Source organism: Elephas maximus, chromosome 4 (assembly GCF_024166365.1).
Source record: "Elephas maximus indicus isolate mEleMax1 chromosome 4, mEleMax1 primary haplotype, whole genome shotgun sequence".
NCBI classification, from domain to species: Eukaryota; Metazoa; Chordata; class Mammalia; order Proboscidea; family Elephantidae; genus Elephas; species Elephas maximus.
Window position 1 is genome coordinate 186770446 of NC_064822.1, and position 121896 is coordinate 186892341.

The window sequence follows — 121896 nt, forward strand, 5'->3', positions numbered from 1 at the left end:
CCTATTCAATCTGTATGCTGAGCAAATAATCGAAGAAACTGGACTATATGAAGAACAGGGCATCAGGATTGGAGGAAGACTCATTAACAACCTGCCTCATGCAGACGACACAACATTGCTTGCTGAAAGTGAAGAGGACTTGAAGCACTTACTCATGAAGATCAAAGACTACAGCCTTTGGGATGGATTACACCTCAACATAAAGAAAACAAAAATCCTCACAAATGGAGCAATAAGCAGTATCATGATAAACGGAGACAATACTGAAGCTGTCAAGGATTTCATTTTACTTGGATTCACAATCAATGCCCAAACAACGTATCACATTGGGCAAATCGGCTGCAAAAAGGCCTCTTTAAAGTGTTAAAAAGCAAAGATGTCATTTTGAGGACTAAGGTGTGCCTGACCCAAGCCATGATATTTTCAATCACGTCGTATGCATGAGAAAGCTGGACAACGAATAAAGAAGACTGAAGAATTGATGCCTTTGAATTTTGGTGTTGGTGACGCATATTGAATATACTATGAACTGCCAGAAGAATGAAAAAATCTGTCTTGGAAGATATACAGCCAGAATGCTCCTTAGAAGCAAGGATGGCAAGGCTGCACCTCACATACTTTGGACATGTTATCAGGAGGGACCAGCCCCTGAAGAAGGACATCTTGCTTGGCAAAGTAGAGGGTCAGCAAAAAAGAGGAAGACCCTCAGTGAAATGGGTTGACACAGTGGCTGCAACAACGGGGTCAAACAGCAATGATTGTGAGGACGGTGCAGGAACGGGGAGTGTTAAATTCTGCCGTACATAGGGTCGCTATGAGTTAGAACTGACGCAAAATCACCTAAAAACACGCTCTTTATGGAAGCAGACTGCCACATCTTTCTCCCACAGATCAGCTGGCATGTTCAAACCTCTGGCCTTTTGGTTAGCAGCCAAGCACTTAACCACTTAGCCGCCAGGGCTCCTTTCAGTATGTATAAATAAAGCTTTATTGGAACACAGCTGCGCTCACGCCTATGGCTGCTTTTCATGCTACAGAGTTGGATAGTTGCAACAGAGACAGTACGACTGAAAAACCTAACATACTTTCCATCTGGCTTTTTACAGAAAACGTTTTCTGACTCCTGGCCTTTTGTAATTATGTATTTATATATCAGTTTTTCAACTAGACAGTAAACCCTCAAAAACAAGAATGTATTGTATTTCCTTTTATCTGTTACCCTTAATATTTTATCTAGCACGTACACCTTATCCTCACTTGACTATCTCGTTATCTGACATTTCACATTTACGACAATAGTAAAACATCTACTATCAGACTATTTTGCACATTAATGATGTACATCTGGCAGTAATGAATGCCGAGGTATGAGGTGAGAGTAACGCTGGTTTTGATGGTTAAGGTCATGTGTGAACTTGGCTGGGCCATGATTCTCAGTGGTTTGGCAGTTGTGTAATGATGTAATTTGTCAGGTATGTAATGATATAATTTGGAAGTTATGTAATGATTCAATTTGGCAGTTATATAATGATGTAGTCATCCTCCATTTTGTGATCTGATGTGATCATCCTCCACTTTCCATTACACTGATTTCGCATAGCAGCCTGGTCTTTGGAGCCTAACCAAGTTGATAAGTGAAGAGAAGGTGTAGTAATGTTTCAATAGTTATTGAGCAAATGCCTATCTGTTCAGTAAAAGTAATGTGTTCTTGAAAGGAAGAACGAGCTAGTTTCTGATTCATGGAGGAAATGCTGCCATGAAGGAAAAGCCAATGTCAGACAACACTGGGGTCAGGAAGGTTATCTTTTATTTACGAAGTGGAGAGAGAAAAAACATATCTCAGTCTCAATTCCACTACCTATTTTTGTTGGTAAGGACAAAAATTGAGATATAAATAAACATTTAAAAGGAAAGTTTCTTCTCATGAAAACTTCCTAGGCTCACAGTTCCACTAATCTTATCCTAAAGTAGGCTTTTCTGGTGGTTGTTGTTAGTTGCTGTTAAGACTATTCTGACTCATGGTGACTCCACATGTGTTAGAGCTGTGCTCCACAGAGTTTTCAAGGCTGTGACCCTTCGGAAACAGATGGCCAGGTCTGTCTTCCAAAACACCTCTGGGTGTGTTCAAACTGCCAACCTTTCTGCTAGTAGTGGGGTGCTTAACCATTCGCGCCACCCAGGTACTCCAGCTCTTGTGATAGGGCTTTAATTATCTATGACTTTGCTTAAGATACACAGTCGCTCTCTATTTCCTCTCTTGTCATAAGTTTTTTAGTTTCCAAAGTAATTTTAGTGTCCAAACTGAAATCCAAAATTGTAAATGTAAAATTAAAGTGTAATTTTAGTTCCCAAAGTCCTCCATAATTGGGTACCACCCTATCCATCCAACCCTAAAATAGATTCTCTTTACACGGGTACAGTTCACCCTCCACCAGACACACAATTCTCAAGCACCTATGAAAGTCACCTATCAAATCCTAAGCATCCTTGAAGACCTACCTCAAACCCACTCCTCCTTCCCTAAAGATACCAACTTCTTCTCTACATTTCCAGAACATGTATTACCTGTGCTATACCTTTTGGCATATGACAGAGCCACAATGGGGCTGCACACTCCTTGGGAAAGGAATCTTCACCTTATTCCACACAGGCCCAGACCTTCAACAAATGCTTAAAGGTTTATTGAGGTGGCGAGTCAAAAAGATGAGTAGCAAAAATTAGACAAAAACCCAAACCAAAACCTATTGCCATTGAGTAGATTCCAACTAATAGCAACCCTAAAGGACAGAGTAGAACTGCCCCATAGGGTTTCCAAGGCTGTCAATCTTTATGGAAGCAGACTGCCACATATTTTTACCGCAGAGCGGCTAGTGGGTTTGAACCACTGACGTCTCAGTGAGCAGCCAAGTGCTTAACCATTGCACCACCACGGCTCCCTAAAAATTAGACAAGAACCTCAAAAGTGTTATACATGGAGAACTAAGTAAATTCAATAATGAAAAATATACCTAGATTGCTAATGAAAAGCATAGCAAGACAGGGGGATCCAGCAAGTAATTTAAGAAATAGGTACATTTGAAATGATCATGGAATGTTGGAGAAGCTTCCAAGATAGGGAAATAGGAGGAATGGGGAGATATTCTAGACTGAAGGTACAAAAACACAATACAGCAACCCTTGATCTCATCCAGCACTCCTAAAGGCCTGGGTGTGAGAGGTAGGAGTTTGATTAAACTGGTTATTATGGATTGAATTGTATCCCCAAAAAGTATGTGTTAACTTGGCTAGGCCACGATTCCCAGTGTTGTGTGGTTGTCCACCATTTTGTGATCCGATGTGATTATTCTATGTGTTGTAAATCCCATCTCTATGATGTTAATAGGGCAGAATTAGAGGCAGTTATGTTAACGAGGCAGGACTCAATCTACAGGATTAGGTTGTATCATGAGTCAATCTCTTTTGAGATATAAAAGAGGATAGGGACCTCATGCCACCAAGAAAGAATTGCTGGGAGTGGAGTGCATCCTTTGAATGCACTCTGAAGCTCTAAGAAACTCCTGGACCAGAGGAAGATTGATGACAAGGACCCTCCCCCTCTAGAACCAACAAAGACAGAAAGTATTCCCTGGGAGCTGGCAGTCTGAATTTGGACTTCTAGCCTCCTAGACTGTGAGAAAATAAACGTCTCTTTGTTAAAGCCATCTACTCGAGGTATTTCTGTTATAGCAGCATTAGATAACTAAGACACTGGTTAACAATTTTTAAGGGCTTTACATGGATTAATCAACTTAATTTTCACAAGAACCCCAAGAGGTAATTATCCGATTTTACAGATGAGGCCATTGAGGCGCAGAGAGGGTAAGAGTAACTTGTCACAGCCACACAGGTTGTCACCATCAGAGCCAGGATTTAAACCCAAGCAGCAGGGCTCAGCACCTGAGGAAAAACCAGCTCACCAGACAGGTTTCTGTGTGGCGAGACCCTAGGAGAGGGAGACTAGTTGAGGAGTTTTGAAAAAACCCAACCGAGATTGAGGATTCTACCATTCCTTACAGGCTGCAGGGTCCCTGGGTGGTGTAAACGGCTAGTGCTCGGCAGCTAACGGAGAGGTTGGTGGTTTACGTCCACCCAGAGATGCCTCGGAAGAAAGGCCTGGTGGTCGACTTCTGGAAAATCAGCCACTGAGAACCCCACGGAGCACAGCTCTACTCTGATGCAACACGGGGTCACCGTGAGTCAAAATCAACTTGACAGCAACTCGCTTTCTTGTTTGGCTACATGATGCATTTGTCATTTTTGTGTTCCCATTAATATTTGTTTTGCTGTTAAAAATAACTTGAACTTACAAAACCCTCACTGCACTGCTCCCAAATGTCCATCAGTAGGGACCATCAGCCGTTAAAAGGAACCAGGCAGCTCCATTTTGTCGCTATGGAATGATCGCCAAGATGCATTGCCGAGTAACAATGCAAGATGGAGAACTGGTGGTGGGGGGCAGCCTGGGAGAGACCGCTCTTCATCAGGTGCTTTTTCGTGCTTGTCAGCGGTATGTCGTAAATAATTCCTTTTTAGGAAAGAAAGAAAAATGTGCCAAGCCATGCTTTTCAAATTCAAGACACAAATACTATCATAATCTTAGGTAACATTTATTGAACACTTAAAAGTATGCCAGGCATGATTCTAACTGCTTTACCCAGATCAATTCATTTCATCCCCACAGCTCTACGGAGTGTTACTTCTACTGTCTCATTTTACAGATGAACACTGTGGCACAGGGTAGCCTGCTCAAGATCACAGAGCGAGTGAGTGGCCAAGGCAGGTCAGAACCCCACACTGTCTCAGGCACAAGTCTGTTCATAAAGACATAGAACAGCACCTACAATCACTTGGGAACAAATTGGTTTATGTTTTTAAAAATAAAGCACTGCACTCAGAATGACGTCGTTTTAAACCAAATATAAAACTTTCATCATTTGCGTAAGTTTTTGTAGACATATTTCTAAGTCAAAGAAAATGGGGCACGGCCGGCTCGCGGGGGGGGCCCCCTGATGCTCGCGAGGCACCTCCGGGCCCCCACGTCACCGGGAAGGGCCGCAGGTGGGGACTGGGGTGAGGGTGAGGGTTCGGGGCACCGCAGGCGGAGCCAGTCCTGCCCGTGAGGCCCCAGGTCCTCCCGGGGGCGTCCCGGTGCCGAGGTCCCGCCGCCCGCGGTTCCCAGGGGGGCTGTCCTCGCATCCGGGCCCCGCCGCCGCCGCCGCCAGAGCCGCTTAGCTCTATGATCAAAGAAAACCAACCCCCCGCCGCCGACTCGTAGCGACCCTACAGGGCAGCGCAGAGCTGCCCCACAGAGTTTCCCAGGAGCGCCTGGCGGATGCCAACTACCAAGCTCCAGGTTAGGAAGAGTAGCGCTTAACCGCCACGCCTGCAGGGCTTCCGGAGCACTATGACTCCAGCTCAGTTGTTAGAACCGGAACAGCAGGTCTCTGATTATTCCACAGCTTCGTCTAGAGCTCGGGGGCTGCAGGACGTCCCCCTGACTGCTCCCTTGTAAGGACAGAGCCTCTGACAGACTCCGGCCAGGCCTGTCCAAAGAGCGTCGCAGGACCCGCCGCGGCCAAGACGGCGTACCCCAAGGGGCCCCAGGCCGGTCAAGACTCTGGGAGGAGAAGGAGGGACCCGGGCGGGCCTCCCTTCGCCCCCCGCACCGCCCGCCCACGCCCCCCGGGCGCGTGTCCGCCCTCGCGCTCCCAGCAGGCCCCCGGGCGCGTGTCCGCCCTCGCGCTCCCAGCAGCCCCCCGGGCGCGTGTCCGCCCTCGCGCTCCCAGCAGCCCCACCCCCCGGGCGCGTGTCTGCCCCTGCGCTCCCGGCAGCCCCCGGGCGCGTGTCCGCCCTCGCGCTCCCGGCAGCCCCCCGGGCGCGTGTCCGCCCCTGCGCTCCCGGCAGCCCCCCGGGCGCGTGTACAACCTCGCGCTCCCAGCAGCCCCCTGGGTACGTGTCCGCCCCTGCGCTCCCAGCAGCCCCCGGGCGCATGTCCGCTCTCGCGCTTCCGGCAGCCCCCCGGGCGCGTGTTCACCCGCGCGCTCCTGTCCTCGCCCTTCCCACCCTCAGCTCCACACCTCGTGCGCGCAAGCAAATCGCTGCGAAGCCAAAAAGGCCGGAGAGGCCTGACGGATGCGAGGGAATCGAAGGGAATCTCGGGCCCTGGGAAGCGTTTCACCCCCGCCCGGTGAGGTGGTTCCTAAAGCGCCCTCCTGCCCTGACCACAGAAGCAGGCTGTATCCGGCCTTCAGATCGAAACTGAGTCTGTCCCATCACTTCCCTACTGTTTACACTGTCTTAACGTCAGGGTAACTCCGCAGCTGAAAGTCATAAACAAGGTCCAAGAACAACTAGCACCAGACCCCCAGACATGCGCAGCTAAATCAGAAACCATGTCAAGGAACCAGCAGACTCGCGCCCCGGAAGGAAAAACCCCTGGACGTACGTCATCTGCAAGAGGCTAAGGGTCCGACGGTCGCTTCAGTGCCAGTTCCCAGCCCTGCCCCACAATGAAAAATCAGCAAAAGTCATGAGTTATGTACAGGTTCTTGGTCCTGCTTCCTATGATGCCCTCATAAAAGCTGGCCTCCTCGCGGGGAGTTTCGGGGAGTCGCCTTGGCGCCTGGAGTCCCGGCACGCTCCTTTACTTGGCCAGCAAAATAAACGCTTTCATTTTGGTTTAACAGCCGTGTCCCGCTTCTGCTCGGACAGTCTGGCCGAGCGGGGACCTGGACCTGGCCTGGTCCTAGTCCGGTTTGGGTGGCTACGCGGGATTGTTGAAAATACTCACCTCTATTTCCCGAATTACAACACGAGGGGTTTGGATGAAACTGTTCTCCGGAGCCCATCAGAGGGCCTTTGAGCGTCCACGCAGCCTTCAGCCTGCGGGCTTTTCTAGACTGAAAATGGACACTGCGCTGGGTCTCACCGGAAACCAAGGATCGAGACCCCAGTAGAAAGACCACCAGCAGTGGTTACAATGCGGCTGGAATTAGTGACAGCAGGGGGCGGCGAGGGGTGGGGGGCGCCTGACCAGGAGAGTTGCGAGGGTAAGATAGGTGAGGAGAGAACTGAGCCCAGCAACTACTAGTGGGTGCTCAAAACTTGTTGGGGAATGAAGCCAAGCTGGGTGGGCACCTCACAACTCAGTTCCAGGGCAGTGCAGCATCTGATGGGCTGTGTGAGGGGCATTAAGAAAATTAAGACAGGTGCCAACGCAAATTTCACCTTCTTCTGGAAGGTCCCGGGACCTGCCTTGGTATGCCTGAGGCAGAAATGATAATCAGCCTGACCGCCAAAAACCGAAACCAAACCGGTTGCCATCTAATTGATTCTGATTCATAGCAACCCTATAGGACAGAGTAGAACCACCAAGGAGCACCTGGTGGATTCCAACTGCTGACCTTTTGATTAGCAGCTGTAGCTCTTAACCACTACACTTCCACCTGACCGCAGGTCAACCACCTTTCATTGAGTAAACATTCATTTAATGAGGCCCAGGACTAGGGTCAGGAGGAATGAGAGATGGGCCCTGGGAATGATGACTGGCATTGTCTTCGCCAACACCAATCCTTATGCCACCTCTGAACTGTCAGCCTCTGTCCCAGGTTGGGCTCCCTGGGAAACAGAATTGGAGTTTCAGAGACGTACGTGCAGGTAGAAAGGTCACTGGGAGCTGTCCAGGACCCACGGCCACGGGGGACAGAGGGAAGCTGGACTGCACAGAAGGAAAAGTTGAGCTTCAGTGCAGTTAGGAGCCGTAGTCAATTCCATCGGGAGCTCAGGAGCTGGCCTGGCCTTTCAGAGTGTTCATGAATCAAAGCCAGGGGCCAGCCCTCAACACCCCTGCATCGCCTGGTCACTAACCCTCCAGGGGAGGGCAACCTTGGGCAAAGTAGCTCCCTTCAGTCAAGGGCAGGTCCCACTGAAGGGCAGGTCCCCGGGAAGAGCTCGGCTGTGTTTTCTTCCCTGTTGCACCTCCAGCCTGAAATAGCAGGTGCTCAGTAAATAATTGTTGAGTGAATACATGTATGAATTCTCTGAACACGCCCTACTCTTTCACGTATGCTATTGCCTCTGTCTGCAAACTCCTGCTCATTGCAGTAGTTATCTTTGGAGGTGTGGGCCTTGCTCACAATAATTTCCCTTTTGGGGAATCTGTCCCTTCTCCCATCCACGTAGTCACAACACTGGGGCCTGGACAGCCATACTTGTATTTTGTGATTCTGCCCCAAGGCCATAACCAGTTACGGGGGTGGGTGATCTGACTCAAGTTGAGCTAAAGTCTCTGCTTCAGGAATTTGAAATTGGGTTCGGTATTCCAATCTTAGTCTGGGCTTATCTTTAGAATGGATTTTTTTTTTTTTTTTTAATTTAGGAGCAATATGACCATCACCCACCCCTGGAGCCTAAGTAGCAGAAAAAAAAAATCAGGTGTGCAGAGAGGAGAATGAAGCAGACAGCCCTCCAGGTGTGTAGTGGGGTGCTTCCTCCTAGGGCCAGGGCGCTCACTTCCCCGGCTTTTCTATATCATGTTCTACTTCAGTAGAAAATTAATTAAAATATAACTTTGCTCATAGAAATGAACAGACACTTCACCAAAGAAGACATTCAAGCACCTAACATGAGGAAATGCTCACCATCACTAGCCATTAGAGAAATGCAAATTAAAACCACAATGACATACCATCTCACCCTGACATTACTGGCACACACACACACAAAAAAAAAAAAACAGAAAATAACAAATGTTGGAGAGGTTGTGGGGAGATTGGAACTCTTACGCACTGCTAATGGGAATGCAAAATGGTACGACCATTTTAGAAAATGATATGGCACTTCCTTAGAAAGCTAGAAATAGAAATACCATGTGATCCAGCAATCCCAGTCCTAGGAATATATCCTAGAGAAATAAGAGCCATCACACGAACAGACATATGCACACCCAAGTTCACTGCAGCATTATTCACAAGAGCAAAAAGATGGAAACAACCTAGGTGCCCATCAACAGATGAACGGATAAACGAACTGTGGTACATACACACAATGGAGTACTATGCAACAATAAAGAACAATGAAGAATCTGTGAAGCATCTCACGACACGGATGAATCTGGAGGGCATTGAGTGAAATAAGTCAATCACGGAAGGACAAATATTGTATGAGACCACTACTATAAAAACTCATGAAAGATTTACACACAAAAACAATCTCTGATAGTTATGTGGGAGGCAAGAGATGGGGAGGTAAAAACACTAGACAATAGATAAACGGTAACTTTGGTGAAGGGTAAGACAGTACACAATACTGGGGAAGCCAGCACAACGTGACGAAGGTAAGGTCATAGAAGCTCCATAGACACATCCAAACTCCCTGAGGGACCAAATTGCTGGGCTGAGGGCTATGGGAACCATGGTCTTCGGGAACATCTAGCTCAATTGGCATAACATAGTTTATAAGGAAAGTGTTCTTCATTCTAGTTTGGTGAGTAGCATCTAGGGTCTTTAAAGCTCGTGAAGAGCCATCTAAGATCCTCCACTGGTCTCACCCCGTCTGGAGCAAGGGAGAATGAAGAAAACCAAGGACACAAGGGAAAGAGTAGTCCAAAGGACTAATGAACCACAACTACCACGGCCTCGACCAGAGTGAGTCCAGCACAACTGGATGGTACCTGGCTACTGAATACTCTGGCAGGGATCACGATAGAGGGTCCTCGACAGAGCTGGAGAACAATGTAGAAGAAAATTCTAACTCAAAAAAAAAAAAAAGACCTGACTTACTGGTCTGACAGAGACTGGAGAAACCCCCGAGAGTATGGCCCCCGGACACCCTTTTAACTCAGTAATGAAGTCACTCCTGAGATTCACCCTTCAGCCAAAGATTAGAAAAAAAATAAAACAAAAGAAGACTAAGTGGGCACACCAGCCCAAGGGCGGGGACAAGAAAGCTGTTAATGGGGGACCTAAGGTCGAGAAGGGGAGAGTGTTGACATGTCGTGGAGTTGGCAACCAATGTCAGAAAACAATATGTGTATCAATTATTTAATGAGAAGCTAGTCTGCTCTGAAAACCTTCATCTAAAGTACAATAAAATATATGTTTATAGCAAATAATAATAATAAAATATACCTTTGCTCACAGAGCTGTCCTTAGCTGCTGTATGAGTCAGCCCCGCCCCCGTGCACTTGAGGTGCGTTGGTCGGGAGGAGACCCAGGCCTCCCTCAAGAAGTCGAGGATTTTACTGCCAGCGCCCCCTTGCTCTTAGAGATAGTATTGTCAGTTTGTTAGTTTGCTGAGGGGGGGTATTTCAACACCAGTAGAGAGTACTCAAACTTAGAATAAACAGCCTTTCTTTAAATGTAATAAATTTAATCTTCTGAAAATCATCCCGCCGCCGCCTCCTCCTTCTCCTAGATGACCTCACTGTCATTATCACATTTAACACAATTAACATTAATTCCCTAACATTAGCTAACCATAGTTCATATTCAAATTTCCCCTATTTTCTACAACACCTGTTGTATAGCTGTTTTCTTGGACCATGATCAAAGATCATGTGTTACACCCGGTGATGTCTCTTAACTCTCTTTTTATCTGGAACACCTGACCTCATTTTTTCCCATGACATTAACTTTACAAAGAGACCAAACCATTTGTCTTGTGGACGCCAATGTTCCACTGTATTACTTATCTATTGACACACAGCAGATTATGCAAAACTAGTGGCTTAGAACCCCACACATGTGTCAGTTTGTCACGCTGTGGTGGCTTGTGTGTTGCTCTGATGCTGGAAGCTATGCTACCAGTATTTCAAATATCAGCAGGATCACCCATGGTGGACAGGTTTCAGTGGTGCTGCCACACTAAGAGACAGACTAGGAAGAAGGACCTAGCAGTCTAATTCTGAAAAAAATTGGCCAGTGAAAACCTTATGAGTAGCAGCGGAACACTGTCCGGCACAGCGCTGGAAGATGAGCCCCTCAGGTTGGAAGGCACTCAACCCAACTGCGGAAGAGCTGCCTCTTCTAAGTAGGGTCAACCTTAAAGACATAGATGGAGTCAAGCTTTCGGAAACCTCATTTGCTTATGTGGCACGAATCGAAATGAGACGAAATGGCCGCAAATACCCATTAATAATCAGAAGTGAAATGTATGAAATAGGAGTCTAGCAAAGTTGGAAGCCGTCAAAAAGGAAACAGAACACATAAACACCCAGACCCTAGGCATTAGGGAGCTGAAGGGGACTCGCGTTGGCCATTTTGAATTGGACAATCATACGCTCTACTACTTGGAAACCTTGGTGGCGTAATGGTTAAGCGCTACGGCTGTTAACCAAGAGGTCGGAAGTTCAAATCTGCCAGGTGCTCCCTGGAAACTCTACGGGGCAGTTCTACTCTGTCCTATAGGGTCGCTATGAGTCGGAATCGACTCGACGGCAGTGGGTTTTTTTGTTTTTATTTATGGTCTACTATGCTGGGAATGACAAATTGAAGAGGATTGGTGTGGCATTCATTGTCAAAAAGAACATTTCAAGATCTACCCTGAAGTACAACACTGTCGGTGATAGGATAATATCTATATGCCTACAAGGAAGACCAGTTAATACGATTGTTACTCAAATTTAAGCACCAACCACTAATGCCAAAGATGAGGAAATTGAAGACTTTTACCAACTTCTGCAGGATGAAATTGATCAAATACGCAGTCAAGATGCACTGATAATTACTGGTGATTGGAATGCAAAAGTTGGACACAAAAAAGAAGGATCAGTAGTTGGAAAATATGACCTTGGTGATAGAAATCATGCCAGAGATTGCATAATAGAATTTTGCAAGACTAACGACTTCTTCATTGCAAATACATTTTTCCAACAATATAAACAGTGACTATACTTGTGGACCTCACCAGGTGGAATATGCAGAAATCAGATTGCCTACCTCTGTGGAAAGAGACCACGGAGAAGCTCAATATTATCAGTTAAAACAAAGCCAGGGGCTGGCTGTGGAACAGACCATCAATTGCTCATATGCAAGTTCAAGTTGAAGCTGAATAAAATTAGTGCACGTCCACGAGCACCAAGATACAACCTTGAGTATATCCCATCTGAATTTAGAGACCATCTCAAGAATAGATTTGACTCATTGAACACTAATGCCTGAAGACCAGATGAGTTGTGGGATGACATCAAGGACATCATACATGAAGAAAGTAAAAAGTCATAAAAAAAAAAAAAAAGGCTGGAAAGAAATAAAAGTCCAAAATGGATATCAGAAGAAACTCTGAGACTTGCTCTTAAACTTAGAGTAGCTAAAGTGAAGGGAAGAAATGATCAAGTAAAAAATGAACAAGAGATTTCAAAGGGTAGCTAGAGAAGACAAAGTATTGGAACGAAATGTGCAAAGACCTGGAGTTAGAAAACCAAAAGAGAAGAACATGCTCAGCATTTCTCAAACTGAAAGACCTGAAGAAAAAATTCAAGCCTCGAGTTGCGATATTGAAGGATTCTATCAGGAAAATACTGAATGACTCAGGAAGCATCAAAAGAAAATGGAAGGAATACACAGGCTCATTGTACCAAAAAGAATTGGTTGACGTTCAACCATTTCAGGAGGTAGCATATGATTAAGAAATGATATACTGAAGAAATAAGTTCAAGCTACACTGAAGACATTGATGAAAAACAAGTCTCCAGGAACTGATGGAATACCAATTGAGATGTTTCAACAAACGGCTGCAGCGCTGGAGGTGCTCACTTGTCTACATCAAAAAATTTGGAAGACGGCTACTTGGCCAACCGGCTGGAAGAGATCCATATTTGTACATTCCAAAGAAAGGTGATCCAACAGAATGCAGAAATTATCGAACAATATCATTAATATCACACATGTAAAATTTTGCCAAAGATCATTCAAAAGAGGTTGGAGCAGTAGTATATTGACAGGGAACTGCCAGAAGTTCAAGCTGTATTCAGATGAGGACATGGAACAAGGGCTATCATTGCTGATGTCATACAGATCCTGGCTGAAAGCAGAGAATGCCAGAAAGATGTTTACCTGTGTTTTATTGACTATGCAAAGGCATTTGACTGTGTGGATCATAACGAATTATGGATAACACTGGAAAGAATGGGAATTCCAGAATACTTAATTGTGCTTATGAAGAACCTGTACATAGACCAAGAGTCAGTAGTTCAAATAGAACAAGGGCATACTGCGTGGTTTAAAATCAGGAAAGGTCTGTGTCGGAGGTGTATCCTTTCAATATATATGCAACCTGAACAAATAATCCGAGAAGCTGGACTATATGAAGAAGAATGCAGTATTAGGATTGGAGGAAGATTCATTGACAACCTTCGATATGCAGATGACACGACTTGCTTGCTGAAAGTGCGGAGAATTTTACTGATGAAGATCAAGAAGACAAAAATCCTCACAACTGGACCAATAAGCAACATCATGATAAAAAGAGGAAAGATTGAAATTGTCAAGGATTTCATTTTACTTGGATTCACAATCCATGCCCATGGAAGCAGCAGTCAAGAAATCAAATGTAAGGGACTACAACTACCATAACCTCCACCAGGCTGAGCCCAGTACAATTAGATGATACCTGGCTACCACCACCAACTGCTCTGACAAGGATCACAACAGAGGGTCCCAGACAGAGCTGGAGAAAAATGTAGAACAAAATTCAAACTCACCAAAAAAAAAAAAAAAGACCAGACTTATTGGTCTGACAGAGACCGAAGAAACCCTGAGAGTGTGGGCCACAGACGCCCTTTTAACTCAGTACTGAAGTCATTCCTGAGGTTCACCCCTCAGCCAAAGATTAGACAGGTCTATAAAACAAATAACACAGGTAGTTCAATCATGTATATGAGACTAAATGGGCGCACCAGCCCACAGGTAAGGACAAAAGGCAAGAAGGGACAGGAAAGCTGAACGAATGGAAATGGGGAAGCCAAAGTCAAGAAGGGGTGAGTGTTGACACATCGTGGGGTTGGCAACCAATGTCACAAAACAATATGTGTATTAATTATTTAATAAGAAACTAATTTCTTCTGTAACTTTCACCTAAAGCACAATTTAAAAAGAAAGGGAAGAAATCTAAACGATGTACTGCATTGAGGAAATTTGCTGCAAAAGACCTCTTCAAACTGTTAAAAAGCAAAAACGTCACTTTGGGGACTAAGGTACGCCTGACCCGACCCATGGTTTTTTCAATCACCTCATAGGCATTAGTCCAGTTAATACAACTATTATTCACATTTATGCAACAATCACTAATGCCAAAGGTGAAGAAATTGAAGATTTTTACCAATTTCTGCAGTCTGAAATTGACTGAACATGCAATCAGGATGCACTGATAATTACTGGTGACTGGAATGTGAAAGTTGGAAACAAAGAAGGATTGGTAGTTGGAAAATATGGCCTTGGTGATAGAAATGATGCCAGAGTTCGCAGGATTGAATTTTGCAAGACCAACAACTTTTTCGTTGCAAATACCTTTTTTCACCAACATAAATGGTGACCACACACATGGACCTTGCCACATGGAATACACAGGAATCAAATCGACTATGTCTGTGGAAAGAGACGATGGAAAAACTCAATATCATCAGCCAGGACAAAGTCAGGGGCAGACTGCAAATCAGACCATCAATTACTCATATTCAAGTTCAAGCTGAAACTGAAGAAAATAAAACAAGTTGATGAGAGCCAAAGTATGACCTTGAGTATATCCCACCCAAATTTAGAGACCATCTCAAGAATAGATTTGATGCTTTTCACACTAATGACCAAAGGCCAGACGAGTTGTGGAATGACATCAAGGATATCATATATGAAGAAAGCAAGAGGTCATTAAAAAGATGGGAGAGAAAGAAAAGACCTAAATGGATGTCAGAAAAGGCTCTGAAACTTGCTCTTGAACGTCGAGTAGCTAAAGAAAAAGGAAGAAATGATGAAGTAAAAGAGCTAAACAGAAGATTTCAAAGGGTGGCTCACGAAGACGAAGTTAAGTATTATGATGACATGTGCAAAGATCTGGAAATAGAAAACCAAAGGGGAAGAACATGCTCAGCATTTCTCAAGCTGAACACTAAAGAAAAAATTAATTTAAACATTGAGTTGCAGTACTGAAGGATTCTAAAGGGAAAATATTAAACGACACAGGAAGCATCAAAAGAAGATGGAAGGAATACAGAGTCATTATACCAAAAAGAATTGGTCGACCTTCAACCATTTCAAGAGGTAACATATGATTGGGAACTGAAGTTACTGAAGGAAAAAGTCCAAGCTGCACTGAAGGCATTAGTGAAAAACAAGGCTCTGGGAACTGATGGACTACCAATTGAGATGTTTCAACAAACGGATGCAGCGCTGCAAGTGCTCACTCGTCTATGCCAAGAAATTTGGAAGACAGCTACCTGGCCAACCGAGTGGAAGAGATCCATATTTATGCCTATTCCCAAGACAGGTGATCCAACCGAATGCGGAAATTATTGAACAATATCGTTAATATCATACGCAAGCAAAATTTTGCCAAAGATCATTCAAAAGTGGCTGCAGCAATATATCCACAGGGAACTGCCAGAAATTCAAGCCAGATTTAGAAGAGGACTTGGAACCAGGGATGTCATCATTGATGTCAGATGGATCCTGGCAGAAAACAGAGAATACCAGAAAGATGTTTATCTGTGTTTCATTGCTTATGCTAAGACATTCGACTGTGTGGATCATAACAAATTATGGATAACATTGCAAAGAATGTTCTGGAATTCTAGGAATTCCAGAACACTTAATTGTGCCCATGAGGACCCTGTAGGTAGATCAAGAGGCAGTTATTCAGACAGAACAAGGGGTTGCTGAGTGGTTTAAAGTCAGGAAAGGTGTGTGTCAGGGTTGTATCCTTTCACCATACCTATTCAATCCGTATGCTGAGCAAGAAACCTGCGAAGCTGGACTATATGAAGAGAACGGGGCATCAAGATTGGAGGAAAACTCATTAACGACCTGTGTTATACAGATGACACAGCCTTGCTTGTTGAAAGTGAAGAGAACTTGAAGCACTTACTGATGAAGATCAAAGACCACAGCCTTCATTATGGATTACTCCTCAACATAAACAAAAATCCTCACACCTGGACAAATAAGCAACATCATGATAAACGGAGAAAAGATTGAGGTTGTCAAGGATTTCATTTTACTTGGATCCACAATCAACAGTCATGGAAGCAGCAGTCAAGAAATCAAAAGATGCATTACATTGGGCAAATTTGTTGCAAAAGACCTCTTTAAGGTGTTGAAAAGCAAAGATGTCGCCAAGGCATGGTGTTTTCAATCGCATCAAATGCATGTGAAAGCTGGACAATGAATAAGGAAGACTGAAGAAGAACTGATGCCTTTGAATTGTGGTGTTGGTGAAGAATATTGAATATACCATGGATGGACTGCCAAAAGAACAAGCAAATCTGTCTTGGAAGAAGTACAACCAGAATGCTCCTTAGATGCAAGGATGGTGAGATTACATCTCACATACTTTGCACATGTTGTCAGGAGGGATCAGTCCCTAGTGAAGGACATCATCCTTGGTAAAATAGAGGGTCAGCGAAAAATAGAAAGATCCTCAACCGAGATGTACTGACACAGTGGCGGCAACAATGGTCTCAAGGATAGCAACAATTGCGAGAGTGGTGCAGGACTGGGCAGAGTTTCATTCTGTTGTGCGCAGGGTCACTATGAATCGGAACTCACTAGATGGCACCTAACAACAACAACAACATATGCATTCAAAAGAAAGCTGGACAATAAGAAAGACCAAAGAAGAATTGATACCTTTGAACCATGGTGATGGCGAAGAATATTTAATACTCTATGTACTGCCGGAGGAACAAACACATCTGACTTAGAAGAAGTACAGCCAGAATGCTCCTTAGAAGCAAGGATGGTGAGACTTCATCTCATGTACTTTGGACATGTTGTCAGGAGGGATCAGTCCCTGGAGAAAGACATCATGTTTAGTGTTTTGTTCTGTTGTGCGTAGGGTCACTATAAGCCGGCACCAAACAACAGCGACAACGCTGGCCTAAAACAAGACCAGCCACTGTCCCGTTGACTCCGACCCGTGGCAACCCCATGTGCCGGAACAGAACTGTGTTCCACAGGGTTTTTAACGGCTCATTTTTCAGAAGTAGATCACCAGCTCTTTCTTCGGACGTGCCTCTGCATGGACTAGAACCTCCAACCTTTTGGTTATCAGTCAATCGCATTAATTTTTTGTACCACCCAGGGACTCCAAGGGGATATTAAAGTATTTTGATTCCTTTCTGGAATAATCTTTTTTCTTGTTGTTATTGGAGAATAACATCCATATACAAAAGTACATAAATCACATATGCGCAGCTTGATGAATTATCTCAGAATGATCCCATTTGTGTCACTATCATCTAGATCATAAACTAGATCTTTATCAGCAACCCAGATGCTCCATTCATGCCCTCCCTCAGTTACTCCTTCCTTTCTCCCTAGAAGTAACCATTGTCTTGATTTCTAACACTGTAGGTTAGTACTGCCTAATAACGAACTTCGTATAAATAGAATCATGCGCTATGTATTCTTCTGTGTAGCTTCTTTCATTCGCCATCGTGTTTGTGTGCAGCAGTGGTTTGTACATGTTTATTGCTGTGCAGTATTGCACTGACTGGATGGAAGGAGAAAGGATTTACAGGTGTAGGTTCAATGAGGTTAAATAAAATCCCCATAGCCCTGAATTTGAATTGAAAGCATTACTGTGAAGTCATGATGTATTTCGTCTTTAAAAGATATGTATTTACTAGCTCTGGCTGCTCAAAAGGCATAGCAACAATGGCCAACCCAGTGACAGTGAAGAGCCCTAGTGCCCAGGTTGTCCTCTCTTAATACCATTTTCCGCTAAAAGGAACTAAGGTCCCATGGAGAAGTGGCTAATTCAAAGTCTGTGACAAGACATCCTGTCACTAGAAAGCAAGGAAACTATCAAAATCTACCAGGACCACATCAAAAGGACTCAGGAGTCACTCACCTCAAACAGGATCTCACTGGCCAAAGAATAACCTGAGCATCAAGAGGAATAACTATAAAACATTGAAACACATCACATGTGTTTATCTCTGTGTGTTCATAATGATACTTTAAAAAAAAATCATTGGTTACCTTTAGAGACTCTAGGGACCCTACTCATTATTTTGAAAATGAATAAAGGGTAAAACTCAAGCCTTTGTCCTGATTTTCCTGTACAGACTGTTCCTCCAGGCAACCAGACAGTTAATGAGGGGAAGTTTTTCTTTTAGAATGATTCCAGTTAATGAATACGAAGGAGACCTGGTGACACAGTAGTTAAGAGCTCGGCTGCTAACTGAAAGGTCGGTGGTTCAAACCCACCAGCCCCCTCCACAGGAGAAAGATGTGGCAGTCTGCTTCCGTAAAGATTACAGCCTTGGAAACCCTGTGGAGCAGTTCTACTCTGTCCTGTAGGGTCACTATGAGTTGGAATCGCCTTGATGGCAATGGTTATGGGATGGGTAGTGTCTTAGGCTGGGTTCTCTGGAGAAGCAAAATCAGTAAATCATATAAATATATATAAAAATAGAGAGAGATTTATATCAAGGAAACAACTCACATGATTGTAGAGGCTGGAAAGTCCCAAGTCTGTGAATCAGGATAGAGGCTTCTCCTGATTCACGTAGCTGTAGGGGCTGGTGAACCCAAGATTGGCAGGTCAGAAAGCAGGTGTAATGGATTGAACTGTGTCCCCCAAAAATATGTGTCAGCTCTGTTAGGCCATGTGTAGTTGTCCTCCATTTTGTGATTTTCCTCTATGTTATAAATCATTATCTTCACCTGTGGTTAAAAGGATTAGGGTGGGGTTGTAAAAGTACCGTTACCCAGGTCACCTCCCTGATCCACGGTAAAAGGAGTTTCCCTGGGGTGTGGCCTGCACCACCTTTTATCTCTCAAGAGATAAAAAGAAAGGGAAGCAAGCAGAGAGTTGGGGACCTCATACCACCAAGAAAGTAGCTCCAGGAGCAGAGCGTGTCCTTTGGTCTCAGGGTCCCAGTGCCTGAGAAGCTCTTCAACCATGGGAAGATTGAGAACAAGGACCTTCTTCCAGAGCCAACAGAGAGAAAAAGCCTTCCCCTGGAGCCAACACCCTGAATTTAGACTTGTAACCTGCTAGACTGTGAGAAAATAAATTTCTCTTTGTTAAAGCCGTCCACTTGTGGTATTTTCTATATGGCAACACTAGATGACTAAGACAGCAGGGATCTTGCTCACAGGCTGTAAAGACTGACAAATCTCAAGATTGGCAGGTAAGCCACTAGCTCAAGTCCCAAGAACCAGAGGTCAGACGCACAGGAGGCAGCTGCAGAATCCAGAGCAGGCAAAAGCCAGAAGTCCACTTATATTTTGATGCAGGCTACACCCCCAAGGAAATCCGCATTCAACTGATTAGCTACTCATAGCAGATCCCATCATGGGGGTGATTACATATAAACACGGAGATTCATGGCCCAGCCAAGCTGACATACAATCCCAACCATCACAGTCTACCCCTTGTCAATTTGGCCCCTGTACACATCTTCCCAAACCATACATAATTTCTGAATAAAGACAATTACGAAGTCATACTTGTGCCCAACATGATACAACTAGACAAATGTACAACAGAAAATGCACTAGTCCCGTTTACATCTTATATTTTATAAGTGAAGAAAACAAAAATATTTGATGCACACATACAAAGCAGAAATACTCATAAGAATTACAGTCCTCGTTTCTGCAGCTGGTCATGTGGACATAACTGGTATTTAGAACTACCTTCTTCCACCACCCATTCTGTATTCCCTTTGCCCTAGGCAAACACCTCAGCTAGTCGTGGTTCCTTACCTGACGGAGTGATGCAAACCTTCATTCCTGAAGGATCTGGGCTATTAGTAGTCACGTTAGAATTGGGTTGCTATAGTTTTCCATTGACTTTAATCACAGGGCATGGTAGTCCTAAGAGAGGCCCTAAGGGATCTCCTGCATTCCAGACATGCTCTTTACCTCCATTATGTAATATCAATCTGAATTCCTCTTGTTAATCAGGATCAATCACAGCAGCCAGTATGGTAACCCCCTTCTTTGCCTGTTGTTCCAAAGGCATAAGGAGCCCAAAGCGGCCAGGTGGCATTCTTAGCTTCCAGTTCAATGGAAGCAGTGATGTGTCTCCAGGTGGGAGCATTTCTTCCTTTGGAACTAAGACTTCTAGATCTGCAGAGCATAAGGTCATGGGGACAGGAAGCAAAATCTTGCAAGTGGGTCACTAGGGGTAATAGTGAGTGGTGCCACTCCCATGTCTACCCCTTGATTCCTGGACCCATGAGAAAGAGCACCATATAGTGGATGCTGGCTTAGAGCATGTACAATCTCCTGGAGAACGTTGCCCCAAGCCTGCAATGTCTTGCCACCTAGCAGGTGCCATAATTGTGTCTTTAGGAGACCATTCCATCGTTCTATCAAGTCAGCTGCTTCAGGATGATGGGAAACATGGTAAGACCAGTGAATTCCATGAGCATGGGCCCACTGCCACACACTTCATTTGCTGTGAAGTGAGTTCCTTGATCCTAGACAATGCTGTGTGGGATACCATGACGGTGGATAGGGCATTCTCTAAGTCCATGGATAATAGTTTTGACAGAAGCATTGTGTGCAGAGCAGGCAAATCCATATCCAGAGTAAGTGTCCAACCCAGTAAGGACAAAATGCTACCCTTTCCATGATGGAAGTGGACCAATGTAATCAACGTGCCACCAGGTTGCTGGCTGATCACCTCTAGGGATGGTGCCATATCAGGGACCCAGTGTTGGTCTCTGCTGCTGGCAGATTGGGCACTCAGCAGTGGGTGTAGCCAAGTCAGCCTTGGTGAGTGGAAGTCCATGTTGCTGGTCCCATGCATAACCTCCATCCCTGCCACCATGGCCACTTTGTTCATGAGCCCATTAAGCAGTGATGGGAGTAGCTGGGGAAAGATGACTGATTTCCACAGAACCCATCATCCTATTGACTTGATTGGTAAAATTCTACTCTGCTGAGGTCACCCTTTGGTGTGCATTCCCATACAAATATCTTCACTTCTTTGGCCCATTCAGAGAGGTCTACCCACAAACTTCTTCCCCATAAATCCTTGTCTCCAATTTTCCAATCATGTTCCTTCCAAGTTCCTGACCATCCAGCCAAACCATTGGCCACAGTCCGTGATTCAGTATACAATCACACATCTGGCCATTTCTTCTTCCAAGCAAAACGAACAACCAGGTGCACTGCTCAAAGCTCTGCCCATTAAGAGGATTTCCCTTCACTGCTGTCCTTCAGGGAGGTCCCAGAAAGGGGCTGTAGTGCTGCCACTCTCCACTTTTGAGTGGTGCCTGCATATTTTGCAGAATTATCCATAAACCAAGCTTGAGTTTTCTCTTCTTTAGTCAACTGATCCTAAGGAACTCCCCATGAAGCCATGGGTGCAGACTGGGAGATGGAAGGTAATGTGACAGGAGGGGAGGCCATGGGCATTTAGGCCACTTGGTCATGCAACTTACTTGTGCCTTCCGGTTCTGCTCAGGCCCGGTCTTGTAAATACAACTTCCATTTAATGATGGAGTGCTGCTGTGCACATGTGACTTTATGACTCTGTGGGTCAGATAACACCTAGTTCATGATGGGTAGCTTGGCCACATGGTGACTTGGCATCCCATGGTTAAGTGTTCAGTCTCTACTAAGGTCCAGTAACAAGCCAAAAGCTGTTTCTCAAAAGGAAGAGTAGTTATTTGCAGGATGGCAGGGCTTTGCTCCAAAATCTTAAGGGTCTGGGCTGTGATTCACCAATAGGGGCCTGCCAAAGACTCCAAACAACATCCCTATCCTCACTGACACTTCAGACACCATGGGACCAGCTGGATCATATGGTCCAAGTGACAGAGCAGCTTGCACAGCAGCCTGAACCTATTGCAGAGCCTTCTCTTGTTCTGGGCCCCATTCAAAACTAGCAGCTTTTCGAGTCACTTGATGAATAAGCTGAAGTTGTTGTTGTTGTTAGGTGCTGTCAAGTCGGTTTCAACTCATAGAGACCATATATACAACAGAACGAAACACTGCCCAGTCCTGTGCCATGGTCACAATCGTTGTTATACTTGAGCCCATTGTTGCAGCCACTGTGCCAAGCCATCCCTTTGAGGGTCTTCCTCTTTTTCACTGACCCTCTACTTTTCTAAGCATGATGCCCTTCTCCAGGGACTCATCCCTCCTGATAACATGTCCAAAGTATGTAAGATGTAGTCTCGCCATCCTTGCCTCTAAGGAGCATTCTTGTTGCACTTCTTCTGAGACAGGTTTGTTGGTTCTTTTGGCAGTCCATGGTATAGTCAACATCCTTCACCAACACCGCAATACAAAGGTGTCAGTTCTTCTTCAGTCTTCCTTATTCATTGTCCAGCTTTCCCACGCATGTGACCCAATTGCAAACACCATTTAGAGGCGGGAAAACCAAGTCTTGCCCAAGGTCATACAGCTAGTGTGTGTCCCAGAAAGCCATGGTCCCTTTGGGAACCTTGTCAAGTGTCTTGGGACTAAACGTTTGTGATTGTCACAGCCGTGCTTTGCGGGACCTGTCAGGTGGGAGCCAGGTACCAGAAGGAGACCTCAAGGACACCCAAGGGTGGCCTATGACTTTACAGAGGTTTTTCAAAACTGGGATGTGACCCTGGTAGAAACCCTGGTAGCGTAGTAGTTAAGAGCTTCGGCTGCTAACCAAAAGGTCAGAAAGTTCGAATCCACCAGATGCTTCTTGGAAATTCTATGGGGTGGTTCTACTCTTTCCTATAGGGTCTCCATGAGTCAGAATTGACTTGAGAGCGACAGGTTTGTTGGGGGGCGGGATGTGACCTTGATGGTATGTTGGCTTCGGGGCAGCCTCAGGCAAGATTTATTTTCCAGTATACGCATTCAGTGAACCTTCCTGGGGTAGGGGCCTGTTATGTGCCTGGCCACGAGCAGGCTGAGGTGAATGACAGCCAGCAGGGTGCTGCTCCTACAGAGGGTGCTGTTCACAAAAGCCGCCATGGGAATGGCTCCCCCTCAACTGGAGGTGAGCAAGTAGAGGCCGAGCCCAAGCGGGGAACACGCATTCCAGAAGGAGAGACTGCCAATAGACAGGTAAACAGACAAGCCACTCTTTAGACATTCTAGAAATGGAATAAAAATAAGCATACAGGCTGCTCTGAGACAGGCTCACACACGGTACCTGCTCCAGAGACAGCGGTTGGGAAGCGGCTCTCAGAAGGTGATGAGGGGCACGCTGTGGTAAAATGGAAACTGCACTCAATTGGGCATGAACACCTGGGTTCAATTCCTGACCCTGCTGGCTGAGTGGTCTTGGACAAGTCCCTCCCTGTTAGACTCCCCTAGCAGACAAGGCCTTAGATCTCTGCCCTGTTCACCCTGTAGGCTGGTAGGAGCAAGATGGGGAATGTGACTTCAGCTTACAAAGTATCAAACGAGGTGACCTGTAAAAGCTGGAGTGACCTGTAAAAGCTGGAGTGACCGTGGGGCTGGGCAAGCTGTGGAGTTAATTAACCCTTCTGGCTGGGAGGGGGGCAGTAGGGAGTGGTGGGGGGTGCGTGCATTCCATTCTGGAGGGAGAGTGAGGCCAGGGACAGCCTTCCTCCCCCTCCCTTCCTTCCTTCCATCATTCATTCATTCGCTAGTTCATTCAATGTAACAAACCTTTCCTGAGGCCCTGCCATGTTCCAGGCCTAGGTGCTTGGGTTGGACAGTGAACAAGACAGACACGTTCTTATCCCTGGTGTGGGCTGACATCGTAGAGGGGCACTGGTCGGTGACAGTCCACAGGTGAGAGCACTGTGGAAGAACAGAGAGGGGTAAGGGGGTCTGGTGTGGGGCAGGCCGCAGACCACCTCATGGAGAAGGTGACGAGGTGACTTTTGGGCACAGGGCAGGAGGTGAGGAGCTGGTCATGGGGACCTAGGAGGAAGGCGACCCTGCAGAGGGGCTGCCAGGGATACCCTGGGGCACGAGTTTGCTTTGGCACCTAGGGGAAACGGCAGGGAAGCAGAGGCGCAGGGGCTCAGAGAGCCGGGGTAGGGAGGGATAGCCTGGGAGCTTTGGTCAGTTGCCTAAGGACAGCGGGCTAGTGCTGGGTGTCTGTCTGGCCACTGAAACCTGCTGGCTGGGAGGAACTGAAGCTCAGGCCCCGGCACAAGCGGCGCTGATTTTGGGATAGGATGTTCAGCCGCTTTGCTTTTAAAAAAGAAAATGGGCAAGAGAAGGCTTTCGAGTAGGTTGCCCGCATTGAAAGTAGAAAGATTTTATGGGGAAAGGGGAAGTCTGCCTTCCCCACAGGCACCAACCGGCCTGAGTGGACCTGCTCCGCTGCCCTGTGAGTGGGCGCTGTGCCCATCTGTGGCCAAGGGGATAATGCCACACTGGCCTGTAACCTTGGACACCAGCAGGGGAGGGAGGGAGCAGGCTGAAGAGGTTTCTGAGCTGACCCTTCTTCGATTTGAACCTCCACCTCCCTGGTGGCCACTAGAAAGCCCATGTGCACATTTCCGGCTCAAGCTGGAGTGAATAGTGGGCACACCAGCCGTGACCTTGCACTCCCAAGTACAGAGCCAGCAAGGACCTGGGGAGGGTTGGTAATCAAATCACCACATAGGTGGTTTCCCACCTGGGGAGAGGGTGCCCCGTCGATCTGTGGGAGCCCTGCCCAAGAGCCCTGTAAGTCACCCCCAGAGGAGAGGAGGGGAGGAGCTAATAGGTGGGGAGCACCCTGGACCTCGGGAACAACTTGTTTTGTGCAGGGCCCCTGCCCATGGTGGTTACTTCCGGTACCTGGAAGGCTGGGAGCCAGGAGCACTGGGGAGAAGGGAGTCGGCTGCTGTGAAGGGTCGGGGGTTGGAGGCTGGACCCGGCAGGCCCAGTGAGCTACACAGAGGCTCTGTTTATTCCAAAAGAAAAGGGAAGCTCTTGGAGGGTTTTAACTGGAAGGCTGCCCTCTGATTAGGTTTTCTTTTCCAAACTGGCATCTGAGCCCAGCTCAGGCTATACCTAGTCCAGGGGGCAGAGGGTAGGGGGTGAGGGTCGGGATGCCATGGACCTGGGTGCCGTCTAGGCAGCCCCTGCTTCTGTGTTGCTGTTGGTAGGAGGTTTTTTAAGGGGTCAAGGCATCACTAGGACGTGGTAGAACAGAGGTTCTCCTGCTGGGGGCCTGGAAATCATGCGTTTCTCAGGAGGACTCCCAGAGTGCTCTGAGGGTGTAGCGAGGGGACCATTTGTTATCCCTAAGACTGAGAGCCTTCTTCATCCTATTCCCTGGGGTCCTCAGCCTAAGGGGCAAGTACCCCAACCTTGTAACAGGAGAGAGGCCCAGTTTCTAGAAAACAGACCAGATAGAAGAGAAATGTCTACTTGGCCCTCATTTTCTTTTGTGTGCCCACTCTGGGGAGCCCAGGAGGCAGGGGTGGCTCCCCAGGGTGCTGAGGAGTCTCCAGACAGCAGTGCAGGGTAACGGGGGCAGACAGACAGCAGTGCAGGGTCACGGGGGTAGACAGGCAGCAGTGCAGGGTCACGGGGGCAGACAGGCAGCAGTACGGGGTCAGGGGAGCAGACAGACAGCAGTGCGGGGTCAGGGGGGCAGACAGACAGCAGTGCGGGGTCACGGGGGCAGACAGGCAGCAGTGCAGGGTCACGGGGGCAGACAGGCAGCAGTGCAGGGTCACGGGGGCAGACAGACAGGCGGGGCAGGAGGGACTGCCTGACCTGGGGCTCTGAAGGAGATGGAAGGAGGACCGCAAGGGCCACACTGAGATACTGGGGCGCTATCCCGAGGTTGGGGGTGGACATAGGAGTGACGCATGGCAGGGGTGGGTTCTGGAATGTTCCTCAGGTAGCTGTGAGAAGGGGGGTGGCAGGCCAGGTGGGGCTAGAGTCAGGAGTCGGGCTAGGAGGTGAGAGGGGACCAGGCCTGGGCCAAAGCAGAGCCTGTGGGGGTGGGGGGTGGACAAAGACCATTATTATTGGCTATGGCAGAGGAGGAAAGAGGGGAGAGCGCTGAGAACACATCCAGCACTCAAAACCATTTTCTTTATATAAAATGGTTTTATATAAAGAGTTTGGAACCCTTGAGGGTTGCAGCTGGGGAAGGGGAGTCTCTCAGGTCAGGGGCTCGGCTACATGGGCAGTCAAATCCATACCTCCCACTGAGACCGCCTGGTGGGGCTGACATCTGTTTCCTGTGAGTGTTGAGAGACATAAGTTCTCGAAAATCCCCCACTGCACGGCTGGTGGCATTGGCGTTCCTGGAATCTGGATCTAACTGAGAAAGGAACTGTGAGCCCGTCTCTCTCACTTCCAAACTTCCGGTGCCTCTTGCTCTTGGGTCCGATGGTGCACTCCTGTTGTGTGCCGGGTCAGGACCGGATCCCATGGAAGTCTTGGGAGAACAGGAGGACTTGGCCAAAGGGAGAAAGAGCAAAGGCCTCAGGACAGAGAAACCAGCAATGGGCCTGTCCAGCAGCTGGAGCCCAGGCCCTGAGGGGGAGGAAGAGGAGGGCAGTAAGCCCCAGTGAGCCGTCATCTGTGACCTTGGTCACCTGTGCACAGGTGGCCGGGGCAGCGCTGAGGCCAACCGATGCCTCTGCCTTGCTTTCCTTTGGCTGAATGGCTTAAAACTGCAGTGACCAAAACTGCCAGTTATGTGGTCCTTGTAAATATTTCAAGTCATGAAATCGTGAAAAAGAGCCTTTATTAACAATTAGACATATTTATCAATTTATCATCTAAAACTTTCACAATCTCTAATTAAAGGGAAAACCCTAGTAATTACAGAAGGAGCTTTCCCTAATGTTTCTGTAGATTTTTGCCTTTGAGTCAATACCAACTCATAGCGACCCTAGAGGACAGAGTGTAACTGGCCCCGCAGAGTTTCTGAGGAGCACCTGGTCAGCACCCATTCCTTCGAAGCCCCACCCGCCCCCACCCCCGCGTGCCCCTTCTGGACCATGCCCCACCCACCCCAAGGTAAGCGTCTGTTTATCCACTCAACAAGTACCAGTTGAGCACTTACTGTGTGGCCGGGGCTGCTCTAGCTCCTACACCAGGGAGACCAAACACGGAAGCTATGTTGTAGGGAGGCGCAAAGAAGAAAAAAATGGCCACTGAGTGGATTCTGACTCATTATGACCCCAGGTGATTCGGAGTAGAACTGCACTCTGTAGGGTTTTCAATGGCTGCGAGCTTTTAGGAGATTGCCAGGCCTTTCTTCTGAGGCACCTGTGGGTAGATTTGGGTGGTTAGTAGCCGGCACTCAACCATCTGCGCCACCCAGGGTCTCTGTAGGGAGGACAACAGGCCTCTGCATGAAAGTGGTGTTTGAACACAGGCTTGTAGGAAAGGTGGAAGTGGCCTTACTTCTCAGCTTTGTCACACTGGTGCCCCCTGAACTGTAGGTTGTTTCGTGTGGTTAGTTTACGCACCTTGTGTAACTGGAGTCATCTTGTACGTATTTTCCATGCCCTTCTTGTGACGCAGCATCATGTTTGGGGCATCACGTGGGCCCCTGAGCTCTGCTTCCGTCTCCCTGCTGGATGTTCTCCTGCAGCCACACTGTGGTCTGCTTGCCCAGGCTCTGGCTGACAGCGGGGGCTCCCAGGATTTTGCAATCACCTGCATCCTGCAGGAAGTGTTGTTTACACATCTCCTGACACCCCCAAGCAGGCACAGCTGCTGCTGGAGGGGATACTGCCCAGCAGTGGAACCACTAGGTCCCCTCTTGCTCAGGGGAGGCTGAGCTGTTGTCACCTATCAGGCTGGCTGGCAGAGAGCCGAGTAACTGCCTGAAGCCAGTGGCCACGCAGGCCTTTCAAATTCTCCAAGGTTCCGTTTCTCCCTCAGTGTCTCTTTGACAAATGGAGACACGATTCTTGGTTACTGAAGGATCTGCGTGAACATCGTAAGGTTCTCGGAGGTGGGGTGGCTGGGGTGCAGCGCTGTACCCGTGATCAAGGCTGTGCTCCAGCTCTGCTCCAGCTGAATCCCAGGAGTCGGATCCAGCTGAGCAAATCAGGGCAGAAGTCCAGGCAGAAGAAATGGGTACATATATATCTGTAGGCATATGTACATACAGGTATGTGCATGCATGCATGTATGGCCGTATACATAATAAACTACACGGGACAAAGTTACACAGACATAATCAAACACCTTGTGAGATTGGTTTCCTGGGTGCAAAGGCTTAGGACCATAGTCCGTGGGACAGCTCAGTTAATTGGCATACTATAGTTCATAAAGTGTATGTTCTACATCCCAACGTGGTGAATACTGTCTGGGGTCCTAAAAGCTTTTGAGTGGCCATCTAAGGTGCAACTACTGGTCTCTACTTATCCAGAACAAAAGAGAAATAGGAAACCAAAGACTCAGAGAAGAAAGTAGTCTTCAGGACTACTACATGAACCACGGCCTCATCTACCCTGAGACCAGAAGAACTAGATGGTGCCCGGCTACCACTACTGACCACTGCCAACCATTCTGATCAGGGCCACGCTAGATGGATCCTGAGGGAACAGGAGAAAAATGTGAAGCAGAATTCAAATTCTTAAAAAGTCCAGACTTACTGGACCCATTGAGACTAGAGGACTCCCCAAGACTATCACCCTCAGATACTCTTTAAACCTTAAACTGGAATTACCCCTCGAGGTCACCTTTTAGCTGAATAACAGATAAACTCATAAAATAAAGAATATCACCTGAGAGTAATGAGTTCCTTGAAAAAATCATCTTTATGAGACCAAATGGTCAAAAATTACTCTAAAGCAAAGACTAGAAGGAAAGGGGACAAGGAAACTAGAGTATTGGAAATGGTACAGGCAGAATGGAATGAATGAGAATGAGGACACATTGTGGAGAATGTAACCCATATCACTGAATAATTTGTGTAGAAATTGTTCAATGGAAACCTAATTTCTGCATAAACTTTCACCTTAAACACAATAAAATATTATTTAAAAAAAAAAGAAGAAGGAATGAGCTCTGGCTGGCAGGGCCTGGGGTCCAGGGAAGCCGAGTCCACCCGACCCTGATAGACGGTGCTCAGCGTGAGGCCACGTCTTTGTGCTTCTGTCTCCAGACCTGGTGCTGAACAGACCAGAGGGTCGCTGGAATGAGTGCTGCTGTCTTCTGGGGGTCCCTTCGTACTTTGCCCTCTTGAACCATCAGTCTCCCTGTGGTGAGGGCTGGGGGTAAGCAAGTCCTGACAGTCAAGATGTGGCCCAAACTGAGCTGGACAGGGGCGGCATACATCAGGGCTCGCTTTCTACCAGAGAGAAATGTACCAACACCAACACTTCCCACGGACATGAACACCGACACCACCGCCAATACAGCACCAGCACCGAACGCCAACGCCAAGGCTAACCTCACTGGCCACACAGACTGCGCTTTACACGCATTTGCTCATTTCATCCTCACAACCCCAAGGCAGGTGCTGCTGTTATCCACAGTGTACGGATGAGGAGGCTGAGCCACGCTGTGTGATTTCACTTCTGTGAGGTTCAAACAGAGGCAAAACTAATCCATGGGGAGAAAGGACAGAATAATGGGTCTCCTTGGAGGGTATGACAAGAGGGCGTGCGAAGGGTCCTGCTGGGTGCTGGTTGTGTTCTGTGTCTTGATCCGAGTAAGAGACTAAAACCTGCGAGAGCTGGAACTGGTATAAGGCGTAAACCTGTCAGAGAAGAACGCAAGTATTTTCCACCAAAATGAGCGACAGAGAAGTGCTGAGGCTGCACCCTGTCAAAGGCAGAAAACTTGCGAGACCCGGTAAAACAAGGTGGTCTAGTCGAGTTCCAGCTCTCACAGGTTTCACTGTAGTTACATGGCTGTATCCATGTGCATGGAGCCCTGGTAGCACAGCGGTTAAGAGCTCAGCAGGGGGAATTCACTAGTCGCCCCTTGGAAACTCTATGGGGCAGTTCTACTCTGTCCTCTAGGGTTGCTGAGAGTCAGAATCGACTCGATGACAATGGGCTTTTATCCATGTGTAAAAGTCCATCAGAACCAGCACTTAGATTGTGGAATTTCTATAAGTCACACCTTAATTACAAAAACAAAACAAAGTATGGATCAAAGAGTGAAGGTGAAGTAGGAAAAGAAGCTAAAAAGAAATTTGTAGAAGAGAGGAAAAGAAGATAAACAAAAAATGTACACACTCAGTGGCCGTCACTCATAAAGGCTTCCTTGGAGAAATACCCTCCGATTGTCGCCTTTTAGGAAACTGCTGCAAAAACTCAGACTCAGGTTGTATTTTCATGTTTGCAGACATGAGTGGAAAATGGCCTCCTCTAATCCTAGCCTTGGGGACCAAGATTTAATTAAGTTGAGGGCCTGACTGAGGCCCCAAGCCAGAGTCCCCAGTCCTGGCCAAAAAAAGATGATTGAAAGCAAGTGTAAGAGGCTCTGTTGGTGCGGGGGTTAAGCACTTGGCTGCTAACCGAAAGGTCGGTGGTTCGAACCCACCAGCCGCTCCACAGGAGGAAGCTGTGGCAGTCTACTTCTGTAAAGATTACAGCCTTGGAAACCTTATGGGGCAGCTCTATGAGTCGGCATCAACTCGATGGCAGTGGTTTGATTTTTTTTGGAAGAGGCTGCATAGGGAGTGGAAGTCCAGGCCTGGGTTTGAGTCCTGGCGCTGTCTCCTATTAGCTGTTGACTGTGACACCATTACTCAGCCTTTGGGAGCCTCTATCCCCTCCTCTGTAAAGCACTGTGTTGTAGTGTGTGCATTAGTACTGGTGCCCACCAGGAGCTACAGACGTTGTGCTGCAGAAGAGCAAGTCTGTGGCCTCGATAAATCTTGTTCTCTTTCCTGTGTTCATCTGGTATTGCGCATGACATGGGAAACCGTTTCTGGAAAGGCACTGAAGGTCACTTTATCCTGAAGGGCAGGAAGTGGTTGGTTGAGGTTCAGGGCAGCACAATGGCACCATGTTTTCATGATGGTGTGAGCAGACCCGTGTGTGTGTGTGTGTGTTCATAGGAATTTCATGTTCATCACAACAGTGTACGAGTATTGGGATGACCTAATGAATCCGTCCTAATGGGAGCTTTCTTGACTTAATCCACTTGGCACACATTTCTTGAGCTCCTTCTTTGCTGCAACGCACAGATTCAGAGAACATTCTGCCAGCTTCTGCCCTCAGAGAGTTAGCTGTCTACAGCAGCACTGGCCAATGAAGTAACTACATTTTACATTTGCTGGTAGTCATGTTCCATCACCCATCTGTCAGTGTGTTGTACTGCAGCGGAAACCCTGGTGGCGTAGTGGTTAAGCGCTATGGCTGCTAACCAAAGGACTGGCAATTCAAATCTGAGAGGCACTCCTTGGAAACTCTACGGGGCAGTTCTACTCTGTCCTATAGGGTCGCTATGAGTTGGAATCAACTCGACGGCACTGGGTCTGGTTTGGTTGGTTTTATGATGCTGGAAGCTATGCCACTGGTATTTCAAATACCAGCAGGGTCACCCACAGTGGACAGGTTTCAATAGGGCTTCCAGACTAACACTAGAAAGAAGGGCCTGGTGATCTACTTCCAAAAATTAGCCAGTGAAAACCTTATGGATCACAATGGCACATTGTCCAATATAGTGCTGGAAAGTGGGCCCCGTGTTTGGAAGGCGCTCTGGTAAAAAAAAAAAAAAAGCCGCAAACAATGGTCTCAAACATGCCAATGATCGTGAGGATGGAGCAGGACTGCATAGCAATTAGTTTTGTTAGACGTGAGGTCGCGATGAGTGGGCACCAACTTGACGGCAACTAACAATGAAGTCGTTGTATTAAAAGAGTAAAAAGAAATTGGTGAAATTAATTTTAATAATATATTTTATTTAATTCAGTATACCCAAAATGTTATCATTTAACACGTAACCAATATAAAAAATGATTGAGTTATTTTACATTTTTTCAGACTGCTTTCAAAATCCAATGCCCACTTACACCGAGGTACACCTCAGTTTGAACGAGCTACATTTCAGGTGCTCGACAGCCACACGCGGCTGCTGTTCAAGCGTCGGACAGCGCCCCAAACCAATCCCAGCTGTCGTGTTGATTCTGACTCATAGCGACCCTGTAGGATAGGGCTGAACTGCTCCTAGGGTTTCCAAGGCTGTAATCTTTACAGAGCAGACTGCCACCTCTTTCTCCCACAGAGCAGCCGGTGGATTAGAACTCCCCACCTTTCGGTTAGGAGTCGAGTGCCTAACTGTCTGTACCACCAGTGCTCCTTTTGGACAGCACAGACCTGGAAATATTCAGCCATCATGAGGTGGGGTGGTAAGGGCTGTGAGCCTGTGACGGAGGGCAACGAGACTGTGGGAACATCAAGGTGTCGCTCTCTGCACCCCAGGCAGCTGGCGGCTCTGCTTGGCAGTCCTGGGCTCAGGCTGGGGGCAGGGCAGCAGGCAGTCTGTGGATGGGGAAACAGGCTGTGGAAGGGCCACGCCTCAGCCCTAAAACCCAGGGCTGGGTCACTTCTCTGCATTTAGCCACACTACCACACCTGGCCTCAAGGGAGTCTGGGAAATGTAGTTGCGTTCTGGTACAAGGGGTAAGGAGAGTCTCCTGCCCACAGGAATTAAAGAAGCCTTCGCCAAGGGGGTGATGAGATCGGATACTGCGCTGGGTCCAGCGAGGAGATGGTGGCGGTGACCCTCTAGGACCCAGCTGCCCCGACAGAGACAGGGCTCTGGCCGACAAGAGCGCCTGGTACTGTCCGGTTGGAACTCACTGTGATTTTGTCTGCAGCCAGAGCACTGCGTTGACTTCACCAGCAGGGACCTGTTCACGCACTACATCTGGAAGCTGCAGGCCCACGTCCTACCTGTCAAGTGAGTCTGGGCAGCCAGCCCTTCAGTGCCCAGGGGGATGGTGGCGAGGGGTCTCCAGTTCTCCCAGTAGTGAGACCTCACCACTGCCCTGTGTGACCTTCCCCAGAAAGCCCCCCTAGCTCCCAGCAGCAGGTCTGGGCAAGAGGGGCAGTGAAGCAATGGGAGGGCTCAGACAGCAGGGACAGGCAAGGACACCACAACTTTCTTTCAGCTGGTATTTGTGGGAGAGACGCCGGGCGAGGCTCTAACGGGAACATGGAAGGCAGACACTGGCAGCCATTACAGTATAGCCTTGCCCTAGGGAGCCCCCAGCAGCCCGGGGACCGCCTCCACCACTGCCAGGCGGGGCTGTGCAGCTGCTATCACCAACCCCCCGGCCCCCCATCACCCCTCGGAATCCTCTACTGCGGCTTAGCCCCCACGCCCCTGCCTACAACTGCCCTGGACTTGGTGCTTACGAGGCAGGACCTGTGGCTTTCCGGGGCACCTGTGTCTCGTACATGGAACAGGGTTGGCATGTTTACAGCAAACGGGGTTAAAACGTGTGGACCTGAGCGCTGCTCAGATCCCGGCTCTGCCACTCAGTGGCTGTGGTCATGGGCCAGTCATGGAGCCCCACCTGGCCTGTGCCAGGTGCCATGACTGTCGGCCAGCACTGAAAGGGACCTGGCTGTGCCCAGGCCTGTTCTCTCCTCGGGAGCCTGGGAGCCCGGGGAGGGATGGCTCCTCAGATGAACCCTGACCTCTCGTTCTCAGCACTCCAGGGGTTACCAGTGTGAGGAGGGGACACCGACATGGAGCCCACACTTCTCATAATTAGCATGCCCCAGTCAGTCCTGCACCAGGTGAGCCACTGACCCCCGGCTGCCCGTCCCGCCCCACCCCTTCCTGCACTGGGACCCCACTGGGCTCCGGTCTAACCCGGGCCTGGCACAGGACCTCATGACCCCCAGGAGCATTCAGGCCTCACCTCCTGTGCACTTCAAGTCCCCGGAGGGCTGGGTCACTTTGGGTCAGAGCACAGGACGTGGAGACAACACCAACACAATCTCCCAGCTTTATTGTTCTCTTACATCTCCCTGGACAAAGCCCAACTCAGCCAGAGACAGCTTCACAGTCTTAGAAGGCCCCCAACACATCAAGTCACTACATACCTCGTCCTGCTAACGTCACATCAGCAGCTGCCTTGGCTGCAGGTGGCTGTGGGTTTCAAAGTTGGAGGCTTGTGCTGACATTGACTCTTGCCTGGGTCCCTGGAACACCTGGCAGAGCGGAGCTGCAAAGGGCACAGCCTTCCTGTCTCCAAGGCAGGGTGGGAGTGAAAATGGGCTCATCCTCAAGAACTCCCACCTGGGTGGTCCCTGAATCAGATCTCAGCGTTACACTTGTGGGCCCTCCCCTGACAGGGCCAGGCTGGCTCCATCTTCTCCAGCCCCCACCCCACCAAGCTACCCAGCTTCACAGCCAGAGTGGCCAAAACCCATGCTGTGGTGTTCCATTTGGACACTTTACTCCCCATCAGGCCTTCCTCACTGGCTCAGGCCAGGGTTGAGTGGCCCAGCGCGGGCCGTGAACCTCCACGCAGGGAGCAGTGCTCACCTCAAGGACACTTCTAAACTGCTGGGGTACGGGGGGGGATAGGCAAAGGAGGCCCCCAGCACACACCCAGGAGGTATGAGATGTAACCCAAGTTTACAAGCCCTCCTGGGGCCCAGCTCACCTCGCTCCTGCCTCCCTTCTCCAGCAGTGCCAGGATGTGGGAGTCCCTGGCAACCACTAAGTCCACATGAACAAACCTCGCAAGTGGCAAGGATCATCAGCACCTTTCTACAGAGCGAGCAGGGGGCCATGCCGGCTGTAGCCCTGGGCCGAGGGCTGCAGAAACCTTGTGCTGGCCAGACTCGTCTCCCCCCCCCCCCCCCCCCAGCCCTCAGCTGAGCCGGTGCAGAGCCAGGCCTCACCGGTTTCAAAAGTACAGGCTGCGCTGTGGAGAATCCCAGGGTGGGCCAGGGGGCTCTGAGAGTCTGGCTTTAATATCTGTGAATTCAGCAGGGGAGATGGTGTCCACATTTGGGGGTTCTGCCTTGTGGTTAATAATCCGAAGTGACCTGGCACAGGCTGGAGGATGAAGGGGCTGAGACAGGCCCCCGTGGCTCTTGCCGCCTGTCCCTGCTGCCTGACGGATGAGGAATAACTGACCTCGTGTCCACACTGCTCCTGCAGCTGTCTCACCACCAGGAGGGCTTCCCTGTCAGGGGTGGAGGGTGGCGTGTGGATGACGCTTCCTGGGAGGCAGGTCCTGAGAGCCAAATCCTCACACTGGCCAGGCCTAGTCACATCAGGACCAAGGCCGATGCTGTCCTTCCCTCCTGCCTGTGTGAACTCAGAAGGGCTTCAGAGATGCCACTCGTCAGGGTAGCCCCTCCTGATGGAGACGTGTCCTTCAGGCCTGGCCCCTTTTCCCCGCTGGCCCTGTGCCTCAGTCACTGTGCTCTGCCACAGGGGCCCTGAGGCCCGGCCGGCTCAGTAGGGTCGGAATTTGCGTTGCGCCCGCATCAGTTCGATCCTCTGCTTGTCCTCCTCAAACTTCCTACGCAGCTGTGCCAGGTCTGGGGGCAAGGAGAAAGAGGCCAAGTCAGACAGAGCGGCCCCGGCTGGGGTTCGCTCTACTGCTCCCACCAGGGGGGCTCCAGCATGGGGGGCCTCCCCCAGCCCCACTGGGGAGTATTCCCCCCACTGATCTGCTTTCCAGAAGTGGTCTGGGTACTGCAAGGAAACCAGCCTGTGGGTGGAATCACATGAACACTTCACCAGTAACAGAGAAAGCAAAAAGGGCCTCTCCCAAGGCCAGGCCAGGGCCAGGATCCTCCCCCTGGGCACAGATGAAGGGACAAGCCAGGACCAGCCGGCTGGGGCAGTGACCTCAGCACCATCACCACCAAGAGTGGCGCCACGGTGCTCGGTGCTCACCCACGGGAACGTGATCTATGCAGCCGCTCCACCACTCAGGCCTGCCGTGCCATACGCACATACTCCCTCACACGTGCACCAACACACACACGCAGGCCACCCCACCACACATACCTGCGTCATCACCCACCCACACACAGTCAGGCAGCGGCCCTCTCTGCACCCACTGCAGGCAGCTGAGCTCCGCCCTCTGCAGTCCAGCTTTAGCTGGAGGTGCGGGTTCCAGCACGACCTTCTCAGGGGCCTGGAGTGGCCTCTGCAGCAGAGTGCCCCCAGGCCGGGCCTGCACGCTGAGGGCAGTGGGACATGAGGGCAGGGCTCTGGGTGGTCCTTACGCTCCATCTTGCTCTCGCGGTGCTGCCAGGCATAGAAGTTGAGCAGCTCCTTGCGGGCACGCTTCCGCTTCTCCCTCTCCAGCACACGCAGGCTGGCAGCCTCCGTCCGGGGCAGCACGGATCGCCGGCCACGGCGGGTCACCTTCACCCAGCCTTCCTCGTCAGGGACTCCCTCCTCCTCCTTGGCCTTAGCTTCCTCCTGCAAGGCACGGGAGCCCTGTTGGCAGGCAGGCCTGGGGAGCGAGTGCCTGGGTCACCCCATCCTGCTGAGAAGGCTGCCTGCCATCAGGGCTCACGAGCCCTGCACTGAGACCCCACCACGGGCAGTGTGGCGCCCACTGCCCTCTCCTGTGTTGCTAAGTACTGGCGGGTGGAGGGGGGCCAAAGAGTCAGCGGGAGAGTGGGAGGTAGGGAGGAAGGGAAGAAGAGAGGGAAGACTGGAGGCAGCACAGACCCGCCAACACTGCCTCCACGGTTGTCCCCTAGCAGTGACTCAGAGAACAGACATCACCCAGCCAGGTGACTCCATGGGGAAGAGAGCCGGGGTTCTAAGAGTGACCAAGAACAGGCTGCCGTCCCCTCCCTTGAGATCCACACCTCAACCCCTGGTGGCACCACCCCCTACTGCCGCACAGGCGGCTGCCCCCACTCTCAAGGCCCACGCCTCAACTCCCTGTGGCACCATCCCCCACTGCCACACGGCTGGCCACCTCCACCCTCAAGGGCCACATCTCAACCCCCCGTGGCACCATCCCCCATTGCCACACAGGCGGCTGCCTCCACCCTCAAGGGCCACATCTCAACCCCCAGTGGCACCATCCCCCACTGCCACACAGGCGGCTGCCCCGACCTCAGCTATCTTCTTGTCATACGCCTCCATAAATGTGTCCACTTCCACCCTCAGGGCCTCGGGGTCCAGCACTGAGTCTGCGTACTCGCTGATCCACTCTGAGGGAAAGGGGAGATGGGCTTCCTCAGGCCCAGGCTCAGGGCCCTCCTCACACTGCGGAGGTGGCCCTCTCCCCTCCCACTGGGGAGGTGCCCTGCCAGGGAGTTGGGATCTCCCTACACGGGGCTGCAGGGATCAAGCTGGGGTTTAGGTGGAAAGGAAGAGTCTAGTGTTGGGAAGCTGGGCGTCACCCCTGTCCACCCCCAATGTCTGATACACTTGGGCCAGCGGCTCAGGGTAACGTCTCTCCAACATGTCTCAGACACACCCGGCAGGCCTCCCACCTGCTGCTTTCCAGAGAGTAGACGTGGGTCATGGCATTCTCAGAGGCTACCTCCCATTAGCGACACCCTACCAACCCAGGCCTGGGAAGGAGGCGCTAGCCCGCCAGCCATACTGACTCTGAACACCAGTTTTCACAGGGTGACTCTCTGTCGAGACCAGCAGAGGGCCCCTCAGGGCCAAGGCAGCCGACACTGCACCTGGCTTCCGGAACACCACGTGGGCGACCTGGAACCCCTGTGGGGAGAGAACCATGGGCAGTGTAGGGAGCCTCCTGTTCCTCACCAGCCTTCCCGCTGGCACAGGCCCCACAGCTGCCCTCACCCTAAGCTGTGCTGGAGCAGGGGGTGGCACCGGACTGTTGCTGAACAGGGAAAATAATGAGAAGGGACAGCCCCGCTCCTAGTCGCTCTACCTCTGTGAGACATGACGCCTGTTCCCACCTCCTTCCCAGTGAGCAGGTGAGACACATTGGGGTCTTTCTCTGAGTTGCAGGAGGGACTCAATGAAAAGGGGCCCCCGCTGGGCCAGGCAAGAAGACTAGGCTTCATGGAGCCAGAGGCCCAGAATAGATAAATGGGGTGCATGTTAGTTCAGATGCCAGGAGGTGAGCTCAAGGGACTGGGGGAACCACGGAAAGGACGAGGCTCCTGGAGACTAAGCCACTGGACCCAAGGAAGAATCTACTTCGGGTGGAGGAGGAGGGGAGCTTGAGGAGCCCTTCAGGGTGACAAGCAGAGACAGCCTCTGAGCTTTCACACAGAACAACGGAGAAAGCCAGACAGGAAGTTAAAGAATGTGGCAAATCGAGGAGAGAAGTGGAGGCTGTTTAACCTGACAGCCCTCCTAGCCCACACGTCACAAGGGGACCTAAGATGCAGAGATGCTCCGAAAACCCCACAGTCCCCAACAAGGCCCTCCCCTCCCACTGGGTAGGTCCCCCTTCCTCACACTGGGGAGACGGCCCTCTTCCCTCACACTGGGGAGGCGGCCCTCTCCCGACTCATACCCCATTCAAGCAGAACTCAGGCACCTAGAGGCTTACCGGAACAGGCTTGGGGTGAAAAAACTTCGACGTTGGTTCCTTTGGGCTCTCAGCAAGGTCCGGCTTCTCCTGTAACTCCACCGACTGGATGGAGCCGCAGGGAGAGAGGAGGCGGGACAGGCACTCCTGCCCCCATAGAAGAGGTGTGAGCATCTGCAGAGTGCCCTCTCGGGACCCCTTGTCTGCCCAGACAACTCAGAGCCCACAGCTGCCAACCAGGGGCATGCTGGGAGAGCCACTCCTTCCTCTCACCTGTTCCCTAATGGACAACAAGGAGGCCAAAATTTCCACGCTCCCGAGACAAAAATATTGTGAATGATCATGTCAAAAAACTGGGTAAAAGGCTACACTTCCCATGGCCAGGTGACTCAGGAAGGAGGAGAAGATGGCGTGTGGGTCTGAATCAGGTAGATGAACCTCTCTGGCATTAAGACAGGACTCTGCTCGGATCAGGTGGCCATCATGTGTTTGGCTGGTTCCAGAAAGGGATTTCTCATTTTAAAAGACCATTTTGCTGAAAGATTACAGTCTTTATCAATTTCTCTGGGAGAATGACCCCTCAAATAGGATTTGATTTGAAATGTTTAAAAAAAAAAACTATTACAAAACTAGGTGGAGATATTTTTGGTGTTAACTGAGTATTATTATTTTATGAGACAACCAACTGGGCTTTCCCTGACTCAGCCACTTAAAAATGAGTTAAACTGCTTTCGTTACTGAACACTTTGATCAAAGATTCTATAGAAGAACCCTGATCAAAAGGGGGAAACTGCAGAACAGGATTTCAAATTCTCATGGAAGTGAGACTTTCTGGAGCCACGGAGGCTGGATGAACCCCCGAAACTACTGCCCTGAGATAATGTTTCCACTGTAAACCAAAAATATCCCCTGAAGTCTTCTAAAAACCAAACAGTAGTCTAGCTTAACTAGTAAAGAACATGTGCCTTGAGCATTGTGCTCTCTTAAAATCTACCTACATGGGATCAAATTGACAACAGCAACTCGAAAGATTAGATAGGAGATTTAGAAGGCAGTGAGTTTATACTTATGGGAGAGGAACAACTTGGAAAAGGAGGTTAAGAATTTTTGCACAGCTTGAAGTCATACAGGAAGGAATCACTTAACTGGTACAACTGCTATGCATATTCTCAATGACAACAACAAAAATAAGTTATTTTAAAAAAAAGAGTTAAATCAATGCTGTTAGCATCAGGAGGTTGTCAACCTTGGTGGAGGAGGGGTACGAGGGATTTCTGGGGTGCAAGTGATGTTCGGAGTGCTGATGGCATGGGTCTGGTCAGTGTGTGAGAGATAGCAAGCTGTATCCCATGACCGCGCACTTCTCCTCACGGGCGCTACCTGCCAATAAAGGTGAACAACGACATCCCTGCTCTTAGTGCATCTCTCGCTAACTTGAGGAATCTTTTAGAAATTAATATTTCTTTTGGGAAAAAAAAAATCCAGTAATTCCCTTAGTTTCTTCTTTCTTCTGCAAACTTATTAACCTGAATTTAATAGTTTTGTGGAAAAAAATTAATAGACATATTTGAATAGTAGAATTAGAGGTAACTGTCATTCTCTTCTGCTACTATTTTTTTTTAACTATGGACAAGTATCACTTTTATAATCGGAGGAGAAAAAACCATGTAATTCAACCATGTTTTTTCTTTCCCCCCAAAATTCTGAGTAACACATAAAAAGGTCCGGCTCCTTAGAATTTTATTTTTGAAAATTTAGCTTCTTTTTAAAACACATCTTTAAAATGCCAATTTTCTGTCTCAACAAACAGAGGCAACCCTCAGGATACCCTCCCCTGGGGGTCCTATTAGTGCTCAGCTCTGCCTGGAGCTCCCGAGCCCACAGGCCCCATCCCAGATGCCAGCTCACCTCCGTGCAGTATGGGGGCACGTTGAGGACAAAAAGGGTCCGCTGCTGAGGCCAGGCAGACTTGGTGCCTTCTCGAACTCTGTGCTCTCTCACATAGAGGTAATGAGAAGCCTGCTGCTTTTCAGAGAACTTGATTGGAATGGCTGGAAGGGAAATGGGGCCAGGACGGACGGTGTGAGTCAGGTTCAGGCTACATCATGGTCCACAAGGCACTCTAAGCTGAGGTCACCTGGGCAGTAACACAATTTCCCTTCTCCATGTCCATACATCCATTCTTCACTGAGCCCTCCCCCTTGGCTGTGTAGGGTGCTGAGGCGATGAGAGCGAGTAGAGTAAGAACATATAAACAGGCAATCATTACAGATGGGGAGCCCTACGCGAGACGGAAGCTCAGCCCTTCCCTCCAGTGGCTCCCTGCTGCTCTTGGGACAAACATCAAAATCCTTACAGTGGCTGGACGCCCAGCATGACTCAGCCCTGCCCACCCCCGTGCCTCTCCTAGCACCATCCTCCCCTCACATTCCACACTCTGACCTTCTTTCTGCTCCTCCGATAAGTCAGTGCCTCACACATGCTGTTCCCTCTACCTGGAACACCAATCCTCTTCGCTGCACCCATCCTTCAAGTTTTAGCTCAAAGGTCACTTCCTCTGGAAGGCCTTACCTGTCACCCCCCTGCCAGGTGCTCTGTACCTTCATAGCTTCCCTCATGGTCTATAAGTCTGTGTTTGTGTGATTATTTGGCTAATTGTTGGCATTCCCACAAAACTTGAATCCTCATCAAGTTAGGAGCTGTTTTCTTCACCACCGTCTTTGCAGCACAGTGGGGATACAGCTGCAGCCCCTGACCTCAGGAAGCTTACAGTGGACAAGTAAGCATATAACGATAGTGCGTAAGTTATGAACGAAACATACAGGGTGAGGTAGTCCGGGGCGATGGGGCGGCAGAAGCCTTCTTTAACTAGGACACCAGGTGGGCCTCTTTGAAAAAATGACACAAAAGCTGAGACCAGAAGACACGAAGGGATAAAGCTGTCTGAGGAAGAAGGCAATGCACAGGCAAGAACACCGAGGCTAGAAACATGGTGGTCAGAGGAACAGAAAGGAGGCCAGTGAGGCTGCAGCTTTCTAAGGACAAGAGGAGTAATGGACGATGAGGTCGAAAACCTGAGATCTGCGGGGCCATGTACCTCAATGGTAAGAAGTCTGGATTTTATTTTAGGTGCTAATTGGTGCCACGGGAGGAGATGTGTGCGTGTGGGGGTTATGGGTGGGCATGTGAGCCACGTTCTAACTCTGACCTTAGAACATGCTGGTATCTAGAGAACAGAGGCAGGGCCAAGAACAGAAGCACGGAAACCATTTCAGAGGGCGCATAACAGCCCAGGGGAGAGCTGATGGCGGCTGGACTAGGAGCTCCCAGCGTAAGGAGAAGTGCAGGTGCTGAGGGGAACGCAGGTGCCTGGACAGAGATGGGCTCACCCCGGAAGAACGTGAAGGAGTCGTGCTCGCCCCGCGGGGAAGGTGGGTGGGCAGAGGTGGGCTCACCCAGGGAAGCGTGCACAAGACGGGCACGCCCAGGGCGAGTGTCAGAAACAGGCTGGCCCCGGGGGAAGTGCAGACAGGCGACAGAAGGGAGCCGCCGGGGCCTGGGCACCCCGGGCCGCACGGCCTGCGGGGACCGGGGCCGCCGAGCTCCCGCCGAGCTCCCGCCGAGCTCCCGCCCAGCCGCGCGGCCGCCCCTGGAGACTCCGGCTTCCCCCGCCCGCCGACCGCCGCGCCACGTCCCGGCGAAGCCGCCGGCCCCGCCCCGCCTCCCGGGCCCCTACCCGAGTAGCCCGGAGGGCTCGGGAGACTCTCTCCAGCTTCCCGCGCCGCACGCTTCCTCTTGCGCGCCACCATCTTGCCGACCGGAAGCCGCGGAGGCCGCTGGGAGCTGTAGTTGAGCGCGGGGCGGGGAAGCGTTTCCTTGACGACGGCGGCGCGTGGGGGCCCCGCCCTGTCGGTTCCGGGCACCTCTCTGGGGCTTCTGCTACCTCAGAGCCACATCCTTCCTTTGCTCAAAATAAAGTCGGCGAAGGAAAGTCGGAGTGAATGTCGGCGCTGGCGGGGTCGTTCACCGGTTCAACTCAGGTTTTCATCCAATCACCCATTCATTCATCATTCATTCATTCCTCAAAAAGATCAGTGAGTGCTCCAGGCACTAAGCTCTAGGGACACAGTGATGAAACAAAATTCAGCCTCCCCGGAGTTTATATTCTAAAGAGGAGAGAGAGGGAGAATAAACACATAAAGAAGTAAAATATAAAGCATGTGCGTTAGTGCTAAGTGTTAAAGGAAAAAGGAAAGGGGATGGGAGCGTGGGGGAGAGGTGACACAATTTTAAATAGAGTGAAGTTTTCACTGAGGTGACATTTGAACAAATCCTTGAAGGAGGAGAGGGAGCAAGGCATTCAGGTGTCAGTGAGAAGTGTCCTAGGGAGGTGGGGGGACCTTGGCAGAACCCGTAAGATCTGGTAGACCACGGGAGAGACCTCAGCTGTTAGTGAATGTGATGGGGGCCACTGTGGGATTTCCAGCAGAGGAGTGATGTGTAAACAGGGTTACTTTGGCTGCTGTGTTGTGATTAGACAGTGGGAGGGCAAGTGCAACACCACGGAAAGATGACGTCTCCAGGGAAGTGGTTGTGGTGTGGTGAGAGGTCGGATTCTGGGTATGTTTGAAAATCCCAACAGGATTTGATTGGATATGTGGTGAGAGAAATCCAGGACTACTGCTCGGCTTTTGGTGTGAGCAACTAGGACAGGGTTGCTGTTTACTGAGAATACTGTAAGTGGGAAGGGCCTTTGGGGCAGGGAAAGGCAGGCTCAGTGTGAGCCATGTTGAGATGCCCATTAGACATCCAAAGGGTGACGTTGGGTGGGCAGATAAAGTCTGAACTTTAGAAGACACATCTGGCCTGGGGAAATACATCTGGGAGCTGGCAGTGTATAGATGGAGGACCAAGGACTCCACTTATCTGGCCTCCAAAGGGCCACAGGGGCTATGATGGCATTTTAGGTTTGCAAGTTTATCAGAGTCAGCTCAGACCCTGTATACAAGAGCCCTAGAAATAGTTATCTTTAGGGGAAAGTTTGGGGGAATTACTATGTAAATATTTGCTATGGCATTACACGGTTCTTCTCAAGTTCACTGATGCTTTCCTTTCTCTTCCATTCTGTTCTTTACTTTGGTTATGGTATTTTTTTTCTTTTAATTTTTATTCTCCTTTAAGTGAAACTTTACAAATCAAGTCAGTGTCTCATACAAAAATTTATATACACCTTGCTATATACTCCTAATTGCTCTCCCCCTAATGAGACAGCGCACTCCTCCCCTCCACTCTTTCTTTTCAGGTCCATCCCGCCAGCTTTTGACCCCCTCTGCCCTCTCATCTTCCCTCCAGATAGTAGATGCCAACATAGTCTCATATGTCTACTTGATCCAAGAAGTTCATTCTTTATCAGTTATCAATTCTATCCCCTTGTCCAGTCCAGTCCCTGTCTGAAGAGTTTGCTTTGTGAATGGTTCCTGTCTTGGGCTAACAGAAGGTCTGGGGACCATGATCTCTGCAGTCCTTCTAGTCTCACTCAGACTGGTCTTTTTACGAGAATTTGGGGTCTGCATTTATTTTTTTTTTTTTTATGCCACTGCTCTCCGGCTCCCTTGGGTTCTCTGTTGTGTTCCCTATCAGGGGAGTCATCAGTTATAGCTGGCACCATCTAGTTCTTCTGGTCTCAGACTGATGTAGTCTGTGGTTTATGTGGCCCTTTCTGTCTCTTGGGCTCATAATCACCTTCAGTCTTTGGTGTTCTTCATTCTCCTTTGCTCCAGGTGGGTTGAAACCAATTGACGGATCTTAGATGGCTGCTTGCTAGCGTTTAAGACCCCAGACACCACTCTCCAAAGTGGGATTTTATTATGCCAATTGAATTAGATGTCCCCTGAAACCATGGTCCCCAAACCCCTGCCCTGCTACACTGGCCTTTGAAGTATTCGATTTAGGAAACTTCTTTGCTTTTAGTTTAGTCCAGTTGTGCTGACCTCTCCTGTATTGTGTGTTGTCTTTCCCTTCACCTAAAATAGTTCTTATCTACTATCTAATTAGTGAATACCCCCTCCCTCCCCCTGCCCCCCGCAACCATCAAAGAATATTTTCTTCTCTGTTTAAACTATTTCTCGAGTTCATATTGTAGTGGGCTTATACAATATTTGTCCTTTTGCAACTGACTAATTTCACTCAGCATAATGCCTTCCAGATTCCTCCATGTTATGAAATGTTTCACAGATTCATCACTGTTCTTTATCAAGCATAGTGTTCCATTGTGTGAATATATCATAATTTATTTATCCATTCATCCATTGATGGGCACCTTGGTTGCTTCCATCTTTTTGCTACTATAAACAGTGCTACAATGAACATGGGTGTGCATATATCTGTTTGTGTAAAGGCTCTTATTTCTCTAGGATATATTCCAAGGAATGGGATTGCTGGATCATACAGTAGTTCTATTTCTAGCTTTTTAAGGAAGCACAAGATCGATTTCCAAAGTGGTTGTACCATTTTACATTCCAACTAGCAGTGTGTAAGTGTTCCAACCTCTCCAACATTTCTTATTTTGTGTTTTTTGGATTAATGCCAGCCTTGTTGGAGTGAGATGGAATCTCAGTGTAGTTTTGATTTGAATTTCCCTAAAGGCTAATGATTGTGAGCATTTCCTCATGTATCTGTTAGCTACCTGAATGTCTTCTTTAGTGAAGTGCCTGTTCATATCTTTTGCCCATTTTTAATTGGGTTGTTTGTCTTTTTGTAGTTGAGTTTTTGTAGTATCATGTAGATTTTAGAGATCAGACGCTGAGCAGAAATTTCATAGCTAAAAACTTTTTCCCAGTCTGTAGGTAATCTTTTTACTCTTTTGGTGAGGTCTTTGGATAGCATCGGTGTTTGATTTCTAGGAGCTCCCAGTTATCTAGTTTCTCTTCTGCATTGTTAGTAATGGTTTTATACTGTTTATGCCATGTATTAGGGCTCCTAGCATTGTCCCTATTTTTTCTTCCATAATTTTTATCATTTTAGATTTATATTTAGGTCTTTGATCCATTTTGAGTTCGTTTTTGTGCATGGTGTGAGGTATGGGGTCTTGTTTCATTTTTTTCCGGTTATGCCAGCGCCATTTGTTACAAAGACTGTCTTTTCCCCATTTAATTGACTTTGGCCCTTTGTTAAATATCAACTGCTCATATGTGGATGGATTTATGTCTGGATTCTCGATTCTGTTCCATCTTGGTCTACGTTATCTGTTGTACCAGTATCAGGCTGTATTGACTACTGTGGCGGTATAATAGGTTCTAAAATCAGGTAGAGCGAGGCCTCCCACTTTGTTCTTTTTCAGTAACACTACTTATCTGGGGCCTCTTTCCCTTCCATATGAAGTTGGTGATTTGCTTCTCCATCTCATTAAAAAATGCCATTGGAATTTGGATCAGAATTGCATTAAATCTATAGATCGCTTTTGGTAGAACAGATATTTTTACAATGTTAAGTCTTCCTATCCATGAGCAATGTATGTTTTTTTCACTCACGTAGGTCTCTTTTGGTTTCTTGCAGTAGTGTTTTGTAGTTTTCTTTCTATAAGTCTTTTACATCTCTGTTAAGATTTATTCCTAAGTATTTTATATCTTGGGGGCTACTGTAAATGGTATTGACTTGATTTCCTCTTCGATGTTCTTTTTGTTGGTGTAGAGGAATCCAACTTTTTTTTTATGTTTATCTTACATCCTGATACTCTGCTGAACTCTTCGATTAGTTTCAGTAGTTTTCTTGAGGATTCCTTAGGGTTTTCTGTGTATAATAAGATCATGTCATCTGCAAAATAGAGAAACTTTTACTTCTTCCTTGCCAATCTGGATGCCCTTTATTTATCTAGCCTAATTGCTCTGGTTAGGACCTCCAGCACAATGTCAAATGGGAGTGGTGATAAAGGGCATCCTTGTCTGGTTCCCGATCTCAAGGGGAATGCTTTCAGGCTCTCTCCATTTAGGATGATGTTAGCTGTTGGCTTTGTATAAATGCCCCTTATTATGCTGAGGAATTTTCCTTCTATTCCTATTTTGCTGAGAGTTTTTTTTTAATCAAGAATGGGTGTTGAACTTTGTCAAATGCTTTTTCTGCATCAATTGATAAAATCATGTGATTCTTGTCTTTTGATTTATTTATGTGGTGGATTACATTAATTGCTTTTCTAATGTTGAACCATCCCTGCATACCTCATATGAATCCCATTTGGCCATGGTGAATTATTTTTTTGATATGTTGTTGAATTCTCTTGGCTAGAATTTGTTGAGGATTTTTGCATTTAAGTTCATGAGGGCTATAGGTCTCTAATTTTCTTTTTTTTTTTGCGGTGTCTTTTTTTACCTGCTTTTGATATCAGGGATATGCTATGCTGGCTTCATAGAATGAGTTTGGGAGTATTCCATCCTATTCTGTGCTCTGATATACCTTTAGTAGTAGTGGTGTTAACTCTTCTCTGAAAGTTTGGTAGAACTCTGCAGTGAAGCTGTCTGGGCCAGGGCTCCTATATAATTTTTATCGTGCTTTAAGTGAAAGTTTACAAATCAAGTCAGTCTGTCACATATAAGCTTATATGCACCTTACTACATACTCCCATTTACTCTCCCCCTAATGTTGGGAGTTTTTTTTTATTACCTTTTCAATCTCTTCTTTAGTTATGGATCTATTTAGTTGTTCTGCCTCTGTTTGTGTTAGTTTAGGTAGGTAGTGTGTTTCTAGGAAATCATACATTTCTTCTAGGTTTTCAAATTTGTTAGAGTATAATTTTTCATAGTAATCTGATATGATTCTTTTAATTTCAGTTGGGTCTGTTGTAATATCGCCCATCTCATTTCTTATTCAGGTTATTTGCTTCCTGTCCTGTTTTTCTTTTGCCCATTTGGCCAATGGTTTATCAATTTGGTTAATTTTTTCAAAGAACCAGCTTTTGGTCTTGTTGATTCTTTCAATTGTTTTTCTGTTTTCTATTTCATTTAATTCTGCTCTAATTTTTTATTATTTGCTTTCTTCTGGTGCCTGAGGGTTTCTTTTGTTGCTCTCTATTTGCTTAAGTTGTAGGGATAATTCTTTGATTTTGGCCTTTTCTTCTTTTTGTATTTGTGCATTTATTGATATAAATTAGCCTCTGAGCACTGCTTTTGCTGTGTCCCAAAGGTTCTGATAGGAAGTGTTTTCATTCTGACTGGATTCTGTGAATTTCTTTATTCCCTCCTTAATGTCTTCTAGAACCCAGTCTTTTTTGAGCAGGGTATTGTTCAGTTTGCAAGTGTTTGATTTCTTTTTCCTGCTTTTTCTGTTATTGATTTCTACTTTTATGGCCTTATGGTCAGAGAAGATGCTTTGTAATATTTCAATGTTTTGGATTTTGCTAAGGCTTGGTTTAGGACCTAATATGTGGTCTATTCTAGAGAATGTTCCATGTGCACTAAAAAAGGAAGTATACTTGGCTGCTGTTGGGTAGAGTGTTCTGTATATGTCTATGAGGTCAGATTGGTTATTGTGGCATTTAGATCTTCCATGTCTTCATTGAGCTTCTTTCTGGATGTCCTGTCCTTCACCGAAAGTGGTGTGTTGAAGTCTCCTATTATAATTGTGGAGCTGTCTATCTCACTTTTTAATGCTGTTAGAATTTGTTTTATGTATCTGGCAGCCCTGTCATTGGGTGCGTAAATATTTAATATAGTTATATCCTCCTGGTATATGGTCCCTTTAATCATTACATAGTGTCCTTCCTTATCCTTTGTGTTGGATTTAACTTTAAAGTCTATTTTGTCAGAAATTAATATTGCCACTTCCGCTTTTTTGTTTGTTTGCCTGATATATTTTTTTCCATCCTTTGAGTTTCAGTTTGTCTCTAAGCTGTGTCTTTTGTAGGCAGCGTATAGACAGATCGTGTTTTTTAATCCATTCTGCCACTCTCTGTCTCTTTATTGATGCATTTAGTCCATTTACATTCAGCGTAATTATGGATAGGTATGTATTTAGTGCTGTCATTTGAATGTCTTTTTGTGTGTGTTGTTGACAGCTTCTTTTTCCCACTTAATTTTTTGCGTTGAGTAATTTATATTTTTTCTTTTCCTCATATTCATTGTTGTCGATTTTGTTTCTGCTGAGTCTCTATTTTTTCTTGTATTTCATTTGGATGTGTAGGATAGTTAGTCTCCTTTGTGGTTACCTTAATATTTACCCCTATTTTTCTAAATTTAAATCTAACTTCTATTTCCTTGTATCGCCTTGTCTTCCTCTCTGTATGAAAGATCTATGACTACATTTCTTAGTACCTCTTTGTTGTTTTAATGTTGTCTTCTTTTACATAATAACATTGCTGTTTCCCTGTTTTATTTATCTTGATTTATTTTGGATTTCCCTGTCTTGGTTGTCATCTGCTTACTCTGTCCAGTGTTCTAGTCTTGGGTTGATACCTGATATTGATTTTCTAACCAGACAACTCCCTTTAGTATTTCTTGTAGTTTTGGTTTGGTTTTTACAAATTCCCTAAACTTCTGTTTATCTGAAAATGTCCTAATTTCACCTTCATATTTCAGAGACAATTTTGCTGGATATATGATTCTTGGGTGGCAATTTTTTTCCTTCAATACTTTATATAAGTCATCCCATTGCCTTCTTGCTTGCATGGTTTCTGCTGAGTAGTACGAGCTTATTCTTATTGACTCTCCTTTGTAGGTGACTTTTCATTTATCCCTCGCTGCTCTTAAAATTCCCTCTTTATCTTTGGTTTTGGAAAGTTTGATTATGTCTTGGTGATTTTCTTTTAGATCTACCTTATGGGGAGTTCGATGAGCATCTTGGATAGATATCTTCTCATCTTTCACAATGTCAGGGAAGTTTTCTGCCAACAAATCTTCAACAAATCTTCAATCTCTGTATTTTCTGTTGTCCCTCCCTGTTCTGGTACTCCAATCACTCATAGGTTATTTCTCTTGATAGAGTCCCACGTGATTCTTAAGGTTTCTTCATTTTTTAAAGTTCTTTTGTCTGATTTTTTCTTCAAATATATTGGTGCCAAGTACTTCATCTTCATGTTCACCAGTTCTGCCTTCCAGTTGCTCAATTCTACTCCTCTTTCTATTGAGTTGCCTAGTTCTGTAATTTTGTTGTTAATCTTCTGAATTTCTGATTGCTGCCTCTGTATGGATTCTTGCAGCTTATTAAATTTTTCATTATGTTGTTGAATAACCTTTTTAATTTCTTCAACTACTTTATGTGTTCCTTGGCTTGTTCCACGTATTGTGTGATCTCTTTCCTAATTTCGTTCCTGATGTCTCCAAGAGTTCTGTATAATAATCTGTTGAATTCTGCATCCGGTAATTCCAGGAAGGCACCTTCATCCAGAAGATTCATTGATTGTTTTGAGAGCTTGTTGAGGCGATCATGGTCTGTCTCTTTATGTGACTTGATATTGACTATTGTCTCGGAGCCATCTATAAGTTATTGTATTAGTTTATTTTATGTTTGCTTACTGTATCCTAGCTTCTTTGTTTTGTTTTGATATGCCCAAATGGGTTGCTTGAGTGAACTGCCTTGATTATTTTCACCTTTGGTGCTCTGATGCCCTGTCACCAGATGGCTAGAGCTGTTATCAAGTTTAGCAGTCTAGGAGTCCAATCACTTTTCTTGTATGAATTCAGCTCAGATGTCCAGGTAGCTGATCATCAAGTGTGTGGTACAGACTCTGTCCTACAGTCTTAGAGGGGCAGGGATGATTGGTGTAGGTACCAGTATGTGGTTGCAGCAGGGGGTCATGCTCTGAACAAGGCAGGGGGCTGAGAATTGTCCCCCAAGTGTCTCTGAGGAAAGCACGTCCCTCTTCCCTAAAGCATACAGGTGGGTGGGTTCTGCAAATAGACCATGGGCACCCAATGTTTTTAGTTGTAAGGACTGGGAGGTACCAGTTATCCTTGGACCCCTGTCCTGGTGGCTCAGTGACCTGAGTGGAGCCAGCAGTCCTTAGGCCCCTGATGTGGGCAGGTGAGGACCCTGTTTAATAGGCAAAGTGGCAGACATCAAACCCCCACCTCTCAACCACTCAGCTGAAACAGTTGTAGTCTGTCAACAAGGCCTATTCTCCTGAAATAGGCCCACACAGGTCCATGAAGCGGGGGAAGCTATTCAAAGTCCATGGCCCACTTATACCTGGACAGGAGCTGCTTCTGTCTTGAGCTTCCCAGGTTAGTGGAGCTGGCAAATTATCTTTTCCCCCAATTGTGAATTTATTCCTTCTCCAAGGCCGGGAAGATGGCTCCAGAAGCTCAACAGGGCCTATCTCAGGCCCAAGGAAATCAATAGCCACTGAAGCCAGCTTGGGGGAGCGGGGCACGGTAAAATATACTCAAGTACCTAGCTTTTGCCAAGAGTGCTGTTCGTCTCTGGTTCCAGAGGTGTGAGTAGGCTGTGCGGCTGGCTGCTTCTCTCTGAGGAAACTGTGCCCGAATGCTAGTACCAGCCTGCCGCAGCCGCTCCCAGGAATGGTACCTGAGGGATCCCGGTGATTCAGGTCTGGCAAGTCATCTCTGCTTCTGAACCGCCTCTCTCTCCCCCTGCCACTCAGTCCATTTTCTAACTTTGCCTTTGATGTTCAGGGCTCCTAGGTTGTCATAATCATTTCACTGTTTTTTTCAGGTCTTTGCTCTAAGAGGGAATCACAGGAAGCATCTGGGTATTCCACCATCTTGGCCCTGCCTGGTTATTGTATTTTTAAATTCTAAAATTTGTTTTATTCTTCTTTGTATCATCTAGTTCTTTGCTAAACTTTTTTTTTTCATTTGTTTCAAGTATGTTTATACCTGCTTGTTACAAACATTTTATAATGTCTGCTTTAAAACCCTGATCACATAATCCAAATAACAATTTTTAGTTTTCGTATCTGTTGATTGCCTTTCATAATTCAAGATTTCCTGCTTCTTGGTACGAGTGGCTTTTGATTGAAACCTGGACACTTTGGGTATTATGGGATTCTAGATCTTGGGGATGGAGAGGTACCACTTTGTACTTCCAGGTGGTAGTCCAAGTTCCCCACTGGACCTCTAGTGGCACTCAGGGTGTGAGGGGCTTCTCATGAATGCCAGGTGGGAGTAGTTGTCTTTCCACTATACCTCTGCTGCTGCTAACACCCTGGCTTTGACAGGCTGGAGTGCATTTCTTCTCCCCATGTGGTCTCCACTGACACCAGCTGGAAGTTCCAGCTTCCTGCTTGGCCTTCTGTGACACTACCCTCTTGAGGGCTTTGGGGCACCCCAATACACCCTGATGTGTGGAAGTCTAGGCTTCTGACTCTGCCTTTGCTGGAGAGGGTGGGGTCACTTCTTGTTTTCCTGTGGAGCTTGACTGGAGTTTATCTTAATGGCTGCCTCTTTCCTGGTCCCTTGCCTGGAAAGAGCAGGTTTTTCTTGGGCTTTGTCTGTGCCCACTGGCATTTCTGGGTTGCCTACTCCTACAGCACCAGTTGGGTTATAAGCCAAAAAGAAAACCCAGAGAAGTCAGTGACACTCATTTCTTGGATTCTGAGGTCCCTTGCTAGTCTCCCTTCTAATTTTTCCACCTCTCAGTCTTATGTGTTTTATGTAAAAAACCGATTGCTGACGATTCTCTCAGCAACCCTGTAAGACAGTATAACTGCTCCTTAGGGTTTCCAAAGAGCAGCTGGTGGATTCTATCTGCCGACTTTTTGGTTAGCATCTGAGCTCTTAATCACTGCACCACCAGGGTTCCAGGTTTTATGTAAGTCCAGGGTTCTCAGCTGTACTTAGTGGGAAGAATAGGGATAAGTACTTCTATGCCATCTTTCTGGAAGTATTCATTGTTGGTATCAAAACAAAACTGACCATAAAGAACTAATTTCTCCTCCTAACGCACAACAAAAAAGAGGAAGACCCTCAATTAGATGGATTGACGCGGTGGCTGCAACAATGGTTGCAAGGGTAACGATTTTAAGGATGGCACAGGACCAGGCAGTGTTTCAATCTGTTGTACACAGGGTTGCTTTGCGACAGAATTGACTTGACAGCACCTCACAACAGCAGAGTATAGTTGATCTGAGATAAATTTCACCCGTGAGTGTAACTTCTTCAAACCGAGGCAAAAGGCCATGAGGCAGCCTCTCTTGTTTCTATGAACAGGCTTCACTGTGTTGGAGCTGACCACATTTAACACCCATGAGGGACTTCAGGCCCAAAAGTTGCTGTGCCAGGTGCTTCCACAGACATTAATGTTCACATTCTCTCAGGTGCAGAGACTGTTTCAGCAAGCCTGGTGAGTAACTGGCCCAAGGTCACAGCTGGTGAGTAGTCAAGCAAAGAGGCAAATTCCCGTCTTGTGGTGCCAAGTCCCACTAGGCCACTTAGAATTTTTTAAGAAATGACAGCTCAAAGGTAGGAATAACAAACGTTTATTCAGAAATGGTTAAGTAATACAGTCTTCTCCGTTACTTGATGCCTCTTCCTCTCCTTTTGAACAAAAACAGAGATGGGTAATATAATAGGAGTGGGAGGTGGAGAGGGAGACAAGGATAGATCCCACCACCTTCCCTTCCCTTTTCCCAAAATGACATCCTGTAGAGCAGGGGAAGCAAACAGTTGCCACTCCCCAACCTCCCATATGGCTGTGCAGAGCATGGGGTCCAGATGGCCAGGATGCTGTAGCTGGGCTCAGTGGAGCTTCGGTAAACAAAGCACATCTGGCATGGGAACAGGAGGGGAAGGTAGAGCCATGCAGGCAGTGTGTTCACCATCCCTACTCTAGGCAGAGTCCGAACCAAGATCAGTTTCTAGCACCTGAGAAACCAAATCCTACTGCCTCCTGGGTGCTCTCTTGGTACAGTGTGGGAGGAATGTCTTCCAGATGCTGAAGAGAACTAAGTTGGTACCCAAAGTGGAAAAAAGAAAGAAAAGCAGAAGCCTTGAAAGAGCCTGCAAGTGGGCACCTTCCCTGGATATCCTAGGCCTAGCCAGCCTCAGAGTTGGAGGCCTGAAGGTGTGTTCAAACCCTGAGTTCCTCCTGCTTGACAGATTCAGCTGTGTAACAAGAATTTCTAGGTGTTTTTCACCGGGCTATCCCCCTGCAGGTGCTGAGAGGCTCTCAGTGTTCTAGGTCCTGGAGCTCTAGCCCTATCTCATATCACTTGCTACTGCTTTTGGAGAGCTCCCAGGAGCCTGCTCCCCAGCTCACTCTGGCTGACAGCCTGGGCTTGCTTCAGTCCCAACAAATCAACAGGAGACTGGTATTCAGGGGAGCCCCAGCTGCTGGGGACCATGATGGAAAACTACCCACTGGCTTGCCTGGAACAGCTGCTCTGCTCCCTTAATCACCAGAGGAAAATATCCCTGTGGTCACTGATGGATGGGCCACTCACAGCGTTCGGGACAGTATCCCTTGGTGGCGGCTGGATATGTCCCTCTCAGCATTCCTAGTGTCCTAAAGCCATCTGAAGCCAGAAAGCAAGAGACAGAGTCAAGCTGCTCCCAACATTTCCCATTCAAATAATCCCGCAGACCCACAATGCCATAGAACGGGAAGCATTTGAAAAGTCCAACAAGTGGGGAGTTGACCCAGATGGCATTTGAACCAAACCCAGGGTATGATGAATGCCATGGCAAACTGGGACAGCCAACACAAGCCCCATCCCCCCAGCAGTGACACCCAGCCTAAGAGAGCCAGGGCAGGGCATTCGGTAAAACTCAAGGAAAAAGGGAAACGTGAACTTTGAAAATTTACTTTGGGTTGTCAGAAATAGCAACAGTCCTCCAAGCCAAGAGCTGGGGTGCACCTTCGTAGCAGAGCAGCAACCTACCTGCCCTTGCCACATGGCCCTCTCCAGGACACCAACTAAGTCTAGAGCCAATTGCAGTGAGAGCACTGGGGCCTGTGACCCCATCCCCACCCAGGCTCACTTTCAAGATGATCTGGCTCCCATTAAGATAGCAGGGGTTGGCACCCCCCTCACCTCCTGGAAAAAGCAGTCTCCTTCAAACAGCCCCAGCCCTGCATCCCATAGGGCCACAAGAGGATAACGCAGAGAATTGAGTGCTACATTTCCCAATAAGAATTCCGTCTGGGGCTGAGATTAGGGGGAGGAAGGACACTCTGAGAAACACAAGCCTATCTTGATGATGAGGTGGAGAGTAAAAAAAACACACTACAGGAAATGTTAACAAACAGAAGAGCACAGGGTAGAACACAACACAGAAAGATGGGTCCCGTCCAGTGAGGAAGATCTCTACCCCGGCGACCCTTCCCACTCTCGGGGCCTCCAGTCCGATGGCCCATTGGTCACAAGCTTGGCTTTGGGAAACAGAGCCACCCTCCTCTGTCCCCAGAAGGCTCTGGCTGCCTTGCTTCCCCACTCAAAGTTTAATTTTGAATTCTGTGGGCTGTGTGGTCACAGAGGCCCCTGAGGACTTGAAGAGTGCCTTCAGGATGGTGTCGGGGTCCACTTCAGCAGGAGGGTTGGATGAGGAGATGGAATTCACCCTGCGAGGCAGCTCGCTCTCCTTTTTCACTGAGGGGCTGTCACTCAGCCGCCTGTGGAAAGCAGAGAAGAATCAAAATCCTTGACAGTTTTCCCTAAGATGTGGACGGGACCCATCATTTACTGAGCATCTGTCCTGATCTCGGCACTGGGCGTTATGCTTTCCACGCCCCTTCATCTCATTTCATCCTGTAGCAAATCCATCATTTTTCTTATTTACTGATGAGAAAGCTGAGATGCTGCCCTGCTTGTTCTGGGTGCCAAGTTTAGGAAAAGCTGCGAGTCCCTCTCCTCCAGGTAGTACTATAATACATTACCATACAGCACAGTCTGAGATGGCCTGAAGGAAAGAAAGTGATTTAACTCTTTTGTGCCCACTGTTTGCCAAACTTATTAGGTCATAAAACCATTCTTCAGAATACAACTTATTCCTGGAACAAAGCTTGAGAAACTTGTCCAAATCACACAGTTTATTTCTCGGGTTTCAATTCTTGGTCTTTCTAAATTTCAAAGCCTATTTCAGGCCTGCTCTGTAGCCCCCCACCCCCCACCCCCGCCCATGCCCTCCCTCAGTTAAAGTAGCTAATCCCCTTTACTCTCCAGCATGGCTGCCTGTTAATTTCTTTCTAGGCTCATCACAATCTGTAGCCATACACACTAGCTGACCAGTGTCAGGACTCAGTAAGGGCAGGGGCCGTGTTTTGCTCCCCTGATACACCCCACACCTAACGTGTGGCTGAGCACAAGTGGCTCACAATGAACATTAGTGAACAAACGCATGTAATCCCAAAGATTGCCTTTGTATTTTAAGAAACGATTTCTATTTGTGTTCAAGGCACTACTAACTTCCAGTGGTAAACTCAACCATTTAAAACTTAATAAGTTTAATACTCTTTCTGAGAACGCGTTTCAATTTCCCAATAAATAAGATGTGCTGCCAACAACTCCCCATAACCTCAAAGCCAGGGTCATGAAGGAGAAGGCACACCGACTGGGAGTCAGGACACCAGGTGACGCTCCAGGTTCTGCCAGGCACTGGCCAAGTGACCGTGGCAGATCCAGTGTCCTCCCTGGGCCTCTGTCTCCTCATCTATAAAACGACGTCCTGCCATTTATGCATTGTGTCCTGCCACGAACAGTTTATGCATCTTGGGCTCCAAAGACGTCCTCAGTCCCAGGCGAGGCACATATGCCCAGGTGTGTGTAACAAAATGAGGGGCAGTACCTGGCACTCGTCCCCATCCAATCAGTCATAACAACAAGTGGAGGTTTCTGCTCACTTGGTCGATGCCTCCAATTGTGTAAAAGAGGACAGGACCAGCCTGCACTCCACTTTCCTCTCAGGTGTTTCTAAACTTATATATAAGGTAGAGAACAAGGTCTTAATGACAGGCCCTGTGGGAACAATCCCTTAGGCAACGACAAGACAAACCACTTTATTTAAATATGAGCCCCATGAAGGACCATTTGCCATCAGAGCAGAGGAGGTGGAATGGAGGATGGTGGGCAGGGGCGCTGTGACGAAGAATAAAAAGAGATGATCACGCCAAGTAAGTCAGCAGAGAAGCTCCGCCCCATCCCCAGCCCCCTGCCTTTGGAACTTACAGCAGGATGGGCTGGTCTGAGGTGATGACATTCCCATTCATGTGAAGGTTGCACTTCATCGGTTGCCCTGAAAAACCAGAAAGAGAAGGCTCTGCTGTGAGTCCTCAGCTCCTCACACAGAAGAACAGGAGCTGGTAGCTCCACCATTAAGGGCTGGAACACCCACCACTGGCAATTCTGGCTCCACAGCCAGGGAGGAGGCTGCTTTCAGCCAAGTCCAGAGACTGAGAAAACCCCAGGGTATGAGATCTGGGAAACCTCGGGGTGATAGCACCAAGAAGCAAAGGAGCAACACACCTTGCTTCATATGGGAGGAGCGATGAGAAGGGGGGAGGGGAAATGGTGCTCAGTGTAGAGCCATTCAAAGCTGTAAAGCTATTAGGGAGGGAGACGCTGATGCTGGGACAGTGAGAAGAGGATTCAAACGCCTGTGCACAGACTTCCACTTCACCCCTGAAGGCTTAACTGCCACAAGGACCGCACTCCTACTATAAACAACTAGAACACCAAAGTAAGTAATATGGCTTTCAGATACCAGACAACAGGCAGTTCAGGACTGCAATCTCTGGGAGAAGGAAATCGTGAGAGGAGCCCTACTACTGGCCCAGCTTACCACCTGAGGCAGTTCCAGGCCACAGCACAGCAGGGGAACCCAGACAGAGGCTAGTGGCCTTGATGAAGAGAAGAGAGGAGGACTGGATTCAGGGAAGCCAAGGCAGCTAGAGTTTGTGGGGCCAGGTTCTAAAGAGGAAAGAATTCCGCAATCTGCATAGAGGTCCCCTTGGAGCAGTGGCTAAATATTAATCTACTCATGCACAGGGTCAAACCTCCTGAGGCTGGGAAAGTAGAACTTCCCAACAAAGAGTACCTACTGGGCAACTATAGGAAGAATGCACATAAGGCACACAGGGCCAGCAACTGTTCAAGTTCTCTATAGCCAGACTGGAGAGAGCTCGGTGAACACACAAGGCAATCAGACAGACCAGCAGGATCATGCTTTAGAAGTGCAGCTAAATTAGCTTACGATTAAAGGCTACTCCGGACCCATCCTGAGGGCTTTCCAAGCCTCAGAAAGATCATGCTAACCTGCAAATAACTACCTGCAAGAAATACACACTTTAAAGGGATACAACAAAAATACAGCACTCAACAACTTAAAAATCAATGCCCATATCCAGTCAATAATTACTAGACATATAAAGGAGGAGGAAAAGGTGCTCCATAACCAGAAGGAAAATCATTTAAAAAAAAGTCAGATCTAGAAATGATAGATATGATGGAATTAGCAGACAATGACATTAAAACAGCTATTATACCATTAACCAAACCAACCCACTGCAGTCGAGTTGATTCTGACTCATAGCAACCCTACAGACAGAGCAGAGCTGCCCTATAGGGTTTCTAAAGCTACAAATCTTTATGGAAGCAGACTGCTACATCTTGCCTCCTGTGGAGCAGCTGGTGACTTTCAGTTAGCAGCCATGCACTTAACCACTGCACCACCAGGGCTCCTTATTTTACCGTTAAAAACCCCCAATGCCATCGAGTCGATTCCGACTCATACCGACCCTATAGGACAGAGGAGAACTGCCCCATAGAGTTTCCAAGGAGCACCTGGCGGATTCAAACTGCGAACCCTTTGGTTAGCAGCCATAGCATTTAACCACTACACCACCAGGGTTCCCTATTTTACCATTAGGGAGATGCAAATCAAAACTACAGTGAGACATCATCATTTCACTCCTATTAGGGTAGCTTAAAAAAAGGGAAAATAACAAGGGTTGGTGAGGATGCAGAGAAATCAGAGCCCTCATCCATTGCTGGAGGGAACACAAAATGATACAGCTGCTGTCGAAAACAGTTCGGCAATTCCTCAAAAAGTTAAAAACAGAGCCACCATGTGACCCAGCAATCCCACTCTCAGGCATATACCCATGAGATTTGAATGCAGTGACACAGACAGACACATGTACACCAACGTTCACTGTAGCACTATTCACAGCAGGCGAAAGGTGGAAACAGCTCAAATGTGGTTCAAACACGCATACACACATGATGGAGTGCTGCTCAGCCACGGAGGGAGATTAAGTTGTGATGTGTGCAGCGACACAGGTGAACCCTGAACACATCATGCTGAGTGAAACAAATCATTCTCAAAAGGACAAATATTGTATGATTTCACTAATATGAAACACTTAAAATAGGCAAATGTATAGAGATCAGAGTTTAACGATGGTTACCAAGGGTAGGAGGGACGGGGAAAGAGGAAAACTTTTACCTAGCTAGCACTGAGTTGTTTCTGGGATTGGAAAATATGGCAATGGGTACTGGTGACAGTTGCACAACATGACTGATATAACTGGTTTCACTGAATTGTACAAACGACAAATGCTGAATTGGCAAATATGTGATCCATACATATTTTTACAATAACCAAAAAACACCTATTACAAATACACAGGATGTACTTAAGAAGGTAAAGGAAAGCATGAACATAATGAGGAAAGAAATGGAAAATCCAAATTGAATTTCTAAAGATGAAAAATACAGTTTTTAAAATGAAAAACTCATTGAATAAAATTAATAGAAGATTAGACAATGCAGAAGAAAACAATCAGTGAACATGAAGACACACAGTAGGAACTATGTAAAATGAAACAAAGTACAGACATTAATCTATGGGATAAAATTAAGTGGTCTAAAATACATGTTATCGGAGTTTAATAAAGAAAAAAGCGAGAAATACTTGAAGAAATAATGGCTTAAATTTTTCTAAATTTGCTGAAAACTATAAACCCATAGATCCAAGAAGCTCAATGAAACCCAAGCAGAATAATCTTAAATAAAACCACACTGAAGCACATCATAATCACATTGCTAAAAACCAAGAATACAGAGAAAAAACTTTAAAGCAGCCAGACAAAAAAGACATTATCTACAGAGAAACAAGATGAAAATATCAACATAGAAACTATACAGCCAGAAGGCAATGAAACATTTCAAGTGCTTAAAGAAAAAAACTGCCAACTCAGTGAAATAAAGTGAAACTCAAAAGTGAAATAAAGGCTTTCTTCAAATAAACCTGAAAGAATTCATTTCAGCAACAGAGGAAGGAGGACAGTCAGGAATAGGAGGAGGAAATGGAATGTGTGGCTAATTGCCTCCATGAACTTCTGCCTCCTTTGCCATGAACTGGATGGTACCCAGCTACCATTACTGAACATTTTGATCAAAGATCCCACAGGTGAGTCCTGATCAAAAAGGGGAAAACGCAAAACAGAATTTCAAATTCTCATAGACTCCAGGCTTTCTGGTTGTCATGAGAGCTGGATGAACCGCTGAAACCACAGCCCTGAGATAATCTTTAAAACTTGAACCAAAAATATCCCCTAAAATCTTCTTAAAACCAAACATCAGCTTAACTAAACTAGTAAAAAATATTTGCCTCGAGCATTGTGCTCTTTTAACATCTGTATGGGGTCAAAGCGACAACAGCAACTCGAAAGATTAGGTAGGAAACTCAGGGGGCAGTGAGTTTATGTTGACAGGGGAGGAACAACTCAGAAAAGGAGGGTGAGAATGGTGGCCCAACTTGAAGAATGTGATCAACGTCACTGAATTGTACATGTAGAAACTGCTGAATTGGTGCACGCTTTGCTGTGTATATTCTTGACAACAACAACAAATTAAAAAAAAAAAAGGTATATAAAAACGATTTCCAGAATGGCAGACTGAGGGATTCCACACTCTCTCTAGTGAAACAACCATCTGTGTTGAAAATTACTTTAAAAGAATTAAAGTCTCTGGAAATTGTCCTAAGGGCATACAGCAAACGAAGAAACACTGGTTCAAGAAAACCTACTACATCCCAGTAAGAACAGCAAGCTGTGGCATTTGAGCCATGAACTGCTCTTCCCTGCCCTCCCGGCGAGTGTGATGACATTCTACCCTGGCCAGGTGAACCAAAACCACAGGGCTTCCTCTCCATCTAGCTCCCAACCTAGGGCTATGGTATCTCCCCAACAGGGACAGGCAGCCAGCACTTCTCACCCGTCGTGGCTCTGTATTGCCAAAGCTCTACTCTAGGCATGGAGGCTGAGAGCTCTAGCGCTCCCTTCCTACATCCAGCTCTGACGCATTAGGGTGAAAACTTTACCACAGAGTGGCAAACCAAGAATACTAGGGCTCCAACTGCCATCACCCCAGCTTGCTCTTCTGGTTGAGGGTCTTCCTCTCTTTCACTGATCCTCTACTTTACCAAGCATGATGTCCTTCTCTAGAGACCGATCCCTCCTGATAACATGTCCAGAGTACATAAGACGCAGTCTCACCATCCTTGCTTCTAAGGAGCATTCTGGCAGTACTTCTTCCAAGACAGATTAGTTCATTCTTCTGGTAGTTCACGGTATATTCGATATTCTTCGCCAACACCACAATTCAAAGGCATCAATTCTTCTTTGGTCTTCCTTATTCATTGTCCAGGTTTTGTACGTATATGAGGTGACTGAAAAGACCATGGCTTGGGTTAGGTGTACCCTAGTCCTCAAAGTGACATCTTTGCTTTAAAAAGCGAACATTTTCTAAACACTTTAAAGAGGTCTTTTGCAGAAAACTTGCCCAATACATCGTTTGATTTCTTGACTGTTGCTTCCACAGGTGTTAACTGTGGATCCAATTAAAATGAAATCCTTGACCACTTCAATATTTTCTTTGCTTATCATGATGTTGCTTATTGGTCCAGTTGTGAGAATTTTTATTTTATGTTGAGGTGTAATCCATACTGCAGGCTGTAGTCTTTGATCTTCATCACTAAGTGCTTCAAGTCTTCTTCACTTTCAGCAAGCAAAGGTTAGAGCCTGGGAAACCCCATGGGGCAGTTCTACTCTGTCATAACTACACCTACATGTGACATCAATATGGTTTAACAGCTTAACAGAAAGAAAAGGGAAAAGAGACAAAGCGAGCCCTGTTAAAGCCACTGTCATCCCAGGATGACTATGCACACGTCCAAAGTCGAATCTTCTGAAGAAGGATATCAGAGGCTGCAAGCTGTGAGGGAAACATTTCACTGAAATAGTCCAGCCATGTCACTGACAAATAAAAACAACACACAGTCCCAGGAAGCGTTTGGGAGTTAGCATCCAGAGTTGCTATAATATAGCATGTAAAACATCCAGTTTCCGACAAAAAAAATTACAAAACATGCAAAGAAACCGAAAACTGAGCCATACAGTGGAAAAAGAGCAGCAACAGAACTGCCTGTGGGAGGGCCCAGATGTAGGAATTAACAAAGACTTCAAAGCAGCCATTAAATATATGCTCAAAGAACTCTAAAGATATGAATAAGAAAGAACCACATGTAAACCCTAGAGTTGAAAATTACAGTAACTAAAACGAAAAATTCACTAGAGGGGCTCAACAGTAGCTCTGAACCGTTAAAAATAACAAGTAACTTGGAGACAAATTGATAGAGATTATCCAGTCCAAAGAACAAAGAGAAAAAGAATGAAGAAAATGAATAGAGCCTCAGAGAAATGGGATACCATTAAGCACACCAACATATGCATACTTGGAATAAAAGCGGGAGAGGAGGGAGAAAGGAACATAAAAAAATTGGAAGAAATAATGGGTAAAAACTTACCAAACGTGATGAAAAATTACACATCTAAGGAGCTCAATGAATTTCAAGTACGATAAACATCAGGAGAATCACACACAGGCACAACATAGTAAAAACGGTGAAAGGCAAAGAAAAAATCTTGAAAGTAGCAAGAGAAAAATGATTTAAGGCACTGGTATGACATATTCAAAGCTCTGGGAGAAACAAACCATCAACAAAGAATTTTATATACAACAAAACAATCTTTCAAAAAGGAAAGCGAAATAAACATTCCCAGATAACAAAAGCCAAGAGAATGTATAGCTAGCAGACCTGCCTTACAAAAAATACCAGAGAAAGTTCTTCAGGCTGTAAGCCAGTGACTCGGACAATAATCAGAGCACAAATGAAGGTAACCACGCATTTGTAAAAGACATTATAAAGGCGTATTTCTTCTGTTTCCTTCTCTTGGATTTAAAAAACCAATTCTATAAAACAACACACATATAATAGTATTGTTGGGCCATAACATACAGAAATGTAACATTTTTGACAATAACAGCACAAAGAAGGTGGGTGGGAGCAAAGCTGCACTGGAGTAAGGAAATGACACCAGATAGTAACCTGAATCCACAGAAACAACAAACTGCAAATCAGACGCTTAATATAAAAAACTCTGCAGATACATATTTGCTCCCCTTTATTCTCTCAGCTTCTTTAAAGGACTTACGATCAGATAAAGTATTAAAAGAAAAAAGAGATTAGAACCGAGCTCTATATAGAGGTCATGTTTCTATGTATCACTGAAAATAAACTGCTGTAAATCTGAAGTAGATCCTGATAAACTAAGACGTACGCTGTTTAAACCCTTAAGCAATTGCTTAAAAGAAAAGACTCAACAGATACAGTGAAAAAAAAAACCAAACGAACGTGCAGTGTGATGGGTCCACTCTTGTATGGCCTTTCCCACCATGGCCTTGTAACTCCGGTGACTGGGTGGAACTATGCCAGGGAGGCATATGGAACCCTGATGAAGAGACTGGTCGCTTCTGCTGTGGCACTAGGATTAAAACGAGCCATCCCAGAGACAACAGGAGAGGCCTCACTGCCACCAAGAAGAGCCAGGACCAGAGCTGGTCCTTTGGACTTGGGATCCCTTTGCTGAGAAGCTCCTGGAACCAGGAGGCTGAGAGAGAGAGCTGGAACACTGAAAAAACCAAGAAGTGGTGGGGGAGAAACGGCACCAGCGGAGGCGGGAGATCGGTAGGAGCTGAGCACCTTCGGGCAGGAGGCTTGCTGGTGGAGCAGGGCGCCTCCAGGCACTTGGTGGAGCTAAGTTTAACGGAGCCAGAGGTAAGCACCTCCAGGCTGAGCCTACTGGTGGAGAGGGGTGCCTTGGCATCTATGAGCAGAGCTAGAAGAGCTTTGGAACACTTGCCGGGGCAGGGCAGAGGCTGATGGGCCAGAGAGAGGCATGCCTGCGGGCATGGCTGAGAAAGGGCTATCCCGATGGAACAACTGTATCCTGAGTGTTCCTGAACCTGAACTGTGACCGGTTACTTCCCCAATAAATCCCAGAATCATGAGTATTGTCTGTGAGTTCTGTGTGGCCACTGCAATGAACTGTTGCACTCAGTAGAGAAGTAAAGAATGCCATAGGAGGGACAGCTGGTGTCAGAATTGGTAAAGATGGTGGAGAGAGGAGGTATGTCTGACCTCCACCTCACAGGAATCAGCCTTGGGCTGTTGATTTTGAGCCTCCTTCCTCCTTGTGAAGTTAGAGGAGGCCAGACACTGCTGCCACACCATTTTACAGAATCAAAATGTTATACCAGAAAATATTCACATAATGCAAAAGAAAGCCATAAAAGAGAAATAGAGGAATAAAGAGACACCAAGACATAGAAAACAAAAATTGGCAGACATAAATTCAACTATTATCAATAATTAAAAAAGCATGACAACAATTGTAAAGACGGTGTAGGACCAGGCAGTGTTACGTCCTGTTGTACACAGAGTCACTATAAGGTTGCTATGAGTTGGACCTGACTCGATGGCAATGGGTTGGGTTTTTTGGTGGTTAAGAGTCAGAGCTGACTCGACAGCACCTAACGACAACGACAGTATCGACAATAACATCAAATGTGAATGAATTAAATAAACCTATTAAAAGACTGGAAACCCTGGTGGCACAGTGGTTAAGTGCTACAGCTGTTAACCAAGAGGTTGGTAGTTCAAATCCTCCAGGCGCCCCCTGGAAACTCTATGGGGCAGTTCTACTCTGTCCTATAGGGTCGCTATGAGTCGGAATCGACTCGACAGCAGTGGGGTTTTTATTAAAAGATTGTCAGAATGGATTTAAAAAAGAACAGATCCAACTACATGCTGTCTATAGATGATATACTTTAGATTCAAAGATACAAGAAGGCTGAAAGTAAAAAGAACAGAAAAAGATACATCACAAAGCTACCAACATTTAGATCAAGCCCTTGGCCTCTGAGGAACCTGTAATTTGGCAGTAAGTAGACCAACATCTGGAAGGGGAAGGCTGTGGCTCCTACGCTTCCCAGACAAGACCCTTTAAGAGAGCCATTCATGGAAAAACGGCGTTTTCCTTCTAGCTGGAGCTGGGTGAAAATTAAAAGCCCTGTGGAACTTACAGTTCAGCACTACCCAGAGACTGAGCAAACCTGCCTGCTCTTGGTGCAATGGGAACTCCCACCCATCTCAGAGGAGAGCTTGCTCCTGAAGGCCTGCTGCTTGCCAGTGGGCAGAGTGAGAAGGATGAGGTGGCTGCCTTTTCCCAGACTTACCATCCAGACACCGGTTGTTGTACTTCTTATATGCAGTGATGGCATCATCTTTCTTCACAAAGACCACCTCTGCTACCCCAGGATGGACCAGCCGAGCCCGCTTGAGCGCTCCACACACACAGAAAAGCTCCTGCAAAGAACAAGAGGTGTTGGGTTGGAGAGAATTTCAGGCAGCTGTCCTGATAGCCTGCCATCCACATACTCCGGGGGCTCTGGGTTGGCTGGTGAGTGCACCCCAGTTGAATGTGCCCAGCACCAATGATTTTGAGCAGGTTCCATTTTAAGTAGTATTCTTGGGACACTCACAGGCCGCAGCACAGGATCAGATAAGGGAATAAGCTGCGCTGGCAGTGAAAAATATGCCTGGGCTTATAAGCCTTGGAGTACCTGTGACTTTCAGCAAGTCACCACCAAAATCCTCCTGCCTCAGTGCCCACTCCCTCAATAAGGATAATTGTTACGGAGTTTTTCTCAGAGCGCTCTACCGTAAGAACAAAAATGTAGGCTCATCAAAGAAAGACAGTGACTAATACATCACATGGGAATTTATTAGAAATACAAATTCTGGAGCTCTACCCAGGGTGACCAATTATCCTAGTTTGCACGAATTGAGGGGTTTCCCAGGACATGGGGCTTTCAGTGCTAAAACCGGGACAGTCCCTGGCAAACCAGAATAGCTGATTACCCAAGTCAGAAAGACCTGGGTTTAATCCCTGGGACTCTGCCTCCTATCAGCTGTGTGACCTCCAGAAACCTAAGTTCTCTGAACCAAGTTTTTTTTTTTTTTTTTTTTGTGCTTTAAGTGAAAGTTTACAAATGAAGTCAGTCTCTCATACAAAAACTTATAGTCACCTTGCTATATACTCCTAGTCGCTCTCCCTCTAATGAGACAGCACACGCCTCCCCCCTCCCCCGTGCCATGTTCATGTCCATTTGGCCAGCTTCTGACCCCCTCTGCCCTCTCATCTCCTCTCCAGACAAGAGCTACCCACATAGTCTCATGTGTCTGCTTGACCCAAGAAGCCCACTCTTCACCATATCATTTTCTATCCCACAGTCCAGTCCAATCCCCGTCTGAAGGGTTGGCTTTGGGAATGGTTCCTCTGTCTTGGACCAACAGAAGGTCTGGGAACCCTGACCTCCAGGGTCCCTCCAGTCTCAGTCACACCATTAAGTCTGGTCTTTTTAATAAGAATTTGGGGTCCTCATCCCACTGCTCTCCTGCTCCCTCAGGGGTTCTCTGTTGTGTTCCCTGTCAGGGGAGTCATCGGTTGTAGCCAGGTACCATCTAGCTCTTCTGGTCTCAGGCTGATGTAGCCTCTGGTTTATGTGGCCCTTTCTGTCTCTTGGGCTCGTAATTACCTTGTGTCTTTGGTGTTCTTCATTCTCCTTTGCTCCAGGTGGGTTGAGACCAACTGATGCATCTTAGATGGCCACTTGCTAGTGTTTAAGACCCCAGACACCTCTCTCTGAAGTGGGATGCAGAATGTTTTCTGAGCCATTTTGTCTTGTGAAAACAGGAAGAAAAGGGCTGACCTAGGCTACCTCCCAGAGTTCTTAAAAAGCTCAACTGAGATGATTTATAAGGCAGTGCTTTGTACACAGGTGTCATCATCTTATCATTTACTCCAATCCCCTCCTCATTTTACACACACAGAGACTGAAGCCAGAGAGGGAACACAGTCTGGTCAGGACAGAGGCTGACTAGCACCCAAGAATTTCTTCTTCTGCATTTTACCCATAACGAGGTTGTGGTGAGGTCCAAAGGGAAGGCTCGTGAAAAGGCCTTTGAAAGGATTTGCTTTTAATGATAAAAGGGGAAAATGTTAAAACATCCAAACCAAGATATGGAACTGAATACTAGGTGAGATCCTGATTGTATTACTGTTGTTTAAATATTATATATCTGTATAGTAAAGAAGCCAGACTGATTATCACTGGCATTTTCTGAGTGGTGATCATTACAGATTAGTTTTCACTATATTTTTAACAAGTCTACATACAAAGTACCTAGCACATAGTACATGCTCAATGAGTGGTAGCTATTATTACTTCTACGACCAGGGAAAATTTTAGTTCTTTACAAGTTGTCCAGTATTACACAAAGTAGGCTACAATTTCCATTCTCACGTGCACTGTTCAATGGCACACCTGCTAAGAAAGAACAGACCTGCTGCTGAGCCTGCTTAGTTCAGAGCAGCTTTGAGTTTCACAATTAAAACCTTCAACAAACATGGTGACCAGTGGGCTCTTATAAAACCTGGGACTTGGCTGAGGGAGAGGAGTCTCCAGTTGCATTTGTTTTGTGATCTGATGGTTCAGAGTTAAAATGTTGCCTGGATTTCTAAACTCACGGCTTTTTAGTGGCTGAGTGAAAATGAGGTTGAAAAGGAAGTCTTGGCTGCTTCTGGCCCCTTCAACAGGCACCTGAATTAGCTTTCACCCGTAAGTGGCATGGGTGAGACAGGACAGACTAGGAGGGCGGTCCAGTCAACCACCAGATAACACCAGTTGATCTTCTTCCTTTTACTTTGGCATCATCATGTAAACCTCCAAAGGAGGCTGCAAATTCTGAAGTCTCACAGGAAAATCTCAGCCACTGGGTGCTGCACAATGAGAATAAAGGATCCCATTTTGGACTCACCTGAGCACAGACATGCCCTGATCCTGAGATTCAAGTCAGGTTAAGCCTGGCACTGGTTAAGAAACTATGTAGCGAAGTGCTGACACAGCAGGCTTGACTGCTATCCTTTGAAAAGCCTGCTTATAAGGTTGGCCCTTGGCTGGAATCTGGGAACTTAGGTTTCAGGAAGGTTCGCACCATTCGCAGACTTTGTAAAAGTGGCTCACTGTGCTTAAGCTGTTTGTGCAAACAACGTGGTTTACGCTAACACCCACTTCCCTTATGGGAGTCTGGAATTTTGTAAGCGCTAGGTGGAGGGTGCCTACATAACTAGCCCTCAAAAAAAAACCCTGGGCACTGAGTCTTCCATAAGCTTCCCTGATAGACAATATCTCACATGTGTTGCTAGGGGTTCACAACTCACTGCTAAGGGAATTAAGTGTGCCTCCACTGAGGGAAAGGAATCAGAAGCTTGCGTCTAGCTTCCCCTGGACTTTGCCCATGTGCCTTTTTCCTCTCCTGATTTTGTTTTGTTTCCTATTGCTGTAATAAACCTTAGCCATGAGTACAACTATACGTCGAGTCCTGTGAGTCCCCCAGCAGATCATCGAACCTGGAGGCAGTGCTGGAAACCCGACAGAGAAGCAGTTTGAGATTTAAAACTCTGGCATGCCACAGTACTCACAACGATGTCCTCTTCAGTGACTCGAGGGTGCAGATTATTCACAGTCATCTTGGTGCCTTCCAGGGGGCTGAGGACAGGCTGTCACATAAACAAGAGTGTTACCAGGGGTCAGAGAACAGGTGTGTGCTCATACAAACAAAACTCATTCCTAGTAAGTGACCACAGAGGACCAGGGGAAAGAATCATGGAGGGTCCACCACAACCAGGCCCTTCTGACCTCAATTACACCACACCTCCACAATCCTACACTGAGACAATGAACTCCTCATTTCTCAAATATTCTGGGTCCTTTCAGGCCTCTGAGCTTCTGCGTGGAATGCTACTCATGTTTCAGGACCCACCCAGCTCAAAAGGCACTCTCTCCTTGAAGCCTCCCCATTTCCCTAGTAGAATTAGATGCTCTTTCCTCAGTGCTCCCGGGAGCTCTCTTCTGGGGAGACCTCTGTTCTATCACTAGATACAGTGATCCATCTGCACCTCTGTCTTCCCCACTAGCCTACAAGCTCTTTGAGGGCAGGCGTCTTTAAGGCCAGGCCTTGGCTTACTCACTGTAAAAAGAAGGTGGCAACATCTACCTAACAGAAGCACTGGGAGGACCAAATGGGGTATACACTTAGGGCCCAGCACACTGCCCACCCAGCACAGGTTGACTCTCATCTAGTGTGGTCACTTCCTCTCCCTCGCTTTTAACTCACCTCGGCAGGTGGCAGCTCTTTGGGAGATTCCTCCTTGTTCACCAGTGTCCGGGACATGTTGGTCAAGGCTTTTGTTCGAATGGAGGAGGGGAGAGCAGGAGCTGTGTAGGCATCATTCTGAACCACTTTGGTGAGGGGGAGGGCCTTGGACATGGACAGCTTGGAACTGCTCAGCCCAGCCTACACAAAGAGGCACAAAGGAATCTGAGAAGCCAGAGACTTGGAGTCTTCCGAAGAAGCCCTGAGGGGCTGACAACCAGCTGAGTGCATGGCTGACGACCCACCTTCAATACCTCAATTACAGCAGAGGCCCAGAGACAAAAAGCCTGCCGGTTGCCAGTGACATCCCGTGAGGATGAGAAGGGGGGTGAGGGGAAGAAAACAGAGCCTGCACACATGCTCATGGAAGCAGCTTTCCACAGTGTTTAATGCTCTTGGCAAGAAGTTTCCATGAAGCCCTGACCTAGAAACTCACCTGTACCATTTAGACTTTACGAAAACCCTACAATTTAGGGCTCGTCAGAAGGCCAAAGGCTTGGAGTCAAGTTTATTCCCAGATAAGCTTCTTTCCACAATGGGTGGACCACCAACTCCAGGCTGGCTGGGCATAGGAACCCACTCTTGAGAGGGCCCAGGACGCCCAGACAAACGGAGGCATCATTCATAGGCCTGCCCGGGTGCATGGTTTAGAGATTGCCTGCCTCATTAGCTCCCAGACTGCTGGAGATGTGCCAGCACAGCCAGCACTTGTAGACCATCAGAAATAGTCCCCTTCCCAACTTGGGATGAGGTCCCTTGGGGAGATCAACCAGTAAACGCCTTTGCATTAGTGTCTGTGGAAAAAGATGAATGAAGCAGAAGTGGCAGCTGGTCGTGCCAGTTTAGGGCAGTGTTTACCAAGTGATGACCCAGGAAGGAATACAGCAGCCAGAGCGACAGAGTGGAGTATGGGGCAGGGTCCATCTGTCAGGCTTCTCCAAGTCTGGATGAAACAGCCTCCCTATGCTGGATTCACCATTCCCAGGCCTCTGAGTTTTGGAAGCCAGTATGGTGTAGTGCTTAAACACGTGGGCCCAGGGGCCAGATAGCTTAGGTTCAGATCCTGGATCCATGACTTACAATCTAGGTGACAGGGGCAGGATTATTTAACCTCTTTGTGCCTGACCCCTTATCTGTAAAATGGGAATAATAATAGTACCCATCTCACAGAGTGGCGGAGTGAGGGGGATGTCTTATATGAATTAATATAAATAAAGTGTTTAGAACTTTAAATTCTCAATTAGCATTAGCCACCAACTGAGCCAGGCTGATGGACCTCTCGGCAGCCAACCTGAGCAGTCTAATGAGCAGAAAGGCCTGGTCTTTTGTAAAGAAACAACTGGCACCATCCAGCTTCACACATGACTTTAAGAGCTTTATTAGTAACTGGAAGATTGGTCCACACACTCAGAACAACGACCAGAATGAAGTCTTTGGGCCTCTGAAGGCAAAATCTGGCAGCCCCCATCTCTAGCTGGCAACATCCACTGAGCAGCCCTCCCAGATGCTCCCAGGGGTAGATTTCTTTCCACTATGTCGGACTAGCACCCTGGCCCGACAAGCTTTCCCCACACAGGCTATGCCTGGAAGAGGCCACAGGGAGGTGTGGTCTATTTATGCTAACCCAACAACCAATGGGATCCGGGATCAAAGAATCGGGCGCAGCTGCTGACCATGAGGACGGGGAGCATGCAGTCTCTCCGGCCACAAAGGAAGGGAAGCAGGATTCTCTCGTGTGGGAGTACTTGTATTTTCCCTAAAGTGTCTCACAAACAGCAGCTAGGAGCTACAGCTCTGTACTTTACTAGCTGTGGTGCCCTGAGCAACTCACCGGACACCCCAATCTCAGCATTTACAAAACCAAGGGCTGGGACCAGTTCCAGTTCTGAAAATGTAATGACCCAGATGAAGAAACATTTCTGAATTGAAAGCCCTATGCCCCAGAGCCTCTCCCATCTACCTGATCACACACACTGAGTGTAGAAAAACCTAAAATGCTGGCTGAAATGGCAAGTGTTTTGTCATGTATATTTTATCACAATAAAAATTATAAAAGAAATAATTGAAAACGCCATACCACATGGTGGAGAAAGCTGCCCGAGGTGGTGAATTTCATCTGTTTGCTAGGGATGGGAGTTATGACGTCATCGTCTTCATCCAGGTCGTATAAATTCTGAGAATAAAAAAAAAGAAGAAGCTAACGTGGCATCTTCGTCCAAAAGAGCTCAGAACACTCAATGCAACCTGTGCTCGGGCAGGACCTCGCAGCCATCAGGAACAAGTACAGCAGGGAGATGACCGCAGTTGTGGCGAAGAATCAAGGGAGAAGTGGGGGCGGGGGAGGGTAAATCCTGCCGGCTGGCTCCCTGCTGCAAGGACCCCGTGAAAGTACTCCAACTTCCAACTGTATCAGAAGTACCTTTTTACAAGCAGGCAGTATCTATCACAAGGCCCCAAAATACTTGCTTATATCCTTTGGCTTGAGAAGTCCACCCCAAAAAATCTAGCCTACTGAAGTAAATCCAAAATCTAGAAAGAGACTTACTGACAAACACATTCACAGCAGGATTTCTAATAGTGAAAATAACAGGAAAACTGTTTAAATAAACTATAAAACATCAACTCAATGGATTACGCAGTTGTTAAAAATGTTTACAGCAAATGTGAAACATTACCAAAAAATGCTTGAGTCAGAAAGTGAAAAAAGATACAAAATTGGGTAAGAATACAATCACCACTACACATTAAATTAATAATGACACTCAAAAAAACATGAAGGAAATATGGCAAAACTTCAACAGTGGTTGGTCTTGGAGAATAAGAGCACAAGGGACTTTTTCTTTTAATCTCTTTTCCAAATTTTCTGTATTAAACACATACTATTTTTATAATAAAAAAATTAATAGGCTCTCAATGTGCCTTTCTGCCCCTTATGCCCTTCCCTCATCCACAAAGAGGCTCCTCCTTAAACACATCAATTGCAAACAGTCCAATGCAACTCCTCCTCTAATGCTTCTGTGGGAACTTTGGGCCAGGCCTCAAGTGATCTAGTACACCTCACCTGTGCACATGCATGTGTGCGTACGTACACACTCATACATACACATGCACACACACCACCTACCTGCTTGGCCTGGTGGTTATTGACAACGTTGATCCTCATTCCAGCAGGATGGGCATGAAGGGGTACTGCCGCCTTCGGCTGTGGAACCTAGAAACACCCAGTGGTCATGATTCATCCCACAGGGTCCACATGCGTTCTCTGTGAGCAGAACGCTGAAGTTGACATATGGCGGGCACCTGGTTTTGGTCTTTGGTAAGAGGCATTACAAAGTGTCTCACCCCTCAAAGCAAGAAAGGGAGGGAATATCGTCAGCTCAGAGTCTGCAATAATGCATGTGGAGGACGCAATGAGCCCACTGCTGTACCAAGGTTGCTGTGAGTATGAAATGATTCTGTTTGCTTTCCCTGCAGGGCAGCGGCTGTGGTAGGGTAGTCAAGGCACTGGACTAGGAACCAGAAGATCTGACTGAGTTCCCACCCTGTCTTCTTCCACTGACGGCTGTGCAACTTTGGGCATGATATTTAACATCTCTGAAACTCAGAGGAGTCCCTGGGTGGCACAAACGGCTAGGTGCTCAACTACTAGCTGAAAAGTTGGTGGTTTGAACCTGGCCACAGGCACCTCAGAAACAGACCTGGTGATCTGCTTCCAAAAGGTCACAGCTTTGAAAGCCCTATCGCACACAGTTCTACTCTGAACACATGGGGTCACCATAAGTCAGAATCGACTCAATGGCAGCTAATAACAACAGCGACTGAGACTCAGATTCTTCTTTTATAAAACAGGTAATGATCCTACGGTTGCAACGAAGAATAAACAATCTATGTCAAGTGCCTGCCACACATCACATGCTCAATGAACGTTCCACCCTTTCCCCTTTCTTCCTTCCACCACTATCTCACTTGGGAAAGGCACTTAATTTCTTCTAGACCTCCTTTTTCTTTTACACAAAACTGACATAATACCTTGCCCTCTTCATATGGGTGCTTGGCTATAACATACATAAAAGGCCTTTGTAGGCAGCAAAGTGCTATACTAACAATTGAGGGAATTGTTGTTTTGGCCCAAACACTCCTGACTCCTGCTCCCTACTAAATCTATGCTTGTCACTGGCCATCTGGGAATCTGACAAAAGCCATAACCTACCTGGATGGTTTTGGTGAGCTTCAGAGCAGGAGTCACTGTCCCGACGGGGGGGCTCATGAAGGCGGCAGGGGAATTCCGCTTCAAGCTGATCTTCTCCCGGGCATCAGCTACCTGGCGTGGCTTCTGGGGCACCACACTTTGCTGCTTGCGGGAGTTTAACATCTCTCGGGCATCCTGCACTTTCCCTTTGATCCGAAACCGGGCATCTTTCTGCAAAAGCTTCTCCCGGGCATCCTTGACTCCCAGCTTGAGTCTGGCATCTGAGAGGCCGATCTTTTGACGGGCATCAAACCTCTGCTGGAAGGTGGCTGTGCGCACTGGCTGGCTGAGAAGGTTCTGCTGGATCCCAACACGAGACCGGATATCTCCAGTCCCTGGTCTGACATTGAGCCTGCAGACAAAAACTGGAATATTAAATGGGTCTGGATATCCACAGCAACTCATGCAAGTAGAGCCGTGGTAACACTGGGAAAGAAAAGGTCCTGGGAGAAACCACAAAGCTGCTTCCTGCCTGAGAAGCAAGTAAGTCTACATAAGGTAAACTCATCTTCCCTAGTTTTATGGCTTTTAACTTTGCAGTGTAAGTGAAATTAGGAACAAGGGGCTGGAGATTTCTATCACTATTTGAAAGACTTTTTGCTCCCCAGAGCGAGTGTCTTCAAACACTACCGTGGACAATAACCTCAAACAATGCTGTTGTTGTCGTTGTTAGGTGCCACTGAGTCAGTTTCAACTCATAATGTCCCTTTGTACAACCGAACGAAACACTGCCCAGTCCTGTGCCATCCTCACAATTGTTGATATGCTTGAGTCCACTGCTGCAGCCACTGAGTCAATCCATCTCATTGAGGGGCTTCCTGTTTTTCGCTGACCTTCTACTTCACCAAGTATGATGTCCTTCTCCAAGGACTGATCCCTCCTGATAACATGTCCAAAGTACATGAGATCAAGTCTCGCCCTCCTCACTTCTAAGGAACATTCTGCTTGTACTTCTTCCATGACAGATTTGTTCATTCTTCTGGCAGTCCATGGTATATTCTATATTCTTTGTCAACACCATAATTCAAAGGCATCAATTCTTCTTTAGTCTTCCTTATTCACTGCCCAGCTTTCGTATGCGTATGAGGCAAATGAAAATACTATGGCTTGGGTCAGATGCACCTTAGTCCTTAAGGTGACATCTTTGCTTTTTAACACTTTAAAGAGGTCTTTTGTAGCAGATTTGCCCAATGCAGCAGCCTTGCCCAATGCAATGTATCATTTGATTTCTTGACTGCTGCTTTCATAGGCTTTGATTGTGGGCTAAGTAAAATCAAATTCTTGACAACTTCAGTATTTTCTGTTGATCAAGATGTTGCTTATCGGTCCAGTGGTGAGAGTTTTTATTTTCTTTGTGTTGAGGTGTAATCCACACTGATCATCATCAATAAGTGCTTCAAGTCCTCTTCGCTTTCTAAAAGCAAAGTTGTGTCATCTGTATATTGCATACTGTTAATGAGTCTTCCCCCAATCCTGATGTCCTGTTCTTTTGCATACAACCGAGCTTCTCAGATTATCAGCTTAGACTACAGATTGAATAGGTATGGTGAAAGGATACAACCCTGATGCACACCTTTATTTATTTTAAACCATGCAGTATCCCCTTATTCTATTGGAATGGCTGCCTTTTAATCTATGTATAGGTTCTACATGAGTACAATTAAGTATTCTGGAATTTCTATTCTTTACAATGTTATCTATAATTTGTTATAATCCACACAGTTGAATGTCTTTGCATAGTCAATAAAACAGAGATAAACATCTTTCTAGTATTCTCTGCTTTCAGCCGAGATCCATCTAACATCAGCAATGGTATCTTTCATTTCATGTCCTCTTCTGAATCCAGCTCGAATTTCTGGCAGTTCCCTGTTGATGTACCGCAGCAACTGCTTGTCAATGATCTTCAGCAAAAATTTACGTGTGTGGTATTAACGATATTGTTTGCTAATTTCTGCATTCTGTTGGATCACCTTTCTTTGGAATGAGCACAAATATGGATCTCTTCCAGTCGGTTGGCCAGGTAGCTGTCTTCCAAATTTCTTGGCATAGACGAGTGAGAGAGAGCCTCCAATCCTACAGCCATTTGTTGAAACATCTCAACTGGTATTCTGTCAACTCCTGGAGCCTTGTTTTTTGCCAATGCCTTCAGCTCAGCTTGGACTTCTTCCTTCAGTGCCATTGGTTCTTCATCATATGCTACCTCCTGAAATGGCTGAATGTGGACAAATTCTTTTTGGTATAGTGACCCAGTGACCACCTTCTTTTGATGCTTCCTGTGTCATTCAGTATTTTGCCCATAGGACCCTTCAATATTGCAACTCGAGGCTTGAATTTTTTCTTCAGTCCTTTCCGCTTGAGAAATGCCAAAAGTGTTCTTCCCTTTTGGTTTTCTAACTCCAGGTCTTGGCACATGTCACCATTTTACTTTTTCTTCTCAAGCTACCCTTTGAAATCTTCTTTTCAGCTCTTTTACTTCATTTCTTCCACTCTATTTAGCTGCTCTACATTCAAGAGCAAGTTTCAGAGTCTCTTCTGACAGCCATTTTGGTCTTGTCTTTCCTCCTGTCTTTTTGATGACCTTTTGCTTTCTTCACGTATAACGTCCTTGATGTTATCCCACAACTCAACTTTGGTCATTAATGTTCAATGCATCAAACCTATTCTTGATATGGTCTCTAACTCAGGTGAGATGCACTCAAGGTCATATTTTGGCTTTCGTAGACTTGTTTTAATTTTCTTCAGCTTCAACTTCAACTTGCATAAGAGCAACCAGTCTGTTCTGTATTTGGCCCCTGGTCCTGCTCTGATATTGAGCTTCAATATCATCAGATATTGAACTTCTCCACAGTCTCTTTCCAGAGATGTAGTCAATTTGATTCCCGTGTATTCCATCCAGTGAGGTCCATGTGTATAGCCGCCGTTTACGTTGCTGAAAAAGGTACTTGCAATGAATAAGCCTTCGGTCTTACAAAATTTTATCATGCGATCTCCTGCGTCATTTCTATCACCAAGGCTATTTTTTCCAAATACTGATCATTCTTGTTTCCAACTTTCACATTCCAATCAGTAGTAACGCTAGTCAGATAATATAATCCAATCACCAGTGATGCCAGTCAAATAAAATAAATATGTCCCCAAAATATAATCCCATACATCTGAAGAGCAATTTTACAGTTTCTAAAGCTCTTCCATATACATTCCCTCAACCAGGCCTCTCAGCATCCTGTGAGGTGGACATTGTTACGCCCACTTTATAGTGGGAGAAACAAGTGTAGAGAGGTTAAGTGATTATTAACAAACAGTGCCCAGCTAGCCTCGGCTAGCCTCTTGGGTCTAATGCTTGCAATGCCTTCAACTCGGTTGAGAAGAATAAAGTCACCATGTGGGTCTGGCTTAGAGTTGAAGGACCAACAGATGGATGATGTAAAAACTTGGCAGAAAAGAAAAATAAAGTCACTCTACAATCTACAAAAATGTCAAGTCCAAAAACTGTTGAAATTTGAAATTAATTAAATCAAACTCCATTAACAGGCCCCACTCTCTCTTTCCCAGTTTCCTGTTGATCCTTCAGTGGTTTGAGACCAGAGATTTCTAAATACAATCCCAGAGACCCTCCCTAGGGTCTCCTGGCTTCTCCTGCCTCAACCCCACCCATGCCATCCACTACCATAAACCTCCAGCAACCACTCCTGGGGCAAGCACCATGCCTGGGGTACCCCATTCCTCTTTGGAAAGCCCTCCCTGATTCTTCCAGGACAACTCTCCTTTGTGCCTATTATTATACCTGATTGTTTTCTCTCCCCGGCCTGGGCCGGGGATGGGAGGGCAAAACGCAGCTCATTCCATTTTCAGGGTCCAGTGATGTATTTGTTGAGCATCAAAAACTCCTGTGGACCTTTATAAGAAATATAGCCTTCCAGGTCCCATTCCAGATCTGCTAAATCCAAACTATGGGGGAGGAAAGACCCAGGAATCTGCATTTTTAATTTCACAGGTGATTCTGGAGAACCAGCAGCACTGAGAATTTCTGACCTGGTGTTAGAAGGTGAAACTCTTCTGCTGAATAAACACGTTCCTATACCTTTTCCCACATCACTGCCCAGGCCTGCGAGGAGGCATCCCTCACACTGCACAAGTCACTGGGATCCTCCTACTGCCTCATTTTTACAACAACAGGCTGGAGTGACAGGTATGCACCCAAAGGTAACACCGCCTGGTACCAATAAATGAACATCTGGACCTCCATGTTGTTATCCTTCAACTAATAGAAGAAACAGAGCAGACCCAAGGCACTGAGGCAGGGTACCAGGTTTCTCTTTGAAAAACAGCAAATTTCTTTAGGATTTAAATACTTTCCAGTGGGTTCAATACAAGGGTTCAGTACAAGGACTGGGTGGAAGAGTGGGTGGAATGGGTCATTTATGAAATAATCAGATTAGGTTTGATGTGGGTGTGTGGGGGTGTGTGTGTGTGGGTGCACAGGGCCTGCTTGTTCATCCCTGCTCTATTTTCTCATTTAAACGCACTCTGGGAAACGGAGATGCTAGGGGAAGCAGGGCCAACAGGAATGAGGTGTTTAGGGAGGACAGTGAGCACAATTAAGAGAAGGAAGTAGCTATGTATGGCAGACAGCATCTCCACCTCCCCTGGACTGGGCTAACCTAGGCTTCTTGGCCCATGGTCCTCACTCATCCAACTGCCTCTTTCCACCTGCAAAGTCAAGGGCAAAAGTGGGTCTATGCTTTGTGGTGACCCCAGGAACCTGTAGCTACACTGAGGAGCCCTGGTACTCAATGGAGGAAACAACACAGACTCAATAAAAAAGCTCTACCCCCAAGAACAATAGGCAGGTGGTGGTGCCCCTCTGGCTTTTTTTCTTATGCTTTAAACTCCCTCACATCTGCTGATGATGCCATCAAAGAAAAGCAACAGGCTATCAGTTCAGATCAGGGCTTTGAACCAGTTCCTTAGAGTTGGAACCCCTGCTGAGAATCTGCACTTCTAACCAGTTCCCAGGCGATGCTAATGCTGCTGGTTAGGGACCAATTCTGAGACCCACTGGTAAAGCAATGGTTCTCAAAATTTACTATACATAAGAATCACCTGGGGAGCTTGTTAAATGTAGATTCTGATTCAGAATACCTGGGGTGGAAATACAAATTCTCGGGGGGAGGGGGTTCAAACTGGTTAAAAGCCCTGGTTCAGACCAGAGCTGCCACTCAAGGATACTCATAAACGGGGAAAAGGATTCCGGTCAACATTTAGGTTCCAGATTCAACTGAAACCAAAGTTAGCAGAAAGCACCATCAAATGAGCCAGTTTACTCATTATGTACTGGGTCCCTCAAAAACCCCAGGCCCTGGGCGGCGTAACCAAGTCACCGAGAACAGTGGGTTACAGGCCCCCAGGGGCTCCAAACAGGAGGCTGAATACAGACACCCAAATAATCACCACCCTCTTGCTCTAGGTGAGAAAGGTGCAAAGCTTGTCGGGACACCACAGACAATTGGACACCCAAAGGGCTGGGAGAAGGCTGAGGGCTGGCCCAGGGTGTCTGGGAAGAACGGAGTGTGAAAGGGCATTCTGGGCGGAGGGACTGAATATGGGACCCACCCACTACAGCTGTGCCACTACAGGCTGCAGCTTGCAGTCTTTGCTCAGGCTGGTCTGGTGCGCAGCCGATGGGGGGGCTTCACTTTCTGACATTCCCTCACTCCTCTGACACCACTTCCAAGAAGCCTCTGCTTCCCCCAGTTGGAGGTTCCCTCCTCCCAGCATTCAAAACACTTGACAAAACCTCTGTGAAGCTGCATTAAAATGCTGTGTTTACAGGTCTGCATCTCCAGGGACTACAAGCTTTGCAGGGGCACAGCCTGCATCTCCTTGCTCCAACCAGAGGAATGACAGGGCTCGAAGAGCTCCCCATCCTGAGCTCAGAAACCCACAGGGATCCTCCCATTCATGCTGTCTTTTTAGAGTCAATCTCTGAGGTTAGCTGCCATCGTCTCCATTTACAGAGGAACTGAATCACAGTTAGTGGCATGGCTGAGATTGGGCCCTGGGCCTACCTGACTCCAGAGCCCACGCTCTTTCCATTATAACAGGCTCGAGCTTCCCTCCTTCTTTCTCCAAGGCCCCTGGGAGGTAAGAAGAAGAAGCACTCCAGAGAGCAGACTGCCTCAGCAAAGGCATCCTTCCACCCAGCTTGCACCAACTAGCCTGACACTCTGCTAGGATCCTGGCCTCCAATCACCCCTCACAGCTGAAAGGGGCACCCACATGGCCAGAGCACAGGGCCACCCTGGTCCCAACCCTCAGAGTGAGACCCACAAGGATCCCACTGGCTCAGAGGAGGGTGAGATCCTGCTTCTTATGTGGGAATTTCAGGAAAGGCCTCCCGGAAGAGAGTGGAATTCTCCAAATCCCACATCCTCCCATCACCTCATTACCAAAGGGCTCCTGATATTTGTAAGAGGAGGAGGAATGTGGAATGATCTCCTCATGTGATAAACCATGATTTTACAATACCATAAAATCAGACAAGACTAGAGTCCACAGCATCAATAATGTTTTCAAGAAGTCAAGTTATCTCATTTTACCATTCAAGCCACACAAGATTACAGCCAAGAAAAAAATGGAGGGAAAAAAGGATAAGCAGTTGAGAGCAATCATTTAAAATAACTAAACGAATGAGATTCTTGAAAACAAAAGTCATATCCCTGAACAGAGAATGGAGAAAGGGGCAGATTCAAAAGTTTCCTGGTTGTCATGAATTGAATTTGCGTCCCCCAAAAATATCTGTCAACTTGGCTATGCCATGATTCCCGGTATTGTGCAACTGTCCGCCATTTTGTCATCTGATGTGATTTTTATATGTGTTGTAAAGCCTATCTCTACGATGTTAATCAGATGGGATTAGTGGCAGTTACGTTAATGAGGCAGGACTCGATCTACAAGATTAGATTGTGTTTTAAGCCAATTTCTTTTTAGAGATATAAAAGTGAGAAGCAAGCAGAGAGACATGGGGGACCTCACACCACCAAGAAAGCAGCGCTGGGAGCAGAGTGCATCCTTTGGTACCTGCGCGAAGCTCCTAGAGCAGAAGATTGATGACAAGGACCTCCCCGCAGGGCCAACAGAGAGAGAGGGCCTTCCCCCGGAGATGAGGCCCTGAGTTCGGACTTCTAGCCTACAGACTGAGAGAATAAACTTCTGTTTGTTAAAGCCCTTCACTTGTGGTACTTCTGTTATAACAGCCAGCACTAAATAACCAAGACACTGGTTCACTCCAATGCTGTATGAACATTAAACCTTTACAGGAAGAAGGGATCAGGCCTCTCAACAACTTCACATCTCTTCTCTGATCACTGGTTATGGCTGCTTGAAGTGCTGTGTTCAGAATTCCGGGGAAACTTCCAGATTCCAGGGGAGAGAGCTATGATAAGCAGCTTCTGCCATGGTCACTTAAGGGGCCACTTGGGTTTATAAAGGACATTATGAAGAAGGTGATGAACTACAATGTTTGGATGCTCCCTAAAAACCAAAAACCAAACTCACTGCCGTCAAGTCAACTCCAACTAATGGTGACCCCACGTGTGTAGGAACAGAACTGCACTCCACAGGGTTTTCAATGGTTGTTCTCTTACAGAAGCAGACTGCCAGCAGATTGGCACTGCCACTGGGCAGGCTTGAACCACTAACCTTTTGGATAGTAGCCGAGTGCAAACCGTGCAACATCTAGGGATATTTATAAAAAAAGGAAATCAACTAAAATGTTTGAGTGCTCACTACAGGTCAATAAACTTTGACACATACCTCCTTTAAACCCTACGACAAACCTGTGAGTTAGGTTATTATCCACATTTTGTAGATGCGGAAACTGAGATTCAAGATTTAGTCTTCCAAGATCCCAGAGCTACTAAAAGTGATGGCTGGATTTGAACTTCACCAAGGAGCCCTGGTGGCACAGTGATTAAAGCAATCGACTGCTTACCAAAAGGTTGCCGGTTTGAAACCACCTGCGGCTCCAGGGGAGAAAGATGTGGCAGTCTGCTTCCGTAGAGATTTACAGCCTTGGAAACCTTATGGGGTTGCTATGAGTCAGAATCGACTCGATGGTAGTGGGTTTTATTTTTTATGTCTAGTTAAGGAGCCCTTGTGGTACAGTGGTTAAGAGCTCAGGCTACTAACCAAAAGGTTGGCAGTTGGAATCTACCAGCCACTCCTTGGAAACCCTATGGGGCAGTTCTACACCATCCTATAGGGACGCTATGGGTGGGAATCGACTCAACAGCAATGGGTTTGGTTTTTTTTGGCAGTTAAGGACCAATAAATTAAACAAGACCAGAGCTTGAAGGGTTAACGAAAGGTGAGTTCCTCCTCCACTACTGTTTGAGGAAAATCTTAGGATTCCAGTCACGCCCAGGGACACAGAGTACACTCTCCAGTGACCACACACACACCCTGAGGATGGATGACAGTACACTAGCTTGAGGAACCACACACCAACCTGTCCGATAAAAAAAGGCCACCAGGATGTCTTGTGCTGCGTTTTTATCTATTTGAACAGGATAAAAGGTATTTTGGGGTGGGAGTTGATGGCAGTGGTGGAATTTGGACATATTTCCCCTTAATTCGGTGCATTCAGTTCCCTGGTTACACCAGTTCTTCCAGCTCTTTTCATGAACAGCTTTAGGGGGCAGCAGTGTTAAAGCTTTTTATAAGCACTGTGCCTCTTTCCTGCATGAAAAGACAGCTATTCATCCCAGCAGGCAGCAGGACTGTTATAAGGCAGGCATTAGTCATCAGGAATTTTTCAAATAAACACTCCTGCTAGGGGTAGGTCTCTAAAACACAGGGTCAATTATATTGTCCTCCTGCTCCAGACCTGTCCATAGCTCCCTAACAAAGTCCAACTCCTTTTCCTATCCCCAGCCTCACTCCCATTGCAGGGACTATCTGATGTTCCTGACACACATTCTGCACTTTTGGCCTCAGCAAAAAAATAATTTGGGGGGGGTGGGGTGGGCAGGGGAGGGAGAAGTGGAGGAAGTTTTGAGCAAGTCTCTTAACTGTCTCGCCTCCATGACATCCTAAAGTGCAACTCAGCAACTGCTTCCAGGCCCTCACCGGGTATTCCATGGGGTCCTGGGAAGTAAGAACGAGTGCTGTCTGTCCTGTGATCCTCAATGCTGCCGTAGGCTGGCAAGAAGGCAAATGTCCCACTTGACCCTGAGCTCTCTCCCCTATATATCCCCAATTAGTCTGGCACACGAGTGATGCCCAGGGAGGGTCTGCAGGCAGCAAGGACTGCCTCACCTTCTTGGTTCTGTTTGTGGAGGGCAGGGCGGCCACCAGCTCTGGACAGATGTCCTATCCAAAGGGTTTGGGGCTATGAAGGGGCCCTGGATTGCTCTAAAGAGGATTTTTATCCAGAGGGGAGGGGGAGTTCCCAGAATCTATGATGGGGTTAGAAGGAGCGAGTGTTGTTGTTATCTTTATAGGATGAAAACAGTTCAAATCAAAGCATTACTGAGGTCTATGCTGAATCAGGAATACCCTGGCTGGTACACACAGTTACCACATTCAGCTGCTAACCAAAAGGTTGGAGTCCACCCACTGGTGCCTCAAGAGAAAGCCCTCGCAATCTACTTCTGAAAAAGCAGCCACTGAAAACCTACGGAGTACAGTTCCAACTCTGACGCACATGGGGTCACCATGAGTCAAGATCAACTGGATGGCAACTGGTTTTACTACAAATACTTTAGGTCCTGAAGATACAAAGAAAAACAAGACATTATCTCCTTGGCCCTCTAAGACAGTCTTGTGCAGACATTATACTTTAAAACATAATTCTTTACCTACAAGTTATATAACTCAGCTCATTTTCCTCCTCTTTGTGTTTTTTGTGTTCAGATCTACATATCCTTTATTTTATTTCAACAAGGAAACAAGCAATGAGTACCAAGACCAGAGCCCTGGCCTGGGCTGAGAAGTTCACTCGCACCTCCCCCACGGCTCCAAGGACTCCGCAGATGGACCATCTGGCCCCGGGCTGCTGACTCCAGCACACCCAAGGCCTGTGGAAATCCCACTTCCCCACTAAGACTGCCACCTCTATCTACATGGGGACAGTGAACAGAAAGCTGTCCTCTGAGAGGTAAACTAATCAAGAACTAATGAGACAGGTGGTCATGACTAACTTTATCAGTGATCCTCTTACATCTAAAGGAAAAAAATCAATAAGGCAGGCCCACACTACAGTGGGTGCCCAGTGCTGTTCAGCGGAGACCCACCCATGGGCCACAAGCCACTGAAGCCACTAGGAAGATGTGCTGTGCGTGGAGAATGACAGCATGATGAGGTCTCACCACAGCCTAGATAAAGTAGCACTCAAAACCACCCCCCCAATTTCACATTAAGATATTCTGATGATTAATTGGGGCCCTAAGTAAACACCACCACCACCACTACCATCATCATCCTTTTCTTGACTTACTAGGTGTGATGAACACAAAACATAACGGCACATTCCACAACCGCAAGATCACAAGAAACAAAGTGAGCAGACAGGTGGGGAAAAAAGGTTATTTATGCTACATTTCTACAGGATCTATCTTTTGTATTGCCACTAAAAAGAGGAAAGAAGCTTTCTGAGATAGTCCCAGGTTCTTCCTAAATTATTAAACACAAAGTTCTTCCTGGGACATCCACGCAATGTTAAAACCAAAGTTCTTGGTGTGGGAATTTCTTCTAGGAAGAATGTTAAAAATATATTTACTATAGGAAATGAAATTTGTGCACTTGAATTAAAATGGTCTCTGTTGATAGGACTGTTGGGAGACAATTTTAGATGCGTCCCTTGCAAGCAGGGCACTGACTGCCCTTTGTTCAGCCCATTGGTGGCACAGTGGTTAGGTGCTCAGTGACTCAAACTCACCAGCTACTCCATGGGAGAAAGATGTGGCAGTCTGCTTCTGTAAAGATTTACAGCCTTGGAAACCCTCTGGGGCAGTTCTGCTCTGTTCTATAGGGTCACTGAGTCAGAACTGACTCGATGACAAGGGGTGTTTTTTTTTTTATTTTTATATAGGCAACAGCCTTGGAAGACAAGACAACATCTCCCTCTGTAGCAAAGAGTGGGCATGCTTACTGCCCATTATAAAAGATTTGGGTTCCTTAAGCTCATGGTTCCTCTCCTATAACATAACCCACTGAATATGCAGCTGTCATCTGACCCTCTTCATGTTGCCCTGTGGGAAGTGGGGCTTGGGGAACCAATGTAAGAATGCTGATCCTCTAGCTACTGCTATCATTGTGGGTTATGAACTGCTCTGTCTCTAACCCAGGAGTCCTGTCTGTCTGAGTTGTCTAGTGCTGCTATAACAGAAATACCACAAGCGGAGGGCTTCAACAAACGAAAGTTTTTTATCTCACAGCGTAGTAGGCTAGAAATCCAAGTTCAGGGCGATGGCTCCAGAGGAAGGCTTTCTCTCTCCGTCAGCTCTGGAGGAAGGTCCTTATCATCAATCTTGCACTGGACTAGGAGCTTCTCAGTAGAGGCACTCTGGTTCAAAGGACATGCTCTTCTCCTGGCAATACTTTCTTGGTGGTATGAGATCCCCCATTCTCTGCTCACTTCTCTTTCCTTTTATCTCTTGTAAGATAAAAGGGGATGCAGGCCACACCCCAGGGAGTCTTCCTTTGTGTTGGATCAGTGATGTGACCTGAGTAAGGGTGTTATATCCCAACCTAATCACCTTTAACATAACCCAATCTTGCCTCATTAACCACAGGCAAAGATTAGGATTTACAACAGGTAGGAAAATTACATCAATGACTAAATGGAGGACAACTACACAACACTGGGAATCATGGCCTGACCAAGATGACGCTTATTTTGGGGGGGGACACAATTTAATCCATGACAATGTCTTCTATCAACATCTGTGAAACTGCAGCAGACTAACGGGCTAGCTTACAAACATGGTAAAATCCCAGACCCTTCACAGTTCTCGATAAGGATTCTCATAGTTTTTCTCTCTGTTGGCCATGCAAGTGAAATATAAAATGGAGTTCCCAATGGATTTAAATCCAAACACCGTGCAGCCTCGCTTCTTCCACCCTAGTCTTTCTGCCTGCACTCTCCCCTCCCCCAATGCAATCTTCACAAAGAAGCAAAATAATATCCTCACACTGAAAAAAGGATCCTATTTCTTCTTAAAAGCCTTCAGCGATGATGATGAAAGCTGACATCTACTGAGCACTAAGCATCTGCCAGGCACTTTTCCAAGCACTTTAGAGATAGTCACCTAATCCTAGCGATAACCTAATGAATTAGGTATCACCCACATTTTATAAAGAAAGAGAGACAGAGAAAAGATAAAAAAGCTTGCATAAGACCACAGGGAAAGGGAGGAAAAGCAGGGAATTGAACCTTGGCAGTCTGGCTCTAGGGCCCAAAGCCTATCTATTACACCCCTGGGGGAAGGAGGGAGCATTTCTACTCCTTGATTAAAGGCCCATAACTCTTAACGACTACCATCATTTGCCAAACACTTAGTACATGGCGGGACGCTAGAGAAAAACAAACTTTAAAAAACACAGTCTTACATTTAATCCTCTCAACGACCTAGCAGAAACCATCATTATGAATGAAGAAACTGTCCAGCTCAGAAGTCAGTCACCCGGCAGGGAGGCAGAGAACCTACCTGTGGGCCTGCTGGGGACCTGGCCTGCCTGGCTCCACAGCCCCTGCTCTCCCCATGGATCCCATACGCCCGTGCCCTGCAGCCCCACCCACTGTCCAAACAAGCCTTTGCACACACTTACACCAAAAAGAACATGTCCTGGGAAGCTGGCTCATTCAGCAACTGATGAACCAGCCTACTAGATTTGGACGCAGTTAAGTGGCCAGAGGGTGCAGGACCAAATTCACATCAGTTGCAGAGAGGACCTAGGAGAGAACTCCCCCCAGATAACAGTTGAGGAAACTAATACTAGGGCACCTGTTAACAACAGGAGGCCAGGTGGTGGCCGGCACTTGTGCACGTGCGTGTGTCAACATACACTTCAGACAGCAAGGGAATCTATTTTCTAGCCACAGACATATCGGAGATAAGAAACATCTGCCAAGGGAGTGAACGTCTGAGAAAGCAAAAGCTAACTTCTTTCCAAGGAGCCCTGGCGGTGCACTGTTTAAGGCACTCGGCTGCTAACCCGAAGGTCCGCGGTTCGAACCCAGACGTGGCAGTCTGCTTGCATAAAGATTAGGGCCTCGGAAGCCCTACGGGGCAGCTCGGCTCTGTCCTCCAGGGTCGCTGGAGGAATCCAACTCGACGACAACGGGTTTGTTTGGGTTTGGCGTCCTTACAACCGGGCTGTTTACGAAGACGTTTGAACTTAAAACTTGGTGCGCTGGGAAATTACGGGCCAAGTTCCCACTTCTTCATGCAGGTGAACTCAACTCGAAACGGGCCGGGATCACCGAGAGCTGCCCGAGTCCGAAGCGGGGGGCAACCACGGCAGGCCACCCCGCGTTCCGCCCCCAGCCCGGGCCGCCGGCCCCGAGGCCGCCCGCCGACTCGCTGCCCTGTCCCTCCGCCCCGGCCCCCGGCCCCCGGCCCCCGGCCCCCGGCCCCCGGCCCCCGGCCCCCGGCCCCGTTCCCGTCCCGAAAACGGGGGAGCCGCGCGTCCACGAAGGCGCTCGGAAAGCCCGACGGCGGACAGAGGGGGCGCCCGGGGTCCGAGCCTCGGCTTCGCAGAGCCTGAGGGGCAGTCCGAGCAGGTCGCCGCCCCGCTAAACTTCAGGGGCCTTCACTCCGAGACGGACCGACTAACGCGGCCAGACCGGGGGGACAGGAGGCTGAGGGAGGCAGGCTCCTCAGGACAGGGACCCGGCACCGCGGGGCTGGGGTCCTGGGCCGACCCCTTCCCTGCTGCGGCAGCCCCGCCACTCGCGAGGCGCCCGGACTCAGGCCGCCCCTCCGCAGTCCCCACAAACGCCGACACCCCGGCGCCCCGAGACGGCGACCGCCCCACGACCTCCCCGGCCCGAGCGACGGCGTCCCCAGCCAGTGGGCGGGCGGGCGACCGGGCCCGCGGCGGCCGAACCAATGAGGAGCGCGGCTGCGGCAGGGGGCGGGCGCAGGCGGCCCTCAGCGTCGCGCCTCGGCCGCTCCCTCCTCAGCGTCGAGCCCCGCTACCCCGCGGACCCCGACCCTGAAGGGAGAAAACGCCGCTCACCGCCCCTTCGCCGCCGCCCCACGCTTCCGGATGAGTTCGTCCAAAGATATATCCGCCATCTTGCACCGCCGAGCGAGCAAAGACGAGTAGCTCCCTCAGCCCTCAAACCCGCCCCTTCGCTCGCGACTGAACGATTAGCAGCTTCCGGCGTTCTGCCCGCGAACTCTCGCGACAGCTCAAACCGGGCACGGGGTCGGAAGGGGTGGGGCTCTTCCCGTGAGGCCTCGCGGTGCTGGCTGCTTATTTGCATAGAGATATCACCGTACCTCTAGTCTCCCCCGAATAAATAAAACCAAAAGCGACATAAACACTTAGTAATGAATAAGGCAAACTTCAAAAAAACAGGGATCTCAGGTCGACGAGCACCTTTTTATATTCACCATAGGGCTAATAGGAATGCTACTCGTTACCTAGGGAGTTGGTAAGTTTTTCCTTTATGCCTTAAACTTATGAGTAAGGAAAATAACGATCCGGGGTGACGCCCGGATCCTCACTGCTAATGTGAGACGAATTTTTGAGCGGGTAAAGGTTGCCCCTAAGGTGACCCGCCTACTTTGCGGGATGCCTGGGAGTTGCGATCTGCCCGACCCCTTGTTTTTTGGAAGAGTAGACTGGGTGTAATGAGACGCGCTGAGGTTGCTCACGTGAGATAAGCAAACTTGGGTTTGTGTGTTTGTGCCGTGTATTTGGACATGGTGTTTCCTAGAATCCGTCGACTGGCTCTGGGCTTGTATTTTTTGTCGCGTTGCAACCACACTATTGGGTTTATTGTGTACAGTGTATACAATTGTCGACGATACTGTATTGGGTGTTTATGACCCACAAGCCTGTCGCTTTTCATATATGGTTCATCCTAGAAGTTGTGAGCCTTAAGCAACTTAAGCCAGCTCGCTGACACTTCCTCCACCGGTCAACCTAGTGTAATAACAACCATCTGTTTTGTTGTTGAGAATTCAAGATAATCCGTGCGTACCGCGCACCTATTTTGTATGTACTGTTTTTCGGGTACACAGTAGGCACTCAATTCGTGAGGAAGTGTGTGCTCACTTTGTGGCTTTATACTGTACTGCGCCAGAGGGTGGGAGCCGGAGGTCTGCCTGGCTCACCTCCCACAGCCCACGCTTTGTTGTTATTGTTAGGTGCCCTGGAGTCGATTCCGACTCCTAGCGACCCTATGAAACACTGCCCGGTCCTGCGCCACCTTTACAATCCAGTGAGCCCACACTTAGCATCCTGGTTTTCACAACCACATCACTTAGCCTCTGTGCCTCTGTCTGCCTGACCTGTAAAATGGGGGAAGAACAGTACCTGCCTGACAGGTGTTGGGAGGGTTAAATAGGCTAATTCATTAATGGGGTCCATACATGGAATGGCTTTTTCACTGATGCAGCTCCAGCACCCAGCACAGAGCCTACCAGGAGGAAGGTACTCAATAAGTATTTGTTGAATCAGTAATTAAAAATGCTATTTATTAAGTCCAGTGCTGCGGTATAGTTATGTGGTCTTAACACAGTTGAAAATCTGGCGTCAGAAGCTTGGTGGAGGAATTGGGCAAGAGCTGGGAAAGCTAGAAGGGTCTGGGACTGGGCCCCAGACAAAAGCAGTCAATCCAGGTCCCACCCTGTGGTCTCTCAGACAAAAGCAGTCAATCCAGGTCCTACCCTGTGGTCTCTCACCTCCCTCCGCCTGGTTTCTTCACCTGTAAACCCTGACCTTTCATCCAGGGCAGCCGAGAGGTACACCCAGGTCTTTGTAGGAAGATGGTGCTGAGTGAGCGTTTGTACCTCCTGGGAAGACCCCGCAGGTCCTGTCTCAGCCCTGGAGACAGCCGGACTGTGGGGAGCAGATTTGAAGACACCAGGAAGGGGCAGAGGACTGTAAAAATTAACACCAAACACACACACACAAAGTTAAACATTTAAAAAGTCACATAATTAATTTTTTACAGCTAGCACAATAGGGTCATAAACTTCTTGAGGTCTTCTAGTTCTGGGGTTGTCACAGGGCTGTCCTATCCCTCCACAGGCTGTGGTTTGGAGATCTGTGGGGCAGATTTAGTTGTCCCACAGTTAGGGGTCATAGACATGTGGTAGTAGGGCCTGGCACATTCCCGGACTATCTGAGCTGGGTCTCATTCCACTCCTTCTGACCTGGCGTGAACATACATTGAATTTCCAGGAATGCAGCTGCCCTTTAACCTCAGGGAATTCAGTCCAGCTTTGTGAAGAAATTTACCATCTCAGAAAACCATGTCCATGACCATGGCTCAGGGGGGCAGCTGCATTTGGGGCTGCCAGTCCCTGGACCCTGCATGTGGACCAGTCTCTGTCCCTGGCCTCGCCACCTCTGGTGGGATTGGGGCCCAGTCTTTACATGTTGAAAAATGTATCATTGTATCATAAATTCCTTTCTTGCTCTTTTGTTTCAGTTGGGGCTTTACATTGCAAAATACCAGGAGTCTACCAAACTGTCCCTCTCACTGGCCGGTGAAATAGTCTGTGCCTAGGCAGGTGATATTACCTGCTATAAGTAATTACTTTAAAAGGATGGCGGTCTGAAAGGGTGGAGAAGCACTGACCTAGTTCACCCTGTTTCATGGGTGGAAAAACCAAGGCCAGGAGAGAGTCAGGACCAGGTCCAGTCCATCTGTCTTCCCAGCTCCAGGAGACAGCCCCATGTGGGCTCAGGCAGGTCTGTGTTCAAATCCCCACCCTCAGGCCTCCATTTTCTCCTCCTCACATGGGGATAGGAATGAGGAATAGACCTAACATGTGCCAAGGGCTCAGCATAGTCCTCAGCACACACTAGGTGTGGGAAAGGGCTCCTTGGGGTCTGGGGCTCCCAAACTGAGTCCTTTCCCCACCGAGAATCCCCAGCCTTGCCCCTTTATGTAGTGGGGGCCAAGACAAGTGTGGAGGGTGAGAGCAATGAGGGGCTCCCCCATCCCTGAGGCTTGGCTTCAGGCTTTCCTTCCTGTGAACCGCCTCCATCCTTTCCAGCCATATTGACCTTCGCCATGTTCCTTGGGCCACCCAGTGTGTCCCTGCCCCAGGGCCTTTGCACTTGCTGGAGTGCCAGTCTCCCTCTCTAGCCTCATCTCCACCGTTTCCAGCAACCAGCAGCCTTCTTGATGTTTCTGGAAGTTTGTTCTACAAGCTTGTTCCAACCTCAGGACCTTTGCACTTGCCATTCCCATTGCTTTACCCCGGTGGGGCTGGCCCCTTCCCTTCACACGGCAGGACAAATGTGATCTCTGCAGAGCGGGCTTTCCTGCTTTTTTAATGTAACAGCAGCCCTGGCTCCCGCACTGTCTCATCACCTTAGCATTCATCATGTTACTGGTCTACTGTTTTTCCCGCCAGAACCCCAGTGTCTGGAGCGTCCACAGCCAAGTTCCCAGCTCTTGGAGTATATACCGGAATGAACAAGGGAATGAGTCAACTTGGTTCCCCCTTGGAGCCTTCAGGGCAGAGCAACACCTGCCTACCTCTTGTACCCATTAAGGTCAAGTCGATTCCGAGTCATATGATCCTATGGGACAGAGTAGAACTGTTCCACAGAGTTTCCAAGGAGTGGCTGGGATTTGAACTGCTGACCTTTTGGTTAGCAGCCTAACACTTAACCACTGCACCACCAGGGCTCCCTGCCTACCTCAGGCCCACACAGAACTGGAAAGCCACTTACTGCCCAGAGCCTCAGTCTAATGACTTAACCTTCCTCTCCCAAGACTGCCCAAAGACAAGAGAAAAAACACAGGGGGCGCACGGAGCTGTCCAAAGATGGGTCTGGGGTCTTCATTTAACGCAGCTGAGATGATGTGAATAGGGTAGGCTGTTATGGATTGAGTTGTGTACCCCCAAAATGTGTGTCAAGTTGGCTAGGCCATGATTTCCAGTATTATGTGGTTGTCCACCTTTTTGTCATCTGATGTGATTTCCCAATGTGTTGTAAATCCTACCTCTATGATGTTAACAAGGTGGGGTTAGTGGCAGTTATGGTAATGAGGCAGGACTCCCTCTACAAGATTAGGTTGTATTTTAAGTCAGTCTCTTTTGAGATACAAAAGAGAAGCTAGCAGAGACATGGGGACTTCATACCACCAAGAAAAAAGCACCAGGAGCATAGTCCATTCTTTGGACCTAGGGTCCTTGAGCTAAGAAACTCAACAGGGGAAGATTGATGACAAGGAGCCCAGAGCCGACAGAGAGAAAGCCTTCCACCCAGACTGTGGAAGAATAAACTTCTCTTTGTTAAAGCCATCCACTTGAGGTATTTCTGTTACAGCAGCACTAGATGACAGACACAGGGCAAGGGGGCAGAGGTTGAAAGCCGAACTCCCAGGCCCACACCCCGGCCCCGGCCCCGGCCCCGGCCCCGGCCCCGGCCCCAGCCCCGACCTTCACATTCCACGAACCTACCCCGTGAGAGTCATCTGAGAGGAGGGTAAAGATGGAGGGGCTGTCTGCACACTTTTTAGAAAATTTGCAACTGGAAACAGCCTAAATGCCCAACGATAGGGGATTCACTAAATAATCAGTCGTGATCCCCCTGGGTTTCTGGTCAGTGATGCCGGGAAAAGCAGCAGCCACAGGGGCGGACCACCTGGTTTCAATCCCGCCTTACAGCCTGGGCTGGTTCTTTAGATGCTCAGCCCTGCACAGCCCCTCCCACAGCCCTCCCGCCCCAGTGCAGGCCACACACAGGTGCAGAAGGTTAACATCAGCTAAGTTTTACTTCGATATTTTTCTGCTCATAAATGACTCTGAAAAAGCCAATACGCGAGAGGCTAACACAGCTGTTGTCTGAAGGCAACGTCGCGGCCACCGAGTATTGTACGTCTCTCGGACAAGAGGCACTGCTTAAAGTCCCCCCAAGCCAGGGTGAGGGCAGGAGGAGGGGGTGGGCTTGGGACAAAGGGATAAATAAACATCTTAGCTCCACCATCAGGCTGGCAGCCCTGGCCGGGAACCTAGGCCTCTAAAACAATCGAGCTGAGAGCCTGGAAGCCCTAATGCGGCCAAGTGTGGGTGTGCTGGGGACCGTGCCAGCCTGGGGGCCCTCAGCCAGCGCCCTCCTCAGCTCCAAGGACAGCCAAGCTCCCGGCTGGCCGGGGCCCGCCTGGCCCGGGGTTGGAGGTGGAGGTTGCCTCTCGGCCCCAGCAGTCCCCAACACCCCAACGGGGCTTTTTGGTGCCGCTTCTGTCATGTAGGATCAGGTCCCAGGACTAGCCGTGGTCTGGCACAAGCCTGGCTCCCCTGGGCCCTAAGGCTGGCAGTGAGGGGTGGCAGGCGAGGGTCACCAGGATGTGACTGGGGTGGCCTCTGACCCCTGCAGCCCTGGGCTGCCTGCCCATCTACCTTTCCAGACTCTGGTCCACTGCCAATGTGGGGGAACCTGGTGCTGGCAGGCTCAGCCCTGTAGTGTGTGTGTGTGTGTGTATGTGTGTGCAAGGGCCAGAAAGGCCCCCACTCAAACCAGGGTCCTGCTCTCAATGGGGCACCCCAGGGGCCAGCCCAGCAAGTGGCCACGCAGAGCATGGGCAGGCCAGGCTGAACCCAGGGCCCAGTGTGGGTGTGGGCAGATCTGGGGGGGATGTTAAGGAATAATGGCGCGGAGGGATGGGTGAGGGCAGGCGTGTGGCGAGTGCGTCGGCGGGTGGGCGGGCACCCCCCCATCAGAAGGTGAAGCAGCGCTCCTTGGGGTGGCCCACACGCTCCAGGTTGGGCAGGCAGGCAAACTGGATCATGGGCGGGGGGCCACACATCAGCACCAGCGGCTCCTCCTCCGGGGGTGGAAGGTGGTCACGGATCATCTCCTCGTTCACAAAGCCCTGGCTGTAGTCCCAGGCTGCGGGCGAGAAACTGGATAAGCCCATGTGGCCGTGTGCCCACCTGTCCACCGCCCGCTGCCCCCAGCCGCTCACCCATCAAGCCTATGGCTTCAGGCTCTGTGGCCCGAAACCAGAACGGAAGCCCTTCATGGTTCCCCTCACTGCACTTTCCGGTTTGCAAAGCCTTCTGTTTCCATTTGGCCTCTCAGGCGGCCTCAGAACCACTGAGGGCAGAACAGCGGCTACTGATCCCATTTCACAGAGCAGGAAACGGAGGCCTAGAGAGGACCAGATCTGAGTTGTCCAGAGTCACATGATGGGGCTGGGACACGGCTGAGACATGAACTCAGTCCCGGGGCCCTCACCAGTGCCCTGCCTGGGCACTCAGCTTCTGCAGGCCTCACAAGTCATCAAACCAAAAGACTCTGGTTGAGGGGGCCTTCCTCTCAGCCCAGAGGATTTAAGTAATTTCTGAGAAGGATGCCTGCCAGAGGAAACCATCTTTTGTGGCTCTTCAGTGTTCAGCTGGGAGAAGTGACACCTGGGGAGTGAGGGACGTATGCCAGGCCACGCAGCCACAGGCTTCTCAGGTCATCCTGCACCAAGCAGCTCAGCCTGGACGGATGACAGACAGACACGCCAAAATGCCAGACGCCCACTGCCTGCCACACACATGCTCCATCCCCTCTGAGGAGCCACTGCACTGCTGCTCCTGACCCCACTGCAGGCCTGACCCTGCCAGCCCTTGAGCTCCGCCCAATGCACAGGGTGGCTGTCAGGTCCTCTTGCTTGGCCCTGGCGGTACAACAGGGGAGGTCAGAGAGAGGCAGAAGGTAGGGGTCCAGAGGCAGGAGTAGGACCACATGGGAGTGTGGCAAGTAGCCGGAAGAGGCAGAAAGAGCAATGATGGAGGTCGTGGGTCACCGATGCCTGCCTGCCTGCCTGCGGGCTCCTGTCAGACACCTAGGTCCTCCGGGTTCCTGCTCCCTCGAATCCCTCCAGCTCTAAGCACCAAGATTATCTGGCTCATCTGTTCTTTCCAACCCTAAAAGCCCTTGACACTGACAGAAGTCCACAGCGAGTACGGAGCTGGTCAACACTGAGGCCCTTGCCTAGATAGCCAACACTCAGTGTATCACACCTTGTCCACCAGGGTGTGACGGACCCCAGGGGTGGGGCAGGCCAAGATGCTTCCAGCTGACCTTGGGATTAGGAAGTTTGCTGTGATGAGCAACGGGGTCCTCTTTATCTCACAGACACCATGAGCTAAGTAACTGCCATATCTCCCTTCTCACCTTGGCTGCAGGGAAGCTCAGAGCAACATGCATGGCCCATCCCAGGCAAGTGTGCTCATTGTCCCTGCTTTTGTACAAAAAGCATTCCTGGTTCCGTTTTATGGCCCTGCCCTTGTTTTTCTTTCTCTCTCACTTTCCAGTTATACTGCTGTGACTCACCAGATGAGTTTTGGTAAGCTGCCTAAAATCCATTCTGGAACAAGGCAGGGCACCAGCCGTTTTAAGTTTAGTAACAGGACAGAATGCACTTTGTAAAAATCTGTACAGGACCAGATCGCATTTGCTAATGAATGAAATGGACAGGCACACAAGACAATCTCAATTTTACAAGGAACACTCGTTAGGCATTGCATCTTTCTTTACACGTGTGCTAAAGTGGGTTTGCGGGAAGACGTGGGTTGGGTGCCTTTGCCACGTGCTCCAGCTGCCCTCCCCTGTTCCTTGGCTGGTCTGTTACCATTGCTTTTCTCGTGTCTAGAATTCCCACTTGTACCTCACACTATAGCAGTGCCTTGACTACTCTTGACTTGCAGACCAGGGAAGCAACAACCGTAAGCACGAAATGCCAGCAAACTAGCCAACCTCTCACTGGTCTGTAACTATTAGGAAAACTGTCTGCAGAAAGTAGCACTTCAGTGGCCGTGCCACCACCAGGGGTCAGTGTTGGTCCCCTTCCCGCTTGGCCAGGGCATTCCACCGGCAACCCGGGAGGGAAGGGGCCCTCGGCCTCAGAAAGGACACTCATCGTGTCACACCTGGCCAGGCTATTAAAAAGTACAATCAGAACAGACTTAACCATCTCTTATCCCTTTTTCATCCAGATGTGGCTACAAGACCGGGGTTCCTTCTTTACTAGAAGAAAAACAGCGGCTCTGACCATGAGTCAGCACCCGCTCCAGCTGCACCCCCAGCTCCGTATCCCATACCCAGCTCTAAGATTTACTAACTAACCCGCTTCCTGTCTGCTCGCTGCCTTAACTAGCAAGTCTGCTTCATGTGGCCAGGTTGGCTTCATGAACACACGGGAGCGGGGGGTGGTGCAGAGCAGGGGGCCTGTGAGCTTGGATGGCCACTCTGGGTACACAGCTTTCCAGTCCACGGAGTCCCAGACCCTGATTTGGTCAGTGCAGAGGACAGCTCCTCTCTCAGGAAAGGGGCCAGGTGACCCAGCTCCCGAGATGGGAGTCAGCCCCTAAAGCCCACAAACTAGTTTTCCAGGGGGCAGCAGAGCACGGGGTAGACAGAGCGCCCACACGTCGGCATAGCGCGGCGTGGCCAGGGCCCCCACATTAGCAGAGCATGGCGTGGCCAGGGCCCCCACGGGAGCAATGGTATGTCCTGCATGGCAGATGAGTTCTGGGGAACTGCAGGCTGGTGAGGGTAGGCGTGGCAGGGCGTGACCAGCACATGGCAGGCTGGCGCCTGTGGGATCACAGGGTGCTTCAAAATTTCCAGTTTCCAACATTTAAAATTTTCCCATGAAAACCCAGGTTCCCTGCTTTTCTTGAAAAGTGGACAGGCCTGGCCACACAGGGCCATATTCCCACACAATAGGACTGCCTGCAGCTGAGAGGGGCTGCCCCCGGCACGGCGCAGGTGCTCCCCAATTTGCCACATTCCCCACCTCTCCCTATAGTAGTCTCCTGACCCATCACCTGCATCACCCAGCAGGAAGCCTGAGCTCCTGTTTTTACAGCAAAGAAGAAATTAAGGTCTCCTTTGTATCCGTTCTCTACCGAAAGCAGAAGACCTCCCAGAGGACACCCTTGTTTTAATTCTGCTGCCCCATGCGTGGTCTCGTCTCCTCTACAAACCAGGGCTTCAAACTGGTTCAAACTAGTTCACCCATGGCCAACAAAGCAAAATCGGAACAGACCCACATTTTTACAATTTGGGTGATCCGGAACAGTAACCAGAACGGGAAAAATTACAGGTCGAAGCCCTGGCATGGGAGGCTCTGAAGAGGCGTAGTGAGCCCTTCCAGGAGCCCGAGGTGGGAGGCTGGATTACTGGCAGGACCGCAGAGAGACTGGCCGCCGCCATCTTAGAGCGGGGCAGCGTGCAGAATCCTAGGGCAAGGGATTTGGTTGCTATGCTACGCGTGTGCTGGCCTTGTTTGCTTTTTTTCTGGTGTCTTAGGGTCACAGTCTTGGAGGTTCCTCCAGTCTCTATCAGGTCGGCAAGTCTGGTCTTTTTTTGTGGATTTGATTTTTGGTTCTACAATTTTTCTCCCACCTGCCCTTGTTTTTTAAGAGGGAGATCAAGTTTCTAGCAGGGATTTGACCTGTAATTTTTCCATTCCGGTCACTGTTCTGGTTCACCCATGTTCCAGCATCCCTTCCTTGGCCATGACTGAACTGGGAAGAACCAGGTCGAAGCCCTGCCACAAACTCACCATGTGACCTGAGCGAAGGGCTCAACCCACTGGACAGGCAGAATGAGGATGCCGGCGGTCCTGTCTGCCCAACTACGGTGTGATGGATCTTTCTAGCCATGGTTTTGTAACTCCCATCCAAGTGATTGGGCAGGACTGTGTGATAGGGTACTTGTGGCCCACCAAAGGGATTAGTCAGTTTTGCCATGCCACTGGGTTTGAAACAAGCCACCCCAGAGGCAGGAGAGAGAAGATCCCACCACCATCAAGGAAAAACGACCAGGAGCCAGCCCGTCTTTTGGACCTGGGATCCCTGTGTTAAGAAGCTCCAGGAACCAGGAGACAGAGAGAAAGCTCAAGAAATGGTGGCAGAGACCCGGTAGCAGGAGAGGCTGTGGTGGGCCCCAAACAAGGCCATGGAAGCAGAAGGCTCGGCGCCTCCCACCCCACCCCTTTCCCTCCCCGCCTGGGGTTCCCCTCGCTCACCTTCTGGGGCTCGGTCCACCGTGTACCAGAGCTTGAAGCGAGTGGAGTGTTTGTTCCTCAGTTCCTCCAGCTCTGGCCGTAGCAGGATGTCCTTCTCGGTCTGCAGGAGGACAGGGCCAAGCGGTCAGGGGTGCAGGAGGCATGGCCTAACCTGGAGACGCTCAACAGAGACACATCCAACAGGGGCCACACACTTGGCAGAGCTGCCACGAAAGGGTCCTCAAAACACACACACGCCACTCTCCTCCTCTCGCCTAAGGAGCTGATGAGGCTCCAGCAGACGGTGTTCATCGCAGCATTATCTACAACAGCCTGAGAAGGGGACAACGGCCCCTTCACGTCCCACACGGGGACTGACAGGTGGTACGCCCGGTGACAGTGCAGTCGTTACAAATGGAGTTTGCAAACTCTTCTTAATGTATGGGGAAATGTGTACAATGTGACGCAGACTGGAAAAAGCAAAAAGAAAAGCTGAACATGGGTGAGCCCAACCATAGAATGCAGAGAAAAAAGTCTGGCAGTACGCCCAAACGTTAATCGTGGTTATTCCTGTCGTTGCCGGGTGCCGTCGAGTTGATTTCAACTCATGGCGATTCCGTGTGTGCAGAGGAGAACTGCTCCATAGGGTTTTCAAGGCCGGACCTTTTGGAAGCAGATTGCCAGGCCTGTCTTCTGAGGTGCATCTCAGTGGGTTCCAGCCACCAAGCTTTCGGCTAGTAGCTGAGTGCTTAACCGCTTGTGCCAGAAGGGACTCTTGGTTATTCCTAGGGGGTGGTTATAAAACTTTAAATAATGGTTTGGGTACCAGGGTGAGGGTCTGCCAGCAGATTCTTCGGGGTCCTCAGGCAAGTTGTTTTATGTTTTGGTGTCTCAGCTTGTACATCTACAAATCGGGAAACACAGACACTGCTCCCTCAACTACGTCTGGCCCCTGCTGCCTCCGCAGCCTTGCCCAGACAGATTCCCCTGCTTGGCCTACAGCCCTCCCCCTACCTTCCTCACCTGGCCACCCCTCAGGGTCCTAGAGTTCAGCCTGGTGTCATCTCCTCCATGACCCCCTGACTCATTTCCACTTCTGACCCCAGGCCGCTGCCCCTTGTCTTTGCCTCTGTGTTTGCAGGTCACCTGCAAACAGGGCTCCTCGGGCCAGTATGCAATGTGTCTGATTTCATGGGACTGTTATGAAACTGGGGGCCAAAAGCTCTGTCAACCAGAAAGGGTCATGTACTAACAAAGTGCTACTAAGCCCCCTGGGGCTGGGTGAACAGTGGGCAGACCCTCCCCAGGAAGCAGAGAAGGAGATGAGTCTTCTCCCTCTGCAGGGTGGGAGCAGCGCCTACCCAAACATGACCAGAAGCGCCTAACACACTCAGCAACAGGACTGACCAGGCAGCCCCGATGGCAACAGGTTGCTTCGGGCAGGAAAACAGCAGGGAGTTTTGAAAGCCACAGTGATCAATATTTCCTGAGCGCCTGCTGTGTGCTGGGCACTGCCCTGGCCACAGGAGGGACTGGAACTGCCCACGCTGTCCCCTCTTCCTCACATAACCCCTTGAGGCCTGGCCCTCAGAATCTTCCTACGTGAGACGGACAGTAGGGGGAGGCACAGGCTCTGAGTGCCAAGGCGGGGGGTCAGTCTGAGTGCCTGGTTCCTAAGGGGTGCTGAGGGCCCTCCTGCCTGACAGCATGAAGACCAGACAAGCTCAAGGTAAGAGATGCAGAAAACATCGAACAAAAATCACCCAAAACCCTCAAAGATCATGACTGCCCCGATTTTGGCATGTATCTTCCAGACATTTTGTTTCCATTAACTATGTATTATTTTCTTTTTTTTTAATAAAATGAGATCAGGCCATGGGTATCACCTTGCTACCTGCTGCTCTCAAGTAAGGTCACATCCAGCCCCATCGAGGGTCAGCAGCTTCTGAGCTCCAACACCCTTCTGACCAGCCGCCTAGCTCCTCTGGGCCAATGGCCAGCCTTTAACCAATTCCCTAGGCAGGACATTTAGATGGTTTCAAACTTCCTCCTTTATAAACAATGCCTCTTTGGACATCTTCACTGCCCTACCAATTCCTTGGGATAAATTTGACGAAGTGAAGTTTCAGGGGCAGAAAAATCTATGTTGTTACGACGTTCGATACATGTGGTGGAGTTATTCTCCAGAAAGGTTACACCACCTCATGCCCCCAGCAGCCCATCTGGCTGTGTCCAGCTTCCTACATCTTTGTGACACTGGACATGGCTCGTTCAATCTTTGCCAATCCGGTCGATAGGCAGTAAATCTCATTTATGTTTTAATTTGCATTTTTAATTATTAAAAGGTTGAACACCTTTTTGTGTTCATTAATCTACTCATGTCTTTTCTCACTTGTAAAAATGCTTTACATTAAGGATGTTAATTTTTATTGGTAATATGTATTATAAATTTTCCCCAGTTACTTATCTTTCCACCTTATTTATAGTGTTTTTTGTTCCCCCCGTCCCCCCGAAAAGCTTTTAATTTTTAACTGGTTGAATTTATCAGTCTTTTCCTCTATGGGTTCTCCTTTTGTGTCTTAATTAGACTAACTATCCTCATTCATGCATTCATTCAATAATCCCAGAAAAACCGAGTGCCGTCGAGTCGATTCCGACATTCAATAATAGTCATTATAAAAATGCTCACTTATTCCTTTATAGCTTCATTGTTTTTAATGAAGGCATTTCTGATAGAAATATACATTCACAGATTCAAATATACCCTTGGGACACATGTTGTTTCTATAAATATTTCATGTCTATTTGCCTACCAATATCAAGACAAACTGACTGAATTATTTCACAAGAGAACATATCCTAGCTTCCAAGGTTTACCAACTTCTCCACTTTGATCCAAAACTGGGAGGGACGATAGCCCAAACTATTTCATCAGCCACTTTCACTTTGCAAGTACTAGAAAGGGTATTAAGGATATATATCATAAGCCCTAACCTTCAGCTTGGAAACCCTATGGCAGCATAGTGGTTAAGTGCTACGGCTGCAAACCAAGAGGTGAGCAGTTCGAATCTACCAGGCGCTCCTTGGAAACCCTATGGGGCAGTTTTACTCTGTCCTACAGGGTCACTATGAGTCGGAAAAGAGTTGATGACAACGGGTTTGGTTTTTGGTTAACCTTCAACTTACAGTTTCATCTTTTTCACATGTAAATGTTTCATCTATCTAAACTTTATTTTATTCAAGGTAAGGTAGGGATAGGATCTACTTAGTTTTTTCCAAATGTATAGCAACCAACTCAACAACCCCCATCCAGCCTCTCTCTTGAGGTCTGAGGAGCCACCTGTATCATACGCTAAGTCTCGTTCGTAGATACTTGGGTCTGTTTCCAGGCCACTCCTGTTCAACAGACTTTCCGGTGCTGATGGGTATGTTCTGTGGCTGCTCTTATACAGTAGCACCTATGGCTACGGAGCACTTAAAATGTGCCTGATACAAATAAGGAAGCGAATTTTAAATTTAATTTTAATTAAGTATATATGTAAATGGCCACGTGTTCTAGCATGTTCCAGTGCATTCTAGACTTTCCGTCGTGTTTCCCAGAAATACAGTCTGGTAGGCCCAGCTCTAACGCGAGGCTCTAGGACCATGCTGTTTTCATCGCTGTCACTTTTTCACATATTTGAACATCTCGTGTGGTAAGTTCTCCCTTATTTCTCTTGCAGAACTTTCCTGGCTGTACATATATACTTGGTCTTCTAGCTTGTTTTGCATCATTTTGTCTTATTAAAGGGGAAAATAATCTCACTGGAAATTTAATTATTAGTTTAGAAAGAAATGACCTCCTTAGAAGACTGAGTCTCCCTGTTCAAGAACAGCAGTCCCTGGGTGGTGCAAACGGTTAACACGTTTGGCTGCTAACTAAAACGCTGGAGGTCGAGTCCACCCAGAAGCACCTGGGAAGAAAGGCCTGGTGATCTGCTTTTGAAGAGTCAGCCATTGAAAACGCTCTGGAGCACAGTTCTCCTCTGCACGCACGGGGCTGCCGTGAGTCGGAGCTGGTCATACTCTCCAGGCTCCGCGGAGACTGAGACCCCAGCCCACCCTCGCTGTGGAGTCCACCTGGGCCAGAATGCCCCTCACATCCTGGTACCCCGAGTGCCTCAACACAGCCATGTGGAGCCTCGGAAGGGCGCCGTGCCAGGCCCTTGGCACCTCTGGGGTAAAGCCATTAGCTGCCATGGGGTCCGCCCACTGACCTGATTGGCAAAGAGCAGGTGGCACACAGTGTGGTCATCCGGGTCCTTCATGATGGCGCGGATGACCTGCAGCATTGGGGTGATGCCTGCAAGATAGCCGCCCCCGTGCACTGAGTGAGCACCCACTGAGTACACAGGCCCAGGGCCAGGCACCCAGGGAGCAATGCCAGGGTGACAGCGCCTGGCCTCAACCTTGGCAGCTCTCAGACTGGCTTGTAATCTGTGCCCCACCCCATGCCCCAACCCTGACCCATGACCTGCGACATCCAGGGGCTCAGTGCATGGCGGGTTTTATGTACCTGTTCCTCCCGCAATCATGCCAACAGACTTCACCGTCTTGATGATGGGGTTGGACTTTTTGTCTGGGCGGATAGCAAACTTTCCTGGGGAGGGAGAAGGGGTGAGGCCCAGCTCTCAAACATGCCATGCTTAGGGGTCGGAGAACCTGCCCCACTGCAACGGTCTGAGGCAAGGCGGCCGATACAACCCAGCCAGTTAGGGTGCAGGAGGGAGATGGTAACAGGTGGGGGCCCCAGCACACCACCCTTTGACACCAGGCTGGGTTGGGTGGGCTGCAGCCCAGGGTCTCAAACTCCAATGGCAGAGTGAAGTGAGAGCCCCTTGCTGTATATAGCAGTAGGGAACAGCAGACATTCTGAAGAACTGGGCCTTCCAACACAATCTTTCTGCTTGTTTGTTTTCAGAGGCTGGGTCAGCCAAAGCTGGTCTGTAGGACAGCCAGTCTGCAACCCCTGTGCCAGTCACCTTATGCCCCATGCAGCTGGGGAGACTGAGGCCCCAGGGAGGAGACGGCCTGCCCAACAAGAGTCACCCATCTACACAGCAGTAGCCAGGGCTTGAACCCAGGACTCCCAGAATTCACAACACCTGTTTGGGCCCCAGGGGGATTCCAACCCAAATCACCTTTGCCCTGGTAGACCAGCAGCCCGTTCGGGCCCCGGAACTCAATGGTGTCTCCAATATTCATGTTTTCCAAGTACTGGGACATCTTCCCTCCAGCAGGAAACTTGGGATGGGTGTCTTTGAAGTAAACCTGCAAGACACACTCTCAGTCCTCTGTCCCCTTGGGGCAATCAGGGTCACTGGGATGAGCTCTCTTATGGGGTTCTTCTGTGGCCGTGAGAGGCCTTCTCCCTCGGGCCCATCTACCCATCAAAACTTCCCCTTCCCGGAACGATTAGTCCTAAGGACTAATGGACCACATCTACCATGGCCTCCACCAGACTGAGTCTAGTACAACGAGATGGTGCCTGGCTAACACCACTGACTGCTCTGACAGGGATCACAATAGAGGGTCCTGGACAAAGCTGGAGAAAAAGGTAGAACAAAATTCTAACTCAAAAAGAAAGACCAGGTTTGCTGGCCTGACAGAGACTGGAGAAACCTCTGAGAGTATGGCCCCCGGACACCCTTTCAGCTCAGGATTGAGGTCACTCCTGAAGTTCACCCTTCAGCCAAAGATTGAACAGGCGCATGGAACAAAACAAGACTAAAGGGGCACACCAGCCCTGGGGCAGGGACTAGAAGGCACGGGGGAACAGGAAAGCCCGTAATAAGGAACCAAGGGTTCAGAAGGGAGAGTGTTGACATGTCGTGGGGTTGTTAACCAGTGTCATAGAACAGTGTGTGTACTGTTTGATGAGAAACTAGTTTGTTCTGTAAACCTTCACCTAAAGTACATTTAAAAACAAAAAAAAAAACTTCCCCTTCACATGTCCTGTTCACCCACAAGTCTACCCTCCACCTCATGTCCCCTTGGAAAGCGCAAAACATCAGCCTGGTGTATAAGGCCAATGGGCTGGAGGGCTTCAAGTGTAAAGAATCGCCAAGAATTGTCCCCATGGCCACCCCCTCCTATTGGAGGCTCTGGGAAGTATGTCAGCCATGCCCCTCCTAGTGGATTTCTGGTTCTTTCCCCTTTGTGCTGTTCCGAGGAAGCTCTGGAATTCCTTCCTGTGTCCCCTGGGATTACTGCCTTGGGAAGAGGGAAGTGCTACGGCCCAGCCCATCGCCCACTGCGTGCAGAGGAGGGAGCAGCTCGCCCCACCCAGGGCGGGGGAAGGCTTCCGGGGCGTGGAGGGGGGGAATTTGCACTAGGCCCTGAAGGGCAAGGAGTCTGATGGGCAGAGGGGGGAGAGGCAGCCGGGTGAAGGCATGGTATATGCAAAGGCCAGGAGGCCTAAAGGGGCTCAAGGGCTCACGGGAAGAAGGGCTATGTTGTGGCTCTGGCACAGGGGACGTGTCTGTAGCGACAAGGGGTTGCGGGAGAGGCAACAGAGCACATGTCCCAGCCCCCGCGTGCCAAGAGCCTCAACTCTATCCAGCGGCCAAGGGTGTCACCGAGGTCCTCGAGCCAGGAGGGGCCTGGGCATTTGTGAGCTTTTCATTCCCTCCTTGAATCCAGCACCTTCTTCACATCCGGCCAGAGTGACCTCAGAGTGAGCGCGTCCTCTAACCCTAGCCACCTCCCCTTTGCTTTTGGGCAAAATCCCAAACCTTAATGGGGCCTCCACGGCCCTGCCTGGCTCAGCCCGCTGACCTCTAGCCCAACGGCCTAATGGGGGTCTCTACCTCTGTCCCTCCACCCAAGAAGGGCCAGAGAGGGGCTCCGGGGGCCTGTGCCATGCAGTGAAGCAAGGGCCACAGGGCTGGTCCCGGGATGCTGGGGCCTTGGCTGGCGAGGGGCTCCAGCTCCCCACCTGCACTGGCCTGGGCTGTTCTCACATCGGACATGTTCCCAGAGAAGGCGGACTCTGCTGTAAAGGTTGTATTTCTCATTTTCGTGAACCTGTAGCCTGGATGGCTGTCATTCTGCTTCTTACTTTTTCACCTCAGCATGATGTTTTAGATCCTCGCCGGGTGCTCTGTGTCCCTCTGTCTGTCTGTCACTTCTATAGGCTACATTTTCTCCTCCATAGCATTCCAGTGCCCCCCACCCTCATGGTGATCTCCAGATTGCCCCGTTACCCCCTGTCCCCAGACAACGCCACGAGGGCTCGTCACACGCTGGTGGGGCTGGTGCACATTCCGCCCAGCGGGGCCGGCAGCTCCTGCCCCACCACCCTCAGCATCAGGGGGCATCTGCGCTGGGCCTGGAGCGCAAGTAGGGTCTTGCCGGTCTCCCAGCCCTGGAGGATCTCTGCACTGTCCCTGAGGAGGCTGCACATCCCTGCACATGCTGGCCGGCCTCTGCTTTCCTCCCCTGTCAATGACTGTCCTTGTTCCCAGAGGCCCAGCCCGAGTCCCAGCCCTCTGCCCTCTGCCAAGACGCCTCCCCCACAGCCCGTCAGGCGTTTGTTGATGAACTACAATTCGCTGAATATGAAGAAATCAGGCAAGCAGGAGGGCTGTGCTTTGGAGGCTAGGCTGAAGGAGGGACATGGGCCTCTGGGAGGCCTCTGCTGTGCCCGTGCCCCCCGCCAGCCCCCGCACAGTTGTGGCCCTCACCTTGATGACGAGGTCCACGAAGCCCTTGTCGTCATCACTGGAGACGGGTGTGTAGGGCCGGACGACCAGGTTGCCATCGATTCTTGCCGAGAGGTAGATGTGCTGGCCTGCGGCAGGATGGGCAGGGTGACTCGGGGCCAACAGTCCCTTGGGTCTGGTCAACCCATCTCCCCTGGCTCCTCCTGCCCAGAGCCCTGTCCAGCATTCAAAGCCTGGCCTGGCCTGCCTCCCACTGCTCTGCCCCCATGGTGAAGCTCATCCACGGCCCGGTTTCCTGCCTCCACGTCCCTGCTGTGTCTGTACCCCTGCCAAGGGTGTGGGCCCTTCCCACTCTCATCTGATAAGCCCACTCTTAAAGGCCCAGGCAGCACCTCCTCCTTGAAGCCTTCCCTGCTCTCCTGCCCCTGACCTGGCACTGGCTGCTGGTGTGGGCTCAGTGTGGCTGCATCAGGCAGGACTCACCGATAGGCAAACCCAGGATGTGCTGGGGCGTCGGCAAGGCAAAGCGGAACCGCCGGGTGTCATGGCTGACGATCTGCAAGGAGGACACAAAGCCATCAGACAGAGGGGCCACCGGACCTCAGCCCCCGCCCCTCCCCAGTGCCCCCAAGTGTCCTCGTGAAGGGATGCTGACGCCACATATAGGCACATGCCTGCACACGGTGTGACAACAGACAGGACAGCCATGCACCAGGGGCCCCTGCTGTTGCAGCCCTGAGCACGGCAGTGACCTGACCAGGCCACCAACAGGGTGGTCAGGCAGGGAGCGAATCCAGGAGGTGGGCTGCAAAACAGTCCAGAAAATTCCAGCAGGGGGAGGAGGGAGGAATCCATCTGAGAGCCACGTTGCCTTGCTACATGTGGGTGTGACCATGTGCATGCCAGCTGCCTGTCTCCCACATAGCCCTTCCAATCCCACCCTCTGGGCCACACCTTGGTATAGGACCCCTTGGGGCCTCCAGGAGCCCTGGTCAGGTCCCTCTGCCATTAGCTTAGGAGTGGCCTGGGGTGGCAGAAAGGACTCGGGGTCGGACTGGCAAACCAGGGGCCGAGTTGACACAAGGCCCCACATTCCCAGCCCAGGCCTCAAGGGGGGGCGTCTAGAAGTTAGCAAAGCAGATGGGCACGATGGAGGCTGGCTGGGCAAGGCAGGAAACACGCCACCTCCATTGTCTGGGAAGCCACTGGGCTGACCCCGAGCCAGGCCTTTCACCCAGCACTAGACAGGCACCCAGGCATGGTCAATAATGGGAGGGTGGCAGTCATGTCCACTCCAGGGTGGGACGGGGGCCATCTAAGAGCCAGGCTGTGCAGAGGCACAGCAGAGACTAAAGCCCCAGGGTCCACGGCAAGTGGTCTTAGAAGAGGCAGGGAAGGCGACTGAGCCACTCCAGTTCACACGGCGAGTTCCAGTTAGAGGAGAACAAAATCCAGGTAGGTGCCTGGCACCCTGACCAGGGCTCCAGGAGTCTCTGAGGGCTCCCTCTGCACCAGGTGCAGCCAGGAGGGTAGGAATGGAAGGGCTGTGTGGGAGTCAGGCAGCTGGTGTGCACAGGGTCACACCCACACAAGGCAAGGTGACGTGGCAAGGCCCACAGGTAGACAGAGGTGTTATCACTCAGGGGGAACAAGAGACTCCTCCAAGGGAACAGGGCATCATAGATGCCAATCTCAGCTCACCTCAGTCAAGAAAGAACTTTTTAACCCTCGGAAATGTTTGAGGACAGAGCTGCAGCCTCAGGAACAGAGAAGCTCCTGTCCTGAAGTACACAGGCAAAGGACATGGCCCGTGTCAGAAATGACGACTCCTGGGCCACTCCTCAGCACACACAGGCACAAAGGCTTTGCAGTGGCTGGGGCCGCCAGGCCCAAAAGTTGCCTCCTCCAGGAAGCCTTTGCTCTCTAGTAAAGGGAGCCCAAGTCCTCCCTGGAGCAGATTATCAACTGGTCCTGAGGTTCAAGGTCAGAATACCACAGCTAGGCAGTTTTGGGAGGAAGAGCAGAAGCGAGGGAAAGACTGGTGATTGCTGAGCTGGACAACCTCTAGAGGGCAGCCTGGCAATTATCGTTACTACCACCCAGCCGGTTCCGATTCATGGCGACCCTATGTTGTTGTCAGGCGCTGTCGAGTTGGCTCCAACTCATAGCAACCTGTGTACAACAGAACAGAACACCACCTGGGCCTGAACCATCCTCACAATCATTGTTACGCTTAAGCCCTCGGTTGCAGCCACCGTGTCAGTCCATCTCCTTGAGGGTTTTCCTCTTTTCCACTGACCCTCTACTTTACCAAGCATGAAGTCCTTCTCCAGCGACCAGAGCCTGGCAGAGCACAGGAAAAATCTCAAAAGCAGGCCCAATGGCTGACCCAGCAAGGCCAGCACTACACTGTAACAGAGTGGGGGAAGAAGACACTGGGACATTTGCTACGGAGCATGGAAACTCTGGGACGACCCATGTGCGCAGTCAAAGGGGACTGGAGGGTCTGCTGTAGGAGATTTCTTTGATGAAATACTAGAGAGTCATCAAAGATAAGGAAGTAGTTTTGAGGTTAGACAAAAAGAGGTACCCAGATTGTATGGCTAGGTAAAAAAAAAATCAGGTAATTACAAAAATGGAACTAATTATACACACATTCGCACACCTCTGTAAGTCCCTGGGTGTCACAAACAGTTTGCGTTTGGCTACTAACCTAAAGGGTGGTGGTTCCAACCCACCCAGCGGTGCTGCAAATCTGCTTCTATAAAGATTACAGCCCAGAAAACCCTAAGGGGCAGCTCTACTCTGTTAGGTGGCGCTACGGTGAGTTGGAATCCACTTGACAACAGGTTGGGGTTTTTTTGTGGGGGGTACCTCCACACATCACGTATGTATGGATGTGATGCCTAGAAAAGGGTTTGGCACGTACACGCCAGCCCTCTGTGCAGGGCCTGGGATATGGCAAGGTGGGGGAAGGGAACTTTCACACTTCACAGACAGGATTTTTATGGCAAGCACGCATAGATCATACATTACCTCAGCAATTAAAAAAAAAAACAAGGAAAAAGGGTTTTTAGAAACCAGGTTTCAAAACACTACGATTTCAATTTGTTAAGAAAAAATACGTGTTACACATGCATATGGCATATGTATAAAACAATGACAAAGTGTGCCCTCCTCTGGGAGGTGGTGGTTTTCATCTTTTTTTGCTTCTCTGTTTTCAATTTCTCCGTGGACTCCTGGTATAATTACAGGGGTCAGAGGAAGCCCCAAGCTCTGCACCATGGAGCCCTGAAACTCTCAGGGAGCATGGACCAAGCATGCTGACACAGGCCCAGGTGGAGTCCAGGGTCCAGAGCCTTGGGCCGGTGACTTTCTCTGCTCTATGACTCAGTTTCCCCTGCCACATTCCTCCAGAATTAGCTTCAGGGCAGCCAGAAATACAGTGAGTGAGGGGCTTTGATGAGGGAGAGTGACCGAGGGAAGCAGCCCTTACTGGGTGGCAGGGCAATGGGGCGAGAGGATGGTTTTAAATCACATCAGAGGTTTGAGAAGGGTAGGCTGGGGTGAGCCTCCCGGCTGGGGCAGATGGAGCCACGCAGCGGAGACCACCGGGGACTCTGTACAGAAGCAAAGATGCCTGGGCTCCAGGAGCCATGGGTCACTGGCGCCAGGTATGGAGCAGACAGAGGACAGAAGGAGGGAGAGCCCTTGTCCTCACAGAACTTAATGGGAAGTACCAGGAGGCCTGGGCCTGAGGCTGGTCTCTATCCCTGACTCACAGTGTGACCTGAATCATCCCTACTCCTCTCAGATCTGCTATTAAACGGGGGCTGGGACCCCCAAATCAGGGAAGGTCCCTTCCACTCTGACCTTCTGTGGGACAGCAAGGGTAGCTCAGAGAAACCTGGGCTCAAATCCCACCTCTGCCACTCACTGGTGGCTCTCCCCATCTGTAAAATGGGCAGACTGGACGGCCTGCCTCGGGGGAAACATGCCCCAGGCTCAGAGTAGGTGCCAAGGACTGTGATGCTGACAAGGAGAAGGAGGTACCTTAGGGTCCACCCCCTGAGTCCTGCAGGACCCCCGGGCTCACCTCCTTGTCGACAAGCCGCAGCGGATATTTGATGTCCGGGCTCTCTAGGGTGATGGCCGGGGTGGAGCGCTGGAACAGCTTCATAAACAGGCTGTAGAGGAACCAGACTGGGGAGATCGCCACCTGGCCCAACTGAAATGACAGGGACGGCCCAGTGAGGTCAGGGTGGGACGGGCCTCCGCCACTGCCCGTCCTCCAAACACACCAGCTCAGGCTGTCCCCTCTGCCTGCCACCCTCATCCAGGGAACTCCACCATCCACTTTGGTGCCCACCAGGGCAGTTACAAAACCCAGCTTCATGAAACCCATCGCTGCGTATTTCTGCAGACACAGCCGACCACATCCCTCAGTCTCCAGTGCTCAGCCTCATGAGAAAAAGTTCTTTTACGGCTGACAGCTTGGAAAAGCTCCACTTCCCCTAAGGAAAAGGAACAACGAAAGCTGCATAACTGAGCACGCAACCCTTTTCACTTTGGCTGCCAGGAAGCTCGGAGTAAAGTTCACAGGTAACTGCACATAACGTTGAAGACTGGGTATCTGCGCTTCCTTTCCACCTTCTTTCCTTTAATCATATCCTTGGTCCTACACGTGATGTCAAGTCCTAGCTATGTTTAGTTTAACAGACAAACAAATAACCACAACTCAGAATCCACCATCTGAGACGCCTTCCCTGACCAACTGGCTCTAAAGTGTCTTTGGGCACAGTCCCCTAAATCTCTGGGGTTGGTGCTCTCTTCCATGACCCCATTACCATGGGAACAAACCACTCTCCACAAATGATGTGTGGTCTTGGATTATATCCCTGAGCCCCGTGCTTCTGGTCTTCAGGCGTGAATGACAGCTGAGGCACTGAGCTGGGCCTTGGGAAGCTCTCTGCTCCTCGCTGACTGTGTGACCCTGGGCACGTCCTTCCCCTCCTCAATGTGGATTAAACCAGGTGAGCCACAAGGTCCCCCAAAGCTCGGACCATCACAGCCAGCAGTCTCCTGGATGCCAGCACCTTGCCGAGCACCAGCCAGGTATTAAACATCACGACAACCTTAGGAGGTAGATACTGTCGTCATTGTCACTTTACAGATGAGGAAACTGAGCTCAGAGAGAGGAAGCAACTCACCCACGACCACACAGCTGGCAGGTGGAGAGCTGCGATTCACACCCGAGTCCACCTGCCTCCCAAACCATGTTCTTAAACATCAGGCCGTACTGTCTCATCTACATGGTTCTGAGGGGCTTCTTGACAGCCCTCTCTCATCTCAGCCTCACAAAGACCCTAAGAGGTGGCAGAGAAAACCACAGCCAGATAGCTCACTGCTCACGGTTTACCTGGAAGCATATCCTCACAAAGACACAAACCTGGACGCCCGCCCTTCCCAACTGCCTCTGTCCCCGTGCAAATCACAAGGCTTCTCTGAGCTCAGTTTCTCCATCTGTGATTTGAGGATCACAGTCCATACTCCCTGGGGTTGAGGACTGGAACAAGGACTGGGAGGTGCCCAGCCCAGGTTCTGAGCAGGCCCCCGAAAAAGGCCCACTCCCCTCCCAGCACTGAAAGGGCCCTCAGCCACCCTCACAGGGCATCTGCTGTACAGCAGTGACCACCCCTTGGGCAGCCTCACCAAACTGGACCAAGTGTGACTCAGGAAGAAGCCAAGAATATCCTCAAGGCAGCGCTGGCCGCTCTACAAGAGAGAACCTGGCAGGCACCACTGTACCTAGTGAGCATCGCTGTGATGGGTGACGCCCCAAGGAGGGCACAGCTTACCACCCAATGGTCCTCCTGCCCTCCTAAGGCCATATACTGAGGACACAGGCCACCCTGCAGTCCTCTGCCCTCCCAACACCATACACTGAGAGCGCAGGCCACCCTGTGGTCCTCGTACCTTCCCAATGCCATACGCTGAGGACAAAGGCCACCACCAAATGGTCCTCCCGCCCTCCCAATGCCATACACTGAGGACAGAGGCCACCTCATGGTCCTCCCACCCTCCCAACACCATACACTGAGGACACACCCCACCCCGTGGTCCTCCCGCCCTCCCGATGCCATACACTGAGGACACATGCCACCCTGCGGTCCTCTTGCCCTCCCAATGCCATACACTGAGGACACAGGCCACCCTGTGACCCTCCCGCCCTCCCAACGCCATACACTGAGTACACAGGCCACCCTGTGGTCCTCCCGGTCCCCGAACGCCATACACTGAGGACACAGGCCACCCCGTGGTCCTCCCACCAACCTGACTCCAGCCATGGGAAACTGAGGGACATTCCTCAAAATCAGTACAACGACAAAAAAAAGGCTAAGGAACTAGTCCAGATAAAGGAGGCCAAAGAGATCAAATGGAATGCGGGAATGCCATGTGCAGTCTTGGATTCTGGGCTGGGGGTGGGGGGAAATAGGTATAAAGGGCAAAATTGGGACAATTGATGAGATGCGAATAGGTAGAAAATAGGTATAAAGGCCAATACTGGGGCAACTGATGAAATGGGAATAAGGTCTGTGGACTAGGTAACAGTGTTGTATCAGTGTCACTTCCTGATTTGATAACTGCGGTTACGTAAGAGAATGCCCTTGTTCTTAAGAGGCAGGTACTCAAGTATTCAGGGGCAAAGAGGCATTGTGTCCACAACTCACCCTCCGATGGTTCAAACACACACACACAATAAGAATACACATACACACAAAATATATGATATAATACATACATATACATACGATACAGGGATTGAAAAAGCAAACATGGCAAAACGTTAACAACTGGCACGTGTGGGTGAAGGGAACCCAGGAACTCCCTGTACGTTCCTGAAACTTTTCTGTAAGTTTGTGATTATTTCAAAGTAAAAAGTGGCTGTCAGGGGAAGCCCAAACTGGTGTTCAAAGAGCGTGAGATTGACATGAGAAGTTCATGTCCCACACTGTTGTAGAGAAAATTGCTTCCCGCCTCATTCACTCGGCCTCCCTGGGTGCCTCCCTGAGTTTGGTTGTCTCTACAAGTGCCCTTGTGTGTGTTTTCTTTTTATCATAACCCTACAAATTCCCTTTTTCACCTTGGCTGCCAGCAAGCTTAGAGCCAAGCTCCTTGCCTGCATGGAAGCCTCTCTGCATCTTTTGTGGGCGTCTTGTGGTGATGGATTCTGCAGAGCACTGACCTGAAGGGGCCCAGCTCTATTCAGGGTGGGGTGAGATGCTCCCCACCTCTCAAGACCCAGCCCTACTGCTCCCCCATCCTGGAAGCCCTGCTGGGTCTCCCTACCCACCCTTCAACCTGGAGAGGGTGCTCTGGCTGAGGCCTCAGGACCCTGGCTGTGTCTCTGCCTCCCCCAACCTGTGAACTCCAGCAGGGAGTTCCAATCCCTCCCTGCCTGCAGCCCCCGTGAGGCCCAGGACCGACCGGGCACACAGGGGCACCCTGTCAGTGCCTAGAAGCCCCTGCAAAGCCCCGTGCAGGTGGGATGTGAAAAAAAACAACTGAGGGGCCTAATGTCCCAGCCAGCCCTGGGATCTCTGGGCCTCAGTGTCCTGTCTGCAGAAGGAAGGTGAGGACCTCTGCTCGTCTACATTCCCTGGGAGATGAGATGAGATGGGGGGCCAGGTCGCAGAGGGTCTATAACCCAGAAGTGTGGCTCCCACCCAAAGGAGTTTGTCCTGCCACTGTCAGGGCCAAGACCACCTAGGGGACAGAATATCCACGTAAAGGGCAGAGGTGGCTACGATCCCACACTGGTCTGGCATGGCCCCTGGCCCCAAACAGGCCAGGCAGCTTCCAGCCTGCCGGCGGTGACACAGCCTTTGTTGGGCTCAGAACAAAGTGCCTCTCCCCTGGCAGTGCCTTCACCTGGGAGCAGCCAAGACCTCACCCTGCGGGGCCCTTGGTATGTGACATGGGTCTAAAGGGAAGGCCAGAGGGTTCTGGCCCAGCCTCCACCCACAGCCCAAGGCCACACAGCCTGGGTCTCTGCCACCACCCACTGGCCCAGCACCTATTACGCCCTGGGCACCACGCAGGCGTCCCACCCACTCTGCGCCCCGTATAGGGCCCTGGTTGGCAGCTGCACACTCAGAGACCTGGGTTCGGGACCTTAGGAGAGTCGCTTCACCCCCTGGGCCCCGCCCTCCTCAAGTGCACCATGAGGACGCCCTGTTCTAGGATGGGGGGGGAAGAAAGCAGATAAGGCCGAGAAAGGCCATGCACAGAGCGAAACACCAACGTCACCGAACACCAGCCCTGCTCTAGGGACGGGACACAAGTTACCTCACATCAACTCTAGGCAGAGTTACAGATAAGGAAACTGAGGTCCGGGAGGTAAGTAACTTGCCTGAGACTCACCCAGAAAGGTCAACCTCAGAACACCACACTCTCGGCACCACGTGACACTGTTATAACTGCATCTCAGGGCAGATGCCCAGGCTCGGAGGGGCTGAGTTGCCCAAGGAGTGGGGTCAACGTTCGACTCCAGGCCCATCCAACCTACCCAGGACAAGTGCCCCCTCTGTGCCCCAGTCATGCAGCCCAAACCCCATCGCTCCACCACAGTCTGATATCCCACCTCGTGCAGCGAGGCCTGAGCACCTGCTTCCAGCCCCAGCTGCTCAAGCCAAACGGCAGCTCCATCCCCTCCTCAAACACCCACCATGGCTCCCCACTGCCCACACTCAAGGCCACTCTCGGCTCTCTGCTCCCTTAACACCATGCCCTTCTCACCTTAGGCCTTCACATACAGTATACTCTCCCTTCTACCCTGAATGGAGCCCTGGTGGCACAGTGGTTAAGCGCTAGGCTGCTAACCAAAAGGTCGGTGGTTCAAACCCCCCAGCTGCTCTGCAGGAGGAAAGATGTGGCAGACTATTCCTGTAAAGATTACAGCCTTGGAAGCCCTACGGGGCAATTCTACCCTGTCTTCTGGGGTTACTATGAATCGGAATCGACTTGATGGCAATAGGTTCGTTTGGTGTTAGTTTTTCTACCTCGAGTACTCTTTCTCTGCTCTCATCCAACCAGTAAGCTCCTAGTTATCCTTCAGAGCCCACCTCAAATGTCACTTTCTCTGTGAAGCTTTCTCTGACTGCCCCCTCCCCAGCTAACCAGAACTTCTCTAGACTTTCACAGGGCCTGGTCCCCTCTGTAAGCTCCTGGGGTTGGGGTGTCACTGATGATCACTCAGCTCCCAGCCCCTCCCATATCAATCAGCGAAACTATATCCATGGAGAATATCATTTAGGGAACAAGTTGAGAGAAGTTACATCTGTAAGAAATTACCATTGTTTGGAGCCCTGGAAATGAACTTAAATGACAATCATTTGGCGCTCACTAGAGCTTTGTTTTCCCCCAGCACGGCCTTTTAAGCGCATAACCAAGTTTGACAACATAAGACCCCTCGTGAGACCCCTCAGCAGGCAGCTCGCTCCACAGCTGCTGCCACCTGCCCTGCATTTTCCCAGAACCTCCCGCTGCTGCGGGGCAGGAATAACCAACCACGTTCCACAAGTGACAGAACAGGTAACAGGCTCAGGGAGACCCAAAGTGGAGTTGGGGCTCCGTTCCCAGCTTTCACCCCGCATCTCTCCCCTGCCCCAACCCCCCAACTGCAGGCCTGTGGTGTGTGCTGGCATGAAAAAGACATTCCTGTGTCCACAGCTCAAAGCTGGCCTCAGCCCTCACGCAGACTTCCCGCCAAACCTGGGTGCCAGCATCCTGCACCCTGGATGCAGGTCCTAGGCTTGGCCGGTGTGGCCTGCTCCCCACGAGGGTTCACAGTCAATACATAATGACAAACCCCGGAGCGGATGCCCCAGGAGAGCTGGGACTGTCTTGTCACCACCGTGTCCCCAGCACTCGGAGCAGGAGGCATTCAGTATTTGTGGAAGGAATCTGTGAAGGGACAACAAGCCCCGTTCCCCATTCTCCCTCCCATCTCTCTCTGACTTTTTATTTTGTCTGGAAGTTTCAGGAACCAGGACAAGAGCCCAGACCCTTCCCGAGTGAGAGTGGGGCATGGCCCATCCTGTTTGTCTTAAAGCCCACCAACCTCCAAAGAGCCCAGGCCTTGGAAGGGGAACTAGGCCCTAGCTGCCTGGCTCCATTCCCCACCCGTTAAGCATGCTGAGAGGAGCCATGCGTGGGGGCAGTTGACAATGTCGGCTGCCTTCCTCCTAGCCCCCACATCCACGCAGGTGGCTACACGGAGCAGGCACAGCCACGGTAACCACCCTGGCTAACACCCCTCAAGCCCCCAGCATCCTGTGCCTTGTTCCTATTATCTCATTAACCCTCAAACGTGGGAGGCAGGTGCTATTACCACCCCAATTTCAGGTAAGGAAACCAAGGCTTGGGTGACAGGCCTGGCCCAAGGGCTGGGATTTGAACCCCAGTGTCTGGCTTGGGTCCATGCTCTGAGCCATGGTATCACAGGGCCTCTTTGTGCCAGGGACACCCTCTGGCCACCATAAGGGTAGGGGTGGACTTTTTATAGTAAAAAGTCACATCTAGGAGGCAGCTGTGAACAAAGACCAGCACTGTCATTAGGTCACTCAGTCCACAAACCCCAGGGGGCACTCACATGCCAGAGCCCCTGCCGAAGATGGGCAACATAGCTCAAACCAATGTGGGAGACGGCCACCGGCCGAGGAAAGGGTCCGTGCCACAGAAAGTTGGGAGGTCTTACCACACTCGCAAGGGTGGGTGTGTTCTGCTCCCACTGACATGGGGGTGGAACAGGCTCTTCCCCCTGCCCCCACCCGGTCCACGTCACCACCCTACCCCCACCCGCACTGGGCAGAGTAAACAGGAGGCAGATGGCTGAGGCCAAGGCCCTGCCCTGTTCTTCCTCAGCTGTGCTGTGCTCATGGACACAAGGATACACACAGTCTCAGGCAGGTCACCCCAGCCACCTGCCTCCCAGGCCCTGACCTGGTGCCCCCCAAGGCCAGTGCTCTGCCTCACCAGGGAACCCACCACCTGCCTCTGATAACACAGGACGGGGAGAGGGTACCAAGACACCTCCAGGAAGCCCCCAGCTCATCCACCATAGCTGAGGGGTTAGGCAGCCCTGACCTCCCCGCTACGGGGTGCCCTGCCCTGCTGCTCACCCCCTGGAATTCTCTGCTGGGGTCTTTGTGTCCACCTTGCCCAGGCCAGGTCTGGGGGTGGGCAGAGGGACCTGCCAGGCCCCCTACCTTGCAGGCCTGGCCCTCCGCAGGTGCCAGCTCCCTGCTCTGGGGCTTGGACAAACCAGTCGGCCCACTTGCTTACCTGCCTGCGGCCAGCCAGCCGCCCCACCACCAGGATCTGAGTGTCCAGCTCCCTCTGGTCCCCTTCTCAGGAAGTGGAGGAGGCTCTGCAGCGGGGCCGGGGGGTCCTGGCACAGGACTGTGTAGGTAGGGAGGGGACCCAGGAAGAGAGGCAGGCGGACGGCAGCAGCCTGGTCTGTCTGCCCTGGAGCGAGCTGGCTGGCTGGCTGGAGAGACATGGCCCTGCTTCCCTGGGGGCTGGGGGTCCATGGGAAAGCCTCCTTAAACTCTACCTGTGGTGGCAGCCCAGCAGGGCCCCACCGAGCACTCACACTGGGCTGGCCCCCAGGAACCTTCACTGCCTGGTGGCAGGGACCACACTCCAGGACTGCAGACCAAGCCCCAAAGGTCTCCACCAGGTAGCTGGATGACTGAAGTGCCAACCCCTCTGCAGGGCCCCCCTGAGTCTGGGAGGTGGCCCCCTCCTAGCCTGCACGTCCCAGATAAGACATCCGCCCACCAGGCACCCAGCGGCCTCCTGTAGACCGCGTGGAGCCCCGGGACAGGAGGTCTGGCTGGGGCCTGCTATGGGTGTTTTAAGCAGAAAAGAAGACCCTCTTGGGCCAAGGGGGATCCCAACAGGGTCCAAAAGGAGCCTAGGGGGCAGCCTGTGCCCACCCCTTGGATAGAGGGGCGGGAGTTGGCACAGGTCTCCTGGCTCCCAAACAAGGTGCTGGCAGGCAAGGGAGCTGCTTGTTTGTTCAACAAAAATGTATGGAGCGCTTACTGTGTGCCAGGTGGAAGGGACGCATGGACAAATCCAGCCAGCACCTGATGGAAGGTGAGAAGCACCCCAGGAAAAGAGCACAGAGGGGAGTCAGGGCGGGCCTCAGAGCCCAGGGGGTGTCTGAACAATGAAGGCAGAAGGGGTGACCCATGGGGATTTCTGGGGTGTACTGTCAGCTGTTACCAAGGCTGAGGCAATGCCCACAGGTTCGCCCTGGGCAAGGCTGCCTCTTGACCTGAATGTGCCCCAGAGTCCTGGGCTGGGCCACACTTTCACCAGCAAAGGCCCAGGCCACAAAGAGGAGCCTCATAGAGCCAGAGGGAGGAGGCAATAGTCCCTCCAAGTCCCAGGCGCCTGGGGTGGAGGCAGAGGCAGATCTGGGCCTAATCCTCCAAGGTGCCAGCCCCTCCCACACGCAGGCCAAGGCACCGCAGGGCCTATTCACTTCACTTCAAGTAGCTTGGACAATAGTGTCTACGCGTGAGAGTGTTTGTCCTCTGTAGTTACCGTCTCTACACAAGCCCGGGGCCTCTTCACCACTCCTGCTTTTAAAAAACTGTAGGGAGGAGGTAGCCTGGGGGTGGAGCGAAGGAGGCCTGCCAGAAGTGACAGCGGTGAGGGTGGACTTTGGAGCCCCACAGAGTGTGGCTCCCTCATGTAGCACTGTGGGACTTTGGCCAAGCCCGAGTCTCATTTCTTCATCTGTAAAGTGGGGCTAACAGCGCTGGCCTTGCAGGCTGGTTACATTAACAACGTCATTGGGTTAACAGGAGAGCCAGAGCCTAACTTAGAACTGCTGAGGATTACCACTGTTGACGTTGTTGTTGCTAAGGGACTGCACAAACCTTCTGATCCAGCAACATCACACACTCATACCCTCACACGCACAATCACACTCTCATATGCTATCACACTCACACACATGTACACCCACACTCACACGCATTCATTCAAACATGAATTTGTACTCACTCTCACATGCACATTCACACTCACACCTATTTACATCTCACAGACGATGCCACACTCACATTCACTCACACTCACACACTCCTGCTAACACGTACCACACAATTCACTACTGCACACCTTCACATACATACACCCTCATTCACACTCACGCACACACACAATACACACTCATTCTCACACACAAACTCACTCTCACGTATTCATACTCACACACACACTCACCCTCTTACACTCACACACATATGCACTCATGTTCACATTCATACACACCTCTCTTCACTCATATGAACACTCACATAGCCGCACGATTCACACACACTATACACTCACATAAACTCACTCTCACACACAGATACACTCACTCTCTTGTACTCACACATTCACACAAACTCACATTCACACACAGCCACATATAAACTCACACTCACATGCATACACTCTCACATATATCTAATCACATATTCAGTCTCACACCATGTACACTCACAATACACACTCACTGTCCTCCTGTCAGGGGCCCTGGTGGAGCACGGGTTAAGCACTCGGCTGCAAACCGAAAGGTTGGTAGTTCAAACTCAGCAGCCACTCCGGGGGAGAAAGGCGTGGCGGTCTCCTTCTGCAAAGACTGTTGTTGTGAGGTGCCATCCAGTCGGTTCCGACTCATAGCAACCCTGTGTACCACAGAACCAAACACCGCCTGGTTCTGCACCATCCTCACAATCGTTGTCATGCTTGAGCCCACTGCCGCAGCCACTGTGTCAATCCCTCTCGATGAGGGTCCTTCTAGTGTCCGTGGACCCGCTGCTTTGCCAAGCGTGACGTTCTTCCCTGTGAAGATTCCAGTACTGGAAACCCTATGGGGCAGTTCTACTCTGTCCCATAGAATCGCTATGAGTCAGAATCCACTGGACAGCAGTGGGTTTGGGTTTTTTGGGTTTAGTGGGTGTGAAAGGAGCCCTGCTGGCGCAGTGGTTAAAGCACTCGGCTGCGCACCAAAAGGTCTGCGGTTGGCAACTCCCAGGGCTCTGCGGGAGAAAGGGTAGCAGTCTGCTGCTGCGAAGGTTCACAGCCTTGGGAGCCCCTGCTGTAGGGTCGCTGGGAGTGGCATCAACTGAAAGGCGAGGGGTTTGGTTTGGGGTTTGGTCTTCATCCTCCTGCACTCTGCCACATTCAGCCACACCATATAGGCTCACACACAAACCCCCTCGCACACTGACACAGACGTGCGGTCACACTCACGCCTCGGCCCGTGGCGGGGAGGGAGACGGCGGTCGCGCGGTCCCGCCCCCGGTGCCGGCCCCCCGCCGCCTTCGGCCGAGCAGGGCAGCCGCCCGGGCGTGAGTCACGGTCCCCGCGGCCCTGGGCGCGGCCCGGCGGGCGGGCGGGCAGACGGGCGGGGGTCCCGAGCCCCGGGCCCGCAGGCCGCCCGGCCCGTCCCCGCCCGGTGGCCCGCCTCTCGCGGCCGTGTCGCAGGGGCGCCGCCCGAGCCGAGGGCCTGGCGCCGGCCGCCCCAGCCCCCCTACCGTGCTCAGCCGGGCCCCCATGGTGGCCGCGCCGCTTCGCTCCGCCGCTCTGGCCGCCCCGCCGCCGCCGCCGCCGCCGCCGCCCTGGCTCCGCCCGCCGCCCGGCGCGTCAGGCCGCGGAGGGCGGGACCGAGGGCGTGGAGGGAGCCGGGGCGGCGGGGCGGTGGGTCCCCGCCGCTAGCGCCCGGCCTCTGCGGGCGGGTATCACCGCACTGCGGGGCCCGCGGCGGTGGCCGGCGCGCCTGGACTGGGTGCCAGCGCGCGGCAGCGTGCGCCTGGGCTGTGTGGCCTTGCGGCGACGCCGGCCTTCTCTGGGCCTCGTCTGCCCCCATAAAAGGCAGAAGATGGCGCCCCCTCAGAGGGAGCTGAAGGGAAACCCGGAAGCTCCACCGCGGCCTGACCCCAGACTGCGCCACCGAGCCGCTGCCTCACGTTGTCCTGAAGCTGCTCAGCTTGGTCCTACCTCACGGCCTTGGCCCATGCCGTTCCCTCTCTCTGGAAAACTAGCCCCAGCCGTCTCAGAGTCTGCTCTTGCTTAGTGTTGAGGTCTCAGGTCAAACCTGTCCCCGGCAAGGCCTGCCCTGACCCCCCTCTCCAAACGCCCCCTCTTCTCTCCCCACCCCACTGCCCGAGGTGTTCTTTCAGGATGGTCTGCTCCCAGCTCAACCCCATCCCAGTGGACCGTTCGGGGAGGGCAGCACCTTGTCTGTTTTGAAGCCCCCTGTATGCCCTGACCCTCACAGAATGCTTGGCACGTAGTAGGCACTCAATAAATACTTGTTGAATGAGTGAATTCCAGAGACAGCGGGCAACTCTTCTGTGTAGACCACCTTCTCTGTGTAGGCCATGCTGGGCCCAGGGTCACTCTCAGGCCTTGCCCCCTGGAAGGGTCTTGGAGCTTCTGGTACTGGGCTCTGTGTTCCTGCAGTGTGATGTGGGCACAGCAGATAAGGGGAAAAAGGCCATCTGGCAGAGGGAACCGGGCAGAGGGAACCGCATGGACCTAGAAGTGGAAATTAGCTGCATAGACAGGGCCAGCAAGGCTAGAAGGGCTGACGTGGCCAGAGCTAGGGGCATGGAGGTGTAACGTGGGATCAGGGTGAAGTACACCAGGAACATGGGTGGAAGGAACTGGGAATTTGGGGAGAGGAGGCGGATCTGGAGGTGCAAGAGGTTAATGTGCTCAGCTGCTAACTAAGGTTGGAGTCCACCCAGAAGGGCCTCAGAAGAAAGGCCTGGTGATCTATTTCCAAAAAATCAGCCCTTGAAACCCCTATGGAGCCCAGTCCGCTCTGTTGGAATTGACTCAATGGCAGCAGGTTTTTGGGGGGAGTCCTGGAGGACTTAGGCAGGTGGGGGAGTGGCCTGTTGGCTTTAAAAAAGGGGCCTCTGGGGCAGCATGGAGGGAGGGACCTACTATGGTAGAATACAAGGATAAATCTGACATCTTCTCAGGTCACTTACGAATTATTTCGGCTTTAATGATTACAATTTTAATGTTACGAAGGAAATAATCAAATCGGAAAGCCTGACCTAGAAGGTACAACCAGTAACTTCTCCGTTGCTAAGGTCTTCGTAGACCACTCACCCATTTGCGATTCTCGACACTTTCCATGGGGGAAACGGAGGCAGAAAATCACTCTAAGCCTCCTCGTTTCCTCCCATACCTTATTTTCTTCGCTTTCTTTATTGCTCCTGGGTCCAAGATGATGATCATGGGTGTGAATTGTCATCTGGGCCTTTCTTCTCCTTGTGAAATTTGGAGGTGACTAAGTTAGCTTCGGAAACCCCAGTGGTTACTCGTTAAAGAGCTAGGCTGCTAACCAAGAGGTCTGTAGTTCAGGCTTCCTGGACACCCTATGGGGCAGTTCTACTCTGTCCTATAGGGTCGGTGTGAGTCGGAATCGACGCGACGGCAGTGGGATTTAAGTTAGCTTTCCTCTTTTAATGCATTCTTATGAGCTGTGAAGAATTCCCACACAGGACTTTTCCTCGAAAA

General features: G+C 49.4%; 3 protein-coding genes and 1 non-coding gene across 6 annotated transcripts; 1 reads left to right on the forward strand and 3 right to left on the reverse strand.

Moving 5' to 3' along the window:
- Window positions 1-34051: 34051 nt before the first annotated feature.
- On the reverse strand, window positions 34052-42387 carry RRP7A (ribosomal RNA processing 7 homolog A). The gene is made up of 7 exons (XM_049884559.1): window positions 42305-42387; window positions 40477-40619; window positions 38590-38715; window positions 37664-37781; window positions 37164-37261; window positions 36314-36512; window positions 34052-35617 (listed from the first exon to the last, which is right to left on the reverse strand). The coding sequence occupies exons 1-7, from the start codon at window positions 42375-42377 to the stop codon at window positions 35532-35534; spliced, it is 843 nt and encodes a 280-aa protein (XP_049740516.1). The 5' UTR covers window positions 42378-42387; the 3' UTR covers window positions 34052-35531.
- Window positions 42388-52977: 10590 nt separating this feature from the next.
- POLDIP3 (DNA polymerase delta interacting protein 3) lies at window positions 52978-87766 on the reverse strand. 3 transcript variants are annotated; one of them, XM_049884560.1, is made up of 9 exons: window positions 87625-87766; window positions 73342-73732; window positions 72256-72342; window positions 71209-71304; window positions 69093-69272; window positions 68398-68475; window positions 65090-65219; window positions 56678-56744; window positions 52978-55125 (listed from the first exon to the last, which is right to left on the reverse strand). In XM_049884560.1, exons 1-9 carry the CDS (start codon window positions 87681-87683, stop codon window positions 54948-54950), a joined length of 1266 nt encoding a protein of 421 aa, XP_049740517.1. In that variant the 5' UTR covers window positions 87684-87766; the 3' UTR covers window positions 52978-54947. The 3 variants fall into 3 exon arrangements, with proteins under 3 accessions (XP_049740517.1, XP_049740518.1, XP_049740519.1); XM_049884561.1 differs by lacking the exon at window positions 87625-87766 and adding an exon at window positions 86212-86952; XM_049884562.1 differs by lacking the exon at window positions 72256-72342.
- Window positions 87767-88060: 294 nt separating this feature from the next.
- On the forward strand, window positions 88061-88210 carry LOC126076613 (U12 minor spliceosomal RNA). Its single transcript, XR_007517541.1, has one exon. It is a non-coding gene; the product is annotated as a U12 minor spliceosomal RNA (small nuclear RNA).
- Window positions 88211-92337: 4127 nt separating this feature from the next.
- LOC126076117 (NADH-cytochrome b5 reductase 3) lies at window positions 92338-119974 on the reverse strand. The gene is made up of 9 exons (XM_049884563.1): window positions 119898-119974; window positions 109388-109519; window positions 105775-105847; window positions 105313-105419; window positions 102769-102898; window positions 102144-102227; window positions 101845-101930; window positions 97610-97709; window positions 92338-93471 (listed from the first exon to the last, which is right to left on the reverse strand). Exons 1-9 carry the CDS (start codon window positions 119916-119918, stop codon window positions 93299-93301), a joined length of 906 nt encoding a protein of 301 aa, XP_049740520.1. The 5' UTR covers window positions 119919-119974; the 3' UTR covers window positions 92338-93298.
- Window positions 119975-121896: the final 1922 nt, after the last annotated feature.

Coding starts and splice junctions, on each gene's coding strand:
- LOC126076117 (XM_049884563.1), bottom strand. CDS start 119,918: ATGGGGGCCCGGCTGAGCACG. Junction 109,520..119,897: donor TGGGGGCCCGGCTGAGCACG/GTAGGGGGGCTG, acceptor CTGTCATTTCAG/TTGGGCCAGGTGGCGATCTC. Junction 105,848..109,387: donor TGCGGCTTGTCGACAAGGAG/GTGAGCCCGGGG, acceptor TCCTCCTTGCAG/ATCGTCAGCCATGACACCCG.
- RRP7A (XM_049884559.1), bottom strand. CDS start 42,377: ATGGTGGCGCGCAAGAGGAAGCGTGCGGCGCGGGAAGCTGGAGAGAGT. Junction 36,513..37,163: donor ATGACAAGAAGATAGCTGAG/GTCGGGGCAGCC, acceptor CGTGCCTTGCAG/GAGGAAGCTAAGGCCAAGGA. Junction 35,618..36,313: donor CCGCGAGAGCAAGATGGAGC/GTAAGGACCACC, acceptor CCTTGCCCCCAG/ACCTGGCACAGCTGCGTAGG.
- POLDIP3 (XM_049884560.1), bottom strand. CDS start 87,683: ATGGCGGATATATCTTTGGACGAACTCATCCGGAAGCGTGGGGCGGCG. Junction 69,273..71,208: donor GCAGCTTTCTCCACCATGTG/GTATGGCGTTTT, acceptor CTCTTTGTGTAG/GCTGGGCTGAGCAGTTCCAA. Junction 68,476..69,092: donor AAGAGCTGCCACCTGCCGAG/GTGAGTTAAAAG, acceptor TTTATGTGACAG/CCTGTCCTCAGCCCCCTGGA.